The sequence below is a fragment of the Pempheris klunzingeri genome, chromosome 2 (assembly GCF_042242105.1).
Source record: "Pempheris klunzingeri isolate RE-2024b chromosome 2, fPemKlu1.hap1, whole genome shotgun sequence".
Taxonomy (NCBI): domain Eukaryota; kingdom Metazoa; phylum Chordata; class Actinopteri; order Acropomatiformes; family Pempheridae; genus Pempheris; species Pempheris klunzingeri.
In genome coordinates this window covers 13,548,692-13,672,310 of record NC_092013.1, presented here as the reverse complement: position 1 = coordinate 13,672,310, position 123,619 = coordinate 13,548,692, and the positions used below count along the sequence as shown (strand labels likewise).

At 39.9% G+C, this 123,619-nt stretch overlaps 5 protein-coding genes across 6 annotated transcripts in view; 1 reads left to right on the top strand and 4 right to left on the bottom strand.

Moving 5' to 3' along the window:
- Positions 1–18,435: 18,435 nt before the first annotated feature.
- LOC139208740 (macrophage-stimulating protein receptor-like) lies at positions 18,436–31,387 on the bottom strand. Its single transcript, XM_070838478.1, has 21 exons — positions 31,269–31,387; positions 29,231–30,517; positions 27,466–27,636; positions 26,768–26,887; positions 25,960–26,130; positions 25,692–25,858; positions 24,842–24,971; positions 24,574–24,710; positions 24,256–24,435; positions 24,017–24,116; positions 23,519–23,749; positions 23,196–23,342; positions 22,926–23,088; positions 22,635–22,724; positions 21,912–22,121; positions 21,699–21,779; positions 21,430–21,611; positions 21,183–21,292; positions 20,438–20,603; positions 20,219–20,355; positions 18,436–19,974 (listed from the first exon to the last, which is right to left on the bottom strand). Exons 2-21 carry the CDS (start codon positions 30,431–30,433, stop codon positions 19,743–19,745), a joined length of 4,128 nt encoding a protein of 1,375 aa, XP_070694579.1. The 5' UTR covers positions 30,434–30,517; positions 31,269–31,387; the 3' UTR covers positions 18,436–19,742.
- Positions 31,388–35,544: 4,157 nt separating this feature from the next.
- uba7 (ubiquitin-like modifier activating enzyme 7) lies at positions 35,545–67,521 on the top strand. The gene is made up of 24 exons (XM_070841454.1): positions 35,545–35,673; positions 35,763–35,931; positions 37,162–37,296; positions 37,460–37,566; positions 37,651–37,741; positions 38,044–38,176; positions 38,316–38,413; positions 38,502–38,642; positions 38,804–38,968; positions 39,104–39,202; positions 39,301–39,381; positions 39,847–40,002; positions 40,406–40,571; positions 40,722–40,918; positions 41,673–41,737; positions 43,221–43,431; positions 45,655–45,729; positions 46,551–46,752; positions 46,846–46,937; positions 48,441–48,533; positions 49,793–49,984; positions 63,977–64,078; positions 65,053–65,135; positions 66,409–67,521. Exons 1-24 carry the CDS (start codon positions 35,627–35,629, stop codon positions 66,536–66,538), a joined length of 3,030 nt encoding a protein of 1,009 aa, XP_070697555.1. The 5' UTR covers positions 35,545–35,626; the 3' UTR covers positions 66,539–67,521.
- A 482-nt stretch (positions 67,522–68,003) lies between these two features.
- LOC139216849 (PAK4-inhibitor inka2-like) lies at positions 68,004–70,496 on the bottom strand. Its single transcript, XM_070848084.1, has 3 exons — positions 70,423–70,496; positions 70,265–70,317; positions 68,004–69,028 (listed from the first exon to the last, which is right to left on the bottom strand). The coding sequence occupies exons 2-3, from the start codon at positions 70,265–70,267 to the stop codon at positions 68,099–68,101; spliced, it is 933 nt and encodes a 310-aa protein (XP_070704185.1). The 5' UTR covers positions 70,268–70,317; positions 70,423–70,496; the 3' UTR covers positions 68,004–68,098.
- A 2,130-nt stretch (positions 70,497–72,626) lies between these two features.
- LOC139209111 (guanine nucleotide-binding protein G(i) subunit alpha-2) lies at positions 72,627–114,280 on the bottom strand. Its single transcript, XM_070838786.1, has 9 exons — positions 114,077–114,280; positions 86,005–86,047; positions 84,281–84,422; positions 80,568–80,728; positions 77,676–77,804; positions 75,770–75,899; positions 75,132–75,285; positions 74,778–74,970; positions 72,627–73,837 (listed from the first exon to the last, which is right to left on the bottom strand). The coding sequence occupies exons 1-8, from the start codon at positions 114,192–114,194 to the stop codon at positions 74,780–74,782; spliced, it is 1,068 nt and encodes a 355-aa protein (XP_070694887.1). The 5' UTR covers positions 114,195–114,280; the 3' UTR covers positions 72,627–73,837; positions 74,778–74,779.
- Positions 114,281–120,002: 5,722 nt separating this feature from the next.
- slc38a3b (solute carrier family 38 member 3b) overlaps positions 120,003–123,619 on the bottom strand; it is a 15,692-nt gene continuing 12,075 nt past the window's right edge. For both annotated transcript variants that reach the window (XM_070841289.1, XM_070841297.1), the window contains 4 exons: positions 123,499–123,619; positions 123,257–123,401; positions 120,544–120,647; positions 120,003–120,391 (listed from right to left, as the gene is read on the bottom strand). The exon at positions 123,499–123,619 is cut by the window's right edge and continues 4 nt beyond it. In XM_070841289.1, the coding sequence (XP_070697390.1) occupies positions 120,287–120,391; positions 120,544–120,647; positions 123,257–123,401; positions 123,499–123,619 (475 nt within the window). In that variant the 3' untranslated portion in view covers positions 120,003–120,286. The remainder of the gene's footprint in view (positions 120,392–120,543; positions 120,648–123,256; positions 123,402–123,498) is intronic.

The following is a 123,619-nucleotide window of genomic DNA, read 5'->3' as shown; positions in this document are numbered from 1 at the left end:
GTTTTCTGGCTCTCACCTAAATTCACACAATTGCGCTGCCCGGGCATCAGAATTATTTTTTTTCATAATAGGTGCCTCAGTCCTGTGCCATGATGCTCACTCAGACCGGCAGAAGCACACAAATTATGTACACGAAAGCAAACAGTCATTTTCCATAATGTGTTTTGCAAGGTGCAGTCAATAAACAGACATTATCAGATTCGTGATCACTTTTGAAATGCCTTGAACCAAATCTTTCATTCATGTAACCACACCACTGATAGCCACCTCACAAAGGCAAACAATACCATGCATGCCACACTGAGATCAGAGGCGAGGCTGATGTGAGACCATTTAATGCAATCATTAGACCTCAAAATGAATCATAGATCCCTACACCTTTTCTCAGAAGCTTGACTCACAGTACCACAGTGCACCAAACACCAAGCAGTAAGTATGATAAGTCAGTCAGAATTTTGTGTGCACTTGTTTTTCCCCCCTTTCAAAGCAAGATAAAAGACTGTTCTCCTTCACCAGACGAAGAAAAAGACAGACGGCACTTGACTATTGCTGATTCAGGGGTCTTTTATCTTCGCCTTTTGAAAGATCTGAATGAAGTGTTCTTCATTAATGGGAATGTAAATGCTGTTTCAAATTCAGACTGCCGCAGAGCTCAGCATTCAGCAAACTTAACTGTGGACACCCTTGGGGGATAACGACAAAGGCAGAGCTGTTGCATTTGGTAAACAGATTTTAAATATGTGTCCAATTAATTTTCCAGTAGCATAAAGTAGGTAAAGGTAAAACCTCTGCAATGCAGGTTCTGTTATTTTGAAGTTACAAACAGTCACACAGCCAAAACATACACGCAAATGAGTGTCTTTGTTCCACTAATAATTTAGGGAAACAAATGAATAGTTTAATGGAAGCTTAAATGAATACAATTAGTCATTTACTGTGATGAGATCACCACCGTGTCTCAAACACGTGTCTCAAGACAAGGGCATCCGAAGTCATGGTATTTAATGGCCACCTAAACGTCAAAAGTTCATGTCAGCTTTTCCAGACTTTTCAGGATGTGTTGGTGAACCAATATAGGGACCAGCACTGACAGGACTAATAGTACAAGCTGGAAAATGACAACACCTGCTGGAAATCGGGGACAAAAACAAGGAGAATGCAACAAAAAGAAATTTAAAAAAAGAACCCAATAGAGAAAACAACTGATGAGCCCAACGGGAGCCCAATAAGGGTGGAACAGCATGGAGTGTGTATGGTGATGTGTAATGTATGATAACCATCTTTGAGCCTCGAGCCACACTCGCACAGCATAACAAGAAACTAAGGAGCAATTCAGGTGTAGCTCTCTGTCTTTTGATTTGATTGTTTGTTTTTTTTACTGTTCATGCTGTTCAGGCTGTAGTCAAACTTACTAACATCATAGCCTGAGAGAAAGTATTATGTGAATATTTGCATAATGTTTTATCAACACAGAAAATAACTGATTACTGATTAAATGAATGACTGAGTGAGACTTGGCTCTATAGAAATCAATTTAACCTGACTTGAGAGTCCTAATGACAAAGAGCAGGTATTGAAGGGGCCTGCAATGGTCATAAAGCTGTCAAATCATCTCATCATACTCTTCCTGTCTTTTGCAAATGGGAAACAAGTATATTAAATTATGATTTGATGCAAGGTGCAAGAAAATTATGCTTGTCTAAGAGCCTATAACACCTTGAACACTACTGAGTCTATCATTCATTCATACATTCATCTATCCACCTGTAAAATATGATATCTCAGGTGATGTCTTAAACACCCACCACAGGTCTAATTTTAAAGACTAAACACAAAGGCTGGATGATGCATCTTCACACTATGTTCCAGCTGTTGTACAGAACTACGCCGACTAACCTCAGGGGAAAATGTTATAATTCAAAATAAATCATGTGTCACTCTGACACCTCTCAGACATTGTTGGTTCAGCTTTGACACAAGCTGGGGAATTTAGTACAATGTTCTGACAGTTATTGGTCTAATAAGATTCAAAACCCCAACTCCAACTTCCTACACCTTTGACTTGTTTACCATGTGCAAGGTTGTTATAACTAGACTTGAACTTTCAGCTTAACAGTGCCCCAGCTCTTGCAGAATTACTCTGCTTGACCAACGGGTAACATTATAACTAGAGGTAAAACATGTTTAAAATATCTCAGACACTAGTATTCCAACTTCGTTTAAGGGAGAAAGTATTTTGGCTCTGTGTTCTGGCATTCATTAACACCAGCCTAACTGAGCTGTTAAATTTAAATTTCACATTTTAAAAGTCTAATTTTAGAGCCAGGTTGCAAGAATCACCTGCCATATTTTAATCCATATAATAAATAATAAGATCTATGATTTTAGACACTGGGTTTACTGATGTCATTTTGAAAGAGATTTCTAAGTGTCAATTCAATATCAGCTTGACATGAGACATAAACAGCTAGACTGCTTTCTAACTTTTAAACACAATCACTGATGTGCCTGCTGAGTCGTGCTGACCAACTGAAATGAAAACTGGATGATGCATACTGATTTTTCCTGCTGTTCATTCGGCTATTGTTTACTATTACCCTGTTACTGTTTATTGTGTGTGTATTTGAGTGTGTGAGTGTGTGTGTCTGTCTGTGTGTGTGAGTGTAAGAGACATTTATGAAGCAGCAACTGAAATTTCTCAAGCAGCTTCTGAATGCAGTTTGAGAGCACGGAGTCACACAGTCCATCTCAGTAAATCATTAATTAATTAACCAACCCTGTGCACATTATGTGTCATTGTACACAGATGATACACTATTTTATCTGATATTAGATAATAATAATAATAATAATTATTATTATTATACATTTAGATGCTGAATTAGGTCTCTGGGTGAGGATGTGGGCTGAGTAAAAATGGGCTTTTTTATTTGCTAAATCTTAACGTAACTACATGCATGTGCTTTGGTGCCTTTTTTGATTAAAGAATTACTATGTTAGTATTATTATGTCATGTCACACAGTGGCAGCAGGCCAGAGAGAGCTGTGGATTTGGCCACAGCAGAGCTTCTTCAAAGGGAAAGGCTTGGTGACAGGGGGCAGATGGTGGGGAGGATGCTTGAGCCAAATTTTAAAGCCTGTAATGCCTCATTTATGGTCTAAATGTTGCTCCTGCAAGCTGTGAACACAAATAACACACTTACACTTTCAGTTTTCAAGGACACTATATCAGATGAGGAACAGAGGCAAAGAAATGTGTATGTTTTTCACAAAGTCCAGAGAGGGGTGGGAAATTTTGATGAGCATGAATCAGTCCTCCTTGTTTGTCTCTGCAACGCTTTGAGTCTACCATTCATCTCTTCTTCGGGCATCACTGGCTCATCTGACCAGTTTCTTCTGATGTTGTTTTGTTGCCATGGTCACCAAGTGCTACAGTATGCACCATGGTACTGTCTGTATAGCTCTCTGCGTACTCATCGACATTACTGATCAAGAACACTGCCACTTCATGTGACTGAGACCCTATTTATGTATAGAACAAAATGCTCCAGGGATATTAACCAAACTAATAATAATAGAAGATATTTATGTCACCATATCAGCATGAAAGCAGTGTGTGCGTCAGTTATCTGACAGCCACTTTAACTTAATTTACTATAGCTGAATGCCCAATAGCACAAACCAAGGCCCAGGTAACACATTAAATTCAGTGTGAAGCCTGTTACATAAGCAAAGGGCCAGAGCTCTATTCAAATAAGCCTCCTATTTAATAATCATGAATCTTTCACTGTTGGTCAGAATGAGTTTTCAAGACTAAGGGGCAGAGAAAAATAGACACCTGTAAAAAAACTTTTAAAAATTGTGTTGTGATGGGAAAGTATTTCTGAAAAGCAGGGGTACATGCAGAAACACACTGTACATCAGGGATTCTATCCTCATATCTTAATATATTTTCTATCTTGATATATTCTTTGAATTTTGTTTCATCTATAAAAGTCAGCCAGTTATGAAGGTGCCATGAATGATCCATTAGTATCATCTGATGCCTGTAAAACCACTACAAAGTGTTTTCTGCAATTAGTGTGTCCTCTAATGGCACCACCATGAGAAGGGTCTGTTGTTTCCTGCATCAAACCAAATGGCTGTGCAGCAGGGCTCCACAAAGTTTTTTTTTACATATTTGTTAGGCTATTGGTGTGATGGTCTAGGACTGACTCAAACACATTTCCCCAATGCTAAAGTGAAATCCACTGGAGACCTTGCAAGGACCTCTGGAGGGCCACACACACACACACACACACACACACACACACACACCTGTGTGGCTCTCTTTTGTGGCTTATTCACTATACTGACAAATCAGAGGGCTTGAACACTTACCCTTCTTCTGGGCCGCATGAAGTGGTGGCTTAGAATTGGGAAAGTGAGTATTGCAAACACTATGGGTGTGAAATGATGACAAACAATGACAAGGAGGCAAGGACACCGCGAGACAGTGAGACAGTGAAAATGTGAACTCAAAAGGCTCTGCAGTCTGAGTGCATGAAGAGCATGCCTTATGTAAAACTAAAGCGCAGTTGGAGCAAGTCTCCACGAACTATAAAGCTCATATTGGGAATTAACTTGTTGAGCGGCTCGTAATGATCAGAATTCTTCGTAAACTTTGACAGCAAAAAATAGGCTTCACCGATTATAGCCTGGAAATTTACTGACAATCTCGCTGCTGGACAGTTTAAACACACAGCATTTGCGCATCAGCCATACTAGAGTGATGTTGCACTTGAGCGGATCGCACGAAAACTATCCTGCAGGGTTCTTGTTTATATCACGTCAAATGCAGCAAATGAGATGTTTTATTGCTGCAAAAGTTTTCGAAATCGGCAGCCCCCTGCACCACTAAACCTCGGACAACATTCCTCAACATTCTTCACTTCTCCCGTTTTTGGCAGCGGCGGGTTGCAATCTTATGCTGGTGAGCCAAATATTACGCAAATTGCGCTCACTTACCTTCAATGAAGTAAACTGGTAATAATCAATAATCCAATGCGCTGTCTAATATTTTACTATTTTCCTGGCACAGCTTCACTTTTCCTTCCACTGATTTTACAGCCAGTGTGCAGTCAGAGAGATTTAAGATCCTCGAGCATTTCCAACAAGTCAGCTTGTTCACGGGAGTATTACGTGAGCGTGTGATGGTAACAGCGGGCTATGATGCAGGAAGGAGGGGAGGTGTGTGAGCGCGTATGCGATGCACACTATGATGTTTGTGTACGCGCGCATGTGTCTGTGTGTGCGTGTGTGTGTGTGTGTGTGTGTGTGTGTGTGTGTGTGTGTGTGTGTGTGTGTGTGTGTGTGCGTGCTCCAGTGCAGCAAATGTTCTGGTAACTGTCTCGTAATTTTTGGGACTGTTCACGGTGAATGAGCCTGACGATGTTCACGGCTGCACGTCAGCTGTCAAACAGAAGGGTCAAAATATTTCCTTTCTCAAAGTCCTTCCGGAAGTTAATGCCTGCCATTCAAAGACCATCTCCCCAGAGCAAAAAACAGCCTCCTCCATCTCTCCAAAAAAAAAAAAAAACTCCTTGCACACTCTCAATCTATGATCTCCTCCTATAGAAAAGACAGTAATATGTATTAATGGGTTTGTTTGCTCACTGGCTTTCAATATGTTTCAGTGATCAGTTTGAAATTGTGTTTATTATTATTATTTTTTCATTTGATCAGTATTATCAACCACAGATTTTTCTAAAAAGCATTTATTGAGAGAGAGAGAGAGAGTAAGAGAGAAAGACAGAGAGGCAGGATAGCACACATCTTGTTATATTAACTTACAGTAAAGTTTGTGCTTTCATGCAAGACTCCAAACACCAAATTATTGCATATTTTATGCTGAACCGGAGAGGATGAACAGTAGTATTAAGTGGTCGCAGGACGCCACAGAGCCAGGAAGGTAGAAAACACTGTTCTGCCTGATTGACCTTACATAATGCATATGCAGGTAGGAACATATAGACTGTATAAACTAAACCTCATGATCACGAGGTAGAAGTGGCAACAAAATGTTGCAAGGACAACCAGCATACTTCAAAAAGAGAGCCGATCAGAGAATGCTCACTGGCCGTCACAACTCGTGGTGTTAATGCGCAAGCATCTGATAAACTACTCTGCTGATTTCTCTGCACAGCTCTGCTCTCAACTGATGCAGCCCTTTTCAAACTATGAAACGCCAACCCATAGAGTTGCAAAAAATCCCACAGGGTACGACTGAGACTAAGCTCGAGTGATCCAAGAGATCTTAAAATCACACACCCGCTTCTCTGGGTCAGTGCCAACAACAATGCTATGTTTAGAGACAAGGGAGACCTTCTTGATGGACTTGAATTGATCGCAGAGAGCGTGAACTGTGGGCTTTTGTCTTAAGCTGGTTTCTGATGTGCATGTCAACATTCTGTCTGTGCATGCTGCAGGTTCAAGGCTCTGCAAGTTAGCTGTCAAACTGTGCTGAAATGAACTGAAACCAGTGCTGCTTGGAAGGGTAAGAAAATGCATTTCCAAAGCAGCTTTGGAATATCACGTGTAGTAATGTAAGTAATACCAGATTAATAGTACATGGGCTGTATCCCTTCTTCAGGGTTCATGCATGACATAAAAATTAGCATTGTGGGAAAAACCGAGCAATATTTTGCCTCTTCTATTCAGGTGATATCAGTGTAGGGCTCAATCCTCAGCAGAGGTGATGAGGTGAGCTACACACAACATTAAGTAAGTGTAACAGCACTCCTGAGCATGTACCGCCGTCAGCCTTGTGTGTGTGTTTTAATCATTTACTGTGTGTCCTGGATGAGACCACAATGTCCATATGAGTGTATTTTATTAGTTAGGATTATTGGTAAATAACAATATTTTCTGTTTTTGTCATTTCTAAGGTATTCTAATGACACAAACAGTGCTGTGTGAAAATGTACAGTTGTGGAAGTAGGAGACATTTATTTTATGATGTTTACATTCGTCTTTACATTCTACAAAGAAATCTTACAGTATTAATGCAGCTGAGCAATTTCAAGAGGAAACTGATCTGATCATTGGTGGCGCATTGCAATTATGCACAGGTATGCAGAAAATCTGCAGGGATTTTAGCTGGTAGGCAGACTCTGTAGCATTGGCTTATGTAACAGGAGTGTCTCTTTCCTAAAATGAGTAATGCCGCTAAAAGGCCATTGGGATATCAGGAAAGAGAGTGGTGGAGCATCTTAACCTGCTCCCCACCTACCCACAAAACCACCTACTCTCTTTTCTAACTCCTGGTATCACTCCAGAACTCTGGTTGTTTTAGCAATACAAGTTGTTGCTGTATCACAAATCGTAGTCCTGGAATCCCTCATATCATTATTTTAGAGTGGGACGTTTTTAATCCTTCTCCAATCCTCCACTGCAGGAGGGAGTCAATCATGTCAGCTGTCTAAGTTTAAGTCTGAAAGTGTGTTTGAGGCATCAAAACCTGAGACACAGAATCAGAATTTTAATGGGGAAAGACACATTTGAAAATTGTTTAAAGGTAAAAGTACACCTGGAAATAGAAATATAGCCCCTGTGACACAGCAGCAAAAGTAGAACAAAAGCAGTCATTCACCAAACGTACTTGGGAGGTGGGGAGTTTGTATCAAAAATAGAGCTCAGGTACATCCTAGATTTGGATATTCCTCAGATAAAAGGTAAGGTTTCACCATTTTAGGAGACAGCCCAGAGTGCCTAAGACAAAAATGTGTTGGGAACTAGTCATTGACGACACACATAACATAACAACATAACAGCAGTTGTGCACTTCTAATAATTCTATGTTTTTGTGCTTAGCACAACAGCAAAATTGGCGTTGACATCCATGATTATAGTGCGCTATCGCCATAGTAACAACCTCTTAAAGGACATGGCTATTGCAGTGTTTGGTGTCATTTGCTAGAATAAAAACCCTCAAGCAACCTAGAGGATCATTTTAAGACTCCAGGGGGATTTATAATATGATGGCTGGAGAGTCCGCACAATCATGTTGAAGGATTTATTGAGTCTTGCAGGCTAACTTTGTATCCCTGGGTCTTTCTCTGACCTTTGATTCAGGTGCACATTGCCTTTAGTAATATAATACTTTAGGGGGGTCTTTTTTTCCATTCGTTAGATACACTTCTGATTCAGTTCATCTGTTTATCTCAATATTGCTGTGCCATGAAATCAGTTTAAACTGTTGCAGTCACTGAAATTGCATTCATTCACGTGACCTCTAGTAGTCGTTGTAGCTGTCTGATATTTGAGATAGCGGTTACAACCCATACACTGCACATGTCTGGGCGAAACATTATGCAGGGTTCCTATACGTCAATAGTTCTTAGCCCTCGCTCAAGTTATTTTTTGCCTTTTGTATTTCAAAGGAGGTTAAAATATCTTAAAATGAAGATCCTCTCTCAGGCCCTCACAATAAAAACAGTTCCCCATGCAAATATCCACAAGAAAGCTTTTTATGTCTGCCTTACAGTGGAAGCATACGCAAAAGTGGAATCTGCGTCACAAAGCTCGCAGGCAGTACCTCACTGTGCTTCTCTGAAACTACTCTGCTCATCCTTATGTTACCATGGCTGCATGTAGTTAATCCATCATTTGTAAGTCTATGAATGGACTCGAGTGACTCCCCTGCCTCACTCTTTCAACGTGTCTGTCTTCTCGCCTGTATCTGAAATCCCTTACAGTCTCTTCATGGAGGAAATTCAAATGGGAGATGTGGGCTATGTTTATCAGATTACTGTGCTGTTTCGCAGGTATTTCTATAGTGAGAAGATAACAAGGTGAGAAACAGTGACAAAAACATCATGATTAACACACAGTACAGTAGCTGGCTCATGTGCCACCCTACAAGCTCTATTTTAGGTGTATGTCCCATTTTCTCATTCATGCTTTCTTAGCAGGCAGATTCTATAAGAATGCACCACAAAGCTGTAAATAAGGCCTCTCTCGTGTTTTTAAATACACAGATAGTGAAAAAAAACTTCCCACTTGAGCAAGAGAGGATAAGATGACAGCAAAACTGAGACTACCTGTCAAAACAAACTGCAAAATGATCCTTCTTGACTCTCGCCATGTCAGATTCAGACTGAACGAATTGACCTGGGTCCAGTTTTCCTTGTATTATGAATATTCTAGAAATGGTCGATTGGATCTTGAAAAAAGACCCCCTAGAATAAGGGAAGTTATCACATGGGTCAAACGATGTCATTCCATCAGCACCTTCTTTTCATTGCTCAAGAAAATGTGGGGAGCAAAATGTTTCTTTTCCTTTATTGCAGATCAGGTTTGGCTCTGAAGTCGTTTTCTGACCAAAATATTTTTTCTCCACAATCCTTTACTCAAGCTTGTAAAAGATGAGTCAACTTATAGTTCAACTTAGTTGTCATAGAAACCAAAACCAATAGTCATGGGGTCTGTGATGGAAACCTTTGAAGGGCTGAAGGCATGCTTCTCACAAACGTCAGAGGAGACCTTGACAGCTATGCAGCACTTTCTGAAGACATTCAAAAGGTTTCGTAAGAACCAGTACCAATTACACAATATCACATGTATACACTGCTAAAAAACAACAGCCCAAAGTGTAAGTAAATACATTAAATCATGGCTGTTGAAATTCTATGCAAACATAAATCATATAAAAGAAGCTTTTCAGCAACAGAGGAGTGCTATAAGAAGACATTGAAAAGATGTTTGGGAGGGTGCACTGGAAGGTTCTTGTAGGTTATGTTCATGTTCAAGTATTTACAAAATATGTTGGACATTTTCTGAATAAAATCATAACGAATAAACTAAAAACTAAAATTTCATTTGGCCATCCTAATTAAGTATCTACTAGATTACACTAACAGTTTTAGTTTTAGGTGTATCAAGTATCACTGTAAGAACAGGTAAATGGAAGTAGGTTAGAGATTATACTGTTTCTGTAACCAGGCCTTAGGGTTAAAGTTTTTATTGTGGTTGTCTTAAAAATCTTGAATTGCAATTGAATTTCTAATTCATAAGAATGTATTGCAAAATGATTATTCAATTATTCATATAGCAATTATTGCTTAATTGCAAATTGATTATTCCAGTTAAAGGATCAGTTCATTTCAACTCATTCATATTTGTGTATCAACAGCAACTCAGACGGATGATAAGTTAAAAAAAAAACAACCACGGTTTCTCAATTTCTTTTAATCTATTCTTTTTTTTTTGAGGGGGGGGGGGGGTCGGATTGAATGAATCAGCCATGTAGATTTTGACTGTTTTTGCCTCCGTTCAGGGAGGGAGGCACAGTGTCACAGATGATACCCTCACACTTCAAGTTGAACATTTGGTGCTCTTTGAGGTTACCATGGCTACTACAACACAGCAAGGCCGGATGTCCATAATGTTGATCACCTCATAACTGGTGGTGCATCTACGATTTCTGTGTCAAAGCGAACAGTCTCTGACAATCCATTTCATAGTGACCATCATGGATGAGAGACATACATTATAAAATAGCTTGTGTAAGGGGCAGGGTTCACTTTTAATTCAAACTCTTAATATAGAGAAAAGACAGTGGTTTGTTTGCTATGTTTCATATTGGTTCATGCTCTTGGGACAAAGCAGCAACAGTAAATAAATTAGCATCTTTTAAAGGTTTCATATCCTTGTAATTACTGAGGTCTCTGTGCTAACGCAGAAAGGCAATTTATCTCTGAGTTCTCCTGTGCTAATTCAGAGTTTATGAGGGCTGCCTTTGGGTGTACAGCGGCACTTAACCACTTTCATAAACAGTGGGGCTCTTTTTCCTAATTGCTGCAGGCTACCACTGATACAGGAACCATTACATTTCATACACTGTGTTACATCCACAGTTACTTAAAATCACTTTAGCAGATTAGATTCATGCAAAAAATGGCAATGATGTTTGTTTTTCTTCCTGAAACACGATAACTTAGTTAAACTGTAAATTACAAAATGTGAAGCTGCATCATTTTAGATGCACTTCTAGACACACACACACACACACACACACACACACACACACATATACATATACATGTATATATATGTGTGTGTGTGTGTGTGTGTGTATATATATATATATATATATATAAATATATCATCATCCTTACGGGGTCACCAACATGTTTACATGTTTCATGATAATCACTCCCTGCAAGTACTATATTTTCAATTTGCTAAGATATATATATATATACACACACACATACATACATACATACATATACATATACATATACATATACATATACATATACATATACACACACACACACATACATACATACATACATACATACATACATACATACATACATACATACATACATACATACATACATACATACATACATACATACATATATACACATATACATGTATATACACTGTTGCCCGTAAAGTTGGAATAAAATGTTTTTTACCTCTTCTCATGAAATGACTGTGACAATGTGATTTATTCTTGATAAATGAAGTGTATATCTTCTCAACTTTATTGATCAAACACTTCCAAACATATCACAGTGAAACCTAAACCACAATTAACCTTTCCAAACTGTGTATTCAGGCTTTGACAAAATTGGGGGTATTGAACAATTATTCTAACTTTATGGGCAACAGTGTATATATTTTAGCAAATTGAAAATGTGTTACTTGCGGGGAGTGATTATCATGAAACATGTAAACATGTGGGTCATCCCGTTAGGATGATGATCACAAGATGCAACAATTCTGCGAGTTAGTACACGAAAAATATGTATTCACCATAAAGTATTCACTTTGAGGCATATACAGTATAATAATTCTTGAATTAATAATGGGAAAGAATATGACCCAGTGTTACTCAATACTTGAATGAATGATATTTTCTGGAGTGAGAGTACTGCTCTTCCAAACTCATTTTATTTATTCCCCTGACACAAACACACATACATGGAAATTATGAATAGATTATAAAACATGCATAAAGCAGTTTGCTAATTTTCAACCATATCTCTCTGCCTTCCTACACACCACTGGTATCAAATGGTGGTTGTCATAGCAACAGGCTCACAAGCCACAACAGGGTTTTTGGAAGACAAATACAGATCAGCATAACAGAAAATCTCTCTTATCCACATTTTCTGTCTACAAGCCAGTCTAAAACCCACTAACGACAGCTAACATGATTGATTTTTGCTTCTCTCATTCATGAGACACAATAACACACACAAATGTTAACAAAGCCAAACTTAATAACTTTCCATCACTGAATAACATACACTAATACTATAGATTTATGAGGCATTTCAGGGGTGGGGGCATGGTGGATCAGTGGTTTGCAGCATCTCAAGACCAACGTGTGTTCAAACCCAGTCTGGAAAGCTGCAGCTTTTATGTCGGGAGTTGGCATATCCTTCCTGTGTCTGCATGAGTTTCCTCTGGTGTCCAACAAATCAAACTCATGCAGGTCAGAGGTCAGACTTATTTTTCTGAGGAGTTGGTGGTGAACTGTACCAAACCATATCATAATATTCTTTTAACATTTTTAATGTAATAGAGTTTGGAAATCATAAAATGCCTCATAATGAAAATGTTATGAGGAAAACAGCAATTGTGTCATTGACTGAGCTCTTGAATGGTCGACTCCTGTGAAATAAATCTTGGCAATTTTGTTCAAATGTGCCTGAAGCTACGTGACATGAAACTGACAGGCAGTGGTTTAATGTGCTGCCATTACTGTAGCCACCAGGCACTTAAACCCATCACATACTGTTGAGCTGCTTCCAAAGCCGAGGCCTAGTGTGAAACTGAAAACTAACAAGATACACCACTAACCGATTAACCTCGTTGTGGGTTTGAGATATCCGCTGTGTGGGTCATATTAATAAAATTACAGTTTTGCTTTTTTGAATGTGTTCAGTTCATTAGTTCAAATTGAAATCTTTCCTTAGTTTGTTTATTCTATGCATTTTATCTATGCTTATACAGTGGTATCTTTACTATCTATTTATTTGATATGCATTCATTTTACTGGATACATATATTAAAAACACACAGTAAGACAAATTAAATATATAAAACGTAACAAAGTTGGTACAGTCTGTATATCAAGTTAAGATAGATAGGCTTTCATTAGGTGTCTATGTAAAAAGACACACCTTAAGGTAAGTGAGAGACAGACACCTTATGCAACTGAAGTAAAAATCTACCTTTTTCTCTATGCATTCATAACAGCTCATGAAATTTTATTGAAAGGTATTACTTGAATAAGCTTTTGATATCCACTACAGGACTACGAGTACGTTTTGCTGGCAGGAGGGGTGACGAAGTCATTGACTCAAGAAATCCGTTTTTCCTGGTCAGCACATCTAACCGCTAACAACTCTATTTGTGTGTAAATAATTAATTAATGGGCATATAAAGTAAAGAAGAAAATAGCCTGCATACTGTAGCTCTTGACACAGACATAGCCCATACTATGGGTAAAACTGTGGGCCAGCAAATACCACACAGTTATACCGCATATATGAGGGGATGTTTAGTCTTGTAGATACCAAATGGCAAATTTAGAGGCTCCAGACAAGGGGGCCCACTTTTCAACATATTCACTAACTGCATTTGTATAACAACCATGAAAATAACCATAAATAACCAACCCTGTACACACTATGTGTCATTGTATACAGATGATAGGCTATCTTATCTGATATTGAGAGTCCCTATCCAAATATGATTTAGATTAATGATAATAACAATAATAATAATAATGATGATAATAATGGATAGATAATAGTAACCTTTATAGCTAAAGCAAGGGATGCATTGAAAAATCAGAACATAAAAATATCTTATATAAGAATATATAAGATGAGATAAGATATAACAAGAGACCAAATCCAGTAAACAAAACAGGGAAGATAAAGGATAGAGGGAGCTTACATACTGATAGTTGCTGATTGGCAGTCAAATACGTAGTTGTACAACCTTGATGAGCAACAGTGATGATTGAATGCATGTCGGCTCTGTCCTTCTCCTGACTTCAGGTAATTAGCTGCATCTGGCTGTTTAAGGGTACTCTGACTGGCTCTCTTGCAGACAGTGAATGCCAAATGTTGCCTTATTTAACTTAACCAACTTGATTTTCTGGGACTGGATAGCAAGGGAAAGCCGTCATTGTGCCAAGAGTATGACTCACCTGGATTTTATCCTGTCACACCAAAATACCATGGGCTGAAGAAACATCCATAAACAACCAAAATGAATGGATGAGGAGTAAGAATAGCCGAGCACAGCAGTGTGCACTGCAAACCAACCATAAATCCAAAACCTACATCCAAAACACATTACCAAATTAATTATTATGTTTGAAAACCACCAGAACTGTAAGTGCTTCAAATTGGTACAACTGCCAACATGAAATAAACACAGACACATTTGTACCTCACATAGAGGTAGTTGAACCTCATTTATCTCCCAGGTTTAACAATTACACACGTTTATGCAAACATACAGGTCAAAATATTTAAACTATCAATACGAGATCAAGATATAGCAATGAATTTACAATATTACTATAAACACATTCTTCATAGGCTTATGCATCAAGGTAAGACTCCTCTCAAATAAATAAAATAAGAAGAGTCATGCAGACTGGTTTGAATATTTCACTGTTTCTTGTCTGTGTAACCAAACTTGAGTTGTGTTTTTTTCTGGCTGGTTAGATACAAACCTGGCTGGTTACTTAATCATTTGAAATACAAGAACTATGATGAATGGGGAAAAATCTGTTTAGATGTCAGGGATGTTTATACATAAGAAGTATTAATGTTTAAACAGTATACAGTTATATATCACTGAGAGGAAGTAGTTTTTGGGGTTCATGTTTAGTTTAATGGTGTCACATCATAGTGTGGAAAATTAATAAGCATGGTTGTTGAAATTGGTCTCATTGTTAATGCAGAAGTAACTCTTTAAGTCAGTACATAGAATAACAGCATTGATGACATCTAGTATGAGAGGGTAAGCCATGTATTCAGCATATAGCGTGAAGATATTTGCATTTGTGTGGTAATCTTAATAACATATTCAGTATGTCGTGTGTATAACATGAATTTTTGCCTCAACAGTGTACAATTTTAAGATTCAAAATACTGTGGCACACTGATAACAAGCTGGATGATGAGAAACTCTTAACAAGTACAGTTAGCTATGTTCCTGGCATGGCCTTGTGCCTCTAAAGTGCTTTCATTGCTCTGCAAATTTGTGTTTGCCTTTCAATATAATCCCATCTGTGGAGACATTCACTCAGAGAGCAGAGACGGGAACAAACATAACACTTCTCTCCATCTGTGACCTCCCATGCAATGCAACAATGGAGAAGAGTTAAGGGAGAGGGAGGAAGATTGCCTCGCTATTCAGGTATCCACTGATGGTACACAAGCTCAAGGATAGCAGATTCAATTCAGAGAACAAAAGTGTGAGAGAGGCTACAAACCCACTCGCAAGATCGTTTGCACAGGAAGTTAGGCTTTAAAGATGGAAATGATTCAGTCCATTAGCTAAGAAAAAAAGATGATTCAAAAGTATGATTTAATGAGAATACAGAATTACATACCATGCTATAGGTGTGATTTTCACCAAAGATACAAGTAACAAACTTAATCTCAACATTTACTGGAAATCATAGTCATTTTGAATTAGTTGTATATGCATTTTCATCAGAATTGTATTTTCATTATTGAAAAAAAGCACAAAAACATGAGAATTTAGAACTGTGCTGTTAAATGTTACAGTATTCTTTACATAAGTACAAATGGAGAAGGCAGACAGCCAAACGCTGTGGATATTTATTTGTGATTAATCAAAAATGCATTCTTTTGTTGCATTCTCATATTTTCTATTCCTATCTTCCTCTGTATACCTTTTCTCACCATCTTGAAAAACGGAGAGACCTTGAGCCATGTTGGAAAACTGAATGTGTACACAGCCCAATTCAAAACACCTGCAAGGAAAGGCTGAACAAAAGTGAATCATGCAAGGTCTTTTTCTTACTCTTATAGCCATTTTAAAGCAAAGTGGTGCAGTGCAGAACATCTATGTGGTTGTACATACCAGGTACAACCACATAGGCCAAAAGCCAACTAAATGACTGAGAGGATCAGTGACCTACTGCTTCCAAGCACATCACCATGCATGTGACGTCCAGATCAATTTCTCAGTCAACTCATCAGTAGCTAATCCAAATTGGCACCATTTGCATTTGGCACTTCAGATGCATTGGGCCATTTGCAATGCTGGCTTCTTAATCATTGCTACAGTTCCTATCTAGAAAACCTGACGTGTGCACAGAAGATTTTGATTTTGGCCCCTTCTCCACTTTTCTACACCCATGATCTAAAGTTAAAGATTTAAATTTTGGCACCTACAGCACAAAAGTGCTAACTGACGGTCCTAGTCATGTTTTTCATGTATTCTCCTGTTTATTCTGTGAAAGGACAAATTTGCATTAGTCTTGATGGGAACCAGCTATCCCAAGTTTCTTTTTCCCCGTCCAGTTCGTCATGGAAGGTAGTGTCTCTCTGTCTCTCTCTTTCTCTCTCTCTCTCTCTCTCTCTGTGTAACCAGGCCTTTCATTGATTCATTGATGGTTGTTTCAATCATTCATCAGTTAATTATTCCTCCCTGCAGCAATGAACTTCTTTAAAGAGGAATTTTACTCATGAGTCTCAATTTGCTCCTCACTGGGACTTCTATATGGGGACTTGTTACACATTCATGTCATATTGGAGTTAATGTAATATCCAGTTTCTGCGTTTGAACAGTGTTCATGTCGCAAATCCGAGACATTATTGCAAGTGGGAGGACTGGAAAGGCAGGATCTAATGAAAGATGTTTTTGCACCGTGGGAAGTGTGGGATCAAGTGTTTTTGGAGCTTAACCCATTATTATAAGTCAAGATGTTTTGGTCTCTGCTGCTTCAATTTTTTCTGTTTTAATGTGTCTCTCACAAGTTCCCTAACTTTATGAAATTACTTTATGCAATGCTTAATGAATTGTGGACAACTCCTTTAAGAGCACTCAGAGCACAAAGAGGTCAGGAACGACCTCACAGTCTAACACAAGGGATAAAATTGACACATTAATTGAACATGTTGGCCAAGAACTCCCTTTGTGTCATGTGTAAGTGGATTTTGTAAAGTCATTGATGTTTCACCTGAAGTGTGCCAACACACCTGTTTGTCCGCACATTGCTTGTTGTTGAGAGTGCTTACCTTGTCCCTTAACGTCTGTTTATAAAATCAAACCTAATAGTTGCCTAGAACTACGTTTCTTCTCTGCATTTGAGGCAAAATCCGAAAAAGACGGCGCTGGCATTGAAAAAAGCTCTCACTCGAAAAAAATAAACCCAATCAAAGTAATCAAAATCATAATAAAAACACATTCCTGGTCAAAACAGAAGGCACTGTGCTATTTTTCAATATTAACGTTTTTAATTCCCAAAGCCAGTGCCAATCTTTCTTTTTTTCAAGTTTTGATTTCAATGCCAGTGTTCTTGTTTCGTGCCAAATTTCATTTTAACTGCCAACAGCATCACACAATCCTAGAGGCTGCCCAGGCAAGTTAACTATAAGATCACTCTGTAAGTTTACACTGTGAAGAGGGAGAGGACAAATGTGTACAGAAACCTATTCAGATTCTCTTTCAAGACTTGAGATGATGTCATGGCTTATAGCATTTGATTTAAGAAAGGCGTGTTTGGGTGGCCGATCAGGCTGAGGTAGTGATACAAAATGAGTCTCTTCCCCACTGTGGGTTCAAGTGCAGCTCATGAGGTTTATATTTATTGTGTAAAAAAAGCAAATCTCAAATGTGATAATTGTTCACAGCAACAAATATCCATATTTATGGCTGTCAGTCTTTAGCTGCACACATCACCTGATTTTGAAACTCCGAACCTCTACCTGAACACAACCAGAGCTTGTCATTATTACCGCCACCTTTCCAGTACCTGACAGCAAGGGATAAAAAATTCTTTTTTTAGAGCCATAAATTATTCATAGAGAGCATTACAAATGCTAGATACACAGATTAGGCAGAAGCATGCAGTTTTCACTCTGGTTGAGCTGACATAATTCAGACCGCTAACAGTGTGTGTTTTTTCTCTCATCTACCTGGCAGAGAACAAGAGCTGTACTGCCTCAGACCTGTGTCTTTGCACTCAGCATCTTTTTTTTTTCAGTAGCTTTAATGCTCTGCTTTCATGAACAACTTCTGTACCTCCTCTTGCTGTAGTGATCTGCATTTTTATCACAATAGAAGAAAAAATGATTAAAAGAAGAATAAAATTGTATGTGAGTGGAGCAGCACATGAGGATTTTTTCTTAGTATTAACTCAGGACAAGGCTTAAGGAAAAACAAGCTTAGAAACACATTTTATTTGTTGACACGCTTTAGAGACAAGTATGCGCAATCAACCATTTGTCTGTACAAAAACACTCCTTACAGTGCAACCTGTAGCAAAGAAAATAATTACATCATTTCGATCTCAGATGAAAGGAGAGAAAATGCAGCAATAACAAAACCAAATGTCTTACCCCCAGTAGAAAGCTTATTGATCAACATAAACTTTTTTTTTTGTTAAATCGAACTGCATTGTCAGTCTAAAAATCAGTGCATAAATTCTAAAATCTCTTGGATTGTCTCATTTAGTCAGTTGGAGATCATTTTAATTACATGCAGAAAACAAAGAAACTTCCAAAATTCGGCAGTATGATGAAAAACTAAGGCTACGTATGATTGAATTGAAAAGATTGATTTTGTTCTGATATTCAGATGAATAGTTTAGCTGTCTGTGTGGCATCCTTGTGTTGAGCTGTCTGCTGTAGTGCAGAGCATCACTGCAGCAGCAACTGAAGGATGCTAGAAGGAGGCACTGGTTGCCCTCTAATGGTGATAACAGGTACCACATGTGTATTTCTTAAAGCTTCAGTTGATATTTGGACAGCACCAACAACCCACTGTATAATTCAGTAAGTACAGAGCTTCAAGAGTATCGATTGCTCTAGTTATTCTGCATCTGGTACGATAATTTCACATGTACATGGCCACTTGTCTTACGTCTATATTCTATAATCTTTATGAACGGATATAATCTATATTAAATCCACATGTAGCAAGAAAAATATTTTTAAAAAATTTAAAAATGTTGACCCCTGAGCACATGTCAGCATTTATAGATCCCGTGCCTAACAGTGTAATACCATGGTGTAGACACATACACTTATATAACAACACAGTCTCATGTAATACCACATGCTATTCTACATATCTGAGAACAGAGGCATATTTTACATTCATTTTGTCTTATTCACGCTTGTGCTTCAGATGTATAAAAAGTAAAACAAAAAAAATTATCTGCATTTACTTTACATTTACTTCTATTTACATGTTGTCTCTATGTTACTCCAAATAAAATGTAGTAACAAGTATTTGGGAGTTCCAGCGTGATTTGGTCTCAGCCTCAATAACAGTTTCTAGTACCTACAGTATGTTTTAAATCAGTAGCCAAACCCTCCATGTGCTCAGGTTTGTAGACATGATCAACAATTTATGTGACGCATGAATGGATCCAGGCTAAGTTGTCCGTTTTCTTGCATGTTTTCCAACTTTAATCTAGAGCCAGTGGTCCTATCAGAGAGTCTTAGGGCTCTGCACCCTCAGCTGGCTGCATAACCATCTGTGTCCAAGTCTGAGGCCTCAGCCTCATCCGCAGATCCAGTCAGGGATGGGTAAGGCCTTGGCTGATCTAAGTTGACATAGTTGACCTTCAGACTGATGTAGTGCTCTCCTTCCAGACCAGACAGGATGTGTTGTACGTCTTTAACCAGGCTACTGAAGCTCGGTCGGATCTCCGGCTCTGGGTCCCAACATGTCAGCATGATGGAATAGCTGTGGAATGAACAAATGTGGAAATGACTGAATGATTAAGTGTGTGAGTAGATATGCAAGCAGGTAAGCGAAATGTTGAACGATTGCCACTGTGAGCTTAAAAATAATATATTTAACTGAGATGAAACTGATGTATATATTAGCTGAAAATTGAAAGTCAAATGATAAAATGTTGAAACGACTGAGATGCATAATCATATTATTATGGCATGTGATATTTACATGGTGCATGCATGGGACTTACAGTGTATCTGGACAAAACTGCGGCTGGGGAAGCCGACGCCCCTTCAACAAGTAGTGTGTGATGTCATAGGGGTCCACATTTGGATACGGGCTAGCGCCTCTGGTCAACAGCTCCCACATTAAGATGCCATATGACCACTGTGGAACAGATTAGCAATGCATTGTAAATATATATGTGATAGCTGTAACAAGCATATTTCAGAGAATAAATTACACTCACCACATCAGACTTGGTGGTGAACTTTTGTGTTTGCAGGCTTTCAATGGCCATCCACTTCACTGGCAGCTTTACCCGTTTGTGGTCTTGAATGCTGTAGTATTCCTTGTCATAGATGTCCCTTGCCATGCCAAAGTCAGCCACCTTTACTGTAAAGGTTTCATCCAGCCTGAAAAAAGAAGGAAACATCCTCTACCAGCCAGTTCCTGTTCAGATAACACATCTCTAGACTCAAGCTGTGCTCACGAGGAGCCAGATGAACTTTAATTTACACCAATTTGATGAAACCTAAAATGTCAAACTATTCCTTTAACATGCCTGGAGAAAAAACAAAAATACCACACCAATCCAGGTGAAAAAAAAAATCCCTAATATTACTGTACTTTTTATTTGGGTTGATAATCAGCGAGCTTATATTTTAATTGAAAATATTTGAAAAAAAAGTTTAATTATGATGAAGATGCAACTGTAAATGCAATTGTCTTTGTGACAACTTTGTGAAGAACTCCAAGTTATTTTTCTGAATGAATAAATTCCTCTGTGATATAAGTGCTGTAGATGAGTGTAGAACAATACTAACACTGTAGAATCTGTTGCTTACATTAAATTGATAAAGGTATGCAATAAGTTAAATAACCTAGATGAAGCTTCAGCTTTTCAAGAGTCAGTGAAATGACCTCCTGAGGAGTGACAACGTTTCTCCACTGACAAGTAATAGGCCACTAATCAGTGTATGATTCACACTCACATGCAGTTACGTGCAGCCAGGTCTCTGTGGACAAACTTTTTCTGGGCTAAATACTCCATCCCTTTGCCAACCTGAAGCCCAAAGCCAATCAGGTCTTTAACTGTTGGGTTCTGCAGAGGATAAAGATGTATTAGACGTAGCTGACCCATTCAAAGCCCACGGTCTGAAGAGGTAAAATGTCTACACAGGTTAAGAGAGGAAATATTTATGCCCTTATTGGTCCAGGATGTTGAATTGTGTAACCTACCCTATTCTCACAGCGGATGAAATGACGCACATCCCCATGTTTCATATAAGGTAAAACCACCAGAGGGAGCCCTTCTTTGGGCAGCATGATGCCCAGCAGAGACAGTATGTTAGGGTGGTGAAAACCTTTCATAATGATGCCCTCTCTGAGGAACTGGTCCACCTCCCCCAAGTCTGTGATCCCTGTTAATACAACATGCACTGTAATACAGACTGATAAAACAGACGAAAGCTCATATAATTCTAATCATAAAATGAATATTCACATACTGTTCAATGATTTAACAGCACAGTGGATCTCTTGCTTGTTGCTGTCTATCAAGTATCCATGATAAACTGTCCCAAAGTGGCCTGCAGTAGAAGGAAATGTGGTTGTAATGAATAATCTCTGACATATTCAAAAGACAGAACAAAACAAACAAACAATATAAAAGACAATTAAAGCAAACAAGAATCTATTCCGCAATTACAAAAGAGGCTCGCCTTTGCCAATAATCTGGTTATCTTCAATTCGGAGCATCTCAGCTGGGATCAGGACGTCTTTGACCTCCTCAAGAAGATCAGAGCTTAGACTGACCATTGAGATATTGTCCCGTGGCATTAAAGGAATGGCCAGATGATCGTAGCTGGCAGCATATAATATACCCTGGAAGGCCATTCCCCCGGAACCTGATGTTTGACTGGATAGATCAACTGCAATGCACAAGGAGCAATACATGAGGGAACCACATAAACCATAAACAACCATAAACTTGTCGTGCTTAAAATGTCTTTTCATATTTTAGTATTGTCCTTACAAACCAGACTGATGTGATTTAAAAAAAAAAATGTAATTTAAGTTGGCCGTTAAACTCATAAACATTAAACATTCTTCACTAACAAACACATTAAATAAAATGTTTCTTTTTATATCTGCAGAGAAAGCACTGATTATGTATTATTTATGAATGCTTAGGTGGGGACCCTCTAATACACAGATGAAAACCAAATACTCTAGTTTCTTTGACAGAATATATAATCTATTAATTATTGACCAGGTTCTTTATTTTTAGCAGTAAATGTTCACCACAAAGATGTAGAGAAATTAAACAAATTAGTGATTAAAATGTTGAAGAAAAAGGTAGGAAATAAGCAGGTAGGAGAACTGGACGAACCTACAGATTTACAAATGAATGAATGACTGACTGAAGAATTTGCATGTCTCACCCCGTCTGTAGTCTCCTGTTGGTGACAAATCACGACCGCTACCAATGCGGTTCCGTGAAAGCATTGTTGATAAACGACTCTCTATAATGGCTGAAAGGATACATTTGATAAATGTAAGTCATCTGAGCAATAAACTATGAACATATACAGTAAAGTGAGCGGCAGAAGTCACAGTTGGTCAGTTTAATAACAAACACACCACAGTGCAGAATACTCGTTTACAAATTATTACCACAATTGCAAATAATCTTGGTTGGTACAATACATAAAGAAATAGTTGCATTTTCTCACCTCTCTTTTTCTTCCTCAGATGCATCATCACAATTAATGCAAGGCCAGCACCTAATACCAACGCAGCAAGGATGCCCAGCACAATGCCCGCAATCACAGTGTTGTTGTTGCTGTCATCGTTGGCTACTATACCCACATCATAAATGTCTCCATTCACAGACACCTACAGTAGAAGAACAGATGATTTACTCTTGTCAATACATTTAATTCAGCATTAGTTTCCAATGGTGTTTTCGTTACGGTTGATGGGTTACGAGAAGACTCTCTCACCTTAACAGGCAATCCCTCGCTGGGAATAACCAGGCCTTTAGGAATCCTGCAGGTCAGCTCATTTAACAGAACCTGAGCTCTGCAGTTCACACCCCCAACGGTCATTGTGATCTGCATGCATGTGCTGACTGTGTTAAGTTTACTATGCTGTTACATATGTGAAAGAAAAAAGTTTAATTATTAAAAGACAAGTGGTTCTTTTTTTTTTTTTTTAATGCATTTGTATTGATAATTGTGTTGAGCAAGTATTGTTATTATTGAGATTGTATTATAACAAATTAGTCAAGTAAATAGATGTGGTGTGTGAGAGTGTGTAAACATACATGCAGTGAAACTTCTGTTTCTCCTGGTTTTAGAAGTAACATATTGTCATCATTTTCAAAAGGAATGACTTTGACCGCGGGGTGGTAGTCAAAACGTCTCCTCCAGAGATTCCTTTTTCCATCCATATGAATAAAAATCTCTCCCGTGTCAGACTTTTCTTCTGGCATTTCCTCAGGAAAAGCAGGGGCCCGGCACTCCAGATGTGTGGCATTTGTTGTGCCCTTGCAGACCTTAAATGAAATAGTGTTTGAAATCACTGCTACTGTAACAGCTGGCACAATAAGAAAGTAATACTACACTAAAGAATAAGCATGATAAATGATAAATAAGGTCCACAAGCTGTAGCTCAGTTTTATGTACAACTATTTTACTTTATTGTGTTTATCTGCAACAACAGGTTTAATGACTTGGAACTGAACTGAAATTAAATGTGTTTAACTGAATAATGTACTGTGCTTATAATTTCTTACACAAAGATAAAATCAGACTTAACTTACTTGTTGAAGAGATTGCAGGGAGGGATTTTTGGAAGTGTACTGAACCACAATTTTGTGTGCAGAGTCAAGATTCTGACCTTCTATCACCAGCTTGGAGCCACTGTATGACAGTATAATAGCAAAATTGACTTGTTTAGTGTGTAAACATTATTTGTACTATTATAATGAGGAAATCTAAGAGTGACATCGCTTCATCTGGAGCATGAGTCGACCAGAGCAGACTGGGGTCAGTGTCCTACCTTTCCAAACTGCAGCGAGGTTGCACTGAGGTTATAACAGGGTTTTTCTTGTAGAAGAACACCTTAGTGGTCATCACTTGAAAGCTGTCAATGAAAACTTTCACAGGTACCTCTCGGACACCTGTAGCGGGTGCTGTTTGGCAGACTACTGAAGACGAGTTCCCACTTCCCTCAGGAGCACTGAGAGATCACAGTAATGAAATGTGTACAACACTCAAAACCCCACTTAATTTAAAAGGGATATGTGAACACAGTGACATGAAAGTGTTGTTGACCATAGTCGTGTTAGCAAAATACATAACCCTCTGGCTTGCTCACCTTTGAATGTTGCACTTTTTGTCAGCAAAAAAGACCTCTGTTCGTACCCCAGAATTAAGATATCTGCCTGTCAGTGTAACCACTGTTCCTCCAAACATGGGTCCATAGTCAGGCCTGATCTCTGTTATGGTAGGCCTCTGATTAAATAATGATTAAGTATTTTATTCACTCAGCAATGTTACATTACATTATACATATAATTTATACAAATAAAGAGCATATACAGAACTGATTGAAACTGTGATAGCATAAAAGTTTGAATTCTCACCACAAAAGAGAAACCAGACATCTGAGCTGTGCCTTCAATTGAGTAGCGGCCCTCCACTTCCCCCTCGTGCACTTCAAGAGTGATGGTGAGGTTCTTGCCCAGTGTTTTTCCTTGAATCTTGCATACTAGTCTGTATTAAGAAACAAGTAATTACATATGTGTGAATTCTGTAGATGGGGGTAGTCTAGTGAGTGAGCAGCTTGTCAGCCAGAAATGCACAGCAGCAAATGTGGAAATGTGACCAAAACATTTACGCAACATTCAAAAACCCCAGGTTTCAACCTGTTTCAACCCGTGGTAACAGTGCCAACCACTGCACCACCGTGCTGCCCTTTGGCTACATCATGCGGATGTCATTATATGTAGACTTCATGATAAGACTCGATACATAATCAAGATAAAATACATTATCAGTGCCTGAGATCACAATAAAGTCATAGTAATCCCACAAAGTATATCCAAAGAATATCATAATGATTTTTAAGTTCTTTGTTGCAAAAAATATATTTCTGAGAGAGAAGTATAACACAATGAGACAAGACTATACACAGACCTACTGTGGGAAAAGGGGCAATTTTATATAAACACTATTTAAGAACATTTCAACAAATTGAGAAACTTTCCAACTCTGATAAATCTAATAAATAGAGAGGGATACAAGAATAGCTCAAATCAAAATTCTCATTAAGACCATTGGAGATAAAGTATTTAATGGCTCCTGATGGAAGAGTAGTTTTGGATCAATTTTTTAAAATCAATATGAAATTGAAATCAGTGCTCAATACTACAACATACACGCAAAACAATAATACGGTGGCATTGTGGCATTGTGTGCATGTGTGCTACTCACACTTCACTACTACTGTTTTCAGGCAGGACAGTGCATAGGGTCCCAGAGCCCACAGTGATGATGTGGGTTTTGCCGCTGATGATGGCAGGTCGCAGAGGGGACTGGAACTCCCAGCCGCACAGTGTCACTTCTGTCTCACCACCAGCAGGCACCATTTTAGGGAAAAACTACAGAGAAAAGGGTTATCATCCCAACACAATCACTTTATGACTCATGGCATTCTAACTTTATGCATTGGCTAATCAGTTACACCTAGTAGCAGATCTACCTCTGTTATGACAGGTTCACAAGAGTCTCTGTTCCACTGTGATGCACAATCATGCTGCCGCGAGCAGATTCCCGAACACCATCCGCAGTTCATGAAGCGTGCAGCCGTCAAACACACAGAGCAAGTTATAAAATGTGCACACCCTGGTCCTGCAGCGGGCACCCTGAACATCTTGATCAGGAAGAGAGGAAGACAAGGGCAGGGTAAGAAAGAGGTAAAGGTAAAGAGTTTTTTAAAAAGTCAACGATAAACAGGAAGACATGAACTCTGCTTTTGCTCGTTCATTATGCACAAGCTAACCGTGGCTCTGCATCAATAAAGTTCTGGTGAATAGAAAAAATGTCACCCTCTCCTACAGGCGGTCACATGGTCAAGCCACTGCTCTGCAGAGAACCATACTGGATTTACACTCTTAACACAGATGAGTCTTTTGGCCTAAATATAGATCTGAATTTATCCTGTTTCTTTCAAATGATTATTGATGGATAATCAAAAAATGCTCTCACTTTTTGTATTTTATCTAACTTCTGTCCTCCTAGTACATTGGAGGCAGCTCCCCCTCTTGGATCCATTATGTAATATTTATTAATTGAATCAATCAATCATTTTCAACCAATTATCCAATGACAATTGTACGCTTATTCTAATTTGACTATATTTGTGCTTGCCTTGTGTCTCTGATAGTCACAATAGTGTCAAAATGTAGATCTCTTTGAACAATTAAAGGCTGTAAATCAATCATTGTGTTTAAGTCCATTGACTTCCCGAAAAGACAAGCAATACCTACAGCAAATAATACAAAATGTACCTTATTTCCAACTACAAAAAGAAGTGAATCTTCTGAGTAGACAGCTGCTGTCCTGGACACTTCACCCTCTTCCAGAGAATAGTTGGCAAAAACAATGGGCCTGTACATATTAAGAATCACCTAAACCAGACAAAACAGAGAGGTAGTGTCACAAGGATTTTCATTTTTGGAAGTTTTAGTATAACCGGCTTTTGACATTAAAAATATATAAATGCTTAGTTTATACATTTGAAATAACGTATAATATGTATATGGAAGGGCAGCATGGTGGTGCGGTGGTTAGCACTGCTGCCTCACAAGAATGATCCAGATTTGAACCTGCTGGCCTCTCTCTGTGTGGAGTTTGCATCTTCTCCCCGTGCTCGCGTGGGTTCTCTCTGGGTACTCTGGCATCCTCCCACAGTCCAAAGACATGTGGCTTAGGTTAACTGGTGACTCTAAATTGCCCATAGGTGTGAGTGTGAGCATCAAAGGTTCTCTGTCTCTATGTGTTGGCCCTGTGATTAATTGGCGACCAGTCCAGGATGTACCCTGCCTCTCGCCTAATGCCAGCTGGGATTGGCTCCAGCTGCCCCGCGACCCTTATGGATAAGCGGTATAGATAATGGATGGATGGATGTGTATTGAACAAAAATACATTCAAATGTTCAGAGGCAGACCCACAAGCACACCACATAATGACTCAGGAATATTGCTACCTGCAGAATCCGTCCATCTGAGGTACCAAAGTGGCCAAGTGTGTGGTTCCCAATAGTAGTGATCAGGACAGCAGTGAAAAGGACATCTCTCATCTGCCTGTTGAAGAGGTCTGCTCTGTAGTGCGGCTTTGCCACCAGAGTGGGTTTGGCACTGCATGTGTCATTAGAGTTCTGCACAAGTAGGAGAAACACATACAGAACAAGTTTGTAGTCAGCGCTCAGGATTCATATACAAAGATATAACTGAAATCTAAAGTATTTGCCTCTGTCAGCAACAGTCTCCCTCTGAGTATATAAACATGCCAGGATAATCCTATGTGTGAGACGAAGGGAGAGAATCTTAATTCATCCATTTGAGGAGGAAGTGCTTTAGTTTTGCCTCCAGTCATAGTAACAAGCTGTGAGAGGAACATGGTCATAAAACAGCAGTGACTCCAGCTCCATATGTTGACTTGGCGACGAACTGTCAGCTAATGAAACTGAACTTTCCACACTTTCTCACACAGAGAACAGATGCTGTGTGGAGATGTTTGGTCAGAGTTAATAAAAAGTAATTATTTAAAAAAAAAAGACAGGATATTGTAAACTTATGGTAAACATTCCACAGCAAAGCAATTTAGCTGACCTGCCTCAGCATGCCCCTGTTTGCTTCCTACTATTTGAATGCCCTATTTTCACTTCATTTGATCTTTTCAAACACTTTGTATTTCACCATTTCAAGCTTGAATACATACTTTATCCAAGTCATTTTATTGTGCACCCCAATGCTAGAAATACTTGACTCGAACTCAGGAGTTGGTCTACTTGACGCTGACAGTTTTAGACCAGCGTTATGACTGCTTCCACCATCACTTATCGCTTGAGTAACAGGGTGAGTCTTTCCTCCGTACTTTTCATTTCTCCAATATTCTACCTATTTCCTACTCATATAACATGCCTAAAAGCCAGACACAGTCTGACATTGCCCCTCCCCTTCAAATTCCACCTTTTTATCAGCAGGATTTATAACTTGTGTTTGTTGGCACAAATTCCTGTAGGTGTACACATGGCTGTGAGAGCTCAAAGGACAGAGTTTGAACTCCATAAAAGGAAACAGACCACACCTTTATTATTTTGCCGAGCACCACTGCCAAATGCTCTATTCAACTCAGGTGTTTTGGGAGTGAACTCTTCTTGTTATTTAAGAATTTAACCTACTAAGCTGTCTTCACCCTCCAATATCTTCATCCTCTGGTAGCTTATCAATCAAGGGTCCTGTTGCAGCAATCGGAAGCATTCAACTTATAATCGCTGGGTCTTTTATCTTGAAGCACATATCTGATTGAACTGTTTTCATATCATAGCTCTGCACTGCAAACGGTTGCCACCCTTTCACTGAGAAAGACTGAAACTTAACAGAGCAGAGAAATGGTGAGGCAATGCACAGGTCACAGCACTGACTCATCCACCCCTCCCAGTTCTCTCATCTGGACCTGCTCTCACACACACCTTCATCTGAGTTACCACAGGCATACTTTATTCCAGTAGCTTCAAGATTTACTTTATGTAGTAACTGTAGCCTCTCTGACAATATATTAGCCTTTATTTCTCAAGGTAATGTAAAACTGTAAGCTTAATGATAAACTATATTGTTCCAGTTACAGGTGACTTAATTACACACTGTTTGTCTGGACAGGTCACTTCCTGTCTGGGCATAGGGGGACCTTTGTACTGTTCTTCAGCTCCGGTGACAACCACACATAAAAAAAAAAAAAGAGTTACTCACTTCATGTGGGCAGTTCTCGTGTATCTGGAAGTGACGGAGACCTCTGGACAGCTGCTCCGAACCTTCCTTGCAGCAGCTTTCTACGCCATTATCAATCGCACTGTTGATTTGAATCAAAGGGAAGGCACACAGGGCTGAGTTTTTCTGACGTTCACCATGCTCATTCACCTCTGCAAACACCCCAAACAGAATGTCTTCTGTCTTGTGCACCCGCAGCTGATCTGCCAAGTCCTTCCCTGCTCGCCCAAAGTGTGCCGCCTGTAGCCCGTTATACACAATGTTCCTGAGATTCTCTCTGCGTCTCCTCCTGCGCTTTTGGTTGAACTGGCACTCCAGGACCACCTCTCTGTACATCCACACCTCTGGAATTAATATCGGCAGTCGTCCGAGACGAGTCTGAAAAGCTGAATTGCTCTTTAATGGATTTTCTCTCTGCAGGGACAGGAAGTAGACATAGTCCTTTGTGGAGAAGCTGTAGATGTAATCAATCTTGTATGAGTCCTGTAGACTGGGGAGCACCGTCAGGCCGTTGACCATATGAAAACCATCTTCAGTTGAAAGTGGCCTCATCACTGATATTGACCTCCTTGGATACCTGTGTGCCACTTTCTCATTGACAGAAGCTGCTACAAAGAAGAGTGATGTGGCTCCCTGTTCCACAATGGTAACTTTGGTGCCAAGTGGGCTGGCCAGACAGTCTGGACAGTAGGTTGGAGTGTTTTGCTCTTTTTTGTATAAACACTGAGGCTCAGATTTTGAAAGGCTAATGTCAATAAAGTAACAGATCCCATGCTGAGTGCTCCCACAAAAGTACAAGTAAGTTAAGAAATGTCCAAAAAGATCCAAAAGCAGAACCTCATTGTCTGTATTTACGGGATCCCCAGGTTCTGTTTCTATGTCACATAGCTGACAGGTTTCACAATCAGGACTGCCAACCGGTCCAGTTTTCACCTCCCATATTTTTTCCATAGCACTGTTGACTGCCTCCACTACATTCTGGCTTGCGATGTACACCTTTGGCTGTTGCTCATTCCCGTTCACTGCTATGTTCTGTATAGGTTTGTCTGTTTGGAAGTGGGGGAGGGAGTATTTTACAGTGAAATCCAACAACCTGCGTGGAGTAGAAGCACATGTGTGCTGTCCCGAGGCAGTTTGTGTTTGTATCCATATGCATACTGTCAGCAAGGCAGCCCAAGTGACCATCTCCACGTCACAGTCCACCGTGATTGAGTGCTACCTGTAAGAAACTACCCTCGAAGAGAACATTCTGGAGAAGCAGCAGGAGCTCTGTGGAGGGAAACGGAGAGGGAATGTTGAGATTTACCAGATAGAGAGCAGTAAGATTTGATTTTCGCATTTGAGAGAGATTCACTACTTTTGAAGTGGATACTATAAACACTGTGGCTTGTCTAAACTAAGAAACAGCATGAGGTACTGAGGAAAGAGGAAAAAGCTGTGGTTTCCCTACTGAGCCTCGAGATTAAGTAGCTGCTGCTTTGCAGTATCTGTATTTTGAGATAAATAAGGTTTGCACAGATGCACAGATATGGCATAGCTGTGTAACTTATTGAGTGATAAAGCTATTAAAGCAGAAAAAAATAAGTTGGCAGAGACAAGATAAAATCTATTGGGGGCAAGACATGACCTGCTGCAACATGTCGAGCAACCATGGAAATGTTCAGGCCTCTGGAGCCAATAAGCAGAATTACTAAACTACTACTGCTACATAGTCATTTTGTGAAAAAGTGAAAAAATAATGTGTATTACTGTAAACAAGTGACTGAGTAGTTATATTCTCAATTAATACACCAACAATTTTAAAGATGTTAAAACAGAGAACTACATATCCTGCTCTACAAGGTGAGGACATTAAAGCCAATATGACTACAATTAAGATAATTTGTTCTGCTAATATCTGATAAAATTACATATGCAAGAAGGGGTTACTAAGCTATTTAAATGTGTTCAGTCATTCATTAACGTGGACCAATAGCCACTGTAGACATCCTGCTCAACAAATATATTGAAATCATCTTACCTCGCTCTGAAAAGGGGGGGGGGGGGCGCTGTGAGGCTCAAAATTTGAGATCTTTACGGCAGAAATGTCCTGGTGGATCTCCACTCACTGACCTGCGGCAGCTCCCTCACCTGACAGCACCAGAGGTACTCTGACACCGACTTCCCAGTGACTGAACTTCATAATGTCATCGACAGCCTATACGTGAAAACAGGAGGTCACACTCACCTTCAAAATAAAGGCGCGCCTGGTGGGGGTTTGCTGATTTGTGATTCAGCAATAACTTGAGGCATCATCAAATTATTTTTTGGATTCATGATTGACTTCAGATTTGATTTTGACTTGATAGTAAGATAAGATTAAGCTTTATTGATCCAATTTGGATAAATCTATACGCACAAATGCTCTAAAGAGGGAGAAAACAGAGAATTAGCCTATGTAAAATATAAAGACAAGCAAAATAAATGATGGAGGTGATATTCATTGCTATGCCTTTTTGAAAGCGTTTTTTTTTTAATGATTTCTGCAATTATGTGCAGTAGTAATGAGTAAGGTTAAAATTACAAGTCTGTATAATTATTTGTACTACAACTATATTTATACCAATAATATAAGATCCTGGTGATATATGTGCTGCGTTTGTTAGTCTCCATACTTTATCATTACATCGTTGTTTTACTATTGCAGCACAAATTGTGATACTACGTCGTTCATATTCAACGATCTCACCAACTTCTTCAGGGCCATTTTAGGAAAAACAAAAAAACTGAGTAAGAGATTTGACATTTATGTTGAAAGTGCAACACCGGAAATGCTGCCGTGATCCTGACACGCTTGACTCCTCATGTTTCTCAAGAGGGTCTTGTCTGCTGAAGCCGCGCCCGCAACGAGGAAGTATGAAATAGTTGCGAAATCTGACCCCTTCAAAAATATCCTCATCATTTCCCTCCCGAGAGTCACATTAAATCACCAACTGTAGCTCTTTTCCACTCACTGAGTCACTGTGTCAAATGTAGTGGAAAAACTTTGTCGCCGCTTGAAAACAATCCGTTGTTATGTGCTATTCTGTTTTCCTGATGGATATTTGCCAAAAACGCATGCTTTCAGATGAGGAATGAAGTTACTCCGCAAATATTCTCCAGACAGGAAGCTATGAAAGGAATGTATCTCTCTCCAATCAGGCCACCTCACATAATGTAAGCAATGAGACCTTTAACAGACACATACAGATAGAGGAGGGTTAAATACGTGGATTCTGGCAATTGAGCATATAAAATGAGGCTATTCATCGTCATACAATGATGATCCAATAGATGATCCAAATAGAAATGTTATTATTGACACAATGAAGCATTATAGATCCAAAAGTTAAACATCTACCACTGAATCCAAAGTTCAGTAATCACAGGCTGTTTGAAATGTCTGCACCGAAATGAAGAAATGAACTTCAGAGTGTCATTCTTCACACTTCTGCTGCTCCAAACCTCAAACAACAAACAATTATCAGCCTTAAAGTTATAGCGAAACGTTTGAAACAAAAAGTTGCACGGCACAGGCACAGTTGTTTCGCTCTGCACTCGACAAGGACTTAGATATTGAGAGATAATCAAACAAACTGTCAAAGCCAACAGAGGGACATCACATCCAGTCCTTGAGTTTGAATCTGTCCCTGTGTAACTCAGCGAATACCTCACCCATAAGGCAGGGCCTAAACAAGCATACATACTGAGCTATGCAACTTAGATGTAGGTCCATACAAGGAATATTGTGTGCTGTTATTACGCAGGAGTGTCTCCAGAGATATTTAAAAGTCTGGGATCAAATTCCCAGAGGAGATTTTAGGATAATATGCCATAAAGTTTATTTTCCACAAGTTTTGTGAGCAGCAAAACAGTGGAAAAAGTTGGCTTTGCTGTTTCAAATAGTTTTGCTTTACTATTTAAAGGTTTGACTATTTAGTCCCATTTTAAATTTACAGCAAAACAAATGACCATATTTATATTGTTTACATGGATCGATGTCTAATAACTGAACTACTAAACCTGTTACTTCATGAACTTCTCATTTGAGGTTAAACCAGCAGCGGGTTAATAAAACACAGCATCTGCACACATCTTTCTGTCGGACTGCCGACGTGTAGAGAGAACAGTGAGGAAACATTTGCCATCATATTAGAATTTCACCACATCATGAATGAATGTTTTGGGGGGGCTGTAGTAAATTTTAAGTAGACTATTCAGAAAATATTTTCAAAATGTCATGCCAGGGATGCATTTCTCCCCAGTCTAAAGTGTAACAATACCTGACAAGATATCTTGAGTTGAATAAATCAAAGAAAGAGAGAAGAGAAAAAAAAAAGATGGCTGGATAATTGGTACAGTGACGTCATGATCGTAGTAACAGCTTGTTTTGAAGTTGCGCCACACAGAATATTGTTTAATGGTCATCATCAGTCATCATATTGAATCTAATTGCAGGTTCCTTTTCAGACCTTGTTGTCTGTTCCTCGTTCGTACACAACAATGAGCGTATGTGGTTTGTCATCTTACTGCCTCTATGTGATACAAAATAATGAATCATGCCTGGTCACTCCTCAGTGCAGCACTTTCTTCTTTTTACTCTTTACCAGACTTTAAGCATTAAGCAATAGTTGGGCGTTTCATTGTTGTAGTCACCATGGAAATGTTAAAGATCCCCTCCAGGAATGTTTTAAGACAAACAAACAAAAAAAGGCTGCTTTGAATAATGTAAAATTGAAACTTAGTAGTCAACTTGAAAATTGACTACTTAAACAATTTCCTAACATTAGGCCTAATGCTACTCTAAAAAATGCAGAATCAATCAAAATGAAAATATTGATCATTTCACTAATTCAACTCTGTGACAAAGTGGGTGAGCGCTCATTTCTCCTCACCACTTGTCCCTGGACATGTTCATGCTATATTCTGTTTTCCCCATGTGTGTTTTTCTTTAATTTGACCAGGCCAGTGTAGCATTGAGGCACAAACTATCCCAGGTTTGTTTGTGTTATTAGGTTACGAGATGTTCCCAGGCTTCAAAGCGTGTGTCGAGCAATGAAGGGGGCGTTTCCCCGCTTGCTTCATTTAGGGGAGGAGCCAAAAATGATGACGTCCGAAGCCTCGCTGTCCGACTGTACCACGTGATTGCTCCCGGAAGTGGTTCAGATTTTGCCGCGAGGTTTTACAGCTATATAGACCCCTCAGGCTAGTGATGGGCAGATGAAGCTTCATGAAGCATTGAAGCCCTTCATCCAATTGGTTCACTCCAGCGCAAAGCTTCTTGAAGCTTCATTTGCTCTAGTAGGACATCTGCTGGACGCAAAAATATCAGTTGGCATGAATTTGAAGTGTGTGGCATTTTGCAGAAAGCCTGTGAATAAAACTGTCAGCAAAATAAAGAAGTATGCAAAACATGTATATTGTAGTGATGGCAGTTTACTGTGTAGCCTATATATATACTGGCAGTATGGAAAATGATTATTTGGAAATGATGAAAATGGAAATGATTATTTACAGTGAGGTGAGGGTGGTGTGGGTATGGACAATGATTGTGCTTTTGTAACGTTGAGGTATGGCCAGTGATTATGGTTTAGGGGACACATCATTGGTTTGTATTTATAAACAACAGTTTCTCCACTGTGGCAGGTCTTAGGCGATTTCTGTAGAAATATTACTGTACATACCTTGTTGGGAGAAATGAGATCAAAATGTTCCCACACAGGGGACATCCTCCTCTTCTTAGCTGGCTCCATTCTCTCCTCACTCTCCTAAATCTCCAAAGGACTCTCTAATCTCTACCTCTCTCCAAACTATCTCTAACTTTCTCCAAACTATTTCTACCTCTCTCCAAACTATCTCTAACTCTATCCAAACTATCTCTACCTCTCTCCAAACTGTCTCCAAACTCTTTTTGGCTTAAACTTATTACAGTCCTGTAAGGCTGATATGAGTGTCTGAAAAAGCGATCTTCAAAGTCTGGCCATATTTTCATTTAAAGACAAAATCTCCACGATGAGTGAATAAATGAACCTGAGCTTCTTTCAGTTTTACTTTGCCAGCCACATTCAAAAGCAGGGACTGTGAACTTGTTTAACTGTGAATGATCACAGGAGGAGCTGCTGTGTGGCCTCGGTGGTTATAGCCCCGAGTCGCCCTCTAGTGGCCAAGAGAGAACATATTTCATAAAACAACTTTGGCAATATCCTGAAACGAAAGTGAAATATTTTCTTTCAAACTGTCATCTCATCATCTGTTCACTTGCTGTTTGTGGTCAGACTTGCACGGTTGTTGGTGTGCAGCGTTTGTCCAGCCGATCCTTCACTTCATCTCATATTGGAGACTCTTAAGCTCAGGTGCAACATGGCAGAAACCAATCAAATCGATGAGGGTTTCTACTCCAGACAGCTGTAAGTACTCCCGGCACTCACCGATGAGGGATCAGTTTAACTGTATAGACTGCTGTCCCACAGATCCATTTGTTCTCTTACCTGCACAGGTATGTCCTGGGTCATGAGGCGATGCGCCGGATGGGCAGAGCCGACGTCCTCATTGCAGGAATGCGTGGTCTCGGAGTCGAAATAGCCAAGAATGTGATCCTGTCCGGAGTGAAGTCTGTCACCATCCAGGATGAGGGCCAGGCAGTGTGGACCGACCTGTCCTCCCAGGTACTGAGCCCGTGGTGTTGATCTAAGAATAAGAATAAGAGTAAGAATGACTTTATTTATCCCGGAGGATAAGCCAAGTCACAACAATACAAAATATTGAAATACAAAATTGAACAGAAAACACAATAAAATACAATTAAATTAAATAGTCTGTCCCTTTTTAAAACAAAAAGTACAGATTGAAGAGTACGAATTTGTGAAAAGTGTCACAGTGTGTGAGGTGAAGTGTGCAAGTGAAACTATACAGAATAGAATACTTTAACAATTAAATATGATATGTGCAAAGTGCAAAGTGCAAAACGGGAGACAAAGTGAAAGGGAATGACCTTTACGGTTATTGCACATGATCTAAATAATCTAATTAGATTGAAATATATAAATAATTAAATGCACATTCATCTTTCAGAAGATACGTGTCGTGGGTGTAACTCATACTTTGATTTAAACAAATAACCTGCAAAAGCAACTTGCCAAACATGTTTTCTGGTAAAATACCATCCCACTGTGTACATTTAACATATCTGTCATCATGAAGGTTCATAACTTTGGTTTTATATGTGAACAAGCAGTTGAATGGAGTATGTGATTTACTGTAAATGGCCTTTTGAAAGGAAATCAGTTAAGTTTCACTATTACCTTACCAAAGTCCCCCCTGAAATGTCCACAAACCTGGTGACCAACTGCAAGAAACGTCTGATCTTTGTGCTTGCCAACAAGGGTCATGTTTTGCTTGGGGATCAAATACTTAGTTCACTCACTCAAATACAAATGAATTTATAACCTTTATTTAATGTTTTTTTCTGGATTTTTTTTTTTGATATTCTGTCTCTCTCTGTTAAAATAAACCTACAATAAAAATTATGGACTGGTCATGTCTTTATAAGGGGGTAAACTTACAAAATCAGCAGGGGATCAAATAATTATTTCCTCCACTGTATATACACAGCCCAGTGCATCTGATTACTGCTACATATTATTTTGGACACTGGGTAGCAGTAATCGAAAATGTAATCCTTGGTAATGTAACTATAACTGCAATGCAATTGCATTTTTTTTTTTTTAATGTGGGCTGATTATAGTCACTTATGCTTGGCAGCAGCTACCATTTCATGACAACTGAGCAAACTCAGTTTGCAGTTGAGGACTGTGTGATAAAGTCAAAAGCTCCAGAACAGGCAATTAGGTGGACCATGGACCTGAGACTGAACCTGTGATTTAATTTCCTACCAGTTCTTCCTGAAGGAGTCGCATCTTGGTCAGAACCGAGCCACATGTTCGCTGCAGCAGCTGTCTGCCTTAAACCCACATGTGTGTGTGTCGGCCCTCACTAAACCACTGGATGAGAACCTGCTCTTGAATTTCCAGGTACTTCACTACAGTACCTAATGGTGCATAAAGTTTTCATGTTGATATCCATTAATGTTGGGATTATAAAACTGAATGATTAGGTTTTGTGTCTACCTCCAATTTCTACCTGATGTGTTTTTTCCACAAAAAACCCCCAATGACCTGGTTTAAAATTTTTCAGGTGGTGGTCCTCACTGACTCCTCACTGGATGATCAGAAGCGCTTTGGTAATCTCTGCCATTCGCATGGAATCAAGTTCATTGTAGCAGACACCAAAGGACTCTGTGGGTAAGTGAGTGAAACAGGCTGTCAAAAATGATGGAATATACTGAATAATTCATTGACAAGAAAAACCTTGTGATTCATTTGCAGTCACTTGTTCTGTGACTTTGGGGATGAGTTTGAAGTCTTGGACAAGGATGGAGAAATGCCTACATCAGCGATAATAGAAAGTATCTCCAGGGTAATACATTTAATTTGTTTTCTATTACTGGCTAATTAAATGTCTTTTAAAAGCAGATCCAGCATTTTTTAACATGTTAACACGTTTACGCCTACAAGCCACTTTAACTGACCCGCATATCTTTGGACTGTGAGAGGAAATCCAAATATGCACAGGAAGAACACGCGAACTCCACACAGAATGGAACCCAATCCAAATGTCTTTTACAGGTTTTCTAAAAGAGTAGAAAATAAACTCACTTAAACATTATTACCAGAACATTTCTTTAAAATTTGAAAGTTGTCGATATGACTTTGTTTCAGGGGAATCCTGGAGTGGTCACCTGCTTGGATGACCAGAGTCATGGATTTTCAGATGGCACCAAAGTTGTCTTCTCCGAAGTTCAAGGCATGACAGAACTCAACAGCATCAGCCCTGTGGAGATCAAAGTCTTAGGTGGGAGTTAGTGTTTCTTGCCATGATTGCTTTGTTTCATCACTGTTTCTTTCCTCTGCTGTTCAGGAGGATCCTAGAAGAATTTAAACTTGTGTCGAGAATTTGTATTTTTATATCATTGTATGTTATTTATCACCAGGCCAGCACTCCTTCAGCATTAGTGACACTTCAGCTTTTTCTGAGTATAAACGGGGTGGAGTAGTGACAGAGGTAAAACAGCCCTGCATAGTAAAGTTTGTAAGTATCAATATTTAATTTGAACTGACTATATTTTTGCTTTTGAAAAACTGTACCCTTTTTGGTGATGAAATAACGCATATTACAGAAACCACTCAGTGAGGCTCTACTGGATCACCAGCTGCTGATAAGGAATGATTTTGTTCGGCACAAGACCCTGCACTTGGCTTTTCAAGCCCTCCACAGCTTTGTGAAGGAAAAACAGAGACTCCCTCATCATTGGTCTAAGGTTAGTGAAAGTCACAGTGCATTACAGCCAATATTTGGTTACATTTTACAAAATGAGTTGTGTGATAAGTAAACGATAAGATAGTAAAACAAATCAAAATCAGGCTAGGGTGCTGTAGTATGATTGTCAGTGCAGCTCTTGACATGATTCATCCCACACAGTCAGATGCAGAAGTCCTGCTTGACAAAGTGAGAGAGCTGAATACGGTCGCACAGCTGGAAGAGCTGGATGAAGCTGCTGTGCGAACCCTGTCCTACACAGCCCAGGGTGACTTGGCTCCTATCAATGCTTTCATTGGAAGCCTTGCTGCTCAAGAAGTTATTAAGGTGAAGTTAAAGGTTGATGTCTGTAGCATTAGTTTCAACGCTGTTACATTGTGTACATAAATTATACAAAGCTTAGCACTTACTACGTGGTGGTGTATAGCTGACTATATTTTGCACTCTGTAACGTTCCTGCAGGCATGCAGTAGGAAATTTATGCCTCTTCAGCAGTGGTTTTATTTTGATGCACTGGAGTGCCTCCCTGAAGAGGAGAACCAACTGGAAGACTTCGCCCCTGTATGTTAAGAGATCCCTTGATTTAAACAATCCACATATATCAGTCAGGAACATTCAGTCAGATGTAGGTGAAACAATTTTATTTTCCTCTCTGACAGGAACACGGGAGGTACGATGGACAGATTGCTGTGTTTGGGTCAGCGTTCCAGGAGAAGCTTGAGAGGCAGAAATATTTCCTGGTGAGGGCAGGTTTGATATTTGTCCAGCAGGGGGAACACTCTGCACTGGGATGCAGGGAGCTCCATCTGTGTTTTTCCTTTGATCTTGTCTGGTGTTAATGATGGCACATGCAGGAAACGCCTGCCATTCAGGTGGCATTTCCTGCCAGTGTTGACCTCTTGGTGTGCAGGGGCCGTTCAACAGTGCCAAGCCCTTTCCCTGTTTCCTGTAAAAATGTTATTTCTACTGTTGTTTACGGGCTTTTCGTGTGTATTTTAGAGAGAGAGTGCATGCATGCGTCTCTTTCACCGCAGGAAATACTCAACACAAAGTAGTAAAACAAGTTATATGCATTAAAAGATGAATTCTTCTAATTGTAAAAGACAGATTTTTTTTTTTTATCTGTAAAACGCAGCTTTAAGTTGATGACATTTACTTGCATTGCGTGAGCCATAGTCTGATGCAGTCTCCTGTCAAATTTCAAGGTGGGAGCTGGCGCTATTGGCTGTGAGCTTCTTAAAAACTTTGCCCTCATTGGGCTTGGTGCTGGAGAAGAAGGGCACATCACCGTGACAGACATGGACTTCATAGAGAGATCCAACTTGAACCGACAGTTCCTGTTCAGGTCTCAGGACATTGGGGTGAGAAAATGCACAGTACAGTGTATCACAGCCTCTCCTCTTCCTTCTAGTGGGCATGTCGACAGAAAATCTGCCCTAAAAAAATTTAAATGTTCTTACTCTACTGTTATAGAATAGAAAAGGAGTGAGACACACAGAATATAGTGTCTTGACAGTACAGTAAACATGCCAAATGAATTATTAAAGACTAAGGATGCCTTCTTTACGCATTAGATTTTGCTGGTTTCTTGGAGTAGACACATAGAAAGATCTAATAACAAATCTGGATGTTGATTTTGTAGAAAGTAACATGACATTCAATTCTTCCTCTATCTGTCCATTGTTTATGTCTGAAATAACCTACAGTGTTCACAAACATTACCTCCCAGACACACCGCCCATTAGCTCTCTTGTCCATTAACAGAAACCAAAATCGGAAATTGCAGCCAGAGCAGTGCAAGAGATGAACCCACGGATGAAAATCACTGCTCACCAGAATCGTCTGGACCCTGACAGCGAAGGAGTGTATGATTACAACTTTTTCAGGGGTCTGGATGGAGTGGCTTCAGCCCTTGATAATGTGGAAGCCAGTGAGGGCCCTTACTCTGTCTTCATTACCATTATCATATTGCGTTCTCATTACCGCAGTGATTATACCAGAGCATTTACAGTGCATATTTAACAAGACATGCTCGTAAAAGTAAATTTTAAAGCATTTAACCCCTCTTTTTGCCGCACAGGAGTCTACCTCGATGGACGCTGCGTTCAATACCAAAAGCCACTGCTGGATGGAGGAACTCAAGGAAACCAGGGCCACACTCTGGTGGTGGTGCCTCACCTAACAGAGTCTTATGGGCAGGACACATCAAGTTCTAACAATGCCATCCCACTGTGTACTCTCAAGAACTTCCCTTACCGCATTGAACACACCCTGCAGGTACGATGCACTTATTCAGTTTAATTAAGCTTTGTGATTACTAGGACAAGGACTAGACTACTTAATTTTTTGTAGATAAACAGACTGAAATCTATAACAGTCGTACTTGGTGGTGGCTCATTTTAAAACTTCTCACTTAGCATGGCAAAAAATTTGCCACACCTTTTTATACAATACTGTTCTATAGGCTACAGCACTAGAATCTCATCAAGAGTCTAGCCATGCTAGCGGTTCTGTCAGGATCTAATTAGACACAGTGGTGCTTTGAGCTGATCACCATTTTAATTTAGCGTGTTAACGCCAAATACAGCATATAGCTTGTGGTAATGAAAATGTCATTAGTTGTTAGTATTTGATCATAAACCAATCTGAACCAGACGGTGGTGCTAAAGTTAAAGGTCAAAATCGTCAAAGTTAACAGAATTCATTGCAATCTAACAACTAGTTGTCAGGTCATCTAAAAAACAAAAGTGTCAACCTGATGATGGCGCTAGAGGAAAAGGCACCCTGAATGCTTGTACCAAATTTCATGGCAATCCATCATTTAGTGGTACCGAACATACAGAATGACATTGCCAATGATACAGCCTTGCTGCTATCATGGTGACCAGATATAAATCCATTGCAGAACCGTCCTATAATTATATTAGGTCTTATTTTGAGGATTCAGGGTATTCATCTTATCCAGTATGAAAAGTCACAAACATTTTAACTGGGTTGTCCTTACACTAATCTGGCATTGCATTTCTTTTAGTGGGCCAGAGACCAGTTTGAAGGACTGTTTAAACAAACACCTGAAAATGTGAATCTCTTTCTGAGGTAAGACATGATGCAGTCCTTTTTCCCCACAAGTGTTGCCTCTAAATAAAACGTGTGAAATTACTTTCACCAATCTGCTGCCAGTGCGCTAACACTTAATGATCACTGCGTGCTTTTTCTGCATTCCAGCAAACCTACAAAAGCTAATGAAGTGATTCAAACTCATTATTTTGTTTAATAAACAGGAAAACGTGCGGTTGGCTTTTGGCAGGAAACCCCTAGTAAAATTACATAAACAGTCTGTCTTGGCAAGGCTGTACTCTGCCGTATAACTTTCACAGCAAATCTAACAGTATTTCCTCCAAATAATTGATGAACTATCTCAACTAATTAGAGGCTATATAGAAAAAGAGATTTTATCACTGCAGAAAAGCACTATAACATGTCAAAGGGCTTTGTAGGTGGCTATAGGCCCTATAGGCAATGTTTATATTTTTTAGACATTTAAATGATTGTGAATCTCTGATTTTGTTATCTTATGAATAACAACTCAAACAACGTCAGGGATTGAACACAGAGATCACCATAAAACAGTGACCTAATTATAATGTTACAGTATGTCAGTGACAGATTTGAGTCTCAAGGCCCAAACTCTGTCGGAGCTTTTAGCCTCAGAGCCTCCTAATCCGGCCATGTTTTAAGATGTCTCTCTGTTTGTTTTGGTGAGATTTGGTATAATCCCCCCTCATTGTAAAGTGCTTACACGCTTTCATGTGTCTTTAAACAGAAGCACAAATCGTGGCTAGAGCAGAATTGGTGCTCACCGGTTCACAGAGCCATTAAAGTTTCTCATATCACACAGATGTTTAGACATAAGAAAATGTATTAATGTGTTGAAATCGTTCCTTCGGAGATCTCTTTGTAGTGCAGTCAAAACTTTCCTGGCATTTTCATGAGGCAGGTCAGCTACATGTCATAGTCCAGTGAATTTTAAGTCATGTTTAATGAGGTCATGGAAAGAAACATTCACATTTTGCCACACTATTCCCCCCACCCATGCAGCTCTGTGCAAAACTATGACTCAAAATGTTCCTGTTTAGACCTGCTTAGGTGTAGCTGCGCGCAGGGGAGGTAGATCCCTTTGAGCTGGCATATGATAATGGCGCAAGAAATGTCTAAGCATGTGGTATAGAGTTGCACTGACCAGCGCACTACAAGCTTACTAAACACTCCCTTCCCCATCTTATTAGTCCATGGCCAAGCGTCAAAGGAATCCCCTCTGAGTCACCAACAACTGGAACCAAATATTTTTCCATGAGGACTTTCCCTGTTTTCACTTTCCAGATCAAATGTTCTTTCCCAAGCTGCAAAAAACAAGCTCAGCTAGAAAAATAGATGTCAAAGCTGTTACTCAGAAAGTTAGACACAACATTCAGACTAAAGCTGTCTTTTCTTTTTCCACATCAAATGATTATTGCCTACTGTATAGGTCACTGTATGTCTGTCATAAAATCAAAAGGAATTGCTGCACTGTTTCCTGCAGAGATGCAGGGTTTGTAGAGCGGACTCTTGGTGTCGGAGACGCAGAGGCCCTGGAGGTACTTGGCGGGGTGTGGAGCAGCATTGCAGACATGAAAGCTGGAGGACAACGTCCAGCTACGTGGGAGGACTGTATCAGCTGGGCACGTTGCAAGTTGCAGACTCTCTATAACAATGATATCCGCCAGCTTCTGCACAGTTTCCCTCCTGAACAGGTAAAATAACTAGAAGTAAAAACAACTGCTTTGTAATTTTTGTTTACGGACACAGAGGGGCACTGTGGTGTATGTAAGGTCCTTGCATAGCAATCTATTTAACATTACAGTATAACATTAGAGCAAAGGGAATGCCAATCAGTGTTTTGTTTTTTTTCACGTCTCACCTCATGGAGTAATGCAGCATATTTCCCTGGGCTCTGCGAACACCATTAACCTTGTTTGAAACCTGAACCACTGAAAGCCATGGCTGATAAATATCTCTGAGCGGCTCTGAGGGTTTGTAATCTGGTGAAGCATGCAGACAGAGTGATGTCACATGTTGCTGTCACACCTGGGGCAGCACGGATCAGTATCAACCCAAACAGACCCTCACTAACCCCACTCCCAGTCCAGCAACTGGCTGTTTCTACCCTCATTAAATGTCCCTGCAGGGATATAGAAATCCCTCTCACCAGCAATGATTTTCTTCCATTCATGTCTGCTTAAATATTTATAGTAGGGCACAAACTATTTCTGGTATTATTATGAGTTATGCTGATAAATTGAGCCAGTTCTCATTTGTTGCAATTAGCATTTAAACCAATCCAGAAAATATAAGAACATTTAGTTGCAGCCTCATAATCACAACACACCATACAGAAACTCTGTGGCAGTTATAATTTCTTCTTCTCTTTTTTTTCTATAGTTATCTTTGTCCTAGTCAGTTATGTTTTCATTGTCCTCTTTGAATGTCACTTTTGACCACAAACTTTCTGAGGAACTATGATAAGGCATCTAACTAACGGTCACAAACCTAGCTGACAAATACGGGTACACAAGCATGACAGATGACCCACATATCTAACATAACAGCTACTTTGTTGAGTGTGAGCCTCCATATAGAAGTGAGCGTGGATCTGCATGTGAGTTTAAATTTTGACTTATGGAACAATGGATGGATCTGAACCAAAGATATTATGGGAGCAGAGTTTCCACACAAGACCCAAGTCTGTGCACAGGAAAGAAATATAGAATGGAAGGCCAGTATAATATATGGGTACAGCTAAAATAACATCGAAGGCCTCTCGGTGTAAATGCAGAAGCACTACTTACAGTGTATCTGATATATTTATGCTCTAGTTTCAGTTCTAATTTCATTACAGTGAATGGCTCATTGCCTGCTAATGAAGTTACTGCAGTGATTTTTCATAGATTATTCAATGATTTGCTAATTTTCTTTCTTTCTTAAAATTGTAAAATTAATAATAGTTGTTAGTAATAATTGTAGGACAAACAATTCATAGAATAAAGTAAATAGCTAATCACCTATGAAATAATAATTGATAGAAATCAAGTCAATTGTATTTATTCAGCCCAAATTCACAAATTACAAATTTGCCCAAAAGGGTTTTACTATCTGTGCAGCATACATGTTTTATCCTTAAACTCCCCTAAAAAAAACCCTGTAATGGCAAAAAAGGACGAGCAATAGAGGAGGAATAGCTTTTCCAACATGAATAGACATTCAATAGAACCATGCACAAAGGAATAGCCAGTAGCAAGAGGGGATCAGAGAACATTTCCTCATCCAGAACACAGAGCATTGCTGCATGATAATCCAAATAATCTTAAAGTCCATCTATGATTTATTAAGAAAGGAGCAGGACATGTTTGATTAATCTGCCAGGGGCCACAAGAACACCACATCCATTCTTAAACTAAGCAGTATCAACCTTTTTAAGGATGAAGTATTATTGATCCAATGACTGTGCCCTGAAGTCATTTAAATCCTGATTGTGAAGAGGAGAATGTTGTTGATGCCTTTTGAAGACAGCACCCCTGCAGTGAAAACCGGCACCACCAGTAGGAGACTCTCTCTTCCCCAACATATGGACCATTTGGCAACATCAAAGCTCTCAGCCCCTTTGTTCCTTTATCAGACATACAAATTGTGTTGTCAACCCACGACTGATAACAATATGAGTCTGACTGTCCCACGGGGAGTTTCTAGGACTCCTGCCGTGTCCAAAAGTAAACGATGAAGTAATGTTTTATGAGGGGATTTTCATTGATACTGAGCTGTATATGTGGTAAAGACAATGTGTGACATCTTTTTTTGCCGTTGTCTCTGTTGTATTATGGGCTGAGTCAGTCTATTAAAGAATAAAAATAGAAGCGACTCTGATGTAAATAATGTTCCTGCTATAATATTTTCAGGGATTTTCTTCTCCTTCTCTTTAGATTACTTCTAATGGTCTACCCTTCTGGTCTGGATCCAAGAGATGCCCTCACCCGCTGACCTTTGACCCCAACAATGTGAGTAGTGTCTGCTCTGATTCCTCGTGCAGTAATAATGCTGCACCCTAAAACTGTGGACAGGAATGACCGAAAAATGCCGCACTATATGGTGATGAGTCCTCGAATTCCTTCTTTATCTGGTCCGTCAGTGCCTCTTCCTCACTCTGACCATATACTGGATCCTTATCTGTGCTGTGTATGCCACTTAACCTATACATGGACAATACAAAGCAGATAATAATCTGCTCTCCACACATAGTTACATCCCTGATAGCCAAGCTGACTTCCACATACTCATACTAACAAGCGGATATTAAGCTGCAAATGCTGTAAGTTTGAAGGTCGTGATGCTGCACTGATAGCGATGATAAACTGACAATTCACAATGTCCCTCAAAGACGATTTGCATTCCTCTCTGTCTCAATCATTTCACCTCAGCTTTTCTCAGTTCCAACTCTGACTCTCTTTTACAGTTTCTTTTTGCTCTTCCATCTGTGTGTCTTCTTACCTTTTTTAAGCTCCCACATTTGACAGACAAGGCAACAACTGCAAATGCTAGGGGCAGTGTCAGTTTTGAATTATCTAGACAAGTGAAGAGAATTGTTACTGCTGCCTATTTTGTTCAGGGATGTAATTTGGCCTTAATGCACTTTTTTTTTCAATGTTTGTCTACAGTTCTATCAAGTAGAGAGGTCTGCTACAAGGATTCGTTACTGAATCAGTTTTAAATTATTTTACATGTGGACTTTTGTGTAGGACTTTCCTGTCTTTGCAATGTAAAAACATGACAATGAGGTTTCAATTTAATTACTAGTTTATATTGTCATTCTGTGTTGTAGACTACCCACATGGAGTATGTGGTGGCAGCAGCTAATCTGTACGCCCACATCTACGGGATCAACGGGACAAGAGACTGGGCTTCAATACGCAGAATCTTAGAGATAGTCCATGTACCGTCTTTCACTCCCAAGTCCTCTGTGAAGATTCATGTCACCGACAAGGAAATGGAGGAGGAGAAAGAAAAGGGCTGTGATGATGCTGGTGTGTTATTTTAAGTCTGTGATATTTAATGTTATTAACTCACTTTCTACCAGGGGTTCTTTTTTTTTTACTCTCTCTGTGTCTTTGCACCAGAAAAAGCTCGACTTGAGGAGGTGAAAGGAAAGTTGGCCTCCCCATCTCTTAAAAGCTCAGCCATGCAGATGTACCCCATCGACTTTGAGAAGGTAGGCAGCGTCACCTCTGCTGCACACCCTGCAGAAGCCACAGACAGACTGGCGGCTGAGCATTAGCAGGGTGCTGCACTCAGCTCTGTAGGTGCTTTCAGAAAATGCCATTTTTTTTTTCCCTTCATCTTTGGGTCCCCGGTGACCCGAATCTGTGCTTCTCCTCAACACATTCATGAAACAGAGCTCGCTTGTACTCTGTGTTCACTGTTATAAGGTCTAAGAGCTCAGATATATATTTCAGAGGTTTACGTCCTATTTGCAAAAATAGCAAAAAGAGTACCTCCCTCTGTCAGCCAGCTCATGTGGAGCAGATTTATTTCTATACAGGCCTGTGTGAGAGCTGCTTTGTTTTTGTAGTAATTTATAGTACAAAAACAGGCAAGGTAAGGAATAGGATACAGACCACCAAAAGATGCTGCACAGCAAGAAGAAAATGGGGAAGAGCAAAAAAAAGCAGACTTTGAGTCAGGACGATTGTAAAAAAAAAAGAAAATCTTGGAGAAATAAAACAGAAACATACATAATCTGTGTCAGCAATATCATAAATGGTGAGATTAAACAAATGCAGAATTCCACTAAATGCTTTTATAACAATATCGTGTGTGACTGTGGACATCTCTACTAAAGTATAAGTTTAAGAATATAATTAGTTAAGCCCTGTGATGAAATATAGCCTCTGCATCTGACCTATCCTATTCACCTGTTGACCTACTGACCCTCCAGTTCATTCCTAGGTTACCTGGGTTACCTTGGAAAAGGAGTGGAATAATTAAATTCTCACCTCTATACAAGCTTTTTGTTCATCTTCATGGAGGTTGGTAGTGTGAGGGTTCAAATTTAACCTCTTGAAAACCTCAGCTAAGAGCTATATGCAGGCCATACAGGGTGCAGTTGCTGTAGCTACAGAGGTGAGTGTTAGAGGAATTTGGAGAGGCTGAGATGACTCTCAGGCAGCGTGAATGGGGTTCTAGTAAAGCATTCAGTGACTCAGGAGAAGCAGTAATGAAGGTGTATGAGGTAAGTCGGGGACATATCGAATGTCATCTCGAATAAGAATGAGATCCCCAAATGACCACACTCCCCCTTCTCTTCATTTTGATCCCTACGTGCCCAGGTCGTGCTGTGGATAGATGGAATGTGTGTAGGAGGGTTTTAAATGCATCAGGTTGCCAGCTAGGAGCTTCTTCACAACCCCTAAAGCCATCCCTGAGTGACAGTCACCTTGCTAGCCTTTGTAGAGCCGCAGTAGCAGTGGCATGACCTCACTGGCGATGTCGATCACAACAGAAATCTGATTTCCACTGCATTCTGATGGGGTGACCTAGTCGTATATTGACACAATAACAAAGCCTTCAAAGATCAAAGAAGGCGAACTGAGCTTCATATCAACAGGGATGTCACTTGGCATGGACACAATATGTTTGTTCCAGTGTATCAAGCTTTGGAAGTGCTTATAAAAATGACCGATATATTGTGTGTTTAACATCCCACCTGTCATAGGATGATGACAGCAACTTCCACATGGACTACATCGTTGCTGCTTCCAACCTGAGAGCGGAGAACTACGACATCCCTGCAGCCGATAGGCATCAGGTCAACATTTTCACAATCTCTGATAAAATCTCTGTCAGGGATAAAAAATATATATATTGGAAAATGAGAGGAATGGAGCTGAAGTGGGAGGCAGTATAGATAAGAAAATACAGGACAATACCACAGACCACTCCGCCCCCCTCTGGGGCCATGGTTTTAGTTGGTGCTGCACACACCTGCCCTAAAGCCACAGAAACAACCTCCTCACCTATTGTTCCTGGAGCAGAACTAATCACAGCACTTTACCTGTCGCCTCGGAGGTGACACCTGAGCCAGGCCTTGTGCAGACACACACAGCCAAGACAGATGGGGGATGGGGGGGGATGGGTACTGCGGAGTGAGGGGAGACAAAAGAGTTAGCCTTGTCTAATCATATAGAGATTTTATATATCTTGTTATATGTTGTTTGGGAATAACTTTACTTTTACTGACCATTAAAGGGTTTTTCACAAACGTCTTCAAAACATACAATATACCTACATTATAAACCATACCTACGAGAGCTAGGCAATATGTCACTGTCAGAGTTGAAATAATAAAACAGTAAGGATAAAATTAAGAGTCAAATTAAGTCAAATTAAGAGTATTCCACTGCAAATAAAATTCTGGCATTCAACATAATACTGAAGCCTAAAAACAGAAGTATTGGCAACAAAATTACTACTTGGTTGGGTAGTTTAATCTGTAACATTGCATCATAATTTAGAAGCTGACCGTATGGTTTGTATGTAAAACCTTGAAATTCAGCGCAACGAATAACTATAGCTGTAAAATAAAGCCAGGAGTAAAAAGGCAAAATTGTAGCAAAATAGCTAAGTACATTCAAGTACTGTACTTACCGTAAATCTAGTCTTGAGGTACTTTATTATTATATTGTTAGATTATATTTCATTATTTTCATATTTCAGAGTGAAATATTGTTAGTTACTTTGCAGTTTGTGAATTTACCACACATATGACCATTTTATATATGATGAATGGATACAGGTTTAACTGTCTAACAGTTTATAAAGTAAGTAATAGCAATTAGCTTCACCTGGACCAGCAACAGCAATAAAAAGGGTATTTTGATAATTCTATAATATAAATATATAGTAATCTCTAATCTCTGATAAGGCCGATCCAGCTGCATAATAAGCACTTTACTTATGATACCATTTGCTTGTAATAGTTGATGATGAAAGATGATAAATGATAATATTGAATTCTTCAACTCTGCAGCACTTGTTTTAAAGGTGAACTTTCCTTTGTCTTCACAGAGTAAGCGTATAGCTGGAAGAATCATCCCGGCTATAGCTACCACCACAAGCGCAGTGGCGGGCCTGATGTGCCTGGAGCTGTATAAACTGGTGCAGGGTCACAAGAAGATCAGCTCTTACCGCACAGCTTATTTCTACATGGCTAACCAGTACTTTGTGCTTTCCCATCCGAGCCAGGCCCAGAAGTTCAAAGTGAGTAACAACTTTATGCGCCCACAGCAGTTAGTCACATATATGACCTGAGTAGGGCACTTTATATAGCCTGACTGACTCTTACTGTATATACATTTATAATTTAAGTCTGTCTACTTTGGGGATAAATCTGTTTGGTCCTTTGTAGATTTACGTACTTCCTCTCTGACTGGAGAGCATTAAGTCATGAATGGGTGCTCTCAGAGTAAGAGGCCACTGCTAACTGTCAATCTCTTGCATATAAGCCAAGTCTGTAGCTAGATCGGCATAATCCTCTAGGTATTGCAGTGCAGGTGAGGCTCAAACATAGCAATGACTGCTTCTGTGTTTGCACAAAAATAAGGTAATTCAAGGAAACTGTAACTCAAAGCAAAAGGACAGGAGCTTATTCATTTAAGAGAGAGTCCTTTAAGATCAAACACTAATGTTATGATGAGGTTATACCAGCTTGCAAGAGGTCATACTAGTTTCTTTATGCTGTATTGGCCTAGCTTTAAAACCCAAACACAAAATGGCCATATATATCATATAAGCCAGATTCAAAACACACAACTCTTAGGGTCACATTTTAGGACAAAGCGTGAGTGGATATCCAGTTGAATAATTTTGCTGCCTCCTCGGAGGCCTGACTGCTTTTCCCTTGATATCTCACCTCTGGAGGGAATCAGACATTGGAGCTGAGTGACAGAGCTGCCCTCGCCAGCTCTGTCACTCAGAGCACTGAACCTCTGACAGACAGGGGTCGTTGGGGGTTAGCCAGTGGGATAACCGTGTCCTGTGGGACATGAGGGTGCACTGACAGGGAGCTCTGAGACAGTGTAGGTCTGGTTTCAGCTTTGGTTACAGACAAAAGTGCTGCAGCTGCATTAAAGTCTGCCATGATGACAGAGGCAGCTGTGACTTTCTCTGCAGTTCTGAAGTTCCAGGCATGCCCTCTACCTTACATACAAAGACCCTGGTGTTCTCACAGTTGTTGTCTGTAAACTTGGTTAGAGTGTTTCCACATACTTCATCATTTTTTTTCTGTCTTCTAAAATTTGCTGGCCGAAACACAACATTGCCCAAGCAGCATGGAACATTGAATACACTCAGTAATTGATTGCAGTCGCACAGACCGAGTACCTGACATCATCCCAGCCAGAGGTTAGTGTGTTGAAGTGTTGAATCATTTAGTCAGAGGGATGGGCAGACATTAGATTTTTCCAGACCCAGGCTTTTTCAGCTTTTAGTGTTGCAGCGTCAGCTCTTTAAGCTCAGCTTTATTCAGCAAAGGCCACCACCTGAGGAAAAAGTTGCGGCTGAGGTTCCGAGGATCACAGACAAATCTCAGTAAATAAGGAGCACACATGTGCAGTTACACACTTGCTCGCGGAGGGGGGGGGGAGAGAGGTGGTTGACTGGCAAACCTTTAGCCTCTGAGTGGGAGATGCTGTAATGTCTGCCAAAGAGAACATTTTTGTCTTTAGTCTTCATGAATAGTTTAAATGTGTCTATGATAGCCTCTAGAAGAATCAGTTCAGCTCAATGATTGATCATATTTCCTCAAACATGTTCCCCTTTTCTAATATGATCCACATAGATAAAACTTTCATTCTGAAAACACATAGCAAAAAGATGGTAAGACAGAGCTGAGGATCAGTCGCATCAGTTTGTCATCATTTAAAATGTTGTGCATTTATGTTAAAGGAAAAATGTCGACTGACATAGTTTTCTGCAAAATTAAAAAGAATATTGGTATGAGCCTCAAAATTCCAGCAACAGTTGCGTTCTTTTCTTTTCTACTGAAATGTGTAAATGAAAATTAAGGAAGTACATATAAATTAATTAAAATAGCAGAAAGTATTTCACAGGAATGAAAGCAGACATAGCCACATACCTATTAATATGCTTATCTCCCTAATCTGTCTAAGTTTAGAGGAGGTTTTATTAAGCAGCCTTTGAAGCAACTGCAGGCGTGCAGCTGTTAAATATCACTGATCAGACATGCAGTATCAAGAGCTCAGCTTACTTTTGCAATGGATTAGGCTTCTCCCCTCATGAGATCAGTCTCAGTTCATTAATATCAAGTAACAACACTCACATCTCACTGGTAACACTGGTGGCCCACCCAGTCTTCATCATAGTGTATTTTAACCACTATATCACACTATTGCCAGATGTTTGGCAGCCACTGTAACGTGACCTGCATCATCACAAATGTGAAGAAGAAATATATTGTTGTGATTGAGATGGTTGTTGTGATTGAGGGCTTTTGGAAAAGGTGTTAGATGTGGCTGTTTATCACTCCTGTGTCCATACACATAACTGTTTCACTCACATATTCTGTAACTAAATTAATTACTGCTCATTCTCTTACCATGGTAACTCCTCTACAGGATTTTTTGCTTTAAAGCAGCTGTTTCCCAAAATAGGAAGTTCCCTCGGCTTTCCCCCGCTGTTGCTGTCCTCTGTATGGAGACAGAAATATGTAAACAAATGGGAGGCTGGCCTTGTAGTATCATTTTCCTCCTTGTGTTTATGTTTTTCAGTTGGGGGGCACAACTCACAGGCCATTAAAAGCCTGGCAAGCTCACAGAGATGAAAATCTCTGAAATGGCTTGAAATGTTTGCGCAAAATCTGACATAGACATCATGCTTAACCACGAAAAGCTTGTTGTTTCTTAGCTCAGATGTTGGAGTCACAGTTTTCAGTTTTCAGTCAGAATATCTTACTCTACTGTTGGCATCTAATTTGCCATTGAATCGAGAAGATTTACTGAAACTGTAACACAGGGAACTTCCCAGCTCATGTAAAATAATTACAAAATATATATTGTGACACACATTCTAATAATTGCAATTTCTCTCTGAAATTAGGCATGACAATTGAAGCTGAACATATTAATATTTTTGTATGGTAAAATGACCAAGTTTTATTTGAAAGGAGTTGCTTATAATGATGAACCCACTGAGAATTTTCATCCAACTCAGCAGTTTCACCGTATTTCAGTTAATTGTTTTGGGCGTACAGCCCGTAACAGCCAGCTTTGGTTCACTCACTTTCTCATCAACCCCCTTTCCAGCAGCAGCAGCAGCAGCAGGAAGTTGTTTTCTTTGATAAATTGATAAACCAGCTGTATGCGCCAAACAGCCAAATATTTCCATCAGGAGGTGGTGGAGACCAAAATAAGAGCTAAAAGGAGACTGAATATTGAACTGAGTCATTGGGTAGTCATATGGAATCAATGATTATGTTGCTTTGTGCCTGCTGAGTGAGTATAAAGGCATTTCTTTGCTAACACATCAGCCATGTGATCTTAATCAGGTGAAAACATGTGCACTGGCCAGTAAAAAAGAGAAAAGAATACTGCTTTAAAATGCACTCTTTGTTGCTAGTTAAATGATAAATGGACTGTACTCGTCTAGTGGCCTTCTAAGTCTTTTCGACCACTCAAAGCACTTTAACACTGCAGTGACATTCACCCACTCACACACCATTCAAACACTGATGGCAGGTTGCCAATCTGCCATTGGGAGTACAGCCTCAGGAGCCCACTGTTGTATAATACAGTATGTAGCTGAAAGGTGTTGCACAGTAAGTACGCTTAAGTTCGGTTCAGATCATAGACCGTGCATGCCTTGTTATTTCAGAAAACAAAACTTCACAAGGCATTAAATGATATTTCAAGAGCAACAAAGAGGAATGAGTGCTGTGCTCCTGCAGCTGTAACTGAGCTTCAACCTCAGTAAAACACAGTGAAACATCACCCGGAGCCAAAGCAGAGGAGGACGTGTTTCAGCTGGGTATTAAATAGCTCCATCGTCAACCCCTCCAGCAGCTTGCCCAACTCTCTATACAAGTGTATTCTGTCTTTACTTGTCTGCTATGCTGCCTGCTAGTTCAGTGCCATGGAAAAACTCCCTCTTCCATGCCTGTAAACACATCTTCCACACCCTGGTCTTAACTTTGTGCCCTTTCACGCTCCCTTGCTGCCCCTCTTCCCCAGCTTGCCCTTTAGGTTCTCTAATTGAATTAGCAGTGTTGGAGGTAAGGCTCCTGATCTCAAGGAAGCCATGCTCAGTGCTCCCACTGGTTCTTTGTTAACTGTCTGTAGAAATGGCGACTATTTCCTAGGAAGCAGTGTACTGAAACCAGATTTCCCAGTGAACACTACGTGGTCTTGCTGTATGAGACAGCTACTTTGTGTTCATCTGCTCCAACATTTTCATTCACAACTTGCTCAGCAAAAAAGCCTTCTTGATATCTTATTTCCTTAATGTGCTTGGAGAAGTCAGGAAGAAACAAGGATGTTTGCACTTTCACTGAGTAATCATTCATTCCAGGGTGGTGATCTGTTGTTTAACATGTAGAAAACAAAACCTGCAGCTACTTGATTTGTGATTTGTGCACTTATATAATTGAAGGCCACACATCTGTCACACAAATAACAGGGACTGGCTTAAAGAGAGAAAGAGAACAACAAAGGGGGGGATTTACCTCACATGTGGTTAAATCTGTGTTGGCCTCTTCAGACTGTGCCAGTAAAGAAAAAGGGTGAACATGATCCACGGTGCTCAGTGCTCCTCTGGGAGCTCCGGCATGGAGCTGCATTGTGCAGTTTGTAACTCAAGCCCCAGACATGAATAGTGCTCACGGGATAATGAGTAATCTGTGATCAACATAGACGGCTTGTGCCTTCTGTTGTTTTCCAGGTTTTTTTTGTTGTTGCTGTAGTAGTTGTTGGTGTTATTGTGTGGCTGACCTTATGTTTTTAAGTCATCTGTTGTTTTAACATTACATTGTTCCATCACTGCTGTTCTTTAGTTCCCTACAGTTTATTATCTTCCCATTTCTGCCGTCAATAACAATATATATGCACATTGGTTATTTCTGTAGCATCAGACATAGACTTAAACAGGTTAGGGCAGTTGAATGGGCAAACAGTCAAAAGAAATCATTTAAATCAAAGCCCCTGTAAAGATAGCAGTCCAGATCATTTATTTAGTAGCGTATGTGGTACATCTCATAAGTGGTGTTTGATAGATAGCAGATGATCCTCAACTGTATCTTCTCATCTCTTAATCATATGTAAGCCACAGGCCAGAGTCTTAAATGAGAAACACAATAACAGGATATTTTTTATTAGAAAGACTGATTTTAATCAAATGTATTCAAGGTTTAAGATGAGAGCTCAATACCTCTGCTATGGGCATTTTTCATGCAGGAAAAGATAATAAAGTTGTCTCTCTGAGGCATGTTCAGCTTTTATACACATCTGCTTACATAGCATTAGAAAAGAGCTTTAAATATTGACATTGTTTTGGTTATGATACCTCAGCTGAGTGCTGTGATAATTAGTTGGTTTGGGTCCCCTGTGGTGTTGAACACGTTTGTCATCTGGTTGATTCAGTGGAATGTTAAATAAACCTTAAAGCATGTGGGAATGATTGAGAGCAAGTATTCAGACTCTCATATATAGATGGAAGGAGCTCTTTTATCTATTTTCCTCTCAGTTTGAATAGTGGAGATCACCTTTTTACTGACAAAGCTTATTCTTCATGAAGATTTGTACGAGGAACCAAGATAAAACAGCAAAATCGTTAATGGATATAGCTTTCCATTTATCTCTTTCCCTCATCCATTGTCAGTCCCAGGGTTTGCCATGCTTGCCACAACTTCTTTTCTTCAGGCCTGTTGGACTCAGGGGTAGCACCATGTGGAAGTTATTAGAGATGCCTGTCCTCCTGTTTCATTATTCCCTCATTAAAGCAGCAATGCTGGCAGGAGATGGGCTGCAGGTCTTTCATTAGTAGCATTAAATTTAAGTTTCTAGGCTGTTCCTCATATCACAAGTTTAGAAATGTACCCATTAACTCTGAATTTTAAAGGCATTCTGTCATGTCTTTTTTGCTTCTTCCTTTCTACATACACAGACACCATTACTTCACACATGCACAGAAAAGCTTAGATTGTGTCCTCTGCTTAGTGGAGCACAACGACTGTCTGCTCGCTGTCTGTCTGCATACTGTATGCTGTTCCCTATGTTTGCAGTGCACATGAGGCACTGAGTAACAACACGCACACGTCAAGGTCCTGTAATGGAAATAGAAATTAAATAACTTTTTACTGGTCTTAAAAGCCACATAAATATGCTCATAGAGGAACAAGGACAGTTTATGTACATTCACAGTGGCTGCGAGGTTATTAATAGCTCCTAATGAGTGTTTGTCATGGTTTTAATGCTAATTTTAAGCTTAACTATCAAATTAATGGTAAAGTCTCTATTTCCTATGTAATGAAGAAGACATGTAAAACTTAATGTTTGCAATATTTCTTCTCTATTCGGGTAGATGCAGCTTTAATTTGCCTCGTTAAGTGTTTGACACCTTGTGAGCTGTATGGAAGTCTCTTGTGTCTATCAGTGTTATGTGTTTGTGTCCAACATCAGATAAACTTACCACATTAACTGGTGACAAGAACTGGACATCATATTGAGCTGCAGATATCAATACTACAAGCTGGGGTTGTAGCAACTGAGGACACAGTGACCCCAGTTAATGTGCAGAGCTGTACACTGTTGTTGAATTGATCCCTGTGAATGACACATTTGCAGAGATGAAAGTTCAGTCAGACAACTTACGTTTAAAATGTAAATGTTCTGTATTGCAGCAGCAGAACTCTGCTGTAGTGGCATGTAGACTCCAACCTCATAACTCCCCACAGATATTTTTCCATGAGATACAGGAGAGTGATGATTGAATATCTTCTTTCTTGCAGGTAGATGCTGGGGTGGTGGTGGGGCTGAAAGAGTAGGCAGCAATACTGATGGAGGACAGCAGCAGATTTGACAAAGCAGAGGGAGAGATGGGAATTTTTTCTGCCACATTGGGAAGGTGTATTTGGTATATGAATGCAGAGACATGTCATGTGTGTATGTAGTAATGCAGCTTGAGTTGACTGCCCATACTGGCTTGCAGGCGTCGCTCCATCTGTGTCAGTATTCCATAGAACATATGAATAGTGAACAGTATGTGCATAGTAGTTGGTACTTGTATACTGTATAAGAAATCAATATTCTTTACCATTGTGTACAGGAAATAATCCAATAGACATAATTGGAGGTGCACTACAACAAAGAAAGGCTCTAAAATATATATAAACTCTCATGTATTCAAATTTTGGGAAGCACCAGAATCCATGTTTGGTCGTCTTGTGTTGGGACTGCAAGATGCATCACTTTGAAGCATTTTAATGATAATCCTTTGCCTTATATGTGCAACTCCGTCTATCAGACATTTGCTGTTGGAGTGTCTCTGCAGGCTCCAGCGTGTTGGTGGCCCATTTGCAGGAGGAGTATTTTATTGACTCAGTCCTTCTGCCCCAGGTCATTTTCAGTCAGGTGGAGTGCTGTTATCTTCCCATTTGAAAGACAATCACATTGAGATTCTGTTTGCTGTTTTACACGTCAATGGAAGCCTTTCAAAAGGAACGGGCTGCTTCTAGTCTCTGTGTCAAACTCTGCACTCTGCTGAGAAGTGTCTGCATGCTGCTCCTCCTCCACCCTGCATTAGAACATCAGAAGTCACCCTTCAGACCGCACAGTTTACAAATGTGAATATTAAGTATCTTTAATGCCAAATTTCAATGCATTCTCTTGTCTGTGTTGTTTTGAATATCTTTAGGAAGTGTGTGAGGCTGGTGTCCTGTCAATTCTCTGGGGTGTTGGTCAAATAATTGTAGTGGGCTGGAATGAGCAGTTGGAGGTCCCAGCCATCTGTGTCTTCACTGCAGTCCAAAGAGAGTGGTGATCAATAGTGATCAGATAGCAGATGACACTCCCGTTCAGACAAAGAGCACATTTTGCATGACAGTACTGTTGTTCCTCTGTTAAAAAAAGGCCATACAAGAAAACATTAACAAACACATTCATGTAGATACAGTATAGGCGAATTGCACTCAGCAGCACAGAACGGGATTCACTTATGATATTAGACTGATCTTTGGTGGTTTAGTCCAGTAGAGCACTCCACCGATTCAGCACAGCACTGCAGAACCAGAAATATTATCATTTTTATTCCACACATTCTTCCTCCTTGTCAATATCTGGTGCCTAACATTTCCCTCAATGCAGCTCGAGTACCAACAGTTTGGTTGGAGATTAGGGTGTGTTACACTGGTAGCAGCTAATTTAGCTAATTTAGCCCTAAACAGAAATGATAGCAGCTACAGAGGTGTGGAAAGCTTGTTTCTTTCTAATTCCAAACCCCCAGAGCTTTTTCATGATCAACTTCTTCTTTAGCCCCAACTAACACAGACTCAAGTGACATCACTTGAGGCAACTGGCCAGACTTTACAGAGCTCCCCATTGAGACACAAAAGCCTTTATACAGCTTTTTCACACATGCAGTTGCATTGCTCAAGATCTGTAAACAGACTTTGATGTGAAAATCCCCTTTACTGTTCAGTTAAAACAGTGGAGCCAAATGTCTGCAAAAACAGTAACTTTAGAGCAATTACATGGGAGCATACATACACTTTCAGATTTACTGAAGCACCAGCTCAAACTAACTCTCTATATAAAGCACAAGCATCCAGTTATTGATCAAACAGGCAGGTCCAGGTTCATTTAACCTAATTTATTAACTCTCTAGTTTCATATGCTAACATCACATAAACACAGCTAAATAGAAGAATTCCACTGTTAAATATTTTTAACAACTTACTGAACAATTAGAATAAAGGATATTTTAGTCAGTGGTATACCTGATTTTTATTATTTGCTTTAGTCACTGATTTATTGTCAGTTGCAACATCTTATATAACAGTAGCTACATGGTGCATCACTCTCTATGAAACACACATACACACACACACACAAACTTTAATTACATTCAGAGAATAATCTTCAGCTGTGAGCTTCCATCCATTGATGTTGTTATGTCATTGGCGGTACCATTGACATAAAGGAAGGCGCATTAATAGTGGATGGGTGAAGAGGAAATTGATCGTCCACTTATCTTTCCACTAAATACAGCGGTTCATGACATTCACTGTGGTTCACAAGTCATTTAAATCTTTGTTTACTTTCAACCCAGACTAAAGAAAATACGTTTTTCTCCAGTATATCTGAGATAACCTCAGTGCATACCTGCTTGTACTGCAATATAGAACTTTTTAAAAATAGAACAGTAATCAGCAGCATCGCTACCATATGTTCAGAAGTGAAATGCAGGTTAACTTTGAAGCTCAGTCAAGAACTAATCTAGGACATGAGGTCTTAGTGAAAAGTTACCAGTGTCTGGTAAGCTAAGGGAAGCTAAAAGAGATTAAAATGAAAATATGATCTAAAAAGGCCACACAGATCTTCCATCTGCCTCTCCTAAAGCCCACTTTGAAGCCCTCCAAAGGAAAAGAGTTGCCTTTGAAGAAACAGGCCTCTAGCCACACTGGGTTGTAAAAATGTTTCCACTGTTGGGATTGTGGCCAGATAATGAAACTGAGGCGGGAGCATGCCTCAGCAGTGCTATTTCTCGTGGCAGACTGCAGGGAGGAGAACTTATCGAGGTTTGCCCACTGATCCCTGCTTCCTGTCTCCAAAAAAGCTCCATTGTCTTAAAGGGCAAGATTGAAAACTCACTTTATGATTACCCTCCATATACAGTAACCTGTGCAAAATGACCAGCATGATTGCGCTCTCTGAAGGGGATCGGAATCACACTTGGATTCATTCTACCTCCTTATCGTGTTCACTTGGCTGAACTTCCTCTGGCTCCACTACATTCCCATACCCTCACGTATATCTGCCGTCAGAGGCGTCTATTTTTGGGTTCTATTAATCAGCAGCCCTTGTTATCACCAGAGACTTTATTGTGTATCAGGTCCTGTGTTGTTAAACAGCCTTAGCGAGGTCTCATAATGTTGAGGGTTGCAGAATGCAAATCCAGCAACATAATATTGAGGTACTATGAATATTGAAAGCTTAACAGTAAGAAAATAATCTAAAAATTTGAGCACACATCTGATTCTAAAATGAGTTTTGGCAAAAAAAAAAACAACCCCCTGATGACAAACAATGAATTTAAACAACACAGTATCATTCAACTGAACTACTAAATGATATTGATTTGAATTCCATATTATCTGTGGATGACTGTGACTGTGGGTTCAGGCTGTGACCGCGAGATTCGGTCATGTTCAGGTTTCAGGTCACAGGTTCACAGACTGTGTTGTGACTCACTAGAAATAACATTTTGTGATGAAGCCAGAGCCTTCTGACCTTTTGATCATGTAATTCTGTAAAGTTGAAGTGTAGGTACGAGGAGGGCGGCTCACATGCTGTTGTTGTATCGAGTTTGAGATGACTTTTCATAGAATATTGCCCCACATAAAAGGTCATTTTTGACATGAAAGTCCTTTATCTCATCACAAAATACATGAGAATTTGGTTATTCTGTCATTGAGATCATTTCACATCTAACCTTATCAAGTGCAGTAGAACTTTCTGGTTTCATTGAATTTGCATAACAGACACGATTTATTTTATGTCAAAGTCAGCTGTTTAAAAATCACTTTCTTTCTTTCTCTTTATGTGTTCATACCCGGTCCTAGAAAATTGGAAGTGGGAAGATGTATGCGTGTATGTGGTTTATTTTATCATGAGATTAATTTTCCTGGAAGCAAATACTTCCTACATTCAGATATTTCAGGAAGAGCAGGAGAGCTCACCAGGCTTCCTGTCAACAAGAGGAAGCAGCCTGAAGTTTCAGTTCATGTCAGATGTTCGGGAACTTCATATCTGAAAAAGCCACAAAGGGAAATAGAGTTTATATCAAGCTTAGTGTTTAATAATACAAAAGCCACAGAAACTGATTTTTCTCATTTCAAAAATACAATCATAGATTCGGTCAAGGACAGTGGATCATTTTGAATTAGGTCCTATATCTCAGGACAAGAGGATGAGAAAATATCAAAGCATTGAAGTATGACTGAGTATTTTTAAATTAGGACTGGCGTTATTCATTCTAAAAAAGACAGTTTGCATTTACATTATATAATCTGTGACAATCAATAGCGTCAGTGAAACTTTGATGCTATGAACTGTATCGGTGAAGAGAGAAGCAGTCAGAAAGTTGAAATGTCAGTGCGTTCCCTGATTGTTATACATAAGAACAGCTGTGTCATGTTCTAGGGGGAAGTTCAAAGCTCCATTTATAGTACAGACTACAAAATGTGGAGCAGCACATAAGAGATTTGGCCTCCCTCCAACAGCAGAGTAGACACAGCATTAACTTATATGTCCACCACTGTGGCTTCATTCCACTCAGGCCCGTGAAGTGGCCGTTAGTCTCTTCCTCATCCTCTGAAGTCAAACTCTGTGTGGTTCAACCACCCAAACTCCTTACTGCCAGCTCTGCTTTATGTCCAAACAGACCTCTACATCCGCAGACACCCAGTGAGATAGGACGGTACTTGAGCACAGCACACTTGTAGCTTGTATTAAATAAGTAAATAACGCTTTCCTGAGGTCGAACAACAAGTCAAGTAGGAGACTATCTTGTGTCTTTTTGTTGCTGTTGTCTTGCTCTAACCTTTTTTTTTTTTAAATGTCCATTGCCAGGCACACTTGAGATTTATTTTTAATGCATTTACCTTGAGCCCACTCAAGAATCCCAGCCTGCCACTTTCAAGCCTCAAGGCCGAGCTGATTTTATGCAGCTGTGATTAGTCACCAAATGTAATTAGCCATTTGGCAATGCTGTTGTCAGGATAACAGGTGACCCCTCAGAGAGTAAGTCTACACTGTAACCCTAAGAAAACATAGCCCAGCTTCAGTTGTGTGGTGATCTTAAATAATGTCAGTAGCTCTTCCTTTCAACTGGTCCTTTCTATGACTGCAGTGTCAACCTTGAGTGCAGCTGGTTTATCAAAATATTCATCAAACACAGCAGATAAATTGTGTCTATATATTATCTATTGCAGAGAATTGCTTTTGGGAGGATTTTGTGTTATTTTCCGCAGTGTTTCAGAGGAAAACAATAACTCTGCTTCATATTTATTGTCTTTCCCCAGAGATAACTGTTTCACTGAGGCGCTTTAGTTTTTATGGTAGAGGTTCCATGACAAAAGGATACTGTAGTTGTACTTGTGGGAAACCATTTGTAATTGTTTCCATCAGCCACTTTGGTTCCAGCATTCTTGCTTATTTTTTCTCCCCTGCTTTAGTGTTGAATAGTTGACGTCATTCTAAACACAAACCGATGGGGTAGTTGATTGGCTTTAGGTTCCTACCAGAGTTGTGCGACAGATATGAGAGAGAGGAAGGAGGAAAGTAAAAATAGCCTGCATGCATTGTGTAAAATCAGCATCTGCACACAAAGCATTCGTGAAAAAGTCCTGCTAGGAACCACTGAACGAAGGAGGGCCATTTTAAAGTCCAACAATGACTTTGCATTTGCAAGATAATTCAGAATAATGGTCTTTTGTACTTTAAATGCATTTCAGGCTTAACGTTTGAGGTTGTACTGATAATTCACTCTGCATAAACATTAAAGAAGGGTAAGACGTGCATCTTGCAAACAAAACGAGCTTTGTCTGAAAATGGGACAAAGGACCTAGACACCCAGTCAGACTTGAGGAGAAGTATGCCTCGAGTGTGTCTCCATAACCCCAAACCCCATAAGTGGTGGGAGTTGTGAGGGCTCGTCGAAAAGTTCCCCTTGGCTGCTGGAGCAGAGATAATTGGACCCAGGTTTAGCCGGAGTTTTGGTATTCACATCTCGAGCCAAGTTTTGATCCTCACAACTCCTCTGAACAGACATCGCCTGTGCGAGCAGGGTGACATATTTTGATTCTCTGCATGTGAGGAATTGATTTTTTCTTTTTTCTGTGGGTCCTACACATGTGGATAATGATTATCGTAAACATGCGGTGTCATATGATAACCAATATCTGGCCTTTAACAGCAGAAACAGCAGTGTTTGCTTGCAGGGGGATGAATTGATCTGTCTGGCGTGTTGCGTAGAGGTCAAAGGTTGTAGGACAATCACACGAGACGTGAGGGGTGTTACGACAGTGCTGCAGGGTGACAGTGGAGCCTGAGGCAGGAGAAGGAGATGTGCTCATGAAGTTGTCTCAATGACTCTCTCGTCATGTTTCCCTTGTCATCATGTTTTTATCTTAATCAGAGTCACTTTTTAATGCAAAACTAGATTAGGCATCAGTCCACTAATTTGTTCATGTCTTCAAAATAATATAAAACAAAAAAAAAAGATGGATGCAATGCATTGATACACAGCCCTATTATCAAAATGTTCATGGTTGATTTTCTGCTAATAAACTTAATAATTGTAAAAATCGCCAAAAAGATTAAAGGGGATAAAAGTTATAAAAGAGATACTATCATTATTCATTTCAGCAGTTTCAGCCAAGACAGCTGCATTTAAACAGCCAGATTTCGTCCCTTTGACGCAGGAGACTCATAGAACTACAAGAAATTAAAAAAGAATATGGCCCCTCAGAGCTTGAACTTTAGCGGCTTGAAGTGCAATCTGGCAAAGTGTCTGGAAAAATTCCTGTACCTAGAGCAACACATTTCTGTTTACACATATGCAGGTTTTATAACCAACATTCTTTTTTTTTTTTCTCAAGTTACACTAATGTATTTTTTACCAGCACAGGATGATAGTAAAACTGTGAGAATTAAGAAAGTTTTGTCGATGGAAACTTTCATCATATATTTCATCATATATGAGGAAGCACCTTCTTGACCTCGTCATGGCTTGTTTGGGTCTGTGCTGCAGCTTTAAGAGGGCTGCTGATTGTTCTCAGCTGCTTTATAATACAGTGATGAAAAATGCAGTCTGTCTGATTGCACTCAGGACTCTTCTTATGGACCCAAACATTTTTTTTGCACATCCTTCACAGCAAGTAGTGCTTCATCTGTCAACTTTGTCTGTATGTGTGTGTGTGTGTGTGTGTGTGTGTCTCGGCATATGTAACGTGTCTATCGGCAGGTCGCAGGAAAGACATACACCCAGTGGGATGACTTCCTTGTTGAGGGCAGACGCTATGGTCAGCAGGAAATGACCTTGGGAGATCTGATCCAGTATATCAAGGTATGGCCTCCTTATTCCTTTCAGCGAGGAAACACACACTTTCTTCACACCCGGTGCTACTGAGTGCATATTATATGCATGTTTTTTTTAAACATAAACCAGGTGACCTTCCTCCAGTGAACACAATGCCCATTGTTTGAAATGATTGGCAACTTTACACCTACCATTCATGACTTTAGGACTATATTCCACTAACACGGAGGAAGGCCATGCTGTTTTTGAACCATCAACTTTCTTCCAATGACTGAACAATGGAATCTTTTTCCCAGTTCATATGTGTGCTACTCATGCATTACAGTAAATAGTAATAGTAAATAGTAGACTTAGTTTCTCTATCTTACCACCAGTAACTGATCAGCTGATCAGAAACAGGTTTATCAGCTAATTGTACCCATGCTATCCAAGAATACAATGTTCAAAAACATATATAAACTCAGAACCCAATTTTAACCAGGATACTTGTCTGCATATCCCGTGAATTTCTAGTAAATTAGTGTAGTTTAGCGTAACGCATCTGTCCTATTGCTCTATCATATTCAGGTCATCGTCTTTATAATATAAAATAGGCCATGTGCAACAGAAGCCTCTACGCACATGACTCCTAACCTATTTTTTTCATGCATGCACCATCTTGCCCTGAAATGACATTTGGTTTATTGATTCTGCATGAGTTTGTTCTGAGGAGGCAAAGAGAAAATAATTTGGCAAGTGAGCTTATTTACTCCTGGTTTCATTTAACCTTTGACTGGCCAGGTTTCCCCTGGTTTGTTTGTGGAGACACTAAAGAGCTTCCTGAACTTCTGCAGTTGTTTGAGGCCACAGATCATCTTCATCAGACGCTGCAGACTGTTGTCTTTGTAGAAATTGCCTCAGTATAACACATGCAGGCCATACTCTATTCTTTTATTCATTGTTGTGTTTGCTATATTATATATATATTATACTGTCAATATCATTTATTTGTCTTTGTGCAGGAAAAATATAGCTTGACCATCAGCATTCTCTTCTATGGACCAGCTACCTTATACAAAGGACAAGAAGAGAGACTCAACCTGAGGTATGTCCAGTTAAGACAAAGAAACAATCCAATTTTGCAGACACATGGCTACACAACCTTGCACATATAAACAATCACAATAAGCAGCCTCCCTGTGTTTGTTTAGAGGCTAATGGCAGGATGAGGTGTTTCCTCTGAGCCCGTGAGGAGAGGGCCTGTTGACATACTCACACGGATCACTGAACACTGACGATTGATTCGCTCCTCCTCGGGTGTCTTTCTGTTTGTTGAGGACAGCAGTTAAACAGTTAAATTAGCACAACCTTTTTTTTTTCACATCTGAGAAGTCTGCTGTTTGAGCCTGTTCAGTAATGGAGCACAGAAGCCTCAGTTTAAGGACTGAGTCACAGCAGAATATGCACCCTCAGGGATGTGTTGATTCCAGGAGAAACTGTAATTAATTAAGTTGAACCGTGGAAGGTTACAGGCATTATTTCACTTGGTAGATTGGAATGTTTGATTCTAATCAGCCTTGTTGTGATGACTTCATGTTCATCTCTAAACAGCCTGCGTGCATGCCCTTTTCTGTTTTTGATGCTCAAGTCTCTGGGGAGCTGGTGCTGGTGTTGTGGTTAGATTATGCTACAGGGGGAGAGGGGCAGAGTGTCGGCCATGTGGACTGCAGGCCACACATGACAGATGCCCTCTCCACTAGTCACTTCCTGTGCAGTCGTCCTGCCCCAAGCTTCCTGTGTTGGGCCAGTGAAGGGGGAATGTAGAATTTGAAAACCCAGATAACATGAAAATCATTCCTACCGTAGATGTAAATCCTTAAAAATGGGTCACAAATATAATTTCCAAAGACTGAATTTTTTTGTCAAATTACTGGGTACTATAGTTTTTAGCAAATCTTACATGAACCAGTTACATTACATAACTAGTGTATTTGTTGGGGACTATTTTCAGCCGTGGATTAATATACTTTTGTTGTGCTAATGAGCATTTCCAGCAGCAGTACTGTGTATGTGGGACTGACTTAAAATAAACTACAGTGCTGGCTCAGTGTGGCTCATTGATGTGTTTTTGGACCATGATTGCGATCATTCTCTCAGAGGAATAAACTATATCAAGATTTAGATACTTGTTAGTAGGATTAACTCAATGCTGGTTTTGGTCTTTTCGTGGGCTTTGTTGCTAATATGAAAAAGCAAACAGTGAAATATTGTTTCTGTTCATTGTCGATGAGACCATATTTCTAAAAGCTAGATTAATGTAAATGTAAGTTAAAATTAGTGATATTTATAATAGAATTTGTCACTGTATATTTTTGCAGTGTGTCTGACGTGGTGAAGATGGTCACCAAGAAAGATATCCCTCCACACAAGAAGATGCTGGAGTTTATCCCCACTTTTGATGAAGACGAAGACTGTGAGTTGGACCCACCCATCAGATACTTGTTGTGATGCCATCAACATGACGTTCCCACAAAGGTCCAGTGAAAAGGCCCACGCGGAGCTGCTTCGATGTGACACAGCGAACACTCCTGTGACATCAGGATTTTTTTCAGCATTTTGCTTATTTCTTTCATTACGCAAATATTTTGAATCATGCTTAGACAATGTAAAATGAATAATTCACTGTATAATCTGTTGTCCCTTATAGCCATCTCCCAAAACATACAACAGAGGGTATAGAGTCTGTAAGCCATTTGCTCATTTTTTAATTATATGGCAAAAGAGGAAACTTTGCAAAGAGTAAGTTAGTTAGTAGTATACTTACTATTATTACCAGAAATGCTATCAGAAAGTGCTGTTTACTAACGTTTGGTTTTCATTTACATGTAAAATGTGACTTTTGACTAGTCAGGCTGAGAGGTTGGGAAGATGCTTACCAAGGCGTATGGATTAGATGATCTGGCACTGCGGAGTCAAGGCTGGCCAGCTTTCAAGGTTTAATTCAGGTCAGACTGAACAAGATGTTGAAGGGGTGTAGCCGGAGCAGGAGGTTGGCACAGTAGGTACAGTGCTTTGACAACTCTGGGTTCTCTTGCCATCTGGACACAGCTGTCTTGCATAAATCCTGCTCCCATGCACACGAGCAAACCACCCCCTCCCTCAGAGAGGAGAAGCTGGATCATCTACTGAGTCTTCATCTGTCGTCAGATGGCTTTTGTGCATGTCCTGCCCTTTTCTCCTCCACAATCTGTTTCATTTAAACCTCACACTCAAATTAGCACTTTAATGCTTTAACTTTCTTGTCACTTCAACTTTCTATGCTATTGTAACACCAGAATTTCCCCCTGGGGATCAATAAAGCATTTCTATCTGCTTGCCCTGTTGGCTGCATTCAAATTCTCATGGAGAATCCTTTTTGAAAATATCACTGCAATTACTTATGGGGTGATTTATTCACTGTGTAACTAGGTCTGTGATCAAATGATGCTGTTCTCGCTTTAATTCTGTTAATGCAATAAATGTGTGTCTAAGAGGAACTCTGCTACATTTGTGTCTTTCACTAATCGACTCCAGTTCCCTTCAAATCTTTTAAATAGTTGACAAACATGCTTTACTATCACGACTGCGCCACACCCAACCACCCATTTTAACCACAAAAAGTTGTGTTGAATTTACTTTAGCTGAGATGTTGTTAGTCTGTTTATTTTCTTTAAAAAAACACATTTTATCACTGTATAATTGTCAAGACTGACTGGTTGTGCTTAGTTGACACAGAATACTGCATCAGTGACAATTTACCACACATTTACCCCTATAACATCACACGTCTCGTGAAGGATTGAGAGGAAGCTTAAAATGCGTCACAGACAATGACAGATAGCGACAGTGATGAGACTTTTACATTTAGTACTGCTCAAACTCAGGCAGGAACAGAACACGTTTTCATTTATTCCAAAAGACGTTTTATTCCACATGTATCAATGTTATGGACAACATTTTATTATGAAACAGAACCATTTTATCTTAATATGTGTTGTGCAAAGGGTCAGTCCGTAGTTACAGCCTCACTTAAATGTATCCAATAATGTCATTGCATATGATGGGTTGTCGGCTGCCTGTCTTCATGAGAGCAGTGAACTGGTAGAAGTCTGTGTCCAGTTGATGTAGGCCTGTGTGGGACTGGTGAAAGAAAGGTTTGAGAGCCTGGAGTCCCACAGGACAGGACATCCGTTTGGGAGCCTCTGCAGCCCTGCTGACCCTTGTGGAGTTTTCTGGCCTTGGTCTCACCTCCACACTTTTAGACATCCCTGTAAGTCTGCGGCGCATATTTACCAAAATGTCTTTGGCAAGGCGCCTGCCTACAGTGGGCTTTAGTTGTGCTGGCTCAGGACACTCTGGTAGGTCCATCCAGTTCTTAATTAGGTCTGCAAAGCTGTTGTCCCCCAGAACCAGAGGCTGTCTGTTCCTGCTGCGGCTCAGCAGCAACGTCGTCCAGTCCTCCGGGTCACTGGCTTCAAATGAAGTCCAGCGCTCCAAGCAAGCATCCGAGGTTGATTTGGGCCGGATTCGACCAGAAGGTCCTCTGTTTGTGCGGAGACAGGCAGTGGCGGAAACTCTCACATTTCTGGTCCTCCTCAGCACCACACCTTCATCCTGCCAAGAAGCCTCAGAATAACCAGAGTCAACATCCAGACTCTTTTCACTGTTTGGGGAGCCCTGTGTCAAACGCTCATGCTCCTGTTGCTCTTCCTCCTCTTCCAGAGGGCTGGCCAGGCAGCAGGCAGAGTCGTATGTGCTGGCTTCACTGGCGTCAGAAACACGCAGACGAGTGAGCCGCTCTTGCTGTGCCCTCTGTTTGCAGAGCCGCGTTACAGCGAAGGACCGAGCACATGGTTCACTCAGTGGCCTCGGCCTGCTTATCTGCTTCAGGTCCTGCAGGGATCTCACCATGTACTGCATTTGGTCCCGGAGGCAGTCCGCAGAATCTCCTAAACACAGCTACACAGGGAGAAAGACATAAAAGCTTAGTGGTGCAGGGAGACTTTAAATAGATTCGACTCAAAAACAACAATTGTAATCCAGAAGTTATGGTTGACTTTTGTAGCAGGCTACAGAGCAGTTAGGCTGGCTGCCAAAATATCCCATCATGCTCTGGTCGGTCTGGCCGAAGCTTGAACAGTTCCCTGTATTATTTTCAGAACTGGGCCAATAAGATTTTTACCAGCTGAGATCACTCTGCGCTATGACCATATAACAAGTGAAACATTCCTGACAAACCTCAGAGCTGCTTTATGGACACCATCCCATGCAGTGTGAGCCCAGAAAATGAAAAAGTGGTGGCTATGAGAACAGGATGCACATTTTATACAGGGAAAACTCTCTCTGTCTCTTAAAGCAAGAGGGGAAGTAGAGCTGAATCGTGGAGGAGTGCGGAGGCACATATCCTCTCTGGACTCCCCTAACTCACAGGATGTTGACTGGCCTGTATTATAAAGCAGGAAATGACAGCAACATTTTGGAATTACACAACGATTATGTATTAGTTATGAATCACACCATCTTCCAGCCTTCAGATAAACTGAATTCAGTGCAATCCATTTGATTCAACATTGCTTTGTATAGTTCCATCTAAGCCATATGATCTTTAAAGCAGTTGAACAAAAAAGTTCCAATGCGTCCCATTGGCAGAAAGCAGCCTCCTTAAAATCCTTTTAAAACTCAGTAGCTGTTTTGCTTTGGTATTCAAATTCTTATAATATTTAGTTTGTTGGGCCTCCCTGTCCTGCCTGCGTTTGGCTTGGAGGAGCGGGGACGCCACAATGCCATGAAGTTATCACAGCTGTGGGTGCTGAACCATTTGGCCCCTGGGGGGGGGCACTTATCTGACACACAGAGACATCCTCGGTGGGACTCTGTGGTCAGTCTGTACCTCTTAAAATGCCCTGTTCTCCTTGGCTGCCTTCACACAACAAGGAGAAGTGAGTCATCCAGTTGTATGCATTGGGAAAGGACAGTTTGGTCTGAATTAACTGTGAAGTGAGGGGGCTAAAACACCCTGGCTTTTCAAAAACTCCCAAAAGAACAGTCATTAAAGGAAAAGCCTGTACAAAACTGTATACTGCAAAAACCAAACTTTACATGGTGTTTCCTCTATGGGTCCTTGGCAGTCACAATCAAGCCACTGCGGTGCAACAACAAAAGTGTCCAAAAGTAACCAACAGACCAACAACTCACCATTGCTTGAGTATAAAAGTCTTCAGTCACGTTCAGAATCCTGCAAACTGTTTCTGCAACAGAAAAATAATGCATTCATTTCGTCACTCTCACTGCACTTCTCAGAGAAAACAGTCGTTTATTAGTTTGAACTTTTAACTATTATTATTAACACTCACCTTCGTATTTGGTTCAATCGACAACTCCGGAGACTTCCAGCTGATCAGAGGTGATGTCTCTCTCTCGCTCTGTCAAGTCTCGCCTCTGAACTGGAAGAGCGTCTGTCAGCGGACTTTGACGATGCTGAGCTTTTAGCTGCAGCAAATCAGCGCAGGGCATCAAAAAAAATCAACCAATAGCAAGCCGCCTGTAACAAGATACCTCCCTGTGCAATTACAGCGGGCCTTCTGAGACTGAATCACACTGAACTAAAATTGTGAGACTTTAGAGTTGGATGACTAGAATTTTTTAAAATTTTATTTAGCAGTGATTAGATTGAATGGACGTAGAACCCTTTAAAACATTTCCCACTTAACCATTTATCCAGATACCATTAAATATGGCAACGTATTGTATTCAATAAATTGTTAATTTATCATTAAAAACAACACTTAACTATAGTTTCACGAGGATGTGTACATTAATGCGTGAGAATTAAAGGCCGCTTTAGTAAAAGCTGTCTTGAACATCTGCTGTGAGAAGCCTCTCATACATGTGCTGATTTAGTGAAATCTACATGTCGCCACCTTGTGGATCTTTGCAAACAGGACCCCATAATACTAGTCTCCTTTGTCTCTGAATAGAAGCCTCTTCACACCACCTTTTAAGGTTTAAGCCATTGGGGGATCATTCTTCTCTCAAGTTGGTGTTTAGACATGCAAACCATGAATAGGCCTTAAGTGACGCTCTCCTTTCATTTGCAGATGAGAAAAGTCATTCCTGACTGCACCTCAGCTCACCACACTTCTTTGGATGTTGATAACACTTTGTATTGTAATTCAGCCAAGCGCAGTGGTAGGAGACGCACCCAGGATCTACACTTGAGTAAAAGTAGCGATACAAAGATGGAAAAAAAAAGAAGCTAAATTACAAGCAAATGTTCTGCGTTTATAATCCCTCAGAAGAGTTATCAGCAAGCACAAGGCCTAATTCTGTAGAAAAGCAGTCCTATCACAGTTAACTGGTTGAAATTGGGCAGCCTACAGTTCAGTAGTTTGGTCCAGCTACCAACCCAAAAGATCACAAGATAAATCTGTTTATTTATAGATTAGTAATTTTGGTAGGAAAGGAGAAAAGGGACATTTCTAGTAGTTTCTTATTATAAATATTGGATCATTTTTCCTCTTTGGTTCCACGTGCATGTGAGAAACTATCTGACTCATAGACCTTTTCTTGCCTGTCCCTCCCTGTTTACACCGGTCCTCCTGTTGTAGCCCGTCCCTACCAACTCTCATCGTACATTTACATTATCCACAATCTTCTCATCACAGTTTTACATGTGATTGCACCTAAGGACTGCTCCAAATGTCACTGTACTTGTATCGTACAAAAAAGGAATCTTGAATGTTGAGTTTTCTGTTCCACTTTTTATAAATATTTAATTTTATTCCTGTATTTTACCTTCGGCACTATTTTATGTCTCAGATTCTTTTCACTTTTACTGTTCTTTTTTTATACATATCATTTGAGAGTTGCTGGAGGAAGCTTGAGATTTACATTTCTCATTTCCAATGACTATAACTGTTGTGTTGGAGATTGTAGCGCAAAAGGTTGGTTTAATTTTTAGTAATGTATTGTATTATATTGGCTCATGATTATTTTAAATCTGAACATGAAGAGTAACCTGTAGCTGCATGTCAGATAAAAAATAGTTCAGTAAAAAATAGAGTATTTCCCCCTGAAACACAGTAGAAAGTAGAATGGAGTAGAACTATAAAACAGAAATACCTGCTCAGATACCTTGCTGTAGTTAAATACAGTACTTCACCAAATGTACAAAGTTGATTTTCACTAAGCGGCACCACAATAGATTCATATCATCAAACACATAAAAACAGCAAAGCTCTGAGGTTTTTCTGTGAGTCAAGAGGTATTAAACACAAACTACTATTTCTGCATACTCCATTTCTAGTGCCATGCCAGTGCAACCCTCTCTTACATTATATTCCATAATCGTGCTCTGGCTTTTGTACATTTTACTGCCCAATATTGCTATATTTGAGCGTGGAGTTTAAACTTGACCTGGGGATCAGGATACAAGACAAAGTAATCTCCACTGAAGGTCGATTATCTTGCTTTTTCTGAGCTTACAACCCCATGTTATGGCTTTTATCAGCAAATACGCCTCCTGTGTTTTTTAGACACATCACACCGTGGAAGAAAAGATCATGTGACCAAACTTTTATTTACATTTAACAAGTGAATGACTTTTATCTTAATATTAATGAACGACTATCATCCATTTGTCTCAGTGTTGTGGTGCTTTTTAACTCATGGGTTATGTGAACTCAAGTGGAGTAGAAATAGCCCTAATTCACACTATGAAGATAGCATGTCTCTAAAGAACAAGTGTAAACAGATATCAAGGCACAAACATATGTAAAAAGACTTGAAATTAAACAATAATACAGAACAATCCATGTTGAAGACATAACCACCGAAAAATCTTGCAGATATCTTAAAAGTGACACATAACCACTTCTGTTTTGTTTCTTTAAAGAAGTTGCTTAAGGAATGTTATTCAGTTTGTGGGGAATACAAGCTAATCTATGGACAGTCATGCAGAACAATGCACTATAGTACAACGGTGAGTATTGATTCGGTGTAAACATTGTACAAAAAACATTTTCCCTTCATCCATTTTCATTCTCCATGCTTGTTTGTTTTCTTCTAAAAATAAGCTCTGTGCAGTCAAAAGGTTCATAAAATGCCAACATTACTTAACATAAATGAATGTGATTTTTATAAAAAGTTGTTTTGTTTTTTGTACCGTATTCTCCTATTAAACTTTAGAAGCAAAAGGGAAAGTAAAGTGAAAACCTAAAAAACCAAAAAGAGATCTGAATTAAGAAAAAATGAAACTCATCAAATGAAATAACTACCTACTTTAAACAAGTGGTTCTCAAACTGGTCCTTGAAGGCCTTTTAAGGATGAAAAATACTTTAATTTTGCTGTAGTTTCATTTGCCATGTGGCATGATGAGATACTGGGATATTACAATGATAAGATTTACTGTTTCATCAATTATTCTCCACTTCCCTTCAGACAATATAATTTATTAATTTAAAAGTCTCCTGTGAGTGTCCTTGATTGTTAGTGATTCTTGTCCAATAAGGGGGGTCCTTGATCAGATGTCTATTTACAGGCGCTCAGTATGAATAGTATGAGAACCCCTGAACAAGAGCAGTAAGAAATATATATATATATAAAAATAATAACAGAACTGACAGAGAATGTGATGGTTGCAAATCAGTGAAGTTCTTTAAGGTGTCCACGCTAGGAATCAAGTCCGTTATGGTTTTCATTATGAAAAGCAGTAATCATCACATGGCTGTTGCAGTCACTCATGCAGTCTTCGTGGGTCGGGCATTGTCCTGCATGAACACAAAGTCGACAACAACAAAGCACAAACCTTTAGACAAATACAAAAAATGCACAGAAAAGAGCTGTTATTTTACTGTTTGATCTACAAGGTCTTGAATTTAGGTTTACTAATGTATCCTGCTTAATCTGGTCCTCAGCAATTACAGCAAAACTCACAGACTTAGATGAGTTTAAAATCTATATTTAATTCACCCACATCACAAAAAACACATTTTCTCACGTATCCTTCATTTGTTGGTTTTGAGACGTCATGAATTTGTTTGTTGGGCTCAAAGTGATGAGATATGACAATCGTTACCTTGGCTAATCCAGAGAATTAATTGTACAGTTGAATCAATTATATTCATATGGGCAAAAATAATAAATTTGTTTCAATAAGTGAAAAAAAAAAAAACAACAAAAACAAAATATTGCGACTAGTCCGTAGGTGATGTAACAAATGCTCCAAACGGCCTGAGTGTGTGTTATTTGTCATTTGGACCACTGAATTATCAACCAATCAGGATGGCAGTCGCCTACGATTAAACTAGGGCTGCGACTAACAATTACTTTAATTATCAATTAATCTGGCCACTAATCAATAACGTTGTCTTGATAAATTATTTGTTCAGTCTACAAAATGTCAAAAAATAGTAAAAATTATCATCCAGATTTTCCACACCTCATGTTGACATACTCTGCTTGTTTTCTAACCAAGTTTGCAGTCATAGAAAAGAAAGAAACAACAAGCTGGAGAGAAGCTAGAGTCAGAGGGTTTTTGGTATTTTCTACCGAGCAAATGACGAAAAATTAATTATCAAATTGTTGCCATTTCATTTTCTATTGATCAACTACGTGATTAATTGACAGATCGTTTCAGCTATGGGCCACCTACATGACTTAAAGTGGTTCATTTTAGATTTTCTTGACGCTGTCGTCCGTCTATCTCACCTTTAGAAAAGACCGCAGTCTTTCAGGTTGTTCTTAATAATGACGTCGGTGACGGCGTCAAAGACAAACTGCACGTTCTTGGTGTCAGTGGCACAGGTGAAGTGGGTGTAGATCTCCTTTGTGTCCTTTTTCTTGTTCAGGTCCTCAAACTTGGTCTGGATGTAACTGGCTGCTTCATCAAACTTGTTGGCTCCTGGAAAGACGAGGAAGTTATTTGTTGATAAGATGACAGATTATGTTTTCTTATGTTGTGATTTGTTAGTAAGCCAACCCATCTGTGGTCGCACTGCGGATGTTTAACTCTTAAAGCACTGCTCTCAGGTGCGGTACAGACCCTGGTATTCCACTGTGTACCTGTGTATTCTGGGAAGCAGATGGTGAGGGGGCTGCGAGTAATCTTCTCCTCAAAGAGATCCTTCTTGTTGAGGAAGAGGATGATGGAGGTCTCAGTGAACCACTTGTTGTTGCAGATGGAGTCAAACAGTTTCATGCTCTCATGCATTCGGTTCTAAAAAAAGAAGCGAAATCAGTCACGGCTTATTGCCTCAACTAAAGCACAACACATCAGAGCTGCCACCAGGGGAAGATGTTGTTTCATATTTTGAACAGGAGGATTAACCAGTGCAGGGGAGGTCCTACAGAGCATATTTTGCTCAAATCTCTCCTGAGCTCTTCCTTTAAATTCATGAGCAGTTCAAGGACCTGGGGTCAAATGGTTCAAGTTACTTGAAAAATGAACTGTCATTACATAATTACTCTCCTTTGAACTGGAAATGGATCGTTAAAGACAACTGAGCCAATTTTACCAACTGCAGCTCAATATTATTACGGTATAATAAAAGAGGGATGGGCAGTGTTAAATGCCTTGTAATGCCCTACAATCCAAACTACCTCATTCTGAAAATGAAACCGATTTATTAAGTTAGTAAATTATCATCCGTGCATATGCAGACACACACACACACGCAAGACGGTGATTTTTTTTCTCTTACCATCTCCTCATCCTCAGCCAGCACCAGGTCATAAGCACTGAGTGCAACACAAAAAATAATGGCCGTGACTCCTTCAAAACAGTGGATCCACTTCTTCCTCTCCGAGCGCTGGCCTCCCACATCAAACATCCTGCAGGGGGGATGAAGCAAAGGAGATACATTGTGTGAGTGAGTGTGTGCGTGTGCACATTAGTGGGGGAAGGAGGTCACAATGAAAGACAGTACGGTGAAGCCGATAGAGAACAGGGCACTGAGGGGGACATTTCAGGAGGAATGATGGTGAAGGAAGGAAGGAAGGAAAAAGTTAGGGTGTTATTCCATCCCTGGATGCACATTAAGTTTTCATGAGGTTGCTTTGAGAAAACAAAAGTGGCGAAGGAGGTGGGGAGCTGTCCATCAGATATCTGATAAAAGACTGCAGGGTCAGTGAGGGCTACGAGAGGCAGGCAGTGCTTCGCTCTATATTCGAAGTGGAGCACTGCGTAATGGGGAAGCAGAGCACTGTGATTGACGCTCTTAGAGGTGTGAGCAAAACCCTACAGACAGCTGAAGCGATAATACTCCGCCACATCATATTTTGGTTATATGGAGGGTGAATAGGAGGTTTCACCGAACCCACAACCTGACAAATTTAAATCAAGCCATTGTCCAATGATGACATCTCTCTGTATCTATAAGTATTTCCTTTCCATACTTATTATGGCCCACATGACAGTATTATAAAAACGTGACTTTCTTCTTATTGATTGCCTCCATGTATTATTCATGCCAAATATTGAGGCTGTGACAGAAGGTAAATATCAGAGAGTTTATCGGGAAACAGGTCACACCAGTGCCATGTGGCTGCTGCTGCTTTTTTATTATCCATATCTGCTGAAGCATTGGGTATTGTATAAGCAGCTCGCCACCTAAAAACAGCAAACTAAACAAGTCAGATCTGTCAAAATAAGAAGTCTCCATCTCTTGTTACCTAGAAATACACCTATATACTATACAGGAACTGGAACTGCTTCAGTATAGGTCCTGTTATCAATGTGTGTGTGTGTGTTTCTTTTATTTATTTATTTTTTTAATCGATGTATGTTTTAACACTCACTGTATCTCTCATACATCCTCTATACATCCATTACTATCCCACGCATGAGTGCTCAGGCTGGGTCAGAGCATATTTTATGTAAGACCCACAGAACTGTGCCATGAAAGACACACTAAAATGTTAGCACTATATAAAGCTCTGGTTTTACTGAACGAGAGCACGGTGAGCAGGATCTAACTCATTTACCCAGCTCTCAGTGCAATCGTGATAATTAAGCTTTTAATTGCTGGTATAATTTGGTATCTGAGTAGCTGAGTTGCACATTTCAAGCCAGAAGGGTCAGTCGCTCCTCTATGCTATTAATGTCGGGACCAAAATTAAGTCTAGCAATTTGTTTAGAGCAGGTGTGGAGGAGGATGGCGCGGTGACGTCACTGCTTATGCTGATAGAGTCTAACTCAAAGAAAACACTTGCGTTGAAATGCTGGCATCTACCCTGCTATTTTCGTATTCAAGCTAGATTTTTGCATTGCTGCTTTCCCAAAATGACGCCAAGGACAGTTAAATTTTATTCGGTAATTGTCATGTTTCACGTGCTCTTGTGTGGTTGGTACGGTGAGTGTCAAGTGGTAGTTTCTTTTTTTTACTAAATAACACTACAAGCAAGCACCACAGTTGAGCGAACACTAGGGGGTCATATTACCTCCCCACATATTATCAGGTTACTTAATGTCAAATACACAGTCTCACTGTGGATGAGCTGCTAAGTGAGAGTTGCTTGGACTCTCACACTGGTTTGCAAATGTCAAAAGTGCCTGTTTTAATAAAAAGGAGACAGGGCGAGGCTGAAGATGCCACGTGAAGTGCTTACTTGAAGTGCAGTTCCTTGAATGTGAAGTGAGTCTCCACGATGCCAGTGGTCTTAACGCGGGTTCGCAGCACATCCTGCTGGGTGGGGATGTAATCTGCTTTAGCTATCCTCTCCAGGTCATTCAAGTAACTACGAGAGAAGATAGAGAGTGATCAGGATTTCAACATGATTTGCAGGACAGAAACGGGCTGTACACACACAAATATATACAGTAGGTTAGTGATGCACTTGTGGTGCACTAACAACAGTCAAAGCAGTCTGCTTTTTACTGAACTGCTTTGAACTGTGTTTGCGAACTTTCTGTGGAGTGAGTTATATTCAATAGCAGACTGTTAAACTTTACTTGAACCTTACTTAAGTTATGACCAAATGCATTAAGTAGGTTAGACTCCAATACATACTTTTTTATCCTCATAGAACTTCTACACACAGTCTTTCAGGAGTGACTCTAGCATATCCAACTACAGTATGGATGACTGAACTGTGAATTGCAAAGTAGTTTTCTTTTTCTTTTTTTGATTTGTTTTTGGCTTGGCACATTCACTATGATGCTTTCATGCTGTTGATTCACACAGTGGTGAAATACTTATGTATGAGTATCATGAGTGTAGGAGCTGAATTGGTTCTGCAGCATATTTCCCCCTTGGTTACTACTGTTGTTGTAGGAGTTTCATAGTGGCTCATACTCTGGTCTCTGATGGAGGGTGATATAGTATATTACCTCTGGGGATGTAAACACAACTGTTGTCTTGCATGCAGCATATTCACATTATCATTTCCCTGCAGTAGCTGCCTCAGTTTAAACTCAGCGTGGCTCGTGTCATACAGACAAGATACTGTAGGTGGTCATCCACATCGACTTACATCTAAATTGCTGATCTTGCTTAAACTTCTGCCACATTCAGCTGCACTGCTTGCCAACCTGTAGCTTAAATATACATGTATGCACTGCTCATTATCTGCTCCCTCTTGATAATACACAACATTTCTTGAATAATTACCATACATACATTTATTATACAAGTTCAATATGCTGAAGTTAAATAGTATCCGTTGCATAGCTGACGTCCTGGCCTGCTGCTGCATCTCCGGAGGTTTTCCTGGGTTTATTATTACGTCTCCTGCAATTGATATACCCAACACTCTGTATCTAATGAAGTGTTTTGGTGGTAGATTTTTTATTGTCACTCTAATCTCAGCTATGCTTTACTTGGTGTACACTTGTGGGGAATGAGATGAGGTCAGAGCGTGGATGCCAAATATCAACTCTGCACATACTCAGTATTCATATAATAAATCCTCATGTGAAATGGCTGAATGAAATGTCAATGCGAGACCACTAAGGGATAGCCGCTAGACCTACAAGTACAATGTACTATCCATAGAGGGAGGATTTCTTTGACAAAATGCACATTTTTTGCTCCACTTAAGTGAATTTTATGTTTATTAGAGAAAAGAAAAGAAGATTATTTGTTCTTCCTACTGTGACTTGTTTGAATACAAAATTCCAAGGCAATCAGTGAGATCAATCTTTAAGGATGATTTGCCTCTTAAAAGTAAGATAACGAGTTACTTGAAAGAGCAATGTTGAAAATATGCGGGTTCTAATGAACATGTTACATTTCACATAAAAGGAAAAAGACAGTAGGTTGTCTTCTCTTGACCCAACCTGCCCCGCATACACAAGCATTTGCATCATCATCCAAGGCCAGCTGGGAGCTTTTAGTGGCCCAGCCAACCTATGCTTCACAGACAGAAAGAGAAATATATATAAAGTGGGGGTTTCTAGCGCAGCTTCACCTACTTCCAAGGTGCATGGAGAACGGAAAATGTCTCAAGAGGTCAACACTGCAGCATCATCTGTAGTATACAGAGCAACGTCATTGTCAGACAAATGTGTTCCGTCTTTTGGCCTTCATCAGGCTCAGGAAAAGATATATATACAGCATTTTTTTTTGTAGACCTCTCTCTATTTATGCATGTCACGTAAACAGAATAGTACAAATTAATGATGTGACAAAATCTTATTGAAGTGAATAAAAACATAAATGATTAAACAAGGAAACAAGGAAAGGAAACAAATGGGCCACTTGGGGGTTTTATTATCACACCTATCAATACTTTTACATAGAGGCAAATTTTCCTTTAAGTAAATGACGAGTTTGATTTTTTTCATCCCTCAAGACACATTATTCTGTGCTCTGCATATCAGGTTTCAATGTTAAAGAATCAAACCCAGACGAACTAAATGGAAGTTATTGGACTGTATTTCCAGTCTCTATAGCACCCTAGAGAAGTTAGAGACAGGTTTCCCACTGCAGTGCATATGAGATGCTGAAAGTGCTGCACAATTAGATCCATCACAACACCAAGAGAACAGCATCCCTAATGGGAGGAATATTAAACAGCCCTTTCTATGACACCAACATGGAATTAATCAGCACATCCGTCCACCAAATATAAACAAAGTCAAATCTTTCCTGAGCTGTTTTCTAGTATTATTACAATAAAATTAAAGTGCAATGTTGCAGTTGCAAAACTATATTCCAATACGAACGACAAACAGGTATGCAGGATGAGAAAAAGAGCACATTTGACGGCTGTGAGGTTTCCCACTTGACCACATTTACATTTATAGTGGCGTATGCAAGAGAATATTGTATATTCATTGATGTACAAGTAGACGAGGATATGTAAGGAGGACGTTGATAATGGCAGCCTGAATTTTACAGTGGGCTGAATATTAAAAATTTAAGATTTAAACAAGTCCGCGCATAGCTGGAAGGTATTACTTTGTTGGAGCAGAATTACTTCAGAGAAAAAGCATAAACGTCTATTAGATTCTCGAGCAGCATCACAGTATAAAAAGTACACACATAAATCCACACTCACTATGCAGCAGAGTCGTTGAGTTGGTACTCTCGCGACCGGGCAAAGCAACTCTGAATGCCGCTGTCACCCCACAGCCGCCTGACCACGTTGGCCAGGTCATCAGGAAGGATGCCCTGTTCTTCAGCAGCTGCAGACAAGGCGAAGAGCTGCTGGGCATCGTCCTACAGGGGGAGATAAGGATATATGACAGGACTGTCACAATGTGAGCAACATACATGTTATCCTTGACACAAGCAAAAATTACATCATCTATATAGATTTGTGCATGAATTGCAGCGTAAATGTAAGTGATGTGGAACAAAATCCACTGTCCTACTTGTGTAAAAAAGCCAGTTTTAAATTGACTGGAGCTAAAATTACGTTTAAGAAGTCTTAGTTCGACAAATGATTTTTTTCTTTTTAGCACAACGTTCCCTCTTTGTGCTTCGACAGAGAGCGATTGGTTGCTCGGGAACTTTGGAAGATACCCTCCATATTTTTTTGTCTAGCACACAGCTGAAGCTTCATATTAGCTTTGTCTGGACATTAAAATGCATTTATGGAGAGAACAAGGAGTGTGGATTTTGTCCTTTTTTTCTTGCATTAATTGAAATGTCTATTAGAGGGGATATTTTTGGACAGTAGGAACAACTACAGCAACCAACAACTCTGTTAATGTACTAATGGGAATGTGGATATTAGTTGAACACAGACATGAAAAAGCATGGCCTTATTGTTTTAAGGCAGAAATATATGAAAATGATACAGCAAATACAACCCCAACAACGATCAGTGAAAAATCCTTTCAGCTGATAGAAGAGTATTTGGACACATACAGTAATCCAAATAAATGTCGTCATGTCATGCCAAGGAAGCAAAGGTTATGATAGTAGCAATATAATGTGATGATGAAACTTATGATAAGCCGATGCCAGCCAATCTGGACTGAGCGCATGTAAAAGGTAACAGCATGCAGGGTTGCTACAACAGAGAGTGGCTTGATTTCCTGCTGTTTGCCACCTTGCTTGTTTCTCTCAATTCTCCATCTTCTTGTTGTGAAATTAACAAGCTTCTCTGAGCGATATGATAAAATACAAAAAGCAGTAATTAATGCCTCATCTTCCAGTTGAATGTGCATGTAGTCACCATTAAAATAAAGGGATGATTCACAATGGACAACACATTTCACACTTTTCTGTGTGTGTGTGTGTGTCAACCAACTTCCCTGTCATCTCTGCTCCTTTTGTGGATAGTCTTGTTTTTATTATTTAATGCATTTTCATTAGCCGATTGATTCATTCATTCATCTTATTCTAGCTTTTTTATGTTGCACTGGTGAGTTTACGTGCCACCTATGAAAGAGATGCTGTTTCATGTGATTTATGCAGGAGTGACTCTGGCAATGTGATTCATTTTTTGGAACTCTTCCTGTTGCCTCAAACGACATTTCATGTACGGTTTTGTGTGCATATGTATGCATGTGTATACACATGCAGAATCTGTGTGTGTGTGTGCGTGCATTTCTACAGTGCTGCTGTGAGCAAGTATGGGCAAGCTAGCACACTAATTGCTAGTGTGGGAGTCTGTGAGAGTATCATCACCAAAATACAGCCATTGGACAGGTCTGTCGGAGGAAAAAAACAGTCCATCCATCCAGCTCTAATGACCAGAGCACAGTCCTCGATCCTTCCATTACAGCTTCAATTACGGCACACATAGGCTGGCTCCACTGTAAAATCCCACTGACACACACTCCTCCACAGGAGTGAGTTCAGCCACAGTTAGACCTCACTGACAGCTTGTTCATAGGCTGAGAAGTGTTCACAGGGTGCAGCAGACTGGATCTCTGCCTGAAGCTGTGACTTGTTTTGATGCTGATGGCGGTGTGTGTTTTCATGCGTCGGTTCAGGGCGTGTCTGCCTGTTCTCTATGAGAGTTTCATGAGGTTCTGTGTACGTGTGTTAACTGGGGTTGCACCTAATGAATATTTTGATTATTGACGAATCAAATTGTTATGATTAACTGATCATTTAATCTATAAAATATCAAAAATAATCACAAATACAGGTTCAGCCCAAAGTCAGATTCAGAACAACAGCGAAAAAGATAGATATTTAATTTACAATCATGTAAAACAGACAAAAGAGAAGCATAACCGTTAAATGTTTTTTACTGATACCAAATACGCAGTCGCTAAGCCATCACAGCTAAATCAGTAAATCAGTTTACAATGATTTAGCAAAAAGTATATTTACCACTTGAAATTCATAGTAATTTTGGTCCTTGATTTCAGACACAGGTGCAAAAAAGCAGGGTCTTTTGTTAACGGGGGTTCTCAATCTTTCCGGCTAAAATGACAGGTGTTGCAAGCAGATTTCATCAGCTGTGACTACTTAAGCTAACATTAGCTCCATAAAATGGTTGAAAATACTTTGTGACTGACTTTTTCATGTTTCCAGCTGACTGCTTTTAAAACAAGAATCTTTGATATGCACTTGATGGAGATATACTCAATATAATGCTAAAAGTGAGACAAAATGGTAATTTCAGTTTTGGGCAGCAAACCACTGACCACCAGTCACACTTTTAAAATACTGAGTATCTTAGTTATCAAAATCCCAATGAAAACACAAAGCTTGATAGACCTGCTGTGCCTATTTGTGGGTGCTAAGCTATGATTGCACAATCACTGTTTGGGGGAGGGGTTTTAACAGCTGGGAATGTCCTGTTAGAAGAAAAAAGAGAAGACAAACATGCAAAATAGACATAAAATGATGAATAACAGTTGTTTAAAAAACAGAAACTAGACAATTCTGGGCCATCTGTAAGATCTTCCTTTTACAGGTGTTAACCTTCAAAACAAGGAATTAATCTGCGTCATTGCTGCAGAAAGCAGGCAAACTAAACGTGCTGTTAAAATGTGTCCTGCCAGCACTTTTGAATAAATGCAATTCCCAAAACAGCCTTTGGTGGCCTGTCTGCTGCTGCAGACTAGGCACACTTGCAGGCTACGTCTACTTGAACTTTGAGGAGAGAGCAGATCAAAGAAGAGTTAAATGGCTCAGAAAAGTACCACACTGTGTTCTTGTTTCTAGTACCAATGGCAATTTTACAGCTGAAAAGGCTGCTGTGGACAGGTGAATGTTGGAAATCACAAGATTCCACACTTGGTGAAAACGCTGCTGCAGCTCACCAGTGGTATCGACTGAACAAGAATTGCCGAGACAAGGCACGGTTTCAGAAACAAACCAGTTTTCCCGGAAGCATCACAGCTTTGAAATAATTATACTGGGATACAGATAAGATGGGGGAGTAAAATGTTTGTGTCAGAGATAACAGGAAGTACATGCAGCCAAGTTTTTCTTCCCTATTATTTTGAGACAACCATGAATTGCGAGATACTGTCGATAAAGCTGGCTTTGTTTTGTTGTGACTTGAGGGATGATTAGTAAGGCCGACTGAATTCTGCCTTCTTACACAATGATAACGGCTTTTAGGCGGGTCAGCTTTCTGCTCTCATTCTTATGAAACTACATTTTTTTCAGCAGTTATCTCTGCTTTACTGGTAAATTGAATGACTGGTCTCGAGCATTAAATTAGGTTCTCTCAATTGGGTCAAGTCATGCTTATGTCATCAAATGTAAGATTTTTTTTATTGATTTAATGGTATATACAGAAATCCTTTAACAAATGCACATTGTGTTTTTGAATGTTTGTGTGCTTGTGTGTCTTACCACTCTGGAGGGGTTGCTGTAGTCTATCTTGAGACTGGCCATGGCTTTAACAATGGCCATAATAGACTGGATGGTATTGCTATAAACCACTGCTCGGTACTGCTTACACTCATCTTCTGAGTAGCCATCTTCATGGATGATCCTGAGAATGCCAAAAATAAGCAATAGTTACATCAAGTGTACATTACGGGACAGGTTCATCATTTTTTCTCAGTTTTAAAGATTCAATGTAAGTGTTATGGGACAAAATTCACAGTCTGTCTTCTATGTGAAAATGGATTCAAAAATTTACCTGAAATAATTATGAGGCTTAATTAACTGTTATGTTTATGACACATTTTGGTGTCAAAAGGCAAAACATTTTGAAGATGAAAAGGAACCTTTCTGTCTGTGCACAGTTGCTCTCTTGTCTACTGAGAGGCAAACGCTGTGTACTCGGCATCACAATTATCATGTCAGCATGCTGTGTAGGATGATGCACAGCAGTGCGGTTGACACACCGTGAAACTGCCTAAACTCTGCAGCATTCAGTTGATGCAGTATCCTGAGTTTAACTCCTACAATAGTAATACTCTAAACCCGAGAGCGAGGGTACTAAGTGTCTGTGCATGCAAGTCTGTGCAAGTCATCCAGACTTCATCCGGCTGCAGAGGGAAGTGCAGCTGGAGCAAAGAACAGACCACATCAATTCTAAAGTAAAACTGCTAAGGAATAGTATCAATTTGGCAAACAAATAGTTGCTTAATTTGTAAACTGTTCAATGAAACATGTTAAATTTCTCTCGCTCTCTTGGTTGTACTGCCGTGTTTACACAGGGCACATTAATGTTACATAATAGGCTAGTGCTGTGAGTGTTTCTGTCTTCAGGTCTGATTTATCTGTAGGCCTGTACGTGTTAATAACCTGGCTTCAAAAAGCGACAGACTGTTCCTGCTCCAAACACATAAAAAATTGATTAAATTCCTGGCTAGCCCTGAGGAATGTGAATAATTAAGCCATTTAGGGTCCGGTGTGTGTGTGTGTGTGTGTGTCCTGATTGGTGCACATGCGTTACAAAATCCACTTTTACTGTACATTCCCCTTTCAATGAAGACTAACAGATAATATCAAACAGGAGAGGCCACACTGTAACCTAAAAATCTCATAAGATGTCAAATTGAGTTTATCCAACAATGACATGGCTACTGTAAACTACTGAGCTATGACCTCTGATTTGATATGACTCATGGTGCCAAAAGCCAAATGCAGAAGATACGATCAGTGAGTTATGGCAACTTTAACAGTGAGCAAGGAAGCATTGGGTGTAAGTGTGGTAGTGCAGCTTTGCTGATTCGCTGGCTTGCTAAAAAAAAAAAAAAAACACCATCAGGATTTAAAAAATTGCATCATCATCATCTGCAGCTGAAACATTTTCTTCCAACCCAAGACAAAGAAAACAAAAACAACAGAATCACACATCGACAGATTCCTCTCCCTTTGGCTTCTCCTGTGAAACATATATTATTTATCAAGAGACCATAGTATGATTGATCTTTAGTGTTACATAAGCCCGTGGCCAAATTTGGTCAGGCTTTGCTAGTTTATAGCATATAGAGGCTCACCCTACACACTTGCCAAGTCTCACAGTGAAAACTCATTTTGAGGTGGAGAATCCATCTTTGGCTTAAACAGAAAAGACCAAATGTTAAAAATAAAGAAAGACAGAGATCGCTTTTGTAACTTACTTCATCTGCTTCACAATGGTGCTCTTCCCAGACTCCCCAGCACCTGTTGGAACATTAAAAGTTTAGTTACAAAGGAACAAACAACTGTTACTGTTACAAAGCTGAACTTTGGCTACGGCTGTTTCTGCTTTGAAAACATGAGAGACCCCATGATGATGTGACACTAGCACATTTATCGCATTTTGTTTCCATTTCTCAGGACATGATGTACAGATTTTCATGAAGAATTTCCTTATTCATTGTTATGTTTATTTTTCACTCTGATAGGAGAAGGGTTAAGTACAAACTGAATGCACCGCAGATTTATTGATTTTTCACTTTCCAGGAAGCCATTGGTGTCATGTTGGTTTAAATTCAACAGAATTGTTAACAGAATAGTGATAGATTTGTAGAGTTTTTGACCACTCGTAGCGCTATATATGCAATGTTTTTAGTACTTGGTTTGGTTTACTAGAAATGTATGATATGATCTGAAAAATGGTGAAAAAGAACATATTTACAGTCACCGAAGCGAAAACACTAGTATGGACTGATAACTGCAAATGCAAGACACATTAAAGACTTAAAGGAAGAGAAAAACCCTAGTTCCGTGGAATAAAAATAAAGATCCATTAAGAATTAAAAATTAAGTACATTAGTGTATAGAGACAGTCACGCAAAAAAAATGGATGTGCTATACAGTACAGCACAAAAAGTGCACAAAACTTTCTTTGCAGATAAACAGTTGTGAATCATGGACACAGCGAGCCGTGCTTCAGAACCACTGTTATTGTTGAAAGGAGAAAGACTTTGGCACTTTCCTTGTGCTGTCAGGACCATGCCACCATGCCTTCACGCCACCTGACCCAGCGCTGCCAACAAACATTAGCCCAACCCAGGGCTGATGGAGCAAGTGGGACCAGCAGTGCAACCCCCTCATGCTGTCAACACTCATCATATTCACACGCAACCAGCACTTTTGTGAGAGAGAGGGAGGAACGCAGGGCAAAAGCAGGGGTGTAAAAGCAACGTCTGGGGCTGTGTTCGCTGTCACATGGGTGGTCACTCATGAGGGACAGAGGAAGCTGGGCTGATCTCCTGGTGATTTGAATCTTTTTGACAAAAGATAAAGCAAGCATACATAAAAAAAAAAAAAAAAAGATTCAACTGCATACAAATAGTCATTTATAGTTCTTTTTAATTTTATACCTGAGTGAATCCTGAAGTAGAAATTTATCTTTTAATTTTAATCTTACTTGAAGCTAATCAAGATGAAATTATGTAACTAGGCTGCTGCTGCTGCTCCTGCTGCTCATTTCCCATCTTATCTCCAGGAGGACAATCTTTTATCACAGGGCTCATTAAGCCTCTTCTTTTAGACTGTCATCTACCTCCATCTGGAACATCAAAGATTCCTTTAATGAGAATAAACATGAACAAATAATATAAATAACATCAGATTTACAGGCGCTTGCGTAAAAATGTCCTCTTAAAGAATAAAACGTGGGTGGTGGAAGTGGAATATCAGTCCCTTTTTTGACACGCACACGCATGAAGGTCACCTTCCTGACTCCAGAATAAAACTCATCCATTAATATTTCAAGCCCGAAGGGAGGTGAACACTTGTTAGCAGGAGGGAAAAAGAAGAGCGCTCTCTCATTCTTCATGCTCAAGGTGTTTTAGGAGAAACACGCAGTTTTGTTGTGCTGCTTCAGGGAAAACATTTTGAATTTACTTCTGATTTCACAGTATCAGGTCATCATATACAACAACTAGAGGAGAAGTAAACAGTGCAGAATATATATCATTGTTTCTATTCATCTTGAGGGCAGTGTAGGTGCAGTATGCATCGTTTGTGTTAATTGATGACAATTTCAATTAAGTTATTAATCAGTTATTATTTTATGGCATTTAAATAGTTTTTACATGCATAATTTAGTAACATTTGCATTATTATAATTTACACAGCCACAGTATTTGGCTATTTCAAGCTAATGTACTCATAAGAACTAAGGACAAAAATAGGAGCCTGTCGCTTTAAGAAAGTGCAGCGATCTTTGTGATGCTAGGTACTGTGAGAGAGCCGAGAGGAGCTCACGGTTTTTCTGACCGTGTTTGTTGGAACCGTTTTGTGTATATTTACAGCCGTGTCTGGACAGAAAACGTGTCTTCTATTTTTTGTATATTTTGTTCAATAAATGTGAGAAGAGGAACTTTTGTGGAGGACACACTTTTTTTGGAAACATGCGTCAGCCATAAGCTCCTGTGGATACAGGCAGAATTGATCATTAATCATGATAAAAAATAAATATTATGGATTGTCTTTCTTTTTCTGTGTGTGTGTGTAGTACTATACTATAAATAGTTCTGTACTATGAGAGTCTCCTCCCTATTCTTACCCCACTTGTTCAGACCACACCCATCTCTGAAATCAGCCCTCACTGTGATCTGGACGACACAACTGCAAAGTTTCTGACTGCATCTGGCACTGCTGTGATGCCATTGCATTGACAAAATCTGTCCGCAGGCAGACAGACATACACACATTCACAAGTAGAAAACAATACCAGCACCACACTGTCGCAGCTGGCAAATATACTAGATCCTAACTGATAGTGAACGTTTGAGGCACGTCCTGAAATTTGAGAGTTCAGATCAAGACATATCAGCCAATATTAGACTTCTAAGATAAAAACTTAACATTCATATTTTAGATAATGGTTGTGACTGAAATATTCGGGCGCAGTGGTGCTTTCAGCTAATGCTAACATTAGTTTGCTAATGCTCATATTGCCGTATCGTAGAAGGTATAATATTCACCAATATCACCAAGTTAAGCATGTTTCATTGCCAACATTTGCTTATGAGTAATGAGCAAAAAGCACAGCTGAGGCTGATGGAAATGTCATAGTTTTGCAGGTATTTGGCCATAAATCAAAGTACTGGATACATTTAAATGATGGTGCTGGATGGAAAGTTACGAGATCAGAAAGGTTACTAGAATTCACCTTGAAAGGAACATGAATGTCTATATTTGTTCTGAAGACTTCGGAGCAGGACAGGTTGTTTGGGGGCCAATCCACCACGGGCCTTTCTACGGACTTGGCAAAGGAGAGACATACCAGCACACAGCACATGGGGTGCAGCATTATACAGCTGTTATTTGTCTGCTCAAGTTTGACTTGCTGCTCTGCTTCACAGTTAATTCAGTGTTTGCATTCAGTGCTTTTCTCTGAACACATTGCATGTGTCCACGTGTGGGTGCTGGACAGCACTTCAACATGGACTGCTCTTGTTGTTAGACATCTCAAGGGCAAGCTCAGGTATTGCTCCATTGACTGACTTTGACCTGCAGTGGCCCAAAGCAATTAATCCCTGTCAAGAAAGAGGGTGGCTAATGTAGCCTGAGCAGGCCTGTGTCTTGGGGTTAAGTGGATGGTTTCCCCATCTTTGGCACTGAGGGCATGAGTACTGCTCTCTTCTTATTGCCTCATGGCCATGAAGGATCTGGAACTTCTTCCTCAGCTCTGTGAACAGCCGCTCTGCACCTGAGTGTTGCAGGTCACTGTTGACCTGTTGTACAAGCAGCTTCGTCACAGCATGCTTTGGGCCCAGGAATACAGGCTGGATCATTTCGTTCTCCAGATCGTAAGAGCATCGCGGTCGACCACCCCCTTGTATCAGCTGAAGCAACGCATCATATTCTGGAGCCAGTGTGATCAAACATCTGGATGAAGGGACTGGTTTCCTGGCGTCCAGGCCCTGGAGACAGTTTTCTCTTTGAGCGGACCTCAGGATGTTGAATTACGCCTCCTTATAGCTATCTCGTATTGTTTCTCTTTCACAATCATACACATGCACAATGTTTATAACGCATTAAAGTGCAGAAAATTGCTCAACTGTCTCAGAAGCATTATTAGCCTGTCATTAGTCAGCCTCCGCAGCAACACCAATTTTCACATAAAGCCTGTATTAAAACATTACATGGTCTGTGCTGCAGAGCTTTTTTATTACACCAATACAATATATCTGTGAGCTAAAATTGGCCGATATTAGTTCTGTGGTATATCAGCCAGACTCACTAATGTACAAATTGTGTGGCTGCCTGGGGCTAAGCCTTAAATTCCTTTTTTGGGTGTGCAACCAGAGATATTACAGGACACTACTGTAGCCAATAGTATAAATAACAAGAAAATAATGCACCATTTTGTAGACTTCAGAACACACTGGAGGAATATGTTTGACATTGCTCTGAGAGAGCGAGTCTTAAAGTTTGTTAAGAGTGTTACTTGTCATATTATTCATAATAACAAATGAGCAGGATGTTAGTTTATCCAGATGGGACACCACCAGACTACAATCTCATTGTACATTCAGGAACAGACATTGCTGACACTCAAAACAACGCTCATCATCAGGGGACAAAGAGCTGCAGTATAGGGTTAATCAATTACCACTGAACAGGATATTACAGTTTTATGTGCCAATAAAATGACTTTATGCATAATTGATTTCAACAACTGTCTCAGATGGAGCCCAAATATTTATTTAGTATATCAGTGACCATCCAGTGAGTTAACCATCAAAGTTATTATCTAGCCAGCACAGAACATCAAACAATATTGCTAAAAACATTTGGTTTCGCTATCAGTGATAAATCTGCAGATTGTTCTAACTGAACAGATGTATCCACCGTACATGAAGCGCTCCGCTTCCTCAGATTTAGAGCAGCAATGAGGACTGATTAGTATTACAAAGACCCCTCTGTGTGCTGTACTGGCAGAGGGGACAAGCGCTTTCTTTTTGGTGTTGTTACAACGAACCCAGAATCGCTTTCTGGCAACGAGAAAACGATGAAACTCCTTGTTCTGCTTCTTCAACGCCAACTATTCATAGTTTTGCCTTTGTTGGTTTTCACTGATCGTCAGAACACACAACAAAGATAACAACATGATTTGTAGCATGAGGATCACATGAGCCCAGGCTTTAAGGAAACAGAACCATCTCTCCGAACACATTAAACGCTCTCACAGGCCCACTCACATCAATGACAACTTGGCCACAGCCTCAGTTACCCACTGCTGAAGACACAAAGTCTCCTTTCATGAACTGATGAGAAATCCCAATCTTGGCAAACACATCAACATGCACACATAATCTCAGAGCAGATAAGGTCAATCACCTGTCAACCATCTGAGCTACAAAGAAGGAAAGTGAATTGGGTTATTGGTTTGTCTGTTATAGTGCTGAAACAACTAGGTGATTAATTGATTAGTACATTTATAGAATATTCATAGCTACAAAGTTATTTACCAGGCAAAAATTATGAATATTTGCTGTTTTTAACAGATCTTCAAATGTGAGGATTTCTTTTATATTATTGTAAATCAAATATTTTAGCAGGCTTGGACTGTTGGTTGCACAAAACAAACAATTTGAATATTTATAGAACTTATACTAGGATTTTATAAAATATTAAATGTTTAACAGCATAGTCCCCTGCAGCAACACCTTACTTAGCAACAACTTAGCTTGACACCTCATTCAATTTGGCAGATTTTGTGAGCGGGAAGCCAGTGAGGGATTGTGTCTTTCTGCTGCAGTAGTGACTTCTAAACTTTGTATTGACACCGGCAAGAAGGTGTGCTGGAACCGTTGGAAAGTACCGTGAACAATCACAGGGCTGCAGTGAGGAGGGAGCTGGCCTGTCCATAGTGGGAGAAACGGGGAAAAAAGAAGTCCATTCACATCCTGATTTACCATAATCTGTATTTGATCCATATACTTTAATTATGAGCTCGAGGGCAAAGATAAGTCACATTATAAACTTGCTAAGAATAGCTGTGCACAACAGGGAGGAGGTAAAAACTGCTCTGGTGCACAGGGCACACATTCCCTTTGGAAAAGCTGACACAGTACCACCTTAACCCTGTAAGGTGTGGAGATACTGAGCCTTAAAGTAATTAATGACAATATAAAATAGAATGAGATGGAGAATAGTATGGAGGAAAGTTTGAGAAGAGAAAGCACAGTAATTAAAAGGCAGTTAAAGAAGAGGACAGACAGAAGGCATTGGCAGTAAAGGTGGACAACATGGACAAATGAGCAGGAGATGGAGAGGTAGGATGACAACGCAGAGAAACTGAGAGCTTGTGAGAAGATTGAGCATGGAGGCGATGGCAACGGATGAGGACTATCAATGGTGCCTTGAAAACTCATGAATATTCATGACAGGTTATCTTTTAGTTTGCAGATGTTTACAGAGTTCAGCTGCAAGTTCAGCTACCACCAGCAAAACGAAAACCGAGATTAGTCATGGGTGCTTAATATTTGGAGTGTGTGTGCTGGAATGAGCAACATTCAAGAGGACGCTACAAAGCGTTCAGTGAACAGTGGCATCACTTGTTTTGTTCTTTCACTTGTTTTTTCACTTCGCTGCCAGGAGATTAGCGTTTCTTCTTTACTACAAGCAAATGCAAAAATGAGCAAGTCACACAACGGCAGACTGCTTTAAAGAGAAAACTACCCGTCCTAATGCTGCTTTATGAATCTCATTAATAAATAACCCTGTTAATATATTTACCTCCCAAGTAGCTTCTCTAATTACGGCACTAAAACCGAAATTAGTGTATCACTTTTATAGGCTGTTCATTTACAACATTAGGGAACTAATTTAAGTTTGTGATCCTGAAATTAACCTCTAAATAAAAGTGAAATGAAGTACTCATAAAAGCAAGCATAATTGTCTATTAGCAGTAATTTATTTTACTTTTAATTCGGTAAATCCACACCAGCTTGATCCTACCGTAGGAAAACACGAAGACTGGTTATGAACGGAGTTACTGTAAGAGCCTCCTAAAAGTAGTTACCACTTGACTGTTGCATTTTCTACAATAGACATTATTGTGCAGAAAGTAGATTATGATAAGCCATATTTAAAAGAATATCTACATTATTAGTTTACATTTGTGAGTTCAGCACACAAGTTCACTAGAGATGCATCTTGTCCATTTGTGGTATCACAATTATTGCCAGATGTTATTCTTGGCTTGTTATGATGGTGTTGTCTTTGTTATCAATAATGAAAAGCACTGCAAATTACTCTTGATAAAACTGCCAAGTGGCATGAATTTGGGGGACATGGCACAACATGTAATTTAAGGGTTTGCATGCCTGTGCAGAAAGATTGAACACACACACACACACAGAAGTGAAAGTGCTGGATCAGCAGCAGTGTGAAGGCAAAATGCCTCAAATTCCCTTTGGCAGTTTGGTGGTAACTACAGATTTAGTCTTGAGCCATGCTCCCTCAGTGAGGCTGTACCGGTCACAGTGATAATGCTTACATTTAAAAACATTTACTTAATGTTTACCATCTTAGTTCAGCATGGTGCCATTGCTAGTATTAACACAAAGCATGTAACAAAAAGTGTTGAGGTTGATGGGAGTGTTGTTAGTTTTTAATATATTTTGGATACATTAAATTATTGAGTTGAGTTCAAGGATCACCAAAGTGACAACTATTCAGCCTGGGGGGGGGTTTCATTGCAAACCATCCAGAAGTTGTTGGGGCATTTTACAACAGTGTGGCGTCAGAGGAAAAAGCCGGAATTTTGTAAATGTTTGACTTGCTAGTGGTGTTGAAAAAGTCTGAGGATTACCAAATACTTGATCCTCTGAAGACCATGAATATTTGAACAAAATGCCAACCAGCTATATGGAGAAAGTCACTGCAGCTGAAGTGGAGACTCAGAAGAGTATTTTCAAAGTGACAAGTACACACACAGACACAACAAACACACACATCCTACATTTTCTCGAAAGAGGGAACGTCATAAATCCATTCTGCTATTTCAACACCACATAACAGCATCCTTGGGAGGCCTATAATCACAAACACTGTTTCATATCTTTGTGTGACACAGCCCACTGCCGCGGCATTTCTTCTGTGGAGACATGAAACACATCACAGCATATGCCAGCGTCATAGGACATCTATTGTCTAAGTGACTGCCACGAGAGAATGACTCACTGGCCTGGCTGTGACACGATTCCTCCTTCGCTCTCATCCTGGCCCGCTGCCCCCACCCGTTGGTGTCACGACTGCTCGCATCCAACTAGCTTTTACAGCCATTTAAAGGTTAACCTCCTCTGGGCGTTGATGACACTGAGCAGAATACACAACAATGATGCGGTTGCTATTTAAAGCGCTGTCGCAGTGTACTAAGGGAGCTGACTGGTGTTATTTTATGAGTAAATATATTTGTAAGAACAGTTTTTTTTCCCCCTGGCCCACAATTAAGTTAATCTGCACACAGAGGATCTGATTTATAGAGACCTGTTATTGCAGGAAAATATTCTTACTACTGAACTTTGATTCTGTGTTGGGTGATAAGTAGCATTTTATAAAATCTGAATTCAGTATCGAATTGAATTACTTATTGACAAAAGAGCTACAACAAAATAACCAAATAATGTGTCCCCAAACCTATACCTTGCTCTAAATTTCAGTCCTTTGTCATAGTTCAGCAGGATGCACGGCTCCTTCTGGTTCATATTTCCATGTGAACAACGGTCCGCACAATTCTCATTAGTGTTGTTTCCAGCAGCAGCAGACACTTGTTTTGAGCGACTACTGCACCGCATCAAAAGGACGCAAGACAAAGTTAGTGACTAGCTGGTGGACACAGTGGGGCAATTTAGCAGATAAGGAGCCAGATGGTTCTCTCAGTGGTGTTGACCAAAACAGAGCTACAATGAAAGCGAAAAAAAATTGTTAGCTGTAGGTCAAATTTTGCTTTTCTTGTATTAGTACCACTGGTGGGGCAGACAAATGTGAGTTAACCCAAGGGTGGCACCAGTAGAAAGGCTCAATCAGGCTCAGCCTCTGTGCATCTTTGTGGTTGTCCATGGGAGAGAGAGCAAGTTAATGATTAAGACACTCATTTATAAGTGGAGCTGTTTAAAATAAACACACACACACACACACACACTCGGTTCTAGTACACTGCCCTTTGTCAGCAGGCTGTTATTAACAGCCTTCTCCCTTTCAACCCAGCCTGAAATCAAGCCTTTCTCTACCCTCCTTTTATTGACCTGCAGATAGCAGCAGTCTTTGAATTATTTCATGCAGCCACTCCACAGCTTCAGGGTACAACAAAGGCTTAGATTAGCTCACTGTATCACTACAGCTTCCAGTGGGTGACTCTCTGCAAACTAGCATCAGTAACACAGGTGTTTCAGCCAGCCAGGCTGCCAGCAACACCCCCCCCCACCCCCAGAGTGGAAAGCGATGGAGGAATTTTACATGGCTGGATAAGGTACAGTATGTTATCGCCTGGAGTGGAAAAGTAGGTCATCAGCCTCACAGGGAGCAGTGGAGATTCACTGCTTTGCTCTGCAGAGTAGGATGCTTACTGCACTCTGACTGTGCAGCCAATGTTAACAGTCTTTAATCCTGTGTTATGTGTGCTCACAAGCAATAGCAACACATTTATGTGACCTGGATGCTTAATATATACCCGACAATTCTTCATTCGAAAATGCTGACGAGCATCTTGAAGCTTCTGCAGTACCGTTAAAAAATCAATGCAGCATATCAAGCAGAGCATGATGTGTCAGACACTGTAGACACAAAGAGAGTGATGGAAACAGATTGTGAGCACTTTTTTTTTTTTTTTTTTTTTTATATCCGCTGCCCAAATTAGTTCTGCAGCTATAGCATGTACTAATGAAAGCAAAGCAGATAAAAAAGATGAAAATGGGTCTCTATTTCAGTCTAGTACAGTCTGAGAAAAAAAGAGGATCAGGGAGAAATGACAGGACATTTGGAAGCTCATTTTGATGCATAAAATCAACAATAGCACACAGAGAGCCCCAAACAAACAAAAGAGCGGCTGTAACATGGCATGCAGATACATATGCAGTGCAATCAAACACTCCTGCCAGCGGAAGTGTGGCAGACACACACTTCATTACTGTCTTTTAATAACAGACGGAAGCGCTTCTTTACTTTCAATCCTTTCACACATCAGTGCATCCTTCCGCACCATCAATCATCCTGTTTTAAATGAACACCTATGAGCAGCGGGTAGGTGTCACCTGCTTCGTACCTTCCCAGTACAACCATCTCAGTCACCATTGGCAACTCATCCTCTGCCTCAGCAAACATCACACTTGCTGTGCCTAAAGGAGTCATTCTTTGTCTAATCCATTTCTTTCTACATGAAGGTCTAAAACACAAGCGAAACGCGTCACTTCATTGCTGCACCAGCGATGCCCGACTGTGTCTCCTCTTAAACGCCAATGATCCAACCACACTTGACATTTTATGAAAGTGACTTCATGATGTCAAGTGCTGGATGTCTCAAACGTATTACAGTGCAGTGAAATAAAGTCTGAAGTAATGCTTTGACATTTCCAGCAAAGAAGTCTCATCCTGATCACAATGATAAGGATGAGGTTATGAATGTAGCACTGTCTTGATTTTCACATTTGGGAGCATAAATCACTTTTTTCCTCAGTCAACTGCGTAATGTTCATTCATTCATTCTTTTATATATTCACATCTTCAGCCTGCAGCAGAATAAAGAGCCGCTACCGGTTTTGCACAAGAAGACCTAATCACCTCAATTTAATCTCTGCTGCACTTCTTCTTGTAGGATTTTGCTATATTTTAAGCTTAGGGACATGTGGCCCTGGGCTAAATTACTAACATGTCTGCTAATATTCTCGAGGCATGGCGAGGGAGTGTTTAAAGCTCCCAGCAGAAATTGAACTAGGTATATTGCACTAAATGGCATGTGTCCTCAGATTAATGGACCACCAGGAGAACCCAAATGTTCAGACTTCTAGAGGGAAAAAGTGCACTACCAAATAAACTCACAGCAATTAGACTTGGTACACTATTTTATAGCTAACTTCTGGAACTTCTTGTTGGTTACATGTTAGCAAATAGAAATGTTAATGTTGAGCTTTAATTCCCATCAAACACAAACTGGCATACTGAAGGTTTGTTGAAATAATGATTCAGCAAATAATAGTAATAATGATGCTATGTTTATTTCTTAACCGTTTGTTGTACATTGATACATTATTAGAGTTAAGGCTTAAAATCGAGCCCTATTCATCTCTACAGACACATTATAACCAATGGTTACTTTTTTTGTCCTGTCTGAAGGTTGAATTTATTTGCATTTCCCAAAAACAAGCTGTGGTGTTGATGGTATTTTGAAATTTCTTATTATCATTAGGTGACTTCTAAAAACCTTAACCAGAGTCAGCTCCCTGTGATGAGCCACAGATCTCTCTAATCCCTCAGGTATCAGTCTGCAGCTATATAGATAATTTGACATGGAAATAGTTGGAGGGATATCTACTTGGATAGCTTTCTGACAGTAATCTAGTCATTATCTAAATCCTTGGCTCAGACACACTGGCAGGGAGCAAAATGTTGTGCACAAATTGAAACCCCACAATTCATTGCAATTCAGGCCACCAAATAACTTATCTCACAATTAAAACTGTTTGAATTCAAAAACTGGAAATTGATCCCTTTGAAATAAACTGTACAGTAACAGAAATGGATTGTTTTCTTGTTGATATGTTCTTCAAAAAGGAGCTTTGTACTTAAAAACTATATATTGGGGCGGCTGTGGCTCAAGGGTAGAGCGGGTTGTCCACTAACCGAACGATTTGTGTTTCAACTCTTGGCTCCCTCAGTCAGCATGTGAAAATAGCCTCGGAAGGGGCTTCTACTAAAGCCCAATTGTGAAATACGTGAATGGATAGTCCCACCCTGATTAGCAGGTTGGCACCCTGCATGTAGCCCCTGCCATCAGTGTGTGGATGGGTGATGGTGAATGTAGTGTTAAAGCGCTTTGAGTGGTCGAAAAGACTAGAAAGACGCTATGCAAGTAGTCAGTTTGCAGAACATTTACCATAACTTGTTGTTGCTGTTGTATTCTACTGATGCAGACAGTTCATGGAAGGACATGATGCTGAAGATACAATAATCATTCAGGGTTTCTGCACACTTTTTGAAATCATTTTAATGCTTTTCATTTTCTTTAATATGTTGATATAGAAAATTGGAAGCTCTTTTGGTTAAGTAAATTCTGTGGGGAAATATGATTTCAATTTAAGACATTTTCATGATGCTGATTAAGTTTTGATTCTTTCCAGGGTTTTACTATCTGATCACTAGCAATCAAAACAGGGGTCATGACTGATAGCCTTGCAACAAAAGAATCAATTATAAATTCTAGATCATGTCCAAACGTCTCCCAGTAGAGCTGATTCCACACTTTGCCGTATGTGACAGGTTGTCGGAAGCATCAGATGACACGAGGAACATACACCAATCATCTAGGTCATTTAAAAGGAAATCAATATTTACTCTGCATTGCCAGAGCCCCTATTAATTACACTAATCAAGTGAATGCGTATTGATCATCGGTAACACTTGACATGCATGTTGATATTCCTGCACGGTTCATTACACTAAAGAAGGATAATCAGGCAGTTGAAAATAAAGATGTTAGTGTTGGATTTGTAGCAGGGAAATGGATGCATGTTTAAACTAGCTTAGAACCAGGGTCTCCATTACACACTTGCATTGACAAACTGTAAAATGTCCCGCACAGTACGTATCTTGGTCAGAATTCTTTAGAAAATTAGTGTTTGTTCATGTAATGTGTTTTATATAAAAGTATATTGGCCATCATACTATTATTGGATTTTTATTTTGTTCTACAGTATGGGCAAGAAGCCTATAGTCTCCCATGCTGTATGGCCAGATATATTATTTATACAATACTATACAGCTGCAATCACAGGGAAATTTCAATTTAATGTATTCAATACTGTGTGCACAACAGATACCACCAACTGCCCAAATAGACAGTTATCAAATAAAGCTAAAACGAAAGATAACATCTGTTGTAGAACCATGAAACTGATATCCATGCATCAGCAGCAGGTCCATCCGACAGTGTTCAAAGCAACAACAGAGGTATTCTTGTTTTCCTCCCAGTATCATAACCAACTCTCTTAAAAGACTCTGTACTGAATGATGTGTCTCTGTCGTCACAGAAACACATTCAGCATGTGAGGAACTGTGACAGTTTTGCGTTTCTAAAATACTGAAAATCTATAAATTTGTGGTAAATTAATTAATCTCTTAATTATATTTGATGGGTCCACTATACTGGTTATTCACTGAGTGGACACATAAGCTTTGCACATGCTGGTCTTCTGTTCCTGAGCACTGCTAGGTGAAATTAGGAATAGGAAATTAAAACACAAAGAATAAACATAACAATCAAATCTAGGAAATTAAAGCTTGCTTTCATGCAGATTTTCGTGTATGAGATTCTCCGTCTTCATGCCTACATCGATCAATCAATCCACTGTGCCTGGAAAGTGATTCCTCACATAACCATCCATAACAGCTGGTGTTTGCCTGGCAGTCGTACTGCTTTCTCTCCCACCTCCCTATGTTTCTGCATACCGTCATGTCAGCCTGTACTCTTCACACTCACATACATCAGAAAACAGATGAGACATCAGGAGTGTTGGGCAGTTGCTGCAGTGCTAGAAGGACCCCATAAAACCATCCTGCATTCTGTTGGCACACCAGATTGTCAGGGTGAGTAAGGGCTTTGTTTATCCAGATCAGTGACACATGGCGTGAGTGCAGTTGTGCTTATGTTTGTATGTGCTCAGACTACCTGGAAACACAACATACAGAAAGCTTTTTCTTGGTTAAGGAACATAAAAAAATGACTCACCAGGAGGCCATTTCAAATTGAAAAGTGCATCAGGGAACCTGAATCAGTGCAGTAAAATAAATCCCTTGTGTTTGCAACAGCATGGTCTGTGTAATTAATGACCTCTATGCTCTGTTGTATTTGGGTAGGGTGTGATGACTATACACACACACCTGACAGTTAATCTGTTAACTTAAAACATCTTTTTTTTTTTTTTTTTATTATTAATTCCCATGTGGCCAAGTGGTGCTTGCTGTGTGCTATAGCAGATGTTTCATTACTGCTGATCTGATGGCTGATATTCTGGGATAGATATCAATATTGTGTCACTTCCACCTGGAAAACATGTCTAAATGTTGGCAAATGAAAGTCAGAGCTGGCATAGCTGGTGCTGAAACGAGTGGTGGTCTGGCGTGTGCATGCACTGGATGAGTTGCCATGGTCACAGCACCACATTTGCCTCACCAAAAACTAAATCACAAACATCAACACATTTACACATTGCGTGGGCAGACAGTAGGAAAACTATAATACTCTAAAAGCACAGACTCGTTGAGCGACAGCTTTGTCTGTGCACTGTTTTCAACCTCAGTTTGTTTTTGAGGGAACTTAAAGTAAGCAGTGAAGGAATAAACATTGAGACTGAGAAGACCATATCCATCAATTTATTTGTTTTTGTCAGTTTTACTTGAAAGTCATTTACAAGATGTTAATACTGAACAAGGTAACAGAGGGATTTCCTTAGCTCATACCTCTAATAATCTTTTCATGCAGTAACTTGGTCCACTAACAAAGCTCACAGGCAGAAATGTAATAAAACTATTTAAACAGTGGAAATAACTATGCAATAAAAACAGGGAATAATGGGATATGTAGAGCACTATGCAGGCTGTGCTAGATATTGTCACTATCAGTGAGACTGCAATGATTATCTTCACTAATGATTAATAAAGCGATATTTTTTCTAAAGATCATTTAATATATACAACATTTAGCAGTTTGTTTTTTTTAAAGATTCCCATTTCCATTCTTTATGCTATGCTAAACGGCTGCAGACTGAGAATAGTATCAGCTCATGGCAAGAAAGCAAGTATTCCATAATGCCTTAAAAACAATGATCCAAAACACAAAACAGCATCGCCTTCCTCACTGATTTTGTCCCTTCCTTTACGCAAATGTATCCATCTTGTATGTTTGTTCACTCAGCATATGATGTCACCTATCTGCAAAAGCATCAGCTTTATATTTCTCTCCTGTTCTTAGAGACGCCTGCCATTACATGCGAAAGATGCAGGCCATCACCATGCTCAACAAACCTAACCTGATTTATCCAGGGAAATGACATTAAGACGTTCTAGTGCTCTGACTTAAATGCTTAACCTATCCATTAATGTGGAGAGCAGGGCCGCTGTGTGTATTAAATCTAATCTGAATTGCATCTGGTGATATTGGAGATCAATAGACTATTAACTGGATTCTTGTGTTACTTAGAAGGAAGCACTTAAGGGTACAAGTCATTGACAGGCTCAAGTCTCACTTAACTCAAAGCAAAACAAGAGACAATAAGACCACAAGAGAGCTCCTAATTCAGAGTTTCAACCTGTACTGCCTGACTAAATACAAGAAAAAGAAATTGCCCGCCCAGTCAGGGTCTCCAGAATATCAGCCAGGAAGTGAGATGTGCAGTGTCTCGGGATCGTGACCAATCAAATGAGGGACCACAGGTACAACTTTAGATACAAGAAAGCGGGCACCAAGCTCGTAACACCTCTAGACATGGATCAAAACTACAACAACCGCATTGGAACAAATTAACTTTAACATTGGTGGTAATGAAGTCTACTGTAATGTTAAATTAACACAAAACAAAGCTTGAAAATGTAACCACAAACAAGAGTATAACTCTTCAGCATAAGTAACAGCAGAAAAAAAAACAACAAATAAGTAATGACTGCTCTGCAGACAACATGATTAAGAAACTGGTAGAAACAATGAGTTTTAGCTCACGTACCAAGCTTAATCTACAGATAAACAGATGGACGATAGACTGAATGAGTAAACAAATATCCATTTCACATTTCTGTCTCAAGTCGGATGCATTTCATAATCTAGAGGAATACTATCTTGTTAATGACATTCAAAACCTTTGACCCCTGCAGTGGACAGTTATGAATTGCTGCCAAATCTGGATCCAACCAAATTAGGTCTCCCACAAGAACTGTCAAACAATCTAGAGCAATTAAAAAATGTTCATCACCATTTTATATTTATAACATCTGGAGAGAGAGCAACAGAGCAGATCTTACATAGATAGAATATTCCACTAAGACAAACACAGGCTTACTCATCCCTGCTCTGAGCTACAGATGCTGGCAATGCTTGCGTTTTTAGACCAAGACGGAGAATTTCTATTTGTTTTTATTATATATATATTTATTAAGATCAGACTAATCAGCCATTACCAACAACCATAAACTGATGTCACTCACCATTGTCTGCTAAACAGTAACATCACTGAAGTGAACTTGAGTCACTGTGCCACAGGTTTTTCTTCGGAGTGTTATAATTTAGTGTGATGCTTGACAGAGGAATGTTCATGGAGAATTAAACCACACTGCCTTTGAGAAACTGTATCATGTTGTCTGTTTTTAGTATCAGTCCAAGAAGATTTGCTAAGACATTTTAATGACTTTTGTTTCATCACCTAGTATCATTAATATCAAAAACAACAACAACAAGAACTTCATATTATCCATTAAGTGCAGAAGATTTTGAGACGTAGAACAATTGATGTCTGGTATAATTTCATTAAAGTGAAAAAAGATGCAGATAACCTCCAAGATGAGTGAAGTGAGTTAAAAAAAAGTTTAAATATACATGAATGGGCCACTAGAGGGAACCGCAACTAGTAATGTACTTATTTGTACAGTTGTTTTGAGTAGTTGGTAAATTGTTATGGGCAACATGTTAGCAAACAGTTGCCTATTCCCAGATCCAACAGGCCCAACGCAATATTAGCATTCATTTGGGGTCAGACTTCTGGCCACCTGATAAATGTAAGTCTGTTATTCACTCTCCTTTTAGTTTAGTTTTTGGTCACCACCACCTCAACTTTTTACAAGCATGAACCAAAATAGTAAAGTTAGGGCCTTAAAACCAAAACAAAGAAATAAAAGATGCATAGGGCAAGAGGCAGGGTATACCCTGGACCAGACAACCATTCATGCTGACACACCTATGGGCAATTTAGAGTCACCAATTAAGCAAACCTGCATGTCTTTGGACTGTTGGTGGAAGCCGGAGTACGCAGATAAAACTCCACACAGAAAGACTCCTTCAGGATCCTGAGACCTTCTTGCTGTGAGGCGACAGTGCTAACCACCGCACCACCATGCTGCCATGAATGATTCCTCCTGGTTATCCCTCCTCTCAGTAGTTTTCCACTCACCTGCCAGCCACTCCCCCTAATCAGCAAACTCCCACCACCTGTTCCACTCAGTATGCCAGTATTCAAGCCTTCACCACTCACTCACTTACTGCTAGATTGTTCTTTAATGCAAGACGCTCCAGCACTCATTCCTAGACTGATTGCCTGTTGCTGACCCGGCCTGTTCCAGTAATCACCTCAGCCTTTTCTATTTCTGATCGCGAGTTTTGTTCCTGCCCTACCTGGATCCTGTCTGCTCGTGGCTCCCTGGCTTTTGGCTCCTTCGATTCCCTGGGCTGGTTTCCTGATGCTCCGATTCTCCCTCTGCCTGCTCCCTTCCTTGTTCGTCTGTCTCACCCAGTGCTCACCTGGTTCCGTACCCACTGCTTCACCAAGCTCTGCTCCGGCTGCAGTCCTCGCGGTACCACCAGCTCCCATTGAACTGTACTCTCAGTGTGAGTTCTCCTTCCTCACTCCACTAACCATCTCACCGATCTAGCTTCACCAGGTGGAGTCCTGGGGCGTCCTCCAAAGGAAAAGAGACCCCAAAACCAGGCTGCATTTGGTTTCTTGCCAAGCGTAGAAAAGGGTCTTCTCACTGACACTGTGTGCTGCATTTGGGTCTGAAACGCTCACGTTACAGAACTTTAACAGACGCTTTCATGAAATGAAATTTATCATTAGTTAAAATAAACTGGGGATCCTCAGGTTTTGTTTTTTTCCCCATGATGGCGTTATAGAGAAGTTAAAACATTTAACTCCATTCTCTGGAAAGACTAAATGTGAGCTCTACTCAAAAGAAACTGATACCCTGTGGTGCCAGGAATTATTCAGGTCACCATCAGGTGATGCGTACTGATTCTAATCTTCATACACACAGACAGTAACACTTTCACCAGGTAATCAGAGGTATTAAAGCTGGAGGATTATTCTCTCAGCAGTGAGATTCAACTTTTAATGACTTAAAAAATCTCTGAAAGATTATTTTCAAGCTGTTTTGACAGAGGCCAACCTTTGCCTGCCTGGCAAAACATCACCGTCTGTTACCTCTGTAGCAATCCTTTTTGTTTGAACAGCTCTCTAAAATGTCTCAACTAGTGTTAAGTATTGACTTGTTTTACACTAAAATATGATCACTGAAAGCATTTTGGTGCCTGCTGTTTTTGCAGAATGAAGAGGATTAAAAAAAGGGTATCATTCAGTATGGATATAACCATGGCAACTAGGCAGAGAGAAATGGAGACAGGACTGGTTCATCTTTACTAGAATCACTGTGCTTACTAAGTATTCAACTTCATTCACCAAAACTCAATATACTTAATTCACCCATAATGACACTTTCTGGTACAAATGCACAAGCATAAATATCAGGAAACCAAGCTTTTACAAGGTTTACATGTCAGGCCTTGACAAAATTAGTTTAACTGATTATTCATAGTGCCTTTAACCAGGAAAAAGCACCATCATAGTGCCTCTGCGATGACGGTGCAATAAAACACTATCACCAACACAGTAGTACTCCTGGGTTTTTGAGTTTTCTTTACACTCTTGAAGGGTTTAGGTCTGGTCTACTATGTAAAGTGGGCCTGTGAGGCCATGCTAATTAACTTGGTATTAAAACTGGCTATATTTTCATTATAACTGCTGACCTGCTTATGACTTGCAGTACAACAAATGCATTTTGTATCCCCTGGTTAGTGCTCTGATATGCAAGCGGTCAAACTATTGTATATTTCATGAATTTCTGATTGTGTGTCTAGAGGGGGTTGGGGGTTGATAGCTGTGCCAGTAATCAACTAGGAGTCAAATCAATGTGTGACCTTGAATGCTGCAATATGGAGCTTCAACTTGATCCACTCTGCGTCAGGGCCTCTGATCATAAATGCTATTGAATGAACATTGCTGCTGAGTAGACATTTCAAGCTGCAAAGCTACCGTGTTGCTGCACTCCACTGGGTAGATCTCAAAACCTTTCAGCGGCTGATGTAGGTGATGTAAGCTAATTGCTCCTCCAAAAATGTCAGGAAACGGGGAGGACTTGCTCCTTCAACAATGGAGCTGCCAAATTTCTGGAGGTTTAACAAATGCCAAAATACCTCTCCATACAGCAGGTGCTCTGTAATGAGGTGGCAACACTCATATTGTTCCATAGTCCTCACCACTGAACTGCTGAAAAGACGCATCATTTGTTCACTGTGGGGAAAAGAAAGTTATCTTCTAGACAATGCTTCTATTGTCTAAATAAATCTGCATCTTTGAAGTTTTCGCCCATCACTGCAGACACCCAGAGGTTTCATTTCCAGTGGCGGTACCTCCAGCTTGTTCATGTGTTCATTTGAACAGAATCATCTGTGTTCATGGGTGCAAAGGCAGCACAGCTCTCGTTTTTGTTACTGCACCTGTTTGATGAAAAAATCCAGTGTCGGCAAACCGGTCTAAATTGCCACAAGGGGACACTAGTCTGTGATTGTTCATAATTTACCCTCTATTGGCATGAATGACTTTTGGACCTGGCCTGTGGTACCAAGAAGATGCATTTAATAAATTACACTGCATTACATTTAGGTAAGCCGGTTTTGGGCCAATGTTATTGTCTGCTACTTATGCAGAACATAGTGAAATATAGCGATTCTACTTTAATGATATCATATCGCACTTTCAGGGTTTTGTGGCTGGTTTTTGTAATATATCCACCCAGTCAACTGTCTCCCTCTGAAGCAAACCTGACAGGTAGGAAAGCACTGACAGCCAACCAAAAGAAATGTGAGTGGACAGAGAGGTCTGATTGTACCACTGAACAAATTCAGGTAACAATGAAAACAGGAATGTTTGTGTTGGGGTTCATAAATCAAATCTGATCACACTGACATTTCATGCGGCCCACTGCCCTTTAAAGTGCTCTGGCATCTTTTCAGCTGCAATTACTTACTTGTGCGCATTTGCAGAGAGAGCAGAGAATCATCTCCAGAGGGAACATTGTTAACGAAGAACAAAAATCTGGAAAGCTGATTACGATTATGACGCCAATTATTCCATTAATCAATTAAGTTACTGGAAAATAAGTTGAAAACAACTTCAATACATGATTTAAAACAAGTGAATCAATTATCAAGCAAATATGCCAGTGGTTTTCCGCTTTTCTCTGTTTTATGTTATTTTAAATTGAAAGTGTTTTTTGGATTTTTGTTGTGGATTTTGGATTGCAGGCTGGACAAAAGACAATGTGTAGACAGCATCTTAAATGCTGTGACTTTGTAATTTGCATTTTTCATATTGAGTTTATAGTCTACACAATGAACAGATTAGTTGCAAAAATATCCAGGAAAGTAATCGCAAGTTGCATTTTATCTAAATGTATGAATTTTGCATTTCAGTGCTGTATATCTGGTTATATTCAAAGTCTCTGACTAGCGTTCTTACACCTCATGTGCTTGCCACCTCAAGTTTTATTATTTACAACTTCCTAAATATTTGATGCTGACAAATTGTCTTTTTTGAGTCTAAATTAAAATAGAGAATCTTTAATGTTTTAATTTCATTTGGCCTGATTTTTTTTCCCCAGATAATTGATTTATAAATATCTTGAGCAAAGCCTGGTTTCCCCATTATTCTCTGGCTCCACCATCTATTATCTCTATCTCTTAACTCAATCCTTCATCAAACTGACAAGGTTTTTGCAAGACCAATTAAGAGGTCAAGGTCATACCAAGTTACATCCAGCGCCTCCTATGTCATCTGGCTTTGAAGTCAAGTGTAACTAATGTGAGTGGATTGATGTTGACACAGGTAACATCTTGATGAGTCTCGGTCCTAACGAGACTTTGCCACCTGCTGAGACACTCTTCACCTACTGTACAGGAAAGCATGAGTAGAATATGAAAAGACGACAGGGGAACGAGATAACAGAAGCGTCCTAAATTATAAATGGGGCTGATAATGGAAATATGATTGGAAAATGAAAGATGGGTACGGATCAGGTTTGTCATCTGCACCATGCAGAGGATGAGGATTGAGAATGGACTTCGGAACGGACTATTATTTTGCATATAGTTGCATGCTGTGATAAATATGTTGGTTAATTAAACACAGCTCTCATCGAAAACTTCCATTATAACTTCAAAGAAAACTGCTGGATAACAACTGCAGGTATCACAACGTGAGCAGATACATTTTCACCTACTGTGGCAACAGAAAATGCAGAACATATTCTAAATTACTCCGAAATCACATTAAGGCCTGAAGGATTTGTCTTATTTCACTCTATTCCATACACACAATCCAGCACCATGAGGATAAACTATGGAGAAGTTGCAGTGAGTAAGCAGAAAGCAGGAACCTTGGCAGAGACCACCGAGAGCAACTTTCAAAATGTGTCACGTAAAAGGGAGATTTTCAATGTCAGTACCTATGAACTTTCACAGTATATTTGAGAAAGATGCAGTGTAATGCTCTAGCACTAAAGGATTATACAGTTATTTTATGTGATAAATCACATGACTTTTTGCATTTTTGTCTTCTAATTGTGCTACAATTTTCTCTTTCTTGCTCTTTTCCTGTTTGATAAGCATGGCAACCCATGAACAGAGAATCAAATGACTGATGTGAAAGGAGCCACTAGCAGTGACAAACCCTTTAAGCTTCTTTTTATGTTTGCTGTTTTGGTTTATGTGCCGTGCTGTATATGCTTGAGCACCACCACAGCATGGCAGACAAAGTTAGCTAGAGCTATCAAAGGAACTCAAACATCTAGAGAGCTAAAAGCTCGGATATGGTCATAAGGGGGATTTATAATTGTGTTAACAAGTTACAGCGTAGCTTTGGAGTCTACATATATAGCTGCTATAGCTAAGCTGTAGCTGCGAGTTTCACGGGGGGAAAGATACTGCATGAAGTAAAAGGGTAAGGTGCATGTTGTTGTCTTAAACCAATAGGAAATTGGTTGTCGTAGTTTTGCTGCTGATCTGGCTCGCTGAGCAACACCGTCAGCAGTTGGAGCTGTAGAGGTGATGATGACTCATGGAGGCAATTAAGGTACTAATTCAGATACCCCTTGTTCTAGGGGTCGTAACTGAGTCAAATCTGGACACAGAGGCAGAGATAGTAGTCGTATTTTTAGGTTTAGTCTAAAAACAGCTTTACACTCTGATGGATGTCATTACCTCCAATGTTTATCACGAACTGTTCCATAAATCCGCTTACAAATCATAGAAAAAAGATGCCCCTTAATCCTCTAGAACCTGCCTGAGATCTTCTTCTGTGTCAAAGTAATCTGGTGCCAGTCATGGTCACATTGCATTGGAACTGCTATTCATTAATTCAGCATACTGTTAATGGTGTTCATTGGCCAAACGTGAAGAAATACATGCTAAATATATATTATATATATAATATAGGCTCAATTTGTAACCCACTGCATAACTCACTGACTCTATGGTAGCATTTTACTTCAGTTTTCGTCCCCAGAAGCATTACTGGAACAGTAGGTCCTAAATTTAAATAAATGAATCTCCCTGTAGAGAAGCAGGGCAAAGATTAATAATTGAAGTGACAAAAATCCATTAATATTAACTTCGTTCGTGTTGCACAATCAACATTTATACATCTTTACATGTCTAAGTCTCAGAACATCAGCAGGGTTCATTTATTCCCCAAACACTTGACTCTCTCCTCCATCCATTCATACACAAATGTATTATGTGGCAGCATATATGCTTAGAATTAGTACAGTATGAACCTGAGACAAAGCACTGGCACAGTAATGTGCATGTTAATCCTGTAATGGACAGTCCAGGAAGCTGCTCTGCCTTTTACCCACAGGCTGCAGTGACTCTATATGTAAGTAGGCTGTACGTAGGGGGCAATCATTCAATGTAAAATGTAACATACACATCAATATGAAGTGTTCTATTGTGCAAAACATTTTCATTTATGATTGATTGATTGAAAAAAATATCTGTCTGTGTCTGTGTGAAATGCCCTTTTAACAAGAAGTTCTAAACCACTATCCTGCCTCAGGATGTATTCAGAAGTCACTTTGAACTATATCAAGCACTGACACATGTACACTCTGCCTTATATAGACACACATTATCATTATCATTCACCGACCCCCACCCTCCCCTTGCTCTCTCTCTCTCTCTCTCTCACACACACACACAGCCTTAAAGATGTGCCCTGCTTCTGATCATTAGTCCGCTGTGACCCTGAGCCAAAAGCCTCTTCATTAAGAAAAATCCTTATATCGCCTCTGATAATTTATGAGTAGAGGTCACTCTTTAATGCTGCTACCAAAAATAATCTTTATTAGGGAATTTGTTGGACATTTTTCATGTTCTTCACATAAAAAAGTCAACACAAACACTCCGTGTAAAAACTGTATCCTCAGTGTGACTGCCGTGAGGATCCGTTTCTTGCTGGTTCAGCACATAAATACACAAGCATTTATTGAGGACTTAGTGGTATTCAGCAGAGACATGACTAACAGTACATAAGTATATTCTTTCAGTTTGTGGGTACTTGTGAAGTTGTCATCTCTGGATGGACAGTCTCACCCTGAGCCCTTCCCTCTGTCATGAGAAGTGAGTCATGTCTGTGAAGCACTATTATTATCGTCTGCCTGGGGTGGGAATTAGAGATAAGCTGCAGTGGAGGCTGATTTAAAGGAGGTTCAAAGGAATTAGGTTTGAAAAAATTAAAAGTATGTCCTCAGTTCACAGTCAAACATTTTTGAAAATGTTTGACAGGGAAACTGAAACTGTCCCTCTGAAACTGCCCCTTAGGATACTTATTAAATGTGAAATAACCCTCTGATTACCTGTAACAACGTTGTTTGTAATTTGGATATCATTTATGTGACGAATAATAGCTGCAATGCTACATGTGCTGAAATGACAATTATTTATGATTGTAAGTAATTATAATAATTGACCTAAACCTGGTCATCACAATACATTCTATCATTAATCATAACAGGGAAAATTGTAACAAATCATTTTGTAGCCAAGTTTGATCATATTGCTGCTGCATAGTGTAACAACACCAAACCCAACTGCAACTTTTCTTCACTGATTTCTTAGGGCTGCACTGCTTTGTATTCACAATAGTGTCACCACTCTTATGCAGTCAGGACCTGAAGACACACAAGTTAGAACAGCTATGCTCCTCCTTCGAAACACAACAGTTTCTCATTACCGTATGACAGTTGGCATGGACATGTTTGTGATAAGGGATGCACCTCATAGTAACTGGCTGTTTCTCATCCCAAACCCAATTCCAACTTCTTTCAGCTCCCCCCTGATTGATGAAGGCATACGTGTGGGCTGAGGGGACTGCGGGTACGACTCAGTGCTGGGAAAAAATACTGCATACTACTCTGCACGTTATCTGGGGGGGAAAAAAACAATGTACTGTTGAGTGCATTTACATTACATACTATATATTTAATGCCTACTTTTATTTATAGCTGTTCATCTGAAAAGATGCTTGAACCGAGCAAAGCTGCAGTAAAGACGTGTAGTGCATAAAAATATATATATGACGATATATATCTATCATTAAATATGAGCAGTGTATCAACAAAGGCTAAAGCAGCGATGCAGCGCTAGTGTTTTAATAATAATACTGCAATTTACATATCACTTCTAATGTCTTCATTAGACAACTATTACTTGGAAAGCCCCACAACCAATTTCAGGATTGGTGAATGATCAGCTGTTGTTTTTCTTCTGAATTCATACGTGCCCAAACCGACACACTTGAATAAGCTATTTACAAGGTCTACATAATAACATAAAATTATTAAAGTTAACAACTGGGAAATACTGATGTTCCAAAATGATTCATCACTATGTGTATGCATCTGTCTTTGTGTGTAAGACGTCCAGCACTCATGACCCTCTCTTCCTGAGCCGTTGCATCACAGATTTATGCAACACGAGTTTTTGTTCCTGGTTCCAGTTCTGATAACGTGCCCTCTGGTCTAGTCGGTTACACAGAGAGGTCTCGAGGATGGTGCAACATGGTGCAATCAGTGTTTTCTCACAACACTGAGAGAGGCGACAGACGAGCTTCCTATGGACCTGAGTTTTTCTCTTTAGCCCTGTGCTAAAATATAAGTATCAGGCCAGCCAGCTAGAGGACGCGTGAAAGTTCTTTATGTCTGGAAACAGCTCAACAAAATGTTCATCATCTTTGCTCTCCTCTACAAATTTGTTCCTCACCGCTCACTTCTAGTCCTCACTGACGCTTACTGAGACCTGGTACATAAATCAGACACCACAGAAGTAATCTGGTTGATTTTGCACTTTGTGTCCTGAGCAACATTATCTGCAAAGACAGAACTTGCTTATTCTCCCAAAAAAAAGAAAAAAGGGGAACAGGCTTTTTAGTTCCTCTAAGAATTCTTGATGATGGAGACAAAAAAAAGGCTCAGTTGAATGCCGCAAACCCATTAAAAATGTTGATGCACCCCTTTCATGCTTCAGTAGCTACCATCAAGTGACTCATGTTCTCTTTGCCAGAACAAGTCGGTATTTTCTCATAGTCAAACCAGACAAATACAAACATTATGTCATCTACATTGTGTCCTTGTCTCAGCCTTAAAGTAAAAAGTCAACAAGCAGCAACCTACATGTTCTTATTGATATCAGTAGATGGCCACTTCGGATGAATGTCACATTATCTTCATTAATTTTGTTGGTCCATACCATGATGGAGGTTAAATACTGGCGTGGTAGTGCAAACTAAAAAAACTATAGTGATTTTATTGTGTTTATTCTCAGAGAAGCTTCACAGGAACGAGAACATGCTTCTCCCAGTGTCACCAAAAAGGCTGTGACTGCTTTATCCCAGTTTGTTAAAGGAACAGTTTCACATTTTGAGAACTGTTAGCTTAACGTAGCATTAAGACTGGAAACAGCGAGTCTGGCTCCTAAGGTAACAAAATTCACCTATTAGCACCTCGAGAGCTCACTAATGAACACATTGTATCTTGTATTATATTTGTTTAATCTCTCAAAAAGCCTATAACTGACAAATTGTGGCTTTATAGGGGTGTTATGTGTGGGACTATGTGTAGGACTATTTCTTGGCCAGGAGTGCAGTGACTTCTTTAAGTCGCCGCTGGTTGCCTGGCAACTTCACTGTGGTGACAACAATCCAGGAAGTAGCTGCGCATGCCCCCCAAAAAAACCAGTCCCACACATAAATGACAATACTTATTCAAAATCGGTGTGGTTGAATTCCTGTGAACTTTCTTAAACATGTCAATGTGACTCTTCAATCATTGCTTTTTTTTACTTTACTTTACAACCCGGACGCTTGACGTTTTCCCAAAAGAGGGTCAATGTCAAAATGTCCTCCAAGAAAAAGGCCCATTTCAGAAATACTGTTACCTCCAAGACCTGCACCTCTTGTTCTTTTCTTTATGCTTTTAAAACTATGTTTTGCTAAATTAACTGCTGTTACTTTGGCTGGTCACTCACAATCACTGTAAATCAACCATCACCTTATAACCACTGTACCAACAGCTCAGTGCATCAAAGATGTGCATCTCATTTGCAAGTGTGTGAAGAAGGGCAGTGACAGCATTCATCAGTTTAGAGAGGAGAGGAAAAAAAGGTGAGACCTGCCGTCAAGATATTCCAGGTTTAACAGCTGCTTTTTGCACCTGTGGGAAATGCTTCAGTAAACAGAAGCTTTTATCTAATTCATTAAGCTTCTGGTCTTCAGATAATTACTGATAATTCTCTCTATAGCTGATAATTAAAGAGCGAGTTTGAGCACAGCCAAAACACCTCCGTATCTTTTCATCTTCACGTTATCAAAACTTAACAAGTAGAAATCCTGCAGCTCTTCAGCAATTAGCTGGATCCCATCATCTATTAACAGCTTGTCACAGCAGGAGAAGACCCGTTCAACTCCACCTACACCCACACCCACCTCCCTCACTATCCAGCACACACACACACACACACACACACACACACACACACACACAAACACACACACACACACACACGCACACTTTGTATTTCAGATTGTATTTCAGGTCAATTGTCAGTTGAGTTGTGTGCACATTTAAATGATAAGGAGGAAAACAAGTCAAAAGCAAGATGATGGCAAACAAAAGCAGCTGAACTGGATAAGAGGGAAAGTGAGAATATGGTAGTGAGTGGGAGGGTGTGACTGTTTCAGTATGTGTGTGTGTGTGTGTGTGTGTGTGCAAGAGTGAATGGCAGGGGAAAGAGGACAATGTGTAATTTTTCAGCTCCAGAATCAATTCAATAAAAACTGCTTTTTTCACCCGCTGTTGTCAGGAAACAAAAAGGGATTGTTTTTTGCTGCATTTCTCCGTAACTGATGTGTACTGAAGAGTGGTGCTGAAGTGCTCCAGTCCACAGGTTTGATATATTGAATTAAGCTTTCTGGGCAGAACGCCAGCTCGGAGCTCTGAGAAGCTGTGCAGCATGTTGACATGATGATATCTGACTTATCTCCAAGTATAGGGACACTTGTGCTGGCTAATTAATAACACAGTTACAGGCTGTGTTTCGCTGTGACTATTGGAAACATGGGCGCTGAAATGGCCTCGATTCTCTGCTGTAGCTAATATGATTTGCACAGGCTATTTGGAGGAACTCTGGGTGGGTTGATGGCCCTCTGGGATAGTTTAGGACATATACTTTACATCTACTTGCACGTACAGAGATCATTTTTCCTTTGATCATATTTTAGGACAGTCTAATGTTGAGCTGCTGGGTTACTGATCAGATCATGTTTTAATGTTTCATCAGGTTATTTTACTCTCTAACTGTGGACATGTTTCTTATCTGCAGCAACAAACATCCCTCTTAGTTTCTTTATATAACCTGAGAATCAATCACCAGCTGTGACCTACCTAATAAAAGCAGTTTGACTTCTCTGGCTGCCTTCTCTCCGTCCTCTCGGAGGTTTTTGTCAATCATCTTTGACCTCTCCGCGGCAGCCTTATCCTCGGCGCTTACCGTACAGCCCATGGCTCCAAACGCAGGGGCGCACCGACCACTTGTGCAAACAAAAAGAGGCTTCAATGCTGATGGTCTCGGCGCGCCAGAGGATGCCGAGAATAACGATGGAGCAGCTCCTGCGTCCAGCACTGCCTTGTAGAGAGAGGAGGGGGGTGGGGGAGAAAAGCGCCGATCCCAGAGTTTCTAGCCACGCGTAAAAAGTCAGAGCTCCTGCGCTCCTGTTCAACTAGCAGCTCAGAGATGAAGCAGATGCAGCCAAATCATTCGGTGACACCGAGTCTCAGGTTGTTACCGCTGGTCCATGTCGAAGCGCTCAGAGCCCTCTGCCCCGCATCCATCCACAGGCTCTCCTCGCTAGTCTCGTCGGCCCGGTGAGCTCCGCGTCCCTCTGCTGCTGCTGCTGCTGCTGCTGCTGCTGCTGCAGTCCCGCTCGGCGCCCAATTAGGCTCCTCAGATATTCCTACAACCAGACTGGAAGTGGGCGACCAGTCGCGGCGACGTCACTTGGACAACTTGTCGCGGTAGTCCAATTAAAGCAGGTGAGCTCCCCACTGTGGCTTGTGTGGTAACCAATTAGAGGGGGAGCCAGCGAGGCGTGATTTGGGGAGTGTGGTGTGCAGACTGCAGTGGGCGCTGTGCCAGCATCGATCCTCCGCGCCTCTGATGGATGCAGCCTCTCAGACGACAAAGCACAGCGTCACACAGCAGCCTGAGCGGCTCTCTGGGACTGACTGAAGTGTGCAGGGGAGGATTTGTCTTTGCACGGTTGCAGGGCGGGCTGTTAAGGTCGCTAAAGGCTCTTTGTACCCCATGATTATGAAATAGGCCTACCTTGGCACATAATGAGACTGATAGAAGAGCTGGTTGACAGCGCCCCCACGTGGACAGAAGTGAACATCTTCTCTAGTAGCTGACAACGGGCTTTATATCCTGTAATGTAATAAATATAATAACAATGATAATAATAATAAGAAGAGGAAAATGCCTATACGTACCACCTTTCACCTTTCACGCAAAGAGAAAATGCAGAATAATTAAACACTTAAAATAGTACGTTTAAAAAGCATTTTTACATGGCACAGAGCATGATTGGATGTTAATAAACGTAACTATGCCATGCAATGCACCCGTGTGGAAGCATCTGCAATTGTTCTTTCCCCACTCATTAAAATATTAAAAGTACATTTAAAAAGGAGATAAGTAAGAAAAACATTCAAAACAGAAAAGAAAACACAAGATATCACAACAGTAACTACTGTTGGTATCATTTAAAAAATGATCCCACATTAATTCAGTGATATAAATGCAAGTTGATTTTGTTATAGTTAGTACAGTACTGAGCTACGTTGGTTCACAGTGGTCTTAAATTAAGTCATATTCTTAGTCTGGGCATTTTTTAAATTCAGAGGCTTTAATTTCTATTTTCCCTCTAATGTGCCATTTAACTGTTGCTGTGATGTTCTTCTTCTTGAGAGACACTGAAGGCACATTCTGTGTTTTGTTGTTACATGACTGCTTAAATGTAGCAAGGAATTTAGATGACAGTGCCTGAGGTGTCAAACACACATGGTTATGTGTCTTGTCTGCTATTTTGACAATAAGCAAATCTTATGTAAGTAAAACCTTGCAGGATGTTGACATAACAAGTTCAGCAGTGAAAGATCATGATGACCTTAGGTTCGGCTGTTCAGGTTTAGTGTTTTTTTTGTAAACACGGCTTAGCCTTGACAGATACGATAAGAACACTGACCAGGAACAGATAAACGCTTCTTTAAAACCACATTCGAAAATAAAAGTTAAATAATTTGATTCACTGAAGGAGAAATGATGACAACAGAGACAATGTAAAAACATCTACAATTATTTTATTGCCAAACTAAAACTGTCCCTGCTATTTACACTTTACAAGCTACTGTAAATATGTGTCACAAATATAAAAGGTTTACATTTATATACATCATTTATATAAAGCCATGTCTTATTCACCAAAATTCATTTATCTTATTATAATTATTTTATAGTTGTGTCATTTCCATAGATTTATGTCTTGAACAACAGCTATAATAAAATATCACATAGATTTGTTTAGGTACATGAAATATGCATATTTGATATACAGACAGGTGACAAACTAGAGGAAAAACCAACATGAAGTGTTTTACCTAGATGTAGAGCCACCACGTGCCACTACAGAAGCTTCAGTGCGCTTTAATTCTACAAGTCTCTGAGCTCAACTTGGCGGACGAGCACCGTTCTTACAAAAGATATTCCCCCATTTGGTGTTTTCATGATGGTGGTAAAGAGTGCTGTCTAGCCAGTCGCTCCAAAATCACCCACAAGTGTTCAGCTGGGTTGAGATCTGGCGACTGAGAAAGCCATCGCATATGATTCACATTATTTTCAAACTCATCAAACCGTCTGGTGAACCCTCGTGTTTGATCATAGGATAAAGGTGATCATTCAGATCATTTGTATTAATCTGCAGTGATCCATCTCTGTAAGAGTGGTCAAGTGGACAAGTGGTACCAAAGGGTGCCAACAAAATACCCACCCGCAGCATAACAGAGCCACCAGATCCCCTCACTGTAGGGGTCAAGCGTTCAGGCCTGTAATGTTCACACACATCACACACACCCTCGTCCACTTGTCGAGAATATGGTGAAGAAAGACTAATTTTATTTTTTTTCCACATCTCTGTGGACCAGTGCCTTTGTTTTTGCACAAATGAAGTCTCAAATGTGCACTCAGATTTATAATGAAGGGTTTATGCACTGCAGCTGTTCTACAATGTGCCTCTCTCTGTTATTGTCAATGGACTGTTCTTGCTGATAGTCTGATCACGCCCTGCATTGGCATTCTCAGTCACCACCAGGAAGAGTTGCTCTTCTGTTTTTCCTTAAATATTGCACTAAGGCACAAGCCCTGCACTGTCAACCACAATTTTCGACCCTATTTTACTGATGTATTTCCCATAGATCGAAATGCAGATGTCACTTTAGTCACTGTTCTTACTGAAACACTTGTCAAGCTTTTTTGAGTGAAGCTCAGTGAAGCTCTGCCCTTTCAATGAACTCCATTTCAAAGTCACTTAGATCTTTTACTCTTGCCACACTGATACAAAATCAGAATAACCGGGGCCTGCGAAAGCATTTTTACATGCCAGAGAGCATGATTGGATATTAATTAACTTAACTATGCCATGCAAGTGTGGAAGCATCTACAGTTGTTGTTTCTCCACTCATTTATTCAAGTTTTTCCTTTAATCTGTCAGCTGTCTGTATTGCGTCTGGTATTAAAATTGTGGTACATGTTCAAAAGCTAAATGCATCTCAAAGCAGTAGGTACCAGCAGGTAGTCAGTTGTTATTTTGGCATGATCCCTTAAAGTGAAGACAAACTAAATTTTCACTACATATGACAAAGCTAAACCTTCATTTACACCACAACAACCACTGCAAATACTTGTGGAAAAGCAAGGGACGGGGGTTGATACGTGCTCTAAATATTTAGTCTGCTGTTGTTCATAATTTATCCATAAAAATCATAAATCAAAACTGCTAAACAAACACAAAATAGAGTTATGTTATAAATAAAATGAGAGAAGCGATGATTTACGCAGGACTTGTCTGAAGCCTGAGAGTTATCATACAATATAAAACCATCTTTGGGTAAGAGCAGCAAATATTTGTTGAAATGTTTCTCTGAGTTTTTCTTTTCCAGGTTCTAAATATTGTGCTGTTTTTAGACTTGCTAATATGTGATTTACATGTCTATAATTAAATGCTCCCATAAATCTATAGAAAATGAACGTATGAAGGTTGTCAGTGCTGTTGTGGGATGCAAAATCTACCTGAAGAATTACTGCAAGTATCCATCCACATCCCAATATCAATACAAATGCATCACCACTGACAGACCATCACAACAGTAATGTTTGAAACATTATTTCATGTAGCCTAGCATCTTTTAAGTAGGGTTTCATAACACAAATATAAAGCTGTAATAACTATAGCACAGAATGGGACTTAAAAACATTTCACTGTAAGATGCCAAATGTACAGTATTACAATAACATCTAAGTATGACAGTGTCAGGAGGAAAATCTCTGCTACTGTGCACTTTACTATAGCACCTACAGGACTGAGCGGACATAACGGCATGCAAAACATTAACCTCAAGTCTAAGGGTGAAGGCAAATATCAAAATACTACAAACCAGTACAGCAAGGATGCGACGACAGAATCTAAAAAGCATAATTCAGCTTCAAATGAATACAATCAGTTTGTTTAACTCTGCCGGACCCACCAGTGGGCTCATTTCTACAAATTCATGTTGCTTAACCAGTCATTGTTCAAGTCAACAGTGTAGACACCAACCTTAGTGGTGTCTGGTCAAGATGGTGTTGGCTTTTATTAGCATAGGGTTTGAGATATGCACATTATTTCAGTGTTCACATACTTCTGTCCATATCATGTGTCTAAAAACCGAGGCAAGTACGACCAAAACTGTATGGCTGTATGGCTAGATATTGTATTTTGATGCTTGAAAGTAAGTTGAGTCTCTGCTGGTTATAAGACTACAGATTTAATAAACAAGAAATGGGTAATTGGTGAGCTGTATGAGGTGCTGGTAGGAAGAGAAGACTTTTGGTAAGAGCCCAGCTAGCTGTTTCGCCCTGCTGACAGTCGCCCTGCTAAGCTAAGCTAAACTAAGCTAAGCGGCTCCTGACTGTAGGTGTACAGGTTATTACACACAGGCATTAAAGCGGTATCAATCTTATCATCTAACTCTCTACAAGAAAGTGAATTAGGGTATTTATTCCAACATGTGAAATTATTTCTTTCATTTATGTTTCCAGAGATGCTTGAAAAACATGGTATCTTGGATTTGAATTTTCACTGAATGTGGCCATCTTAAAAACTTCAAAGAAGTGTTGAAACATGTATAAGTGTACAGTGAATCGGTGACATTATCATAAAGCTCGGAAAAAGTGAATTTATAAACACTTAGAAATTTAAAGGAAATTTGAGGAATCAATAGCTAGACCCAAAGCTGTGCTTTTCGGGGGAAACCTGTACTTGGTTTATATTCAAGGTTCCACATTGGTATATACAGTATCTGCTGAAAGTTTTACCAGGGGAGGTATGAAATCTTAAAATAAAGTTCTTTGTATTTGATCAAGCATTTGAAATATGCTCAGTCGTTACAACTTCCATCAACTGTATTCTGTTAGCTAAGACAAAGACTGATATTAAACACAATGTATTTGGATCATTAACTTCATCATATACAATAGTTAAATACAGTCCATTTGAAATTAAAAACACAGATATAGTACCTAAATAAATATACACTGTTTTTACTGTGTGTTTGTGTGCCGTTCCAAATGCGTAAAGGCACCAAGGTTTCTGAAGAAAGTTAGCTGATCTGGAACAAAAGCTCAGACTGTATGATAAACTACTTAACAACTCTGGCACATGACAAGTCAAGAAATGAAATGTCGCTTTAAGGCCTTAAAACTCTTTTTTTGTTATATTACAACATAGTGAACAGTTCAGAGTGCTGCTGGTTCAAGATGAGATCATCTGACTGTCTTTGTTTGTGCGTCTCAATGAAAATAATTAATATTTATGTAAAAATAAGCCATTTCTCATGTATATCTTGATGCCTTCCTAACTTCAGTCTGACAGACAATCATGCTTTCTTTTTTTTTTCTATACAGTACCAGCTGCAGTTGTTTGTGTGTAAATAAAGAGGAGGCAACAAGAAAGGACCATTTCACCGTCATGGATGGACTCAGTCACACTAACAGATGGTAAAAAAAAGAAAGACCCTGTTCAGTTTTGATTATACTGGTTAAATTGAAACATAGAATGTCATTATGAAAGGATTTTGTTCAGGTATAAGTTACAGTCAAAAGTTAATTTAACTTGATCAGTGTTTACAACCAACATACTAATATGTATATTTTATAATGTTAAAAACCCCAGGCTTCGCTCTGGGCAGCCCTGTAGTGTGTTCTTACTGAGGTGATAGAGCTCCCTTTATATTGACCAGTTCTTTTTCCCCCTTTTGAAAAGCTCACACACACTGAAGCAGCACCTAGTGGCCTCCAGCAACATGGCCGCCCCCTGTTGTCCAGTCGATGAATATGAAGCTCAGACTCATTACCATGAAGGAGAAGCCCAAGGCAGCAAAACAGGCAGCCTAAGAATGATGGGAAAAAGCACAGCAGTGGAGCAGAAGCTTTATAGTCAAGTTTGGTCAAATATACCATGACAAAATCCTGTATCACACACGGGATAATCGCCAAATTATCATAATGACTGATTAACGGGTGAATGATTTCAAGGCCTCACCAGTATCTTAGGAGTAGATGTCATGGGTTCATCATCTTTGGGAACGATGCGGATGTAAAAGACAGCGGGGAAGATGAAAATGAGGCAGGGAGCTGACGTGGCACCTGTAAAGAGAAAGAAAATGGGCTACTTAAAAAAAGCGCTTTACAGTTTTATACATTACAGCAACATGATGACGAGACATGTGTGACTTCTTTTTCCATCCTCATGTATCCTGTATTGTGTTTAACTTGAGACAGAAACTGTATGACATTAGTAAATATGAAAATACATTTCTAAGGGGAAAAAAACATTCTACAGTGGGGCAAAAAAGTATTTAGTCAGCCACCAATTGTGCAAGTTCTCCCACTTAAAAAGATGAGAGGCCTGTAATTTTCATCATAGGTACACTTCAACTATGAGAGACAGAATGAGAAAAAAAAAAATCCAGAAAATCATATTGTCTGATTTTTAAAGAATTTATTTGCAAATTATGGTGGAAAATAAGTATTTGGTCAATAACAAAAGTTAATCTCAATACTTTGTGATATACCCTTTGTTGGCAATGACAGAGGTCAAACATTTTCTGTAAGTCTTCACAAGGTTTTCACACACTGTTGCTGGTATTTTGGCCCATTCCTCCATGCAGATCTCCTCTAGAGCAGTGATGTTTTGGGGCTGTCGCTGGGCAACACAGACTTTCAACTCCCTCCAAAGATTTTCTATGGGGTTGAGATCTGGAGACTGGCTAGGCCACTCCAGGACCTTGTAATGCTTCTTACGAAGCCACTCCTTCGTTGCCCGGGCGGTGTGTTTGGGATCATTGTCATGCTGAAAGACCCAGCCACGTTTCATCTTCAATGCCCTTGCTGATGGAAGGAGGTTTTCACTCAAAATCTCACGATACATGGCCCCATTCATTCTTTCCTTTACACGGATCAGTCGTCCTGGTCCCTTTGCAGAAAAACAGCCCCAAAGCATGATGTTTCCACCCCCATGCTTCACAGTAGGTATGGTGTTCTTTGGATGCAACTCAGCATTCTTTCTCCTCTAAACATGACAAGTTGAGTTTTTACCAAAAAGTTCTATTTTGGTTTCATCTGACCATATGACATTCTCCCAATCCTCTTCTGGATCATCCAAATGCTCTCTAGCAAACTTCAGACGGGCCTGGACATGTACTGGCTTAAGCAGGGGGACACGTCTGGCACTGCAGGATTTGAGTCCCTGGCGGCGTAGTGTGTTGCTGATAGTAGCCTTTGTTACTTTGGTCCCAGCTCTCTGCAGGTCATTCACTAGGTCCCCCCGTGTGGTTCTGGGATTTTTGCTCACCGTTCTTGTGATCATTTTGACCCCTCGGGGTGAGATCTTGCATGGAGCCCCAGATGGAGGGAGATTATCAGTGGTCTTGTATGTCTTCCATTTTCTAATAATTGCTCCCACAGTTGATTTCTTCACACCAAGCTGCTTACCTATTGCAGATTCAGTCTTCCCAGCCTGGTGCAGGTCTACAATTTTGTTTCTGGTGTCCTTTGACAGCTCTTTGGTCTTGGGCATAGTGGAGTTTGGAGTGTGACTGTTTGAGGTTGTGGACAGGTGTCTTTTATACTGATAACGAGTTCAAACAGGTGCCATTAATACAGGTAACGAGTGGAGGACAGAGGAGCCTCTTAAAGAAGAAGTTACAGGTCTGTGAGAGCCAGAAATCTTGCTTGTTTGTAGGTGACCAAATACTTATTTTACCAAGGAATTTACTAATTAATTCATTAAAAGTCCTACAATGTGATTTCCTGGATTCTTTCCCCCCATTCTGTCTCTCATAGTTGAAGTGTACTTATGATGAAAATTACAGGCCTCTCTCATCTTTTTAAGTGGGAGAACTTGCACAATTGGTGGCTGACTAAATACTTTTTTGCCCCACTGTATATAAATGTGGGTTATCATATTTATCGTGGCGATATCAATGCAGAATACATAACATTTCAGGATAAGCTCAGATTCAAAGATATCGATCTTTGGGATTGGAACGACGGGGGCTAAAATGTGGTGGTCCTCATCTGACAATTTCAAAGAGTTCAGATAAACTCCCAGATTGTGAGCCCTAAAAATATACAAAGGTTGTCGCAACCAGCTCCATGTATTGCGTATCTCTTTCCTCTACCTGCGCACTCATCTGTACATACTCCCGTATCTCTACCTGAATGTATGCACATGTTTGTCAAAGCTTTGAAGATGCCCTTGGCGGTCCTTTTACTTAAATGTTTTCAACTTTCATCTCTAACATGTCCGCCAATCTGTGGACAGAGCGTGACGATAATATTGACTCAGGTCATCAGTTTGTCCGTGACCAAACATGCACTGGTCACGTTTTTTAGTTTTGCTTTTATTGTTTTTTCCGTCAGGAACTAGAACACTTGAAACATAACAGACTGCCATGTCAAACAGGAGGTCTGTAAACAGAGACATAATGAGTAACCCATAATCACATGTAGAATATGTCAAATCTAACCTATAGTCAAATAAATATACACAGTTCTACAGATAGGAAATAGAGGAAATGTTATGTGTTTTTTCAATTATTTTTCTACTGTAATTTATAAGATCTTAGATATAAGATTGTGTGTTTGCTACTTGTCCACAGCTTTTAGACATGTTGTGCAGATAATATTTTTGGGCAGTCCTTCCTACGATAATTGTATCACTATTTCAGTTTCATGTTCAGCGCTATACTAACCAATGATGCCGAAGATGCCCAGAATATTAGGAGCAAATATAACCAGCATGTTGATGAGGGTGAGCAGAACAACAGCGATGGCAATGTGACGCAACCAGTGGAAAGACTTGGTGGGGAATAACATCTGCAGGATGGCTCTACGTACCTGTGGAACGACACAGACACAGGACTCAATGAGGATATAACACTGCAACATCATATTCACTGATCATCACAGGGGAACTAATTAACAATGAACTTACGGGGAACAACACAATAGGGACGGTCAGTGTTACAGCGGTGAGGACAGCCACTCGCACACACAGGATCAAAGTGTCATAAGGGTCAATCCTGCTGTAAGTGTGCAGCAGTTCAGGCTCCACG

What these genes read in the sequence shown, in the direction of transcription:
- LOC139209111 (XM_070838786.1), bottom strand. Translation starts at nt 114,194, where the DNA reads ATGGGCTGTACGGTAAGCGCCGAGGATAAGGCTGCCGCGGAGAGGTCA. An exon ending in ACCATTGTGAAGCAGATGAA is followed by an intron (nt 84,423 to 86,004) that starts GTAAGTTACAAA and finishes TGGCATTCTCAG; the next exon opens with GATCATCCATGAAGATGGCT. An exon ending in CTGCTTCCCAGAATACACAG is followed by an intron (nt 74,971 to 75,131) that starts GTACACAGTGGA and finishes TCGTCTTTCCAG; the next exon opens with GAGCCAACAAGTTTGATGAA.
- uba7 (XM_070841454.1), top strand. Translation starts at nt 35,627, where the DNA reads ATGGCAGAAACCAATCAAATCGATGAGGGTTTCTACTCCAGACAGCT. An exon ending in AAAGGGCTGTGATGATGCTG is followed by an intron (nt 46,753 to 46,845) that starts GTGTGTTATTTT and finishes TCTTTGCACCAG; the next exon opens with AAAAAGCTCGACTTGAGGAG. An exon ending in GCCAGGCCCAGAAGTTCAAA is followed by an intron (nt 49,985 to 63,976) that starts GTGAGTAACAAC and finishes GTCTATCGGCAG; the next exon opens with GTCGCAGGAAAGACATACAC.
- LOC139208740 (XM_070838478.1), bottom strand. Translation starts at nt 30,433, where the DNA reads ATGGTCACTTGGGCTGCCTTGCTGACAGTATGCATATGGATACAAACA. An exon ending in ACGAGAACTGCCCACATGAA is followed by an intron (nt 27,637 to 29,230) that starts GTGAGTAACTCT and finishes CTACTTGTGCAG; the next exon opens with AACTCTAATGACACATGCAG. An exon ending in CAGTTTTGTCCAGATACACT is followed by an intron (nt 19,975 to 20,218) that starts GTAAGTCCCATG and finishes TTCATTCCACAG; the next exon opens with CTATTCCATCATGCTGACAT.